Below are 144,179 nucleotides of genomic sequence, written 5' to 3' on the forward strand. Positions count from 1 at the left end.
AACCTGCAACCCTTTGTTATACCAAGTTTTTATTTCCTCCAGTTTGAAGCCCAGTCCTTCTGTGGCAAATAAACCCACACAGGGGAATAACTGTAAAGAGATACTATAGTTGGGAAATTCTACCTCAGGATCATGTTTTGTTGTATATCACTTCCTCCCTCTCTAGCACTGCTCTGGGTCTCCTAACAAATGCCCCTCTCCACTTGTTTATGGACTTTCATTCTATTTCAGAAACTTGGTAAATACAGAAGCCTTTAGACAGAAAATGTAGACTAAAAGCTGTTCTAACCCAATGTTTCTTGTCTCTTATTTGAAAGCCCAGTGCACATTAAATGAAACTTATATGCTTCTTGAAGCTGCCTGTGTTATTATTGGAACTGATGCACATTCACTCCAACCAATCTATTTTTGTTTGAACCACTTACTCTGTATGAAACCAAGCATAATAACTACAGTCAATATAGATATATTTGTTTTTATTTAAACTCCTAAGTGTGCTAAAAGCAAAAAATGCTTTTCTCCCTGAAAACCAATATATATGTATAATAGGCATAAAATGCATGTATCAGTCAGAGCAGGAGTGGTGGGTGGTGCAGGAGCTGCTCCTGACATCGCTGGGCTGGGCATGGGCAGTCACAGGAGGAGAAGGCACTGACCCCATTCCCCTGCACTGTTTTGTACTTGTGTAGTAATTATGTTGAGACAGACTGGACTGGCATCATCACCAGTCCTTTATTAACAGCTTTACATGCCTTGTTTCAGTGAACTCCTCATCGGGTGGGCAAGGCTGTGTCCACTTCTCAGTAATCAGTACAGCTGTAATTCATTGGGAAAGATTGCCTTCTGCAATTTCCCTACAAACCTATCTTCCCACATTCTTGCACTCAGGGGCAGTCAGAGGGGCATATAATGTGTGGGGAGGGGATTGGGGAGAAGAAGGTAGAGAAGAGAGTCTTGGCAGAGCAAAAACTTCTGTGTTTTACAGCTCTTCCTACAGCTCACAGATCATCACCTGTGTTTTCCTATCCTCACACCCATCTTTTCTATTAAAGAGGTCACCTCTTGTTGTGACAGCTTTAAGACAACTCTTCCACAAAGATTCAAAATCTTCAGTTTAGTTATTCTGTTCCCATGCTCCTGGGCAGTCAGTGCTCATTACCAGAACCTCATTAAACACACTGAGTTGTGAATGGCTTGTTTCCAATCACATGGAGTTATATCTAGCATGCCACTGGACCTGTTCTGAACTCCACAAAAGAAAGATCTCAGACCATTAGGGGAATGTAGACCATTATTTGGTATGCAGAGCTGATTGATCCAGGAGCATCGATTCAGGCAAGACCCCAGTACCTCCCAGTTAATCCATTTAGCACTGTGTTTGCATGTTTGCTGAGGCATTCAAAGGGGCCTTATGGAAAGAAGGATTTCTCTATAATGAATGGAAACAAACAAGATCAAAAGACAGAGATAAGCAAACAGACAGGATTTCAAACCTAACCTGTGTTTAAACTGAGTGGCTGTCAATATTAATAACATAAAAGCAGCAGTGAAGTGTGGCTGACACACACCAGGTAGAGAATGCTTAGAGACATCTGAAAATCCCATCAGAAATTGCAAAGGCAAATGTAATTAGCATGTCTGGAATTGTCTTAATTCATTGGGTTCATATTGTCTTAGAAGCTGGCAAGGATCCTCTGCACATAGCTTGTGCAGGCAGGACTTTGTCCTTTTCCAGTCCTTTTACCCCTTTTTGGCAGTCGATGAATGGAGTTAGGGGGTGATGCTAACACAGGATGTTCCTGCCTGTGGCATAAGGCACTTTCTCAATCTATTCAGGATTCAAGACTTATTGAAACTGCAGACCCTACTTGTCAGTTCTGCATGCTGGAAGAATTCAATTCTGCTCTGACTAAAGATGGAGGTCAGAGGACAGAGGCATTATCTGAATGATGTGGAGACCTCTAGCTGGGCTTGCTGATGCTGATGTAGGCTGGGAGAGCAAAGTTGTGTGAGGGAAAGAGCAGAGAGGCCAGTGTGAGATACTGAAAAGGGTAATGGCTCAAACATTTTTAAAATCAGTGAAGCCCACCCCCCCCAAATATGCCTACTGATGGGAATTTGGACCATGAGTTAAGCCACCTGATGGGACAAATAAGCAAGGATAGGGAGGAGAATATGTCCACAAGGAAAGCCAAACTCAGCAGCTGTGCTGAAAATGAGCTCTGGCTAGATTTGGCAGTGGGAGGCCATAGCCCACCAATGTATTTCCTGAGGTTGGGTTTGGATACTCTTCCTTCAGCTGAGGAAGGAGAGTTGTTGGGTGTGTGATGGTGTAACTTCTGGTCGGGATAAGACAGAGGGGCTGAGCACACACTACCAGAGGCAACAAGCCAGATAAGGAGACCTGTGGAGAATCCTCCCTCGCACAAATGGGCTCATTTTAAAACTGTCTGTCCTGCCCCTGGAAAGGTCACATTCACACGGGGATTCATGTGAGAGGCAGCTGTCATGCTTTAAAAGGTGTCATAAACCATCAAAGATCCCCAAAGTGCCCCCAGACTCGTTTCTGAGGCATTTCTCCAGAAGACTGTACATGATCCAAAGTGTTGCAACAGATCCAGAGTTGCTTGCAAAAGACAATATGTGGTATACATATACATAGGTATATGTGGAAATGCCTCAGCACTTACCCTGCAGGCACATATACCTGAACTACAATAATCCATGGAACTCTGTGTTTTGTGAAACTCCCACCACTGAGAAGACTGGACAAGAGGACCAGTGGGATGCCACTGGGTCCACAGAGTCGTGGTATCTTTTACTTAATCTCTCTCATTCTCTTTCTCCCCTTTCACCCCTTTTCTGTTTCTTTCCATCTGTCTTTCTACCCCACATTTATTGTTAAATAAAATCCTTACTATTGCTTTCAGCATGTGGTCTTGTTTGCTCTTTAATTTGGGCAGAGGCATCTCTCTAATAATTTCAAAAATTGGATCTTAACAGCAAGTTGCAAGATGCCTTCATCAAAACCAAGGGATGATTGAATTGACTGTGGATGTGCACTGCCTTTGTAGGACCAGACCCAAATGCAGATACAGTACAATGAGGAATACAAAACCAACAGGTAGAGGGACAGATTGGAGAAATCAGGTATGAAGGCAATGGAGGAGCTGAAACTGCAGTTTAATGTATGTACAAGTGCACATTTAGCAGGCAGTGGCTGATGACAACATAGGGATTTGGGAGCTCCACAGTAAATTTCCAAAGCCATTTGCTCAGCATATTAGTGTATAACCCAGGAAATCAATAGCCAAAAAGTGTGGTTTATGTTGAAGCTGGCAGAGAGGTACAAAATCACAGTAAATAAATGCAGAATGACTACACTCTCATGTCTGGCGGAACTGTGGAAGGGCTACAGTGCACTCAGCTACATTTTTTTGATGTGACATTGGCAATGGAAGGAGAGCCTCTGGTGGAATATTTGGCAGGATTTGAAGCAGTGGTGGTGGGAGTACCTTGTGGACTCAGGGTGCAGAGCAGGCTGCTTTTAGTGTCAATCAGGGCACTAGCCCTATACAAGGTGGGTCAGCTCCACAAGTGTCAGCTGTAAAGAGACATGATTTGATTTAATGAACTCATCCAGGCAACCAAAGGGCTAATATGATTCCTAAAATACAAACACTACAGGGAAATCCATTAACTGTGACTGAAATAAAAGCCTAGCTGGAAATGAATCACAGACCCCGCTGTCACAGAGCAGTGGTTCCTGGCTGCTAAGTCATCAGCACAGTACCCAGAACACAAGTGAACAGGCATTGCTAACCCCAAGACTCCTGACTAGTTCTGAAGAATATCAGCTATTTCTAGTTGGGTTTATGTGTCAGTGCTGACACCATTTCTTTCCACAGCTGGTAAAGAAAAGGTGTGACAGCAATGCAACAACAAGCCAGGTGGAGAGCAAGGTGAGTGAATAGCACAGTTTGGAGGAGATGGGAGAAGAAAGCTGAAGTTGATTAGGGGCTGAGGAGGTCATACAAGCAGATACAGAGCATTGCTTGATTTCTAAATGAATCCCAGCTGTAGAAATGCTATTCTTGAGCCAACAGGTTGCTGCTGGAGCTTGGATCCCCGGTCAAGGAGGTCTGGTGAGAGCAGTGGGCAAAACTAGATTTTCTGTCAAATACCTGTCTGGAGGTCACCACAAACTCTGGGTGAGTAAGGCTGGACAGAATGACACTGGAATCAAAAAAAGGAAATGGGATGAGAGCAAGAGACTACAGAGCATCTTTCCAGGTGATGTCTTGGTTTGAGTTGTCTATGATCAAATGGGTATATCAAGTGAAATGTCAAAGTGAACTGCTGCTCTTGCTTCCCTGGGGAGTGGTCAGAGCTGAAATAACTCAGCAGCCCTGGGCTGGTGGATTTGTTTTTATTTCAAAACATAATGATATTATTTCTCTCCTCCTACTGCCCTTTTTTTCCCAAGTGTTTAGAATTGGTATTTGTGCTATAACTAGGTCAGGGAACCTAAGTAGGTCAGGGTGACTCTCTAAATGTGGCAGATCTAGAAGTAAAGCTGGAGAGGGAAGACCTGACTGTGTGTATAAACAAAAGGTGGCAAGCTGAGCCTAGTGGGAGGGATGATCCTTCAGGAAAGTGGTGAGAGCTGAGAAATACCTGTATGGGAACTGAGAGAGTGAGGTGTGGGGCAGGGAACAGGGTCTGAGAGAGCAACAGGTTTGGGCATGGAGGACAAGCTGATGGAAGAGTAGGGAAGAGAATGGGCTTATAGCTGTAGATGTAAGGAGAGCAGGGAAAGGGTGAAAGGGTTAGAGAGGGTCTAAGGCTGAGGAGGGAAAGAGCAAGAGATGTATAGGTGGGAGCAGCTTAGAAGGACTGGGCATGGAGTTGCATGGAGGACAGAAGGTGGCAAAACAGAGTGTATCTGGGAGGGAAAGAGTGTGAAGGGCACAACAGGGATGATGTTTTTAACTAGAGAGTGGAAAATGAGAGATCAGGGACAGAAGAATGTGGTATTCATGTTGTGTGAAGCCGCCAATCTCAGCAAAGGTGTGGTGAAGCTGCCATTGTATCCTTTCCCTCCCCTCTGGAAAGGGTCAGCATGCTAAAGGCAAAATTACAGAAGAGAAGGGACCTGTGAGTGTGCTTGTGCTTCTCAATTGCACCTCATTTTGCAGGGCATTGCTGACTTTGATGTCAAAGCTCTGACTCCCATCCAAGGCTTGGTGTTCTTCCGCTGGAGTCATCAAAATTTGCTCCCCTCAAAAGCAAAGATGATGAAGTTGCAGCAATGGGAAGAGACATTTTTACATCAAAGACAGAACCCCCCAGGGTTTGAAAGTTAATCATTTTTATGTGTCTAATTTTGTGTCTTAGTCACCTAATTCCTTGCGTGTTTGAGGTTGCCAGGTTGAAAATGATGGAACCCCTCAAACTATTGTTCCATGAAACTGTGGAGACTTCATTTCCCCATCTCCTTCTTTTATCACATTACCAAAACTGTGCCTCCATGCAGGCTGTGTCTGCTGTGGGAGGGCATTCTGGGTCTGCTTCACACACTTGGGAATACTTCTTTCTGAACTGAGTAGGAGACACTGCATTGCACAGTACCTTGTGGTCTCTTGGGCAGCTTGTGTCTGTGTTCAGCCCAGCTCCCACAGCTCCTCTCCTCATAATGGTCTTGCTGCCCCATTACAGTGTGTGTAGTGCTGCTCAGAGGACAGAGTGGCAGCCTGCAGGGGGAATGGTCCTGTTTTATTGTCATTGTCAGCCCTGGCTGTAAGATCCACTGGGTAGTGTTGGCAGTGGGGCAACCAGAGCTGTCATCTGAGGCTTGTGTACAGAGACCTGCTGTACCTGAGCCTTTGTCAATGGTCCTTACTCCTGCAGTTGCCCTATTAATACTGGAAGTAATTTTAGTTTTATTCTTCCATGGAGGTTATTAGTCCTGATCTAGCTGCTGTTCAAGTTTTATGGGGTTTAGCTTTTTCTCTTTGTTTTGGATAGTTATTACATGGCACCTTACTGAAATTTACCTCTTAGGGGTAAGGGCGGTGAATTTGCAAGAGAAAGAAGGACAAAAAAGGACATATTTGTTAAGGAGGAGGTGAGTCTCCTAGTGATACCAGCCTGGTGAGCATTCTCTTTTTGATTAGCAGAGATGTTGGCAGTAAAGGGGGTGTGCAGCTTTGGTTCTAGCAGCCAAATCCACTGATTAGCTTTGGGCCACTGGCAGTTCTGGGACTATTAGATCTTTAAAGTTATCTCTGCATAGGCACTGCAAACAGATGTAATCAGTTGGAATCAGTGGGCAGTGGTTAGATAGACCTGATAGGGATACAGTGTTATATTGCTGGGATATTAATAAGAAATGTTCAAGATAATTGTTATGTACTAGCACATAGATCCTCCAAGTACAGGGCAAGAAAGGCTTTAGGATATTGACTTTAAGTTTTTTTTGTTGACTGTTTTTTTTTTTAAACCAAAATAGCTATATGAATGCAAGAGCTGACAGGGCAGCAGCATTTACTCTTCACTGGCTGTAGAGCAGATGTGCCTATGGACACTGCAATAATCCCCTAAGAGGAGAGGGTAAATTTGGGTTCTTATACAGAACAGTTGGAGCCTCATCTGGAGATGTTCTTTAGGGTGAATTAAGCCTTAGGATAATCCTAATTTGTTGTAATTCCAAAGGTGTGATTTCATAACACTATAGTAGTCAGCTAAAGAGTATTAAGCAAAAACTTTAAAAAAGTTGAGAAACATAAAAACATGTTTGGTTGTTTTTTCCCCCAGTTATTTCAGAGTTTTTCTTCATGGTGAAATTTTTCCTCAGTACTTCAATTTACTAGAAAAAAATGGAGTACAGTTATTAATTCCCTTTGGGCTATAATTTATAGCCATTTGATCTTTTTCTTTACTCCAAATACTACTTCTGACCATGAACACTTATATTACTTTTAAAAAATGCAAAACAAATATGAACTTATTTTGATGGCGAAATGTGCCTTGAAAGAAAATATTATAGTTAGAATATTTCCAAATATTTTATTTGATGAAACACCACGGAATTATGTGGAAATTAGACTGCAATATGAAAAGCTGAGCTGTCCAAGTGAAGCAGGGAATTAATGTCACAAGTTTGTAATTGAGTTTTTTGAATACAAAAACAAATTTTGCAAAATCACTAGCAACTTTTCAGAGCTGTGATGACAGCACCTGATTTGTTATTATTACTCCAATTATTATTATTATTATTGTCACAATTAAGCTTTATCCATCTGCTTTCTTCTGTGAGCACATTAAGAACAAAGACCACTCTGGGACTTCACAGAGAGCTCAGACAACACCAAAGCAGTGTAGCAATGTGCATTAGGAGGGGGAATCACCACAGAGATAAGGCAAACACTTGGGATTAGTGGTCAGCAGAGTCACTGGAATCCACTGTGGTACTGATACCTCTTGAAAAGGAGCCCCAAGAGTTGAAGAATTACAGAATACTGTTATGCCTTGCCTGGCTGTTATGAAATCATAGCTGGGGCTGGTATCCAGCTGGTTCAGGTCTCCACTTGAATGAGTTTCTTCCTCTCTGTCTCCACTGTTTTTTTTTTGTTTTTTTTTATGTGCTCCTCTCTTAGTACCTTCAAAAGCACCTCCCTGCCCTGCCTCCCAGTGTCACTTTCATAACAGCTCAGCTCTGTGCTGCTTCCCAGGCATCTTCCTCATACCTCGCTGGTATGAGGAATGCCTCCTTTCTTACAGAGGCACTGTGGTTCACAGGACCCCTACATTTCCCCTGCTTCAAAATGCAGCAAATGGAGGACCTACATACTGGTTAAGATCATAAAATGGTTTGGATCAGAAGGGACCTCAAAGATCATTGCATTCCAACCCCCTGCCATGGGCAGAGGTGCCTTCCAATAAATCAGGTTGTTCAAATTTCTGTCCCACCTTGCCTTGAACACTTCCAATCATGGGGCATCCACAACTTCTCTGGGCAACCTGCCCCAGTGCCTCATTTCCTTTTGAAAGCCTGAGAGTTAAAAGCTTTTTAGGGAGAGATACGAAGGAAATCTGTTACACACATGAGGAGAAATCTGATCATATATATCTGCTGGAAGCATCTGCAAATTAAAGAAGGAAGGTTAAGAGTGTGTTTAGCAGAAGTTTGCATAGCAAGTAAGATGTGAAGGTGCAGATAAACAGTTATTAAACTATTGACACTACCTGTAGCACTGCTAAAATCTTTAATCTGTTAATGTGTCTTATATTAAATTACAAAGATAACTCCATGGTTGCATTTTATGATTTCTAGACATTAAATATGGTGTTGATGTCAGCTTTTGCCCTGGACTAGTAGTATGACCAAGAGAAGGCTATAGAGGAATATTTGCCTTATACAAGATGTTGAAAAGGCCTTTCATAACTTTTCAGGTAGATTCTGTGTTGCTTTCCTCTTTGCTTAGTGTTTGACACTGGATTCTTTGAAATGTATCCAATTCTTCCTACAGATAAACTCCATGCAAGATGTGTCAGTAGCACTGGCGCACACATTCCTACAGAGGGTCTTATGGTATTCTGGGAACCTGGTCTTCACTGTGCCACTAGGGCAGAAAGATCCTGTGTTCTGGGCCTTGACCTGCAGCTCTGGAGATCTGCATTTAATTTTCAGTTCTGCCACATACTTCCCAAGTGACCTTGTGCGAGTCATTTATTCTCTCAGCATTTAATTATCACCCTTTTGCAGATGAGAAGTTGACACTTCTCTGCCTTCCAGAGAGTAATGTGAGGATAAATTCATCAACCTTCATGTTCTGCTGTGAACAATGGGAGTTCACTGAGGCAAAGCAAAGTCCAATGAGGAGATGAGGCAGCATAGGGAACCAAAGCAAGGATGAAGCCCATTTTAGCTAGCTGGAGAGCTGTCCTATATGATGTCTTGCAGGGATTTACATCAATCCTCTTGAGTGTGCAGTGGTATGACCTCAGCATCCTAGCTTTCATTACAGTGACAAAGTGGAGGGTGGGGGAACACGAGGTTCCTGGGAATCCTTTAGTAAGCAGTCATCAGATGGCTCATTCACTTATGTCACTTTTTTGTGATGCTCCTGCCTTTTCATTTCTGTAGCAAGTCTGAGTCAAGCATGGAAAACGGTCATTTACTGAGATTACAGAATGTGGGTAGTATCACAAATAGGAGGAAAAGGTGCAAAGCATAAAAATGCTCTCTGAGAGAAAATGTTCCATGCCAGTCTGTGTTGTCATTGTGATTTGTTGTTCTAGAACAGTTGAACATTTCTATTCTCACTGCAAAAAGACTTCAACTGTATGGAACATATCCAGTGTTCCCTAAGGAGATGGCTTTCATTTTTACAGGTGACAGCTGTGGGTCTGGATCACATGAACATATATCTTGACCTTGAAGTTATTAAAAAATAGGCACAATTCAGAGGAGTAGAATTGCTTCTGAGGTGTTGGAGTCAGCAGCCTGTTTATCTCTTGACTGTGGTTAGTCACTGAGTACATACCATAGACACTTAACAGTCCAAACAGTGCCTCCCTTGTCTGGTTTTTGTTGGAAACTTCCAAGCAGAGGACTAGCTGCCCCTTCCTTTGTAGCTGTTCCTGCAAGTAATTCAAACTTGTTAACTGGTGTTTTGCAGCTGTTGCTCTACCAGTGTTCTGAAGGGTGGATTTCAAGTGCCTTTCTCATCTTGCTCCTTCAAGAGCAGGTGAGCATTGAGCATCCTTCTGTGTAGCCAGAGCATGAACTCAACCTAGAAGTCATTTGGTTTGCCAAGTTACATATGGCATTTGGCCTCTTCATGTATGGATGAAGGCAATTGCTTGCCGCCAGTATAGAAAAATACTTTCACGTAGTTCTGGTCTAATTTTTTGTTTATTCTCCACAGCTTTTCTTAAAGCTAAATGGAGCTTCAGATTTTTAGCACTTTGGATTGTCATGTTACAAGACAGACCCCTTCTCTGTTAATGGAAGTTACTGACTGTGTAGATGGAAAACATTTATAAAAACTAGACTTCATTATACTTTTCAGGTACTGAAAATCTACTTTTTCCACTTGCTGCTTGATATTAGATTAAAAAAAAAAACAACAAAAAACAACTAAACAACACGCATTGGTAATTGATTGAATTTCACAATGAAGTTCTCTTGTTTTGGAGCTTCCAGGAAATATAGATAGTCTGTTTGGATATGAACATTTTGGGATCTTTTGGAAGCCTTCTGCCTGTGAATCTCTCAGTTTTTTATAAGATGATACTGTATCTTGGCTAGCAGGCTCCAAGATGCCAAGTAAAAAAGAGAATAGAGACTTGGGGGACCAGATTTGTGAATATTCAAATGGCTAATGGTAATCTCTTTCAGTTTGAATAAGGTACTTGTATATCTTTAGGATGTAAGATCTAACTGGGGAGGCAAGTTCATGAGGGTGGGGTTTGTTTTTTGTTTGTTTGGGTTTTTTCTTATTTGGTTTTTGTTTGGGTTTTGTTTGGTTTTGCTTTGTTTGTTTGTTTGTTTGGGGTTTTGGAGGGGGGTTGTGGGGGTGGGTTGGTTTCCTTTCTGTCCCAATGGCATTTTAAAAATCTTTTTCCCAACATTTCCAATGTTAGGAAGAATTCCAGGAAAATCAAGCAGCCTGTGAGAAGTAGATGCTGCCTCTGCTGCATCTTCATCCTGGCTTCTCTGGAGTAATATTGTAGTGCATAAAACATGTTCCCTGTTAGGAAAAAATGTGCTGTAAAGAAGGAAGTCTAAGTAAATATACAATAAAGAGATGTATAAAAGTGTCTTCAAGAGAGAATTCATGGCTCTGTTAGTATCACAAGGAGATTTTTGTGGTGGTTTTTAAAGGCCTTTGCTGTAGTACAGGGAATGACTCTAATGCCAAACTTTAAACCCCATGCTGAAAACAAACAGCCAGCATGTTCTCAGCCTTTTCAGCATCTGTTAAATAAGGCAGTATAAAGAGCTGTGCTATGGATATTAGAGGCTTGGCACAATCCTAGTCTAGCTGTCACTGGAAGAGGTATTTCTAAAATGTGCTAGGGAGCAAATATGGTATTGCAGCTAATAGTAAAGCAGCCCTAGCAAAATGCCTTTGGAACTCACATGAGGTATGATAATACAACAAGATCTTTCATCAAAAAATTGTAGGGTGGGGAATGAACAAAACCTTCCTCTTCCTGCAGTGTGTCAGGTCATATGGGTGGGTACAGCTGATACTTAGGCACACGTAAAAGAACTTGGCAACAGGAAGTGAAGGGAAGTCACATGCTTAGCAGAAACTTCAAGGGCACGCTCAGGAGACAGAATGTAATTACTCAGTTTGGATTTTGGCCATGACAGTGAGTTAACTCTCAGAGCAAGTATGGTTTTATTTATCTCTCTTCCCCATCCTGAGAGTTCCAAAGATTAGAGGGAGGCATTTAGGACCCTTTATTAATTTTTTGATAAGGTTTTCTTATTGCTTGCATTCTTATAATATCTGAGCCTTAAAAACATGAATTAATTTGGTCTAATATATATCTGTGACTCTGAGAAGTATTTTCCCAGCTGTCTTTTCACACCTAGAAATGGTCCCTGAGAGAAGTATGAGATTGGGGCAATTTGGTTTGTTCCTTGCATTGGGGATTACAGTTTTTGTTGCTATCCTTTTTCACAAGGGAAGGGCATAAATATCCAGGTTAGAAAACAATGGGTAATTTAATGAGCCCTAAAAGACCTAGTGAAAAACAGGGCATTTCCCCTCACTGCTGCCCTTACTCATGATGAGCACAGAGCAAGGGGCCAATCACTGTATATTTCATGAACAAAATATCAAGTTTGTTCCTGTACAGTGTATTGTACGTTAGGCAGCTGGTCTGTCTCCTCTTCCTTCTGGCTGACAGTAGGATTCTCTGATCAGGTAAGGTTTCCTGTTATGTGAGCCCTACCAGTGGAATGCACATGGAGTGTGTGCATCCTTTCATTAAAATGTTGCTTTTGATGAAAGAGATGAGATACTGTGCTGGTTTGGGTTGGAGTAAATTTTCTTTATAGTGGCTGGTATGGGGCTTGTTTTGGATTTGTGCTGTATACAGGGTTGATAATGGAGAGATGGTTTTGATAATAGATGTTTTTGTTGTTGGTGGGCAGGGCTTACACAGAGCCAAGGCCTTTTCTGCTTTCTGCACTGCCAAGCTGGTGAGGAAGTTGGGGGGGCAGGGGATATTGGGAGAGACACAGCCAGGACAGATGATCCAAACTGACCAAAGGGATATCCCAGACCATGTGATATCATGCTCAGTATAGAAAGTGGGGAGAAGCAGGAGGAGAGGGATGTTTGGGGTGGTTTGTTTCCGTTGTCTTGGTGACTTCCCAAGTCACCATCATGTGTCATGGGGCCCTGCTCTCCTGGAGATGGCAGGAAGGTTCAGCCATGGGAAGCAGTGAACTTTTTCCTTGTTTTGCTTTGTTTATGTGTGTGGCTCTTGTTTTATCTACATATACTGTCTTTATCTCAACACGTGGGTTTTCCAGCTTTTACCATTCTGATTCTCTGCCTGATCTTGCTGGTTTGGGGAGTAATGGGCTGTGTGATGCCTGGCTACTGGCTGGGGTTAAACCATGAGAGATATGATTCTCTCCACTTTTTTTTACTATTTCCTGCAGAACAGCTGCAGAGTGTTCTGAGGCTTGCTGTTGTTTAAGGCCCCTATCAGCATAGGAATAACTAGATAGTTTTGGTGATTCAAAATAAAAAGATAAAGGCATGTAAGCTGCAGAGAGATTACCATCCAAGTAATATTTAAGTTATTTGTTTTGTAATCCATAGTCTATAGCAATTCCTCTTGCCATAGGAATAGATGAGCTATGGACTGCTTTAAGTCAGGTCATGCTTCAGGGTGCAGAAATCTGAGTTCAGAGTGCTCCACAGAAGACTTTTGTACACAGAAAGGTTTACATCCATTGCACACAGACATCTCTGTGACTTCAGTATAAGGAAAGATGCTCATACTGTGAAGTCTGGTGAGATCACAGATCAGTTGTGACCTGAGCTGCCTGTCATCAGGAAGCCATCAGGACAGTAAGCAAGGGCAGGAATGTAGACTAGAAGCTCAGGTTTGTGTGTTGAAAGAGTCCAAGGACACGCTGCAATGATGGGCAGTGCAGCACAGCTCGCGTCGAGCAAGTCCCGTTTGCGGGCGGGGCGCAGGTAAGAGCCTGCACGGGCAGGTGTGGCCGAGGGCGGGGTGCAGGTGAGAGCTCGGCCGGGCAGTGCAGCAGCGGAGGGGCTGAGGCGGGGCAGCGGCCGCGGGTTTCAGCACCCTGGAGAGCGGCAGCGGCCGCGGGTTTCAGCACCCTGGAGAGCGGCAGCGGCCGCGGGTTTCAGCACCCTGGAGAGCGGCAGCGGCCGCGGGTTTCGCGGCGCGATCGCCCTGACGCCGCCGCGGGATAACGAGCGGGTTATTTCAAGCTACTTGCTGCTTTTATAAAATCTTTGTATGCCAAGCACTTCCCAAACACTCACTTTTCTAAATAGAGTTGTGAAAAGCCCCCAACAACAACAAAAAAACAAAACGAAGTTTTTTCACATGAGCACTCAGCAAAATGGCAGGTTTAACAGTCAGTACTTGCGCAGCACTTTTCATGCAAGGGTTTCTACGCACTTTGTGAATATTAATGAAGTCAACTGTAAAATCAATCATCCCTTTATAACGTAGTAGGCTTCATTATCCTTGTCTAGTTGAGGAAACTGAGGCAGGCAAGGAAAATGTGGTTTGTCTCAGCCAATACTGAACCCGAGAAACAAAAATTACGGTCTTTATGCTCCCACTAACATAAAACCATACACAGCTTCTATAGCCCTTCCTGTTATGGTTTTAAGAGATGTATTTCCTTCTCCAAACTACAGTTCTTCACTTAACTGATCTAGATTGCCAAGCTCATTGCAGATGATTTTCCAGCTAGCCTAATTATAGCAATTCTCACCTACTGCCCTTCTGTTTTTTAAGGATTGCTGCTGTTTTCAAACAGAAAGAGAGTCACTAAACTTATTTGAAATGCACACTGGTACATGTGTGATGCTGGGTTTGCTATTCCTGAAAATGTTATTTTGAAGCAAAATCTTGCCCCTTTGATGCTTAGAAATAGATAGATATGTGTGCTATTTCGCACTCAATTGTCAGGCATGTACCATGGTGTTTTGTTTCCCTGGACAGGTGGAGACAGAGCAGTTAGGCACTGACGGCTTCTGTCTGCTAAGCTGGCTCTTGATTGACTGATTAGCTTCTTTGTATGGCAGGCACTTCTCTCAGCTCTGTCATTAAAGATGCATCATAACCCCTTGCAAGAGCCTTTTTTTTTTTTTCTTTCTTTTTTTTTCCCTGACACAGAGAGAGAAGGAAAGAGTAATTCTGAATGTTTTACAGTAGGGAAACTTTTGTTAATATGGAAGGCCTTTAAAGATGGGATTTATCCAGATTGTCCTCAAAAATTAAAAAAAAAGCCCTCCAAACCTAAAAATATTGCTGTCAGGGCAGTTATTCATCTATCTCCTCAAGATTTTTCATGTATAGCCTTTGATTAGTTTTGTTTCTAGTAGGTAGTGTTAAAGAGTTTACCTTTGTAAAAGATATGGGAGGTGGTTGGAGAGGGGCTTTTCATTTTAAAATTGGATGAGGTGTGGAGAGGTAGACTGGCTTATAGACATGGCTGCAGGTGTCTGGACTGTCAACTTCCATCTCTCATTTCAGCTTGACACCAAACTGTGGTTCCTTCCAGAGGTAGGAGACAAGACCCAGAAGATGACCCCAATTCTCTGTCAGTGCTAGTATCTGATGTAGCTTCTTTCCTTTTTGCTGTTGATAATGCTATCATAATAATGCTTGATAATCAAAGTCCCTTATCTAATATGTTTTCTGCCTGGAGAAGTGATACTGCTATATGTAAGTGTGAACTTCAATTGATATGATGGTATAAATTCATTGTTTCTTTATAAGATAACTTTTCACAAGTCAGCTTGCATCACTTTGGAGGGAGCTTAAACCAAGGAGAACAGGAAAAGGCACCTCCTATTCTGCAGCAAGCATTTACACAGGGGATTGTAGCACTTCCTTTTAAACAAGATTTCTGAAGTTACAGATACACCCCCAGTAAAACTCTATCTTGAACAAAACATAGAATTAATTTACTTCTGATGCAGCAGCACTTTTTGCATGATTCTTGCAGATATTGTGATGAGCTCAGAGACGACATGACCCTTTCTGCAGTGACATAAACAGGTTGAGCTGTAGTTCTCAGACTGTGCCTTGCACAAAGGGACAAGATAATCAATGTCCTCTGTCTGCAGGCCAGTATCTCAACAGTCAGCTGTGGTTTGTAGTTGCATGGGGTAGGATGGAGTAATCTGTTATGAATTTGCCTTGCATGGGGTGATCATAAGCATGCTGCATATGAGCCCTGTGACTCCTTGCATCTAGTGGAGCACAGTATTCTCCAGACACTGCAGCTCATGTGTGACTGACACTTGCCTGAGTCTGGGTTATGACAGTTCCATTGACTTAACCCCTGGAGCCTCTTGCTGAGGCATCATTGGGCAAAGCAAATCTTTGTTAATTAGAGCCTTTTGGAAACCTTGTTTATTATGATGGTAATATGAAATGTAGCAACTGCAGATCTGGTGGGTCTTGTGACTATTTCTTCCTTCAGCTGAAGGATTAGTTCCTATAGGAGGATTCTGTGTTCTGTGTACTCAAGGCCAATGCTGAGAGGCACTGCCTCATGATTTAACCAGGTATGCAAATTATTTTATTGCAATTCAAATCCTGATCCTAGATCTGATGGGCAGAAAGCTTCAGTGCCTCCAGCTCAGAGTATAGGTATCCAAATAACATTTTGCCTAGCAGGAATCTGCTTGTTAGAGAAATGGTCATTTCATAAGAAGCCTGCATAAAGATTAATGTATCTTTCTGTGTGATGTGGATCAGGTCTATGAAGGCATTGGCACAACAATTTTTGTTGGCTTCTAGACATGGTCTAAATCTAAATTCTTAGGTCATTGAAGTTGTGTTTTAAGATCACAGAAGAAGTTCTACCCCTTTAGAGGTCTACAGAGTTCTGCACTGAGAGCTAGACATAGCGTAGGTCCATTCTGGGGTGTAGTGTTATGTCTGGTTTAGTAGGAATGTGGAGAATTGAGTAAAACAATAATTCACTGGAGCTTAACAATGATTCCCTTTAAACTGTAAGTCTTGTTGATGGGCTTCTAAGAATGTTTTATTAAGTCATCTTCAGTCAGGAGAATAGTGATGACAATGGAATGTTATCAAGCTGTATTTGTGGTGGTGTGAGAGGTACACTGTGGGAGGGCTGTGAAGGCCACTCTATTTTTGGGATGTAAAATTGCAGTGCAAGGAGGAATGGATGGCACCTTGCTGTGAAATGATATAATTCAAGCCTGTTGCTTTACAGTACTGCCCTTTGAATGGGCAGTGACATGGCAGCCTTGTCTAAAGGCAGCTGCCCAACCTTTCCTTGTCCATGTTCAATGCACAGTTTTATCTCTGTTAGGAATTGTTTGCATGCAGCAGATCTCATTCTCTTCAGTTGCATTGGTGCTGTGCCTGTCAACTTGGGAAGGAAAGACAAATTTGTTAACAGGAGCTTTTGCTTGTTTACTATGTACTTACATATCCCCTTCAGTCTTTCTTTTTCCCCTAAAATTTAAATATTTGATATCAGTTCATTTTTTAATGATGATTTTTTTTCATTCCAGATACAGAAAACAATGTAGATGCCAGAATCATGAGGGCATCTGTTCTCTTTGAGTGCTTTCCCCCACACTCCCAGCCCATATACAGAGCATGCATGACTCTTTTTTGTTTGTTTTCTTTACTTTTTTTTTTCAACTACCTGTGTCATCCATTATAATGTGCCTATCTGGGTGTTATGCTAAAGACAGATCATCTATGAGGTCTTAAACACTGTTAAATGATGAATAATGGCCTTTGCATGCAGTTGATCCCCAAGGGTCAAAGCCACTGTTCCGTGAGGTGTGCCCTCTGAGAAGATTGTTTCTTTTTCCTAAAAGTACAAAATACCATCATGCAGATTAATCATGAATCTGCTACTTTGGAGGTGTAATATAGCCACTAATGCTTTGTTTTCTCTTGTGAAATGCCATCTGCCCCTCCCCATGTGGGTTTTTTCCCCCTGTAGTAAGAAGATGAAGTTGTGCTGCCTTTCAATGCCTTCCTATCAGGTCATGTCTCAGAGACTTCAAAAGGATCTTGGAGTACTCATTTCCAGAACTGATTAAGTAATTTCTTCTGGGTGTCATGGATTGTGCCTATTTTAGATCCTTTTATACTCACCACTACAAGTTCAGGTCTAATTTGGTTGCCATGAATGAAGGAATAAATCCACTGAGACCTGTTGTCAGTAGTCATAGCTAGTTTTGCTAGGAGCCTTACAATGATTTCAAGGAAAGGAGGAAGAAAAACCTACATCAGAAAAAGGAAGCATAAAAGTTGGGCCATTAACATATAATAGACTATCTTGAGTTTAATTTGAGCAGGAAATGTATAGATATAATAGCCCACTGTTTATGTCAGTGGTGGAATTCATGAGGCTCTCAAAGGGCATCAGAAGTGGGAGGTAGTGAGTGTTGTATGGCATAGGTGAGTTTAAGTGAGGTGACAATGGCACCAACAAATAGATCATGGGGAATAATCTTCTTCTGATTGTGAGTGGAATGGAAGAATTATCACCTAGCTGATCTTTCTCTCCTCTAAGTCTCATGTGGGTACAACACTTTGAAGTGCTGAGAACATCCATCAATATCCATTGAAGTCCGTGATAACCAAAGGCACGGATCATTCTGCAGTGAATGGTATTTCTTCTCTAGGTTTGATACATCCCTTTCTGTTTTCTGCTTCAAACACAGCTCACTTTTCTGCATGTTTCAGCACTCTACATATTTTGCTTGCCTCACTCTCTGCTTCACAGCTGCTGCATTAAATCCATCCGTGGACACTTAAAAGATGCTATGGAAATGTATTGCTTGCCTTCAGCAATAGCAGTGGTTGGCCAGCACATTGCTCCTCTAGCCCATCAGCCCCAGCACTGTGGTGCTTGTGTTTGCTGGACTGTTCCTTCTGAGTGTACGGAGGTGAACACATGTTCAGTATTAATCTTCATTTCAATGAAGTTGTTTTAGTTCATGCTTTATTGCAGCGCTTTGTATAATGCATCTGTAATGGCAGCCCTTGGGGCAGCAGTCGCATGTGGCAGGCTGAGTGCCTGAACTGCTCCTGAGAATGACTCCAATCATACAGAATGAGGCACTCCCTGGTGCACCATCTGAATTTATAATACCAATTTATATAGTGCCCTAAAGCAAGGTTTGTATTTGCTCTGGGACACAGGGGCCAGGCTATAGAAGGGGAACTGCTCTCTATTTTTTTTGCTGTCCTGTTTTTTGAATATATGCATTTGTCTAGCTTTTTGCCTGTCTTAAAGCCTAGACTGAGCCCAGGAAATGCAAGAATATGCCTTAATACAAAGTGATGGGTGCAGAACCTGTAACTGGGCAACAGGCCTGCTGCCAGCCTCACAGCATTGGTTAAACCTTCCACCAGATGTGGAGGGGAGACATGCAGGAGGGCACAGCCCTGTAAGAAATGTAGGGCAGAGTCCAGCTCGTTATGGACCTCCTTGTGTGCCTGGGAGTCAGTGTTGGCTTAACCTCCTTTGAGAAAAGATATGAGACCCAAGGTGTGAGGGTTGGATTTTCCTAGATAGGTACTCAGTAGGATTTTCAGAAAGTGCTTAAGTAGCATGGATACCTAATGCCTATTAATTTTCAAAGAGAGGCATATAGTGCTTAAAGGTCAAAAGCAATGCTTTAGGCTTGCCCTGGAGATATGCCATGCCTATCACCAAATAGGAACTAAAAGGCTTTTGTCAAAAATAGTGTTTGCTAAGTGAGAAGAAGGTATGCTTGGCTCTTTTGGGCTCCTTAAAGGATTTTGTTGAAGCTATACAATTCCCAATCCCCACTGTTTTATAGCAGCAGGAAGAGAATTTCCCCCTCTTGCTCTGTTTTATTGGAGTCCTATTTGAGGTGTCTCATCTCACCTTAAATCTTCACATTATAGATTCATGCCAAAAAAAGACATTTATTGTCATCTGATTGTGAATGAGAAGCACTTCCCTCTATGGAGAGAACAATATTTGAAGGCATTGTGTTTGTCTGGCATGTGAGCAGAGAAAATAACACTTGTTCCATTTTCATCATGTTCATCCAAAATAATGCATAAGGTTTGAAAATGAGATAACTGAACCATTAGAAAGGCAGTAGTTGCAGCAGTGGTTCCTTACCTTGTGAGCTTCCCAACTGATCAGTTACTTATAATACGAGGTCTGCAAATACCTTTATGGAGCTCATGGGATAAAAGAAATTCTGTGGGGGGCTCTACACTTAACTCAGACATAAGATGGGTGCTGCAGTCAGTCTGAGGGATCTGCTTTTTGAGAGAAAGAGGGGACACTCTGTCTTGTCATGCCTCAATGCTGTTATTCTGCACTGATGTCTTTATTCCACCTGCTTCTCTTGGCTGGGAAGGGTTTCTGTCTTGTGTGGATAAGTGGCCAGCTACAGGTAAGTGTTTGACATGAGACCACTAGGGATTGATTCTAAAGACTGAATGCAGTACCAGATACCAATTCCCAAACTGTCTGTGTTGCCATCGTTGTTTGGAGTGTTAACTAGTGGATACAGCAGGAATTGTCCCTATCTAGTACCAATGATCCTGAGCAATCAAGGTGTCTGTATTTCAGGGTCACTGAAAGGGTCAAAGGCAAAAAAGGAAATAATATTCAATCTTCCTTGAGGAGCTGCTGAAGTTCTTTGAGGAGTAGGATGCATTAGATTAGCATTTTATTAAAGACAGATTTATCTTTCACTCATATTAAATCCAGCTTTTCTGATTGCACATCTCTCTAGCTCTTCCTCTTTTAGTACTCATCAATTCCTATTCTGACCCAACCCTACGATGGACAAGCAGGTATGACATGATATTTGTTGCCAGGGAAGCACACTGTGATGTCATTGGTTAATTTTCATGGCTCTATCTGAGGATTCAGAAATGAAGAGAGGAGGCAGACTTCAAGTGGAAGAGACAGTAAGCAATAAAGATCTACTAAGTCTTACTGCAGGTGAGGGGCTGAACAACATCATGGAAACTGGAGTGATCCCATGGAGTTATAAGATACAAGAAGAAAGGATGAGATTCAAAACTGGTGGAAATACTTGTTGGAAGGTTGTGCTTTAACTCTGAACTGTGGCTTTGGTTTTGGCCATTTCACTGGGTGTTACCTGCTTCCCCTAAGAAGTGGTTCTCTTCCTTTTGGCCTCCACTGAGTCAGGGTCACAGTGGGCTTGTTGACAATGGGAGATGGCAATGGATGTTGTTCTGTCTTAGAATGAGATGTAGATATATGTTTAATATCTGGTAGTGGAGGTCACAAAGCCAATGAGATAACCATTACATTTTGTATTGCTGATTTATTTTCCTTGCAGAACTGAATTTGCATCTACATCTCTCTCATCTGTTGTTGTTGTTAATGCTTATGTGTAAATACACACATCCAATGCATCCTCTTACAATGATGCTCTTAAAAATGGTGGAAAACAGTGTATGAAACTTGAAGAAAGGCTTGCATAATTTCTTTCCCCAAATCAGTTAATACAATGAACTGTACTTTTTTTTCCTACGTGATTCGCCTTCAATTTGCTCTTGCAGCATTTGCACACACGCACCACTTATTTAATCTCTCTAGGCACTCTTCCCACAAGGAATCCTTTCACCTGAATGGGTTAGCTCTTACATTCTTAGCTATACACATCAAGGTTTTTTGTTCATTCATAAACTTCCACACACTCCAAGTTGTGTCTGTATAGTTTCTGTCCCCTGGACACTCAAACAAAATGGTGCTCAGAAAATGACTTCCTGCATACAGTTTCTATTAAATAAATGCAACAGAACATGCTTGGAGAAGGAAAAAGCCTGTGAATCAAGAAAAAATGGCAGTGTCCTGCAAGTGATCTGAATAACTTTGGAGGTTGAACCTCCACCTGGACTTAAAAAAGGTGTTTGCAGAAGAGCTTAGAACTAATCCTCTGAAATGATGGTAAAGGGAGTTCTGACCAAGCACTGTCATGATTACTTTCCCCCATCTCTGTTATTTCTTATTATTGTAATGAGTTTTGCTCTCTCAAGTAGAATAAGGTCACCAGTGAGATAAGATCAGCTCCGTTTGGCACAACCAAGAAGATCTGATCGCAGTTTGGACTGCAGCTTGTAAATTCACCTTGGATATTAACTTCTGGGCAAAAAGATACTGAAAATGCTAACATGGCCAAAAGGAGAGGGGAAAAAAAAGCCAGAGATTGCATAATTGCATTCTTGCCATGTTGCACAGATTTTCCTGCCACTGTTTCAATAGCAAATTCCCCTGGTGCCTCATTTCCATTAAACTGTCCCATACAAATGCTTAATTTTCAGGATTTGGTGAATGCCATTTAGAGAATCGAAGGAGAAATACCAAGAGATTATACTGTACAGATCCATATTGTAGTGCAGCCACTTTTCCTATCTGCTGCTGTCATACTCAGAGCATTAGTTTAGAATGAATCTTCTAGATCTTGTGGTGCAGCATTTGGACATCGTGGCCTGATGGATGATGTCTTTAACTTCTGTCTTTTCTAGGCTCTGATCCCTCTCTCTCACCTCCTCTGCTCAACAGGAAAGGGGAGAAATCAGGAGCTGGTGATAACACCACGTGCATTTTCTACTGCAACAGGGAGATGGGGCAGCTCCTGTGAGCCAGCTCGCTCCTCTAGCAAGACCAAAGCAAAAGCTGTGTGTGGTGTCTACTACAGCTGCTGCCCTGAATTAGCAAGCCCAGATCTCAGAGCAGAGTAAGTACCTTGAAGATGAGCAGTCCCACGTAGCAATTTATTGAAATTGCACTGACTGAATTACCCCAGTTTATGACAGCATTTTGCTTTTAGTTATAAAAAGCCCATTGGCTTGGTAAAAAGTTTTAGAAATTTATTCTAAAGGGAACAAGCAAAAGCAGATGAATGGCATTTCTATGAATGTGTATTCTTGCCTTTGCCTCTTCTCTCTGGTGGTGTTGGGAGGGAATTGTCAGGTGTCTAGGTCTATAAATCTATGTCATTGCTAATTTTTAAGGCCCTTTGGAAAGGAAACTGGCTATTTTCTTAATGAAGACACTAAAAAAGTCTGATGTATCTAATTACCTTCTAGATGGGGGACAAAATACTTTATCTAGAGCATGTCATATGTTCTGAAAAGTCTCATAACAATGCCGTGATATCTACTGGGGAGACAAGTAGTATTAGAGGGTTCTAGTACAAACCTCACCGTAGGAATAATGTTGGGTTTGTTTTTTTTTTTAATCTCCATGCAACTTACTTGCAAACTGCAGGGCTAGAGTGAGAGATGAGAAAGAAAGAATTAGAGGAATTAATCAAAAAAGTCTACTCTTCTGCTTAGCAATTACAGCATTACTTGCTGGACAAAGAACTTTTTGTATTGCACTGCTTTCCTCATCTCTGTTTTGTTCCACACCCCAGCAAAGATGTACCTTGCAACCTTAAGAAACTTTCCTGCTCTTCTAATATTTTCTCACTATTCTGTGACTATTTATAAAATGATGTCTGCTATTTTGGTGCCTAACTGTAACAATTTTTCAGAACTAGAGGTCCACGTGTCCAAGTTAGGCACAGCAAGATTTTTTTAAAAGTAATTGTTATCTTCCTTGGTTCTGTGTTGCACTCTGCCCCAAATATTTTTTGGCTCACTTTACTCTTGGTGATTAAGCTGGTTAAAAGTTGCTAGTTTGTTTTTTCTCACAAAGGACATGTTGTTTTGTCTGCTAAGCCAAAGAGGTTAAATTTGGAACTGGAAGTGGAGACCATGCTGTTGTCATTGATTTGACATAGAAAACTCTCTGTAATAGGCAGCCAGACCAAAATATGAGGCATGTGTGTGCATGGTGTTAAGAAGACCTTGGACAGGGAAGACGTAGAAGTGGCGCAGTTTCAGAAGACTATCTCAACAAATCATTACTTTGATAAACTGCAAAATGCTAGATTGCCAGAACTGCCAGCAAGTGAAGAAATGTACTAGAAATGGATTTTATTGCTAGATGAACTTTTAAAACCTGGGGTTAACTACTGAAGTAGTTAGTACTGAAGTAAATGAAGTAATACCTGATTTTCTTCATAGTAATTGAGACCAGGATCTAATCCCACACCCTGAGGAGGTATTGATAATTTTTACTGCTGTTATGCTGTCCATATCAAACAGGTTAAAAACAATCAACATAAACCTGCATTTACACAGACGTATAAAGGGATAAAATCTTGCTCTTGGGATGCTGATTTTGGCTTAAGAAGATGCCTCTTTGCTGGACCATTGTCACCTTGTTGTAATAGCTATCATCTTCTCTGTTCATGTACACGAATTTGTTAGGGTGTGTGAAGGACTGTGTTTTCCAGAGAAACTTCCCAAGGGGCTCCTAATATTACTTGTAACTATAATTTAGAGTTTCAGTGTGGCTATTATCCACCTCAGACACAGCTGCATTTCAATAGTAGGAAGGTGATCAATACATACTGTATAAAATAATAATTATTTATTATTTATTGAGTACTGCGGGTAGGCTGCCTGCTATGCAAAATGTAGAAAAAGATAAAAACCTTTGGATACATGGTCAGAGGGGAAAGACAAATAGCTTTGCAGTCTGTCCCTAAGGCAAATGCATTTCTAAGTGTCTGGTGTTGCAGTATGAACATCATACTCAAATTTTACAAGACCATAGAATCTGGAGAGATGGGCCAGAAAGTTTGATTCCTCACTTTTGGATTTGTGTGCATCTCATGTGTAAAATGTTCCTGTCTGTTAGTCTTGAGGTGGACTTTCGGCATGATAAGATATTAAAAAACTTTACATGTATGTTCCCCACATTTACCGTGCTAAGTACTAATGGTGATAAAATCATAAATAACGATATCTAGGATATACACCTAAATTATTGAAATACTGACCGCAACGCAGTCAATGGTGTCATTTGCTGTTGTCTCCACTTTTAGAAGTGAGGAAATGAATGGGTAAAAAAAGTTTGAGATATTTGTACAAGGAAACTTAGTGGCTGTTTTAAATGAAATGGACAGTGTATAAATTGACTTGAAATAGGCAGTAGGTTTTCAAATTCTGAGCTACGAGGGAAAATTCTTTGTGAACTTTCAGGCTGTTGGAGTACTGATGAAAGTGATTGTCTGAGGAAGACTCTTCTCCTGCTCTGACGGCTGGTGCCTGCTGGCAAACGAAAGGAAAAAAATAAGCCGCATCTGCCCGGCTTCGCCTTGCTGGGACCGGAGGGGCAGGAATCCCCCCTTGCCGTGCCGGCCCGTGCAGGAGCGCTCGAGGAACGAGACGCGGCGGGGCCGAAGGCACCGAAAAGCCGCGACCCTCTTTGCGGGGAGGAGGCGGCGGGAGCGTGGGCGGCGGAGCCCGGGGAGCGCTGCCGCCCGTGCCCGGGCCGTGCCCGCTGCCGGGACCGTGCCGGGGCCGGGGCGCGGACCCGCGGTCTCTTTAAAAGCCGGGGCCGGTGGGGCGGGCGCGGCGGCAGCAGGGGGCGGCGGCGGCGGCGTGCGCGGGGCTCGGGCTGCTCCGGCACCGCGGCGCTCAGCCCTGCGCAGCTCCGCCCGCGGCTCTCCCGGCTCGGCTCGGCTCGGCCAGCCCAGCCCAGCTTCCCCGGGACCCCCGCAGCCTCCGCGGCTGGGGCCACGCTGGAGCGCCCTGCCCCGCGGCGCAGGCGAGCCGCGAGTTGGCGCGGCCGGCGCCCGCCCGGCTGCGGAGGTGAGCGGGGCGCGGGCGGGGGGCGGCTCGGCTCGGCTCGGCTCGCAGCGCGGGGAGCTGCCCGCCCGGCGAGCGCTGGGCGCCGCCGCTCCGCAGCTCCGCGGGCGGGTTCCTCCTCGCCCTTCTCACGACAACTATTTCGGATCGTTTTATCCCTCGCCCCGCTGGTTCCCCGCTGCCCCGGCGGCGCTGGGCGCTGCCCGCCCGGGCGGAGTGGGCGCGCACCGACCCTCGGGACGCTCCGGCTCCTTTGGTCGGACTTTTTGGGAGATCGCAGCTCCCGCGGCGGGGCATTTTGCAATGGAAAATTGGTGGGGGGGGGGGGGGGCTTTCGGAAAAGAAGACACTATGCTGAGTTACAGCAGGGAAGCCCTTAGAGTGAGCCTGCTGTTTGACTAAAGCTTAAGGATTTCTTTTTGAAAAATAAATACTAACGAGAAAAGAAGAGAGGCTGAAGATGAAAGTTTTTTTCTTTAATATTTTTTGCCTCTTCCAAGTCTTCGGATCTATTACGGTAGCGCCTTTCTTCCCCGCCTTCCATTTGTTTGTATTAATGATTTAGTAGCCGTCTTGCCTGAAAACTTCCACCGTGAGTGACTGCTGTGGGTTTTCAGGCAGTCAGTGACCTTAAAGGTTGGTTCAGTGCTTTTTTCGTGCGAAATCTATGTGAAATAACCGCTGCATTGTTTTTTTCCTTATCTTTTTCTTTCTGTAAGAAGAAAAATACACCTGCTTTATAATTTAAAAGAAAACACCGTTGAGTCAGGGAGTGATGTAATTCTCCTACCTAAGGGCACCGACTCTGGTGCTTTGCAGGTGACTTGTCTTTTGCTTACTCTTAAATTTATTTTAATGGTAATCTTATGTGGCTAGGAAATAACATATTTAACAGTGCTGTTTTAAGAATCTATTTTGTTAAAATTAAACACTCTCTATTTCAAAAATTTTTTTTTTCTTCCTGATTTTTGCCCCTCCTCCCTCAAAAGAAAACAATAAAGAAGATTAGGCATGAGATCAGCGGCAAAATAACCAAAGGATTGGGGAGGCAAAACCGGGGCTAAAAACACTGAATCGTTTATGAAAAGCACACTTTCAGCTTTTTGCTTTTCCAAGCTCTCTTTCCACCTTTTTGTGGTCAAACTGTTCAACACTTCGTTGCAAATAGTTTTAAGAAATTATTTGGGTTTTTTCTAAATATTATTTGTCCTTCCTGTATTTTTTACTACCCGTAATTGTTCTGAGATAAGCACACAACCCTCCTAAGAAGGGGAATGTTGAAATGACCGCTCATCTATACCTCCTTATTGCTTATTTTGAGGGGTTATTTTTTGAGGGGGTGAACTCTTAACTAGACTGGTAAAAAGTCTAAGAGATGTTGAGTAGGTGGGGGAAAATTTGATCACAAAAGGTTTTGTTTGCCGTGATCGTACAGTCGGTTATTAATTATAACGTTAACCAGAAAGGTGTTACGTCTGTCACCGGTTTCATTTAAAACGGTCATCAATGTTACGTTGAGCAAGTTTATATAAGGGTTAGTAGTATTTTGGGGGGAGGAGGTTGCAGAGATTATTGCTCGTGGGTTTGCGACTGAGCACGCTTTATCAGCTGAATGAACTGGATTATTGTATAGACATAATTTTCCATTTGTCTATCAGTTTCTTTCCAGTGTTCGGCACTTTCTTAAATGTTTATCTCTCACTAACAAAGTGTCTGATTTTTGGGAGTAGGGAGGTGTAGCTGGGGACGCTGGAAGTTTGGGGATAATGTGAGCAACAGGACTGTATTTATTTATTTAAAAAAAAGCCCACCCCAAAGTTAGGAGGTGAGGATTCTCTTTCTGGAGCATTCGGGCACCTTCTGGTGGGGTATGTGTCTAGGCTTTTAATTATTTATTTCACTTTTGTCCTTTCAAAAATGAAGTAGAGCGAAACCAAAATGAAACAAAGTAAAATTAGAGTAAGCGTTGACAAATAAATAAATAAAGCTGGGGAAGGTCTGGAAGCCCAGTACTTGATTTCATCAACCTGGTGGCGATGGCTTCTCGATAGAAGCGATATCTGCCGATATCACCCCTGTTCATGGCTGTAGCCTGGCCTCATTTTACGCTGCGTTTCCACTGAACATGTTGACGTGCTGCTGCTTATATAAGGGGAAGAACAAATTCAAGCAGATTAGTGCTTGGGATTTTGAGATCGGCTACCCAGATCGCGTTGTGGGTTTTTTCCTTTCCTTGGGGGAGCTGATGGGGAAAGGCTGGAGAATGACGGGAGGGGATGAAATCAGAATGTGTGGTTGGGAGAAGATGGGGGTGATGCGGGGAGCAGCTTATTCGCATAATGTCTGCGCTGCGTCCCTTTTTCTTTTCTTTTTATAAAACCCATTATCTCTAAAAACACATTATTCTTCAGCCGGGTCTAAAAAAAAAAAAAATAGTGGGAGGGGTTATCATAGTGAGGGGGTTTGGTATGGGAGTCATTAGACCCACTGCTGCAAAACCAAGATACAGAAATCCATCTGCACCAACATTTCGGAGGGAGGGAGGGCGTAGAGAGGGGGGAAGGGATGGATTGTCTATCTTGGATTAGCGAAGTGGAGCTTTGTATTCTTCATTTTCCTCCCCATTTTCTGCCATTTTCCCCCATCCCCCCCTTCCCCCCCATCCGCACACCCGCTTTCCTCCTCCCAGCCCCCACTCCCCCGAAGGTTTCTCATCCCTTGACGAGAAAATTCTGTGTTACATCCTGATGGCTCTGCGGCTTTTTTTTAGTGCATCACAACAGTGGCACGATGACCTTTACTTCATGCCACACAGATTTGGGTTCCCGGTAGGACTGTGGCCGCAGCTTGGGCACGCTCGCACGCCCATAGTCACGTACCTTGGATAGTCGGCGATTTAATTCCGATTTTTGCGTGTGCATCTTTGTGTGCCTGTGTGGTTGGTAAACACTGGCACAGGGTGAGGAACGCAGCAATTGCCAAAGGCACGTCCATCCATTTCGCCAGCCCTTCTTGCCGTTCTCTTTTCCTGGACATTGTGTCACACATCATGAGATTTTGTGCTGGGGAGGGGTGTGCCCTCTGTGGATGGCAGGGGCCTGGGGGTTGGAGGGAGTGTTTGTGTACTGGGGAGGGAGAAATTGTGTGGGGGGGAATGGACCTGACGATGCTAATAACATTATTTTGGTCAAATGAACGTCTGGTGATAATGATGCAGTGTAACCATCCGTGAAATACATGCTTGCGACACACTGGAATAAAGGTTACTCCAGGGAGCTCAGTCAGAGCCAGGCATGCTCGGGGGAGTGAGCTGTCCCCTTGATAGGGGAAACAAAAATTCATAAGCATCCCAGGTCCCCTCCCTTTCCAATTCCTCCTTGCATGTCCGAGCTGGAGGGCATTGCGATCGAGAGAGGGGGTGGGCTGCATTGGAGCCAGGGGAAAACAAAGCATTCCCGCCTCATCCTCCCATGCCATCCTCTCTTGCCCTCTCTGAGCTTATCCGTACTGTTGATCCAGACGATACAGGAATATCGCCATTTCCATGCAGTCCCTGCTGGAGCTGGAGGGTGGTGAATTGAGAGGCGGAGAAAAGCTCCTTGTGTGTCTGTGGTAGGATGTGCAGGACAGCCATGGCTTTTCAGGTCTGAGTGGAGCAGGGAAAACTGGGGTGGGGAGGCAAAGGGAGGTAAGAGTCTCTCCCTCCATCCATTGTTCCCTTCCTTCGTTCTCCCAGCTAGAACACAGTGTGTTCTAGCTCAGTGGATGGCTGTGGTGGCTGGCATGCGGGGATGAGGGAGCTGAGACAGCGAAAGGGAAGCTTTTCCTGCATTTCAGGATGTTCAGGACTCTCTCCAGGGCTCACACCTTTTCAGCACCCTCCTTTTCTGGTTGTGAAGGGCTTCTGTCTTTGGTCATGGGCTGCTCACACCCAGGCTGAGGGGTGCTGTGGTAGGAAGGTGCTCCTGTGGTTGTCAGCTGCTACTTCTCATTTCCTCTGTGTGGCTGTGCCTGCTCTAAGGTCTCCATGTTTCTGGATCTTTCCACTTAAAGAAACAATAGCAAAAGTTGAATAAATAGAGCTTTTCCAGAGCTACTGGTGTTCGCCTTCTGCTTTTCTCCTTTCTCTGACCTTGAGGTGCAGTGGCAAACTACAGCCAGGAGAATGGGGCAGGGGTGTGTCCAGTGCCCCACATGGTTGCTCTAGGCTTTGTCTGGAGTGATTCCTCTGCTCTGCTGGTTTTTGCTCACCAGAGCCGATCTTGCTTCAGCTGCCCAGCTTCACCATTACTCTTTAATTTCTCTCTGCTGTCCCTCTTACCTCAGTTACTTACGAAGTGGTCATTGTGCTGCAGCTTCTGTGCTTGTAGAAATCTTGCCATCGTACACTATCTTCAGCTAGAAGTCTAGCTTCTGGCCCTGCACAAGATGTGCCAAGACTCAGACCATGTTCCTGAGAGTGTTGTCCAGATGCTTCTTGAACTGTCAGGTTTGATGCTGTGACCACTTTCCTGGGGAGCCTGTTCCAGTGCCCAACCAAGCTCTGTGTGAAGAACCATTTCCTGATACTCAACCTAAACTTCCCCTGACTCTGCTTCAGGCTATTTCCTCAGGTCCTGTCACTGGTCACTAGAGAGGAGAGATCAGTGCCTGCCCCTCCACTTCCCCTTGTGAGGAAGCTGTAGACTCTGATGTGGTATTCCCTGTCTCCTGCAGACTGAGCTGTCCAAGTGACCTCAGCTATTTCTCATAAGACTTGTCCTCTGTGCTCTGCACCATCTTTATAGCCCTCCTTTGAATGCTCTGTCACACCTTTTTAACCTCCTTATATTGGGCTCTTGTATGGCTTCTCTGTATGATAATGTAGTGCCATCTGAGCAAAGGCAGAATGTATTGCAGGGCCTGTGTGCCTGCTCCTGTCCTCTAGGGATTGCCTCCCTGGTATCTCTCTGATGCCCTGAAAGGCAAAGGTGGGCCCAAGGTTTTATGGTTCCTCCTTTTCCCCAGTGATTCAAGTACTAGTTTGTTCTTGTGACATGGTTAGCTTGCTTTTATGAATTATTTGTTAGCAGGAAAAGTTGGAAAAAGCATTATTGTAGGTACATTTTAGTGATGGCAATGTGAGTTTTGTAGCTCACCCTGACTGTCCTGCTTTGCCCTTCCTTGAGCTTTCACACCAAGGAAGAAGAACACTGACATAGTGCTGGAATTTACCCCTGGCCCTGGCTGATTTGCATCCTTGAAGTGAGAGGAGAAATCAGTTCTTGCAAAGCATTCAGAGAGGGAGGGGTAGTGCCAGGGGTAATTTGTGGTAGCAGTGATGGTGGATTTTAAGATTTAAATCTCTGCAAAAAGGAAATAAATACGCCTCCTCTGTCCCTTTGTTCCCTTTCTAAGCAAGTTGCCAAGGTAGAGGCAACTCTTTTTTTTGGTGTTAGGATTGGATTTAAACTCTGAACCTGGAGGACACCTTCAGACTGTTCAGGATGGTTGGGCTCCTGTCTGGGTTATTCCTGGGAAGCTGGAGTTTAGTTCCCTTTTTCTTGTATCAGCACTGGTATTTTTTTGGTGCTGAACTTCTTTCCCTGCAGCCTCCTCCAGGGTTCTTTAGAGCATTTTTATTGAGAAGCAGAATGTGTTTTACCCCCCGATCTGTTTTCCTTTTATTCTTTGCTCTGGGCATGTGCAGGTGGATGTCAGGGTACTGAGTTGTGGTAGACTGTATAAATGATAAGAACGCAGTGATCTGTCCAAGAACAAACTGAAGGAGTCAGAAGCTTTATGATGACCAAAGCCAGAATAAGAGATGACTTCTGATGATGATGCAGGAGACATAGTGTTTAATTTAAAAACAAAATGCATCCAGGTTTATCTGCCCCTGCCCCCCACCAGCATGAAGACAAGACAGGTTTTATTTCTGGGCAATTGCCTAAGCAGCTAGAGCCAGAAATTACGCAAATTTTGGTTAAGCTTTGGAAATTTTTATCAGCTCTGATCTCTCCCTCATCCCCCTCTTCTAGGTAAAAGCTGTCTGTCAGTATAGCAGAGCTGTTTTTTAATTAATAGAGTAAGTAGTGAGGAAGATACTTTTAATTTTGGAAACTAAGATACAAGAGGGATTGGTAACTTCTTGAAACCAGTACGCTACATAATCTTGGTTCAGGTTTTTGGTTTTTCTTTTTTTTCTGTTTCTCCTCACTTGGGCATTGACAGTGGCAATTCAAAGTACTCTGAGAATCAGAAGTGGTGTTTTGACTTCTCACTGCCATCCAAACAGCCAGACCAAGACATGTTTGTACATGTTTTGTAGAAATGTGGCATGGGAGAAATTTGTTCTGCCTTTCTCATTGTGTGCAATGGATGGCACTTTTAGTGCTCAGTTTATACACTTTTAAACACTTTTAAAAATTCTTTCCTTTTTTTTTTTTTTTTTAAATTTTTTTTTTTTTTTTTTTTTTTTTTTTTTTTTTAATGGACAAACCATGATTTATGGTTGGGCTAGCCTGAGTATGGTTTTACTAAAGTCTAGTAAGGACAAAAAGTGATGTTTCTGTGTGATGTTCTTGAAAAGTTGAGAAATAAGACTCCTACTGGAAATACACCAGTGGTGTTGGAAGAGCCTGTGTTCTTCCTTAAAGGAAGATGGGAAGACAATTTCTTTTGTTACCATTCACAGAAAACAGTGCTGTTTTAGCACTGTGGACAGCTCCTGTGAGCTGTACACCACACAGCCAGCTTGGCAAAGGGCTCTGTCTGGGCTGTAGCCTTCAGCCTCTTTAGACTCCAGGCTGCATGGGGAAATCACTGTGTGGCTTTTCAGGGGGTGGTGGAGGTTTGCTTACAGCTGTCAGAAGTTCAGCTCTGTCTGAAATATGGCCCCTTGCTACAGGGTGAGTTAACCCTTCATCTGCTTTGCTTCCCCTTGTCTCAGAGCTTTCCTGTTTCTCTGACCTGGGGTGGTGGAAAGGGTATCTGTCAGGGATTTTGGGGCTGTCACTGTATCTGTTGTCCCTCAGTGGTGTGCTGAGCTCCTGTCCTTTCCAAATTCCTCTGCCCTTGATGGTGAGGGATGGCTTATTCCAAACACAATCTGCTTGTGTCATTCCTAGTCCTGCCACTTGTCATCCATCACATCGTGGGAACTAATTAACACTAGTAGCTTTGGATGCTGGGAATGACAGTGCTGGGATGGTAGACTCTTTCAAAGATCCTGATGCCTCTGTTCATAACTAAGGCAGCTCAGCCCAGGAGTCCACTGCTGTCCTTTGCAGCTGCACCAGCCCTGTAGTGTGGGTGCCTGTGTGTGCAGCAAGGAGGGCTCTCAGCCCTAGACCTGCCTTATAATGCCCTTGACAGTGCTGCAGCATCCCCTGCATCCAAGTGCCTCCCAGCAGTCGGATGAGAGCCAAGGAATGGGACAGAATAATAATTGATGAGGATAGGGGGAGGTATGATGTGAACTTTTGGAAGCTGCTGGTAGCATGTCCCTGCCTTTGGGTGCAGTGTGGTTCCAGGATATGCTTGTGGGTTTGACCCTCTGAGAATCCCCTGCTCATGGCACAGCACACTGTCCTGTTTCTGCTGGATGTGTGGATGGGGTGGTCATCAGGGGAACCAGGATGCTGCTCCTGTGGGGATGGCAGGATTAAAGATGAGCCTCAGTCATATTGGGAGGCTACACAGAGAGCACTTGCTCCCCTTCTCCCTCTGCTTTGTCTTTTTGGCTGTTGTGGACCACTTTTAAGAAAGGAAAGAGTCCTGTGGGGACAGAAAGAAAGGTAACTAAGCAAGAGGATGACGTTTGCTGGAAACTGAAGGAGGCTGAGGAGAGGAATAACTTTCCACTGGGGTAATTGTCTAATGAGACTGGCTGCAGAGCAGGGTAGTGCTGGCTTTGTTTCAGTCTGCTCTTGCATCCCATTTTTTTCCAATAATGTGTTAATTAAACATTGATTTCAGGGGGAAAAGGAATCTGCTTGAACTGCAGAAACTAAATGGAGTGTGGAGGAATGGGATCTGGTGAGGGATGTGTGAAAGGACCTTCTGTTTTGTCTTCATGACTAGTCACAGAGGGAAGCAAAGCAAGGGCTGTAGAAAAATCTGCTCACCTTAAGCTCGGAGTCCTTCACTCCTCTTAAGTGTGAATCTTCTTCCTTCTGTAACTGCACAGTTTTCAACTGATGTGAGTTAAGGAATTACCAGGTAGACATCAGTATTTCTTACAAAATACTTCATTTTTATTAAAAAGCAAAATGGAAGAGAGAGTCTTTTCAAGGTGTTTGAGAGGCTTTCTGTCCAGTTTGATATTCTAATTTTCTACTCTTAGAGTTGCTGTTGTGCATATGAGTGAATCAAGTTGTGGTGCAAGTTAAGGCATCAGTTGTAATGCTCTTGTTACTTGCAAATACCTAACTGACCTTAATTTAGTACATGTGGTTATCAGTCCCTGAACACACATACAAGGTCGTGATGTGCACTTTTTGATACTTTCTCTTCTGGTCCTTGGAGCATTGGAAGGTGAGACAAGATTATGATATTTCTTTCCTTTGCTTGGTTGAACTCTCTTGTGTTCATTAGACTGGAAGAGCCAATGGATGTGCTGCCCTCTTTTTGTGCTCCCAGGTGTTAGTTAGGATGCATAGAGAAGATCAGAGTCCTTGCTTAAGTCTGAGATCTTATCTGGAATAAACTTCTCTGCTGATGTGAGCAATATATTCATAACAGTATTAAACAGTTTGATTTGAGTTTTTTTGACCACTGTGCTTTCTGTCTTCACTAGTTCTTGGAAGTAATGCAAAGGAGAGAATAACCTGGCTGACCTTTCTGAGCATTGCATAAGTCTGAATTAAAATAATCTCACAAAAATCTCAATCAGCTCATGCAGTAAGTGAAATAGCAACATTGTCCTGAGAAGGAACCCATCCTAGCTGTTAAATTCCTTTCTGCACCATCTGCAGTGTCAGTCTGCAGAAGGATCTGCTACAGCATCAGTACACATTTGAAAAAGAACAGATCAAGCCACAGAGCAACTATTTTCTAGGTAGATTTTTGACATCCTAATGGTTTGTGAAATCCACAAAAATCACAGAATGGTTAAATTTTGGATCTTTTCAAGGTCATCTGATCCAACCCCTTGCTCAGCCACAGCCACCCAGAAATAATGGCTGTGTCCAGATGGCTGAGTGTCTTCAAGGAGGGAGACTCTACAACTTCCTGGGCAACCTGTGCCAGGGCTCAGTTGCTCTCCCAGTAAAAAAGGTTTCCTGATGTTGAGGCAGGATCTTCTGTGTTTCACTTTCTGCTCGTTGCCTCTGTCCTGTCACTGGGCAGCACTGAAGAGAGCCTGGCTCTGTTACCTTTACACCCTGCCTTCAGGTAATTATGTACATTGATCAGACACTGCCCACCCCAGACACCCTTTAGAGTATTTTCTCCTCCAGACTAAACAGTCTTAGCTTTCCCAGCCTTCCTAGTATGAGAGACACTCATACTCTTCCTCATGGCCCTTTGTTGGATTCCCCCCATTATGTCTGTCTCTCTTGTACTGGCGAGTCCAGAACTGCACACAGTACTCCGTGTTTGGCCTCACCAGTGCTGAGTAGAGGGAAGGATCCCCTCCTCTACCTGCTGACAACATTTCTAGTGCAGCCCAGGATACCATTAGCTTCCTTTTGTGCAAGGGATGGCTGATATTCAGTGTGGTGGCTACCAGGAACTCAGGTCCTTTTCTGTAAAGTGACTTTTCTGTAAAGTGAGCTGTTCCTCAGCATGTACTGATCCATGACCCATGAACCTCATTGCAGTGGTACTGAGTACCAGCAGAGCAGGCAGGATGGTCCTTAAGTATTAACTTAAGAAGCAGAAGTCTGGAGTTCTTTCCCAGAGTGTCTTTCAGTTTTTCATAACAGTATCTCTTTTGCCATTCACTGAAAATTCAAAATTATAATTTGTAAAATATTCAGTCCCTTGAAAGGACAGCTTCTAATATCTGATAATACAGAATAGTTCCAGTTGGAAGTGACCTAGAAGGATCAACTAGTCCAACTGCCTGACCACTTCAGGGCACACCAAACATTAAGGGATATTACTAAGGGCATTGTGCATTGGGAGTCATAGAGCATTGACCACCCCTTTGGGAAGCCTGGTCCAGTGTTTGGTCACCCTCTCTGTAGAGAAGTGTTGCCTAGTATTTGGTCTGAAGTCACCTGCTGCATCTTTGAATCATTCCTGCATGTCCTGTCACAGAGTATCATGGAAAAGAGCTCAGTGCCTCCCTCCAGTTCCCCTCCTCAGGAAGCTGGAGGTAGCAGTGGGCTTGCCTCTCAGTCCTGTTAAACCCAGAGTGCTCAGCCACTCGTCAGAGGACATGTGTCCTGGCATTTCAGCAGCTCTGTTATCCTCCTCTGGACACACTCAGGTAACACCCTGTTTAATTTTGGAGTGAGAGAAGTTCTGGTAATTTATTGTTCTCTTATGATGGCTGGTTACACACTGCAATTTTTTGTAGATCACTAAGAATATAAATTTTAAATTGCTGATTACTTTGACTTTTTGAGGGGGACAAAGAGAGTGCAGAGGTCCTGTGGGGAGACTAAGGCCAACTTTCTCAAGGAACTCTGAATGCCTCTTAGTGCATTGACATCCTGGTATTAAAATCTATTAGTTTGTCTGGTCAGCTCAAGCAGCATTTTCAAAGAGGGTGTGATACAATATAATTTCAGGTATATGCATTAAAAATACCTGCTGCATATCTGGGAATCAATTGCAAAGTACTTTATGGAGAAAATACAGAGAAACATTGATCTTTGATGTAATTTCATATAGGCCATTAATCAAATATATATTAAGGGTGTATCTAATACCAGTGGACCAAAAGGCATACTTTTGTTGAGTCAGGTCTTAAGGATTTAGTTCAATATAATTAGTTTTTTAAACTTCCCTTCTCTCCCTTGTTGGTTGATATGAACTAATGAGTTGCTAGCAGCTCTGTTTGGTACTAGCTTGTTTCATAGAGTGATGTGGTGCCTAGGATGTTGCTGTACTTTTTTGGCAGCAGATTGTGATTTCATTGAGTAAATGTATTTTATGAGGCTAGAGGGAGCTACTGTTAATTGGTGAAGACCACCATGTATCAGTGCATTGTGTTTGTGTGGCCAGATTTTGGTAGCTGGGAGGCTACAGAGTGGCTTCTATGAGAAGCTGCCAGAAACTTCCCCATTTCCAGCAGGAGCAGTGCCAGCTGGCTCCCAGATGGATGTGCTGCTGGCTAAGGCCAAACCAGTCAGGAGTGGCACTAACACCTCTGTGATAATGTACTTGAGAAGCAAAGTTTTGCACAGAAGCTGCTGTGGCCAAAAAAGAAAGGAAGGGGAATATGTGACAGTGGCAACTTTTCAGAGACCAAGGTCAGCAGAGAAGGCAGGGCAGGAGGGGCTCTGGGTGCCAGAGCTGGGATCCCCCTGCAGCCCAGGGTGAAGACCATGGTGAGGAAGGATGTGCTCCTGCAGCCATGGAAATCCCTTGGGATGCAGAGATCCACCTGCAGCCCCTGGAGGGAGCTCACACTGGAGCAGGAGGATGCCTGGGAAAGCCTACACTGGAACAGGCTCCTGGGAGGATCCATGGGGAGAGGAGCCCACTCTGGAGCAGGTTTGCTGACAGGACTGGTGATCCCATGGGAGCCCACACTGGAGCAGCCTGTTCCTGAAGGACTGAACCCCACGGAGAGGGGTCTGTTTTAGAGCAGTTTGTGAAGAACTGTAACCCATGAGAAGAATTCATGCTGGAGGAGTTCATGGAGGACTGTCTCCTATGGAAAGGATCCCACACTAGAGCAAGGAAAGGACCCCTCTCCTTGAGGAGGGACTAGCAGCAGAAACCACATGGGATGAACTGCTCATAATCTCCATTTCCCTGCACTGCTGGTGAGGAGAGGGTAAGGAATTGGGAATCAAGTTAAGCCCAGGAAAGAGGGAGGGGTGTGGGGAAAGTGTTTTTAGGTTTTACTTCTCATTATCCTGATTTGATTTTGATTGGTAATAAATTCAGTTAATTTCCCCAAGTTGAAGCTGTTTTGCCTGTGACAGTAATTAATGAGTGATCTCTTATCTTAACTCATGAGCTTTTCTTTATATTTTCTCTCCCTGTCCAGTTGCAGAGGGGAGTGGTAGAACGGCTTTGGTGAGTACCTGTCATCCAGCCAGGGTCAAGCTGCCAGAATCAGGTGGAATGCAGAGTGAAAAGGGAGTAGTGAATTGATAGGCTTTTGGTGAGACAGTAACTCTTTTTAAGAAGTTTGAACACAGCAGTTCTTCCTTTCATGCTCTCTTTGTTGCCAGTGTGTAACATTAGGTTGGAAGTTGATCTGTTTTCTTGGCAGAGCATTCATATAATTTACCAATTAAACTAGAAAATTGTCTAAATTTGATAGGAAGCTATTTATTAAAGACAAATGAAAAGTATTGTACTTGGAAAGATCTACTCAAATGCCTGTATGTAAAATGGGGGATAACAAGCCAGGCAACAGAACTGCAGAAAAGGATCTGGGAGTCACTACTGTGAGTCAGAGACTGAATATGAGTCAACAGTGTGGTGATGTTGCAAAAAAGCAAATCCCATTTTAGGGTATTTTTAACAGGAGTCACGTGTAGCACACAGGCAGTAGTTTTTCTACGCTAGCAGCCCCTGCTGAAGCCATAGCAGAGCCTTGCATCCAATGAGAGCAGGAAAACCAGAAACACTGGAAGGAGATGAGGAGGGAGCAGCCAGAGGGGCAAACACTGCCTGCAAGGAGAGGATTGGTTGGGTTGGTTTAGGCTGGAGAGAAGATTGACGAGGGAAAAGCCGTCCAATATTTAAAAGCTTGTTTTAAGAAGACAGTGATTAATTGTTCTCTTTGTCCACTGGGGATAGGACAAGAAGTAATCAGCTTAATTTGTAGCAAGGAAGATGTGGAGGTAAGTGCTTTATGAGTATTTGGAAAGTTAAGCAGGAAAACAGTGTCCTGAGGAAGGCTATAGTGCCCTCATCGGAGGAAGTTTTAAGAACAGATGAGACAGAAAACATGAAATTTTATCTAGGTTGTTTTATTATAGTTTTGACAGGTTCAGAAGGGAATGGGCTGCCTGAACTCCTGATGTCTGGTCCCAAGCACTCTTGCAGTGCCTGTCAGGCAGGTTTGTCCCCTCACTGGCAGTTGTGGTGGGAGCACAGGGAAGCAGAGCCAGGGTGAATCACTCCCTCTGCAAATTGCCCTGCAGCACCTTCCATGCCTCTGGCAAAATCCACTTTTACAGTGCACATCACAAAAAGACCCGGGGGAGCTTGTGTGTTCAGCAGTGTTACATTAGCATCCAGCACTGTAAGCCTTTCTGTTTCTGCAGATGAACAAGCAGAGGGCTGGCCCAACTTCCTGCATCTTCATAACTAGGAATTGGAAGTTACTGGAGACTTTTGTCCTGGTTACTGATTAATTTACACTGGGAAAATTTGGTGAAATTATTTGGAGATGGAAAGAAAGGATTACACTTCTGTTTTCACCTATTAAAAACCACCACAGATTTGTATGGTTAAAGTGTTAAAGTTACAAGGTAATTTTTCTGTTCTCGTCCCTTGAAAGAAGTAGACAAAGGCAAAGAATTTTCCTCACTGCAATATCTTTCTTCCAGTGTCCTCAAGCAGAGTAGTGTGGATGAGGTATTGCAGGAGGTGCCTTGGCACCCAGTGGATTTGAGAAGAGAGAGCCTAATGCTTGATTCAGTAGACATCCACTTCAGTACTCATGAGAAGGGCTCATGGCACTTAGGAGAGGAGGATTCTTGGTGAATGGGGCTTTTCTTCCCTGAGAGTTCAGCAGAACCTTTCAGCTACTACCAAGCAATCCAAGACACACTATGCAGCATGTTACTGCTCTCTTTTCCTGAGCCTTAGATTTCTACTGACAGCCTGTCTGGATCCAGTTGGGCCTGGGAGTGAATTTCTGAGTGTCTCCAGTTCAGAGAGCCAGTTTCCCTAATGAACCTAAAGGAAGGAAGATTTTTCCTTTTAGTTTAAAAGAACGTCTGGGAATGTGTGCTTGTTGAAGTCGTGCAGTGTTGTGCTTGGCTGCATCTGTGTGCACAGTTTGTAATGTAACTCTTTCCCACCATCTTACATAAACTTGTAACTGCAGGCTTTTGCCATTCTTCAGAGGGAGCAGAGGATGAAGATGCTATACTCTTCTTCTTGGCACTAGAAATGAGTCAGGGTTGACACACAAAAGTAGGAGGCAACAGTTTGTGTGTAGGAAGCTTGTTCTGTCCAAAGAAAATCTCTGGGTTATATGCAGGGTGTTAGTCCTGCTACACTGCAAGGCTGGTATCTTGTGCTGAAACTGAGTTCACACACACTCACCATTTGGAGCATATGGAGAGCTCAGCAGAGCCAGCCCTCGAGGGATGAGTGGTGAAATGGTCAAAGGTAGGTTGGGATGTAATTATTTGTTTATGAGGCCCCATATTGGACCAAGTTATAATTGTTTATGAACACTGCTGTGAAGTCAGGAGGGAAACGTTCCAACCCAAGGAGATACTAAGATATAACCTAATTATTGTTGTTATTTTTATTCCTATGTATTGTGGTAACACCTACACAATACTTGTTCAAACAGGGCAAAAAATGTTCCCTGTCCTAAAGAGCTAGCAAGCTCAGGATGAGACAGGAGACAACAGATGGACACAGATAACTGAGGGAGTACAGAAAGCCCAAAGATTGGTCAGCAGGATTGGTGGTATGATAGCATGTTGACAGCTTAGCTGTTGTCAAGCTTTCTGTAGGCATGTGGCAAAGAATTATAACAATAATTCAAACTGCATCCTTTGCTTTGGTGGTGTGGTGTGTGCATATTCCATCTGTTTAAATAAAACAACTTAATTCTCACTTAATGAGGCTTTTTCTGCCCCCAAACTTCCCGTCATTTATCTGGTATAGATAGGGAGACACACTGGTCCAACAATGAAGTGTCCTCACAGTGACATCAGCCACCATTGATGCCCCATGTGCTCTTGGGGCATCTTATCACAGGGACTTGAGCATGCCCAGTTTGTTTAAATGGTTCTTAACTCTGTCTTCCTCCACTGTGGGTAGTGTTTCAGTCCCCTGGATTCTTTCACTGGGCACATGGAACAGGAAGGCTGAGAACAGTCCTTGCCAGTAATGGCTAAAAAGGCATCGAGGACCTAAATGTTTTCTTTTTACCATTGCTTTCTTGTTCCATTCAGCTTTGGGCCCACAGATTCCTTAGTCATGCTTTTGCTAGCAAGGTGCATTAAGAAGCCCTTTTTGATGCCTTTCACATTTTATGAATTTTCATGCAATTTCAAGCTTTTCTAATTCTCATCCTGACATGCTGAGGCAGGGTTTCAGTATTCTTCCCGAGAAGCACACCCCCACTTTCACCTTTCATTCGCATCCTTTTGTGTTTGAGTGCTGTCAGGAGTTTCCCATTCAGTTGCCTGCTTCCTTCCACACCCACTTGGCTTCCCACAAATTGAATTGAACTGTTCTTGTGCTTTGAGGAGTTTGTTCTTTAAGATCTTGAAGGTCTCCTGGGTCCTTTTCTAGATTATCCCATGTAAGTGCTCAGTGAATGATTTCTTAAAGCTCTCCAGTGATTATTCTGTCACTGTAATTGTGCTGGAAAAAGGATTCTGTTTGTAAACTGATTTGTATGTCATTTCAGACTTGGTTGTTCCTCGCTGTAATTTTTTGTTTCTCTTTATGTTAAACACATTATACTTCTTCTCTCTATTTCCACTTAAGTCTTTTCTGTCTTGCTTCAGGTGGTTTGTCCCTGGCTGGATGTCAGGTATCCACCAAAGCTGCTCTGCCACTCCCCTCCTCAGCTGGACAGGGAGAGAAAATATAACAAATGGTCCATGAGTTAAGGGCAGGGAGAGATCACTCATCAAATACTGTCATGAGCACGAGACTTGACTTGGGGAAAGCAGATGAATTTATTACCAACCAAAATCAGAGCAGGATAATGAGAAGTAAAAAAAATCCTAAAAGCACCTCCCCACAGCCCTCCTTCCTTTACAGTCAGCTTTATTCCTGATTCTCTACCTCCTTCTGCTTTCAGCAGTGCAGGAAGATGTGGAATGGGGGTTACAGTCAGTTCATCCCATGTTATTTCTATTGCTGCTCTGTCCTCAAGGAGAGGAATCCTTCCCTTGTTCTAGTGTGGGCTCCCTTCCACAGGAGACAGTTCTTCAGAAACTCCAACACAGATCCCTTTCCACAGGATATGGCCCTTCAGGAGCAGACTGCCTCAGTGTGGGTCTCCCACAAGGTCACAAGTCATGCCTTGTGAACAGAAGCCTGTTCCAGAACAGGTTTCCCAAGGGGTCACAGCCTTCTTTGGGTATTCACCTGCTCTAGTGTGGCTCCCTTCCATAGGCTGCAGGTGGATCTCTGCATCCCCACAGATTTCCAGAGACTGCAGAGACAAATCCTGCCTCGCCATGGTCTTCACCACAGGCTGCAGGGGGATCTCAACTCTCATGCTTGAGCACCTCCAGCCCCTCCTTCTCCACTGACCTTGGTGTTCTGCAGAGTTCTTCCTGTCATATATTCTCACTCCTCTCTTTCTGACCACAATCTGTACAAAACCACTTTTTTTATGTTGCTACAATCACTTACAGGTCAGCCTTGGCCAGCAGCAGGTCTGTCTTAGAGCTGACTGGCATTGGCTCTATTGAACATGGGAGAAGCTTCTGGAAGTTCTCAGAGAATCCACCCCTGCAGCCCCCTAGTTACCAGAACCTTGCCATGCAAACACAGCCTTATAGCCTATTTTTGCTGGACTCTGTCTAGATATTTTCATGTATTTTATTTTATGGTGAAGGTTGTTGTTCTGTGATTTTCTTTTTTCCCCCTGACACCTCCCTTCTTTATACTGTCAGAGGTAAATAATCAAATGGAAAGGGCAGGAGGCACAAACTTTCTCTTTCATCATGCCATTGAGTTATTTCATGACAAAAGCAAATTGTTATCTCTATTTCTTATCTCTGAGAAAGGTCTCAAATTCAATAGATGGAGTTTAAATTCTTTTTGTTGAAGATCATAGACAACAGGTCAATTTATTTAATCACATTTGGTGCACTCTTCATCTTAGGATTGGTTTGAGATAGTATCCCAGGCTGTTTTCTCAGTTAATGGCTGTCAGACGTATCAGCAGATGCTGCCAACCCTTAAAGTTCCGTGTTGTGTACCATGTATGTGCCTTTGTTCTCTGACTTTTAACAGCATTGCAGTTAAAAACCCACCAGAAATGATACTGTGAACTAACAGCAGATTATTGCCAAGACCCTAATGATCACACGCCTAGCAATAGAATTAATCAAGATGCATATTCCATGTTAGAGTGTTGCCATCTCTTTATGGAGATTCTTTGCCACTGCTCAAAAGTATACATAGATTCCTTGTTTCAGTTTCTTCCTGCTCAACCATCTCATGATAAAAGAATGGGAATCCATCAGTACTCCAGTCCTCCAGATTCTATGGAGAAAAATACACCCTAATATTCTAATTGTCCAGAGAGGAGTCTAGCTGTAGTGACAATTACTCTATTGAATTATATTACTGTATTTCCCAGTCTTAAACAAGAATTTGTTGTGTGATGCTGTCTAAATGTAGAACAAAAGGTTTCTATCCTAAGTGATTTGTGTCTCTAAAGCATGCCCCTCTGTGTCCTCTAATAGAGATAACTTTCTGTAATTGATTGAGCCTCAAGTACTGCACCCAGACAGAATGTCCCTGAAGGCTCACCTGCAGGGATGAGTGAGTCAGATGAGTATTTGTTAGTACACTTTGCAGCACAGTGTATTATACCAAATTCCTGTGAGCCTTCCCAGTTTGGTGTAGGTGCTGCAAGGGCCAAAGAGCTTCATTTAGAAAAGGTTCTAGAACAGAAAATTACTTGCATCTCCAAACAACTCTCTTTTGGAATGACTAGGGTTGGAGAGGATTTTGCTGAGTGCTGTGGAAGCTATGACAAGGAGTTGAAATGTGTTATCTGGGCACACATACAATACTAAAATACTGGTTAAATCCCTTAGTTCATCTTGTCTGTTTACTGTGCTTTCTCTTGTACTCTGTTTCCAGCACTAGATGGTAACAGTGAATAGTGGCAGTACATGCTGTGCACCTGCATATCTGTTTGTAAGATCTGGTTTTAGAGTAGCCTTGTAGAGAGAGGAGTGAAGATGGGTGAGCCAGCCTTTGCTTTACATCTCTGCTGAAGTCAAACTACACAGTACTTATTCTAATGCCATTGCTGTTGTGTCTAATCTGAAACGTGAGCAGACATAAGGCTTAGTAAATTGATGACCTCACTGTCTTGCCATCTCTGGATAACTAGATGTCTAAGAGGCTCAGGCAGTGATAAAGCTGGAAAACTCAAGCTCACCCAAATAAAGCTTGCCTTTTGGATGGCTTAGTGTGCTTAATTTCTTCCCTCAAGTCCTGGCTTCAAATCCTGGTGAAACCATAAGTGAAAAAGGCATGTGAAAGTCTTCAGTTATTCTCTGCTTGGTGCATATCTCTGTGACAGAAGTAGCCCAGGAAATCTGGTGTATGGCAAGCATAGAAGAATGAAGAAGATTGTGAGGAAATGTGGTAGAAGATGGGATGGGTTGCAGGCTCTTTGGTACACAGCCTTCCTCTGCTTTCCCAAGAGTCAAGCAGGCATGTGCTCAACTCATGCAAAGTTTGCATGTGTGCTCTGATTGTACACCCTCCCTGTACTCTCCCTGGGCCAAGATAGCACTTGATGGCTCCTACTTGGATAATACCTGCTGACTTCTGCCTGTGCCCAGTACAGCTGAAGCCCTTTGTGGCACTGATGCTCATGATGGCTGTGATGGTGTTTTCCTAAGGCTCAAACTTTTATCCTTCACCTCGTTCCTTTGAACTCTGCCCACCACTCTGTGAATGCTAACACCAGCCTATAAATTATCCAGCAGAGCTCTGGCACTTTAGCAGTCTGTGTTTTCAGTGGCATGCATGCATAATCGATCTGGGAGACTGCCTCTGCTTTTACTCGGGCATTTGCAGAGACCTTAGACTTTCAGAGTTTTCAATCACTGCTGCCTGTTATGTTTGTTCACTTCTCTGACTGCCTTTTCCTCTGCCACCTGCGCACATACCCTGCTGCATCTGCCTGGTTTGTTATAACACAGTGTAACCTGCCATAAGTTTGGGGGTGATGTTATAGCAACTTTTCTATGAGGTGTGGAAGCAACAGGTCACTGCAGACAACTTTCATGTAGAGTACTGTGCATCAGAATTTGAAAGACTGTCCTGACTTAATTGGGGGTTGCGTGTGTGTGCTTTGGTTCCATGATGTTTTATGGAGCAGCCTAGTGAGCACATGCTGCTCTCTATTTTTTTTCTCTCATGTTTCCAGGTGAAACTCTTACCATCATAGATGCTGACCCTGTGAGTCATTGCTCTTAGCTACTTTAAGTAGCTGGAGAGTTGCCTTTTTTTCAACCAGTTGCCTTCTGACTGTCTGTAGAGCTTGAACTCTTTAGAGTTAAATGGTTGCTCTAGTAGTATTTGGCTGATGGGGCTGACTTCTATTGCTTTGGAGCTTCTCTGTGTCTTTGCTTAGCTCTGTCCACAACCAAAATACCTCAGTTGAATCTTATTTTCTCTTAATGTTTCTTTTTTCTCTTAGGATAAGTTGCCCAGCATGGGCCCAAACCAAACCTTCATCTAAACTATCCTTGATTATCAAGGTCTCGCTGAGCTCTTCTAATCAGTTCATAGTAAACCACCTTCTTAACACTTAAACATCATCATGTGCCCCTGTTAAAAGGTTTGGCTATTGCATCCTGTATAACCAGCCAGTTCCCAGTAAAAGCTTGTGCCATTTGAAAGAAGGATATAGGTTTGATGTCTGTGTGATTGGGAACTGACAGTGCTAGGACTCCAAAGAACAAATGAGGAAAATAAGTAAAAAAAGGTATCTCATAAATTATTTTACTATGCTGTAGATGTGGTTGGCACTAATAGCATAGATGACAGCCTAATAGCAAAAGAATCCAAAGGAATTAGCTGGAGAACAGGTACGAAGAAGGAAACTTTAAAAGCAAGAAATAAAAACATGAAAAAAAATACAAAGTTTTGGTGACACAAAAGCCACCAATATAGGGAAGTAGAAGAGGCTGAGAAGGAGAAGGACTAGAGAAAAAGTTTTTGAATGAAGAGTGTGAATAAAGAGAACATAAGGCAGGTTACTTATTTATGAATCTAACAGAGCTTCATGTGTGTGCTGACCCTGTTGACATCTGCAGAAAAACCTGACTACACAGACAGGAAGAGGGGAGAGCCAGGAGACAGCACTGGAAAGGAAGGAGCAAGGTTGAAAAGGAGACAATCTCTGGGGAGGGAAAGAATATTAGGCAGTGGGTTGGACGTAGGGGAAGTGTGAGGAAATGCAGGAAGAAAGAATTAAGTGATGAGACTCCTTTTGAGGAGGAACAAAATCCCAAAAGAAATGCAATGCTTTTAATATTTTTACTCTTTAATGTGAAAACAACCCCCAAAACATTCAACATGCCTTCCTCCTAGGTGTGTGATTGGAGAGGTGGGTTGGAGAATGAATCATAGATGTCTCATCCTTCTAGGGTAGAGTGTGTGAAAAAGACTGTAACCAGTATTGACACTGTCTGTTGAACACGGAATATGTTTTTGTGCCTGATGGGAAATGTGTGTTTATTTGAGGCAGAGGATTTTCAGTGTGTGTGTGTTGTTTAAGGACTGTGCAGCAGCTTCATTTTACTTAGTTGAAAAGAAAAAAAAGTATTCTCTTTGGGTTCACTTGCTAATATTTGAGTTTCTGCAGTTACATTTCCACATGCATTTTTCCTTCCCTGTTTCTACAGATCTAATCCAAGGGGGATCTGACTGCTTACAAGAGAAACAGTCAAACTGGCTTGACACAAAGTGCCATCACAGGCATGGTGTAAGCACTTGGATGAAAGGCATTTTATTTTCCCTTCTAATCCTTCAGTTGTATTAATCTTAGGTGATGCTTGCAACAATAGCAAATAAAAAAGTACTCAAATAGAATAATGATTTCTTTTAATTGGTAGTATCCTTTAATGGAATAGAATTTGCCAATGCCAGTTTATTTTTGGATCCAAGACAAATAGCAAGAAAGCTTTGTAATTTTTGGTTAATTTTAAGTGTGCCTAAAATCACTGTAAGATCTGTTAAAAAACAAGTGCAAGATTCTGAATTTTAAAGCCTTCTAGAAAAGAAGATGCCAGTCTTTAACTGCCTTGATTTCCACTTACTTTAAAAAATAATTATATATATAAATATATTTATGTATATATATACGCGTATGCATATATCTGTGTTTGTGGTGATAAGGTTTGAAGAATTGTATCATTTTGGACCATTTAAATTATTGAGCAGGTTAATAATTCATATTGATAATGAGAAGAAACACATGGCTCAGTTATATAGAACATTGCAGGAAATTAAAAACATGGGAAAAGCATTGAGAAGAAATTGGGAGTGTGCAGGTTTGTACAGGATAAGGGAATAATGTTCCCTCCATCTTTTCTTCAGATCCTACAGTCTGACTGAGTTCCTAGGGAGGAGTCAATCTGCACCTTATGAGTGGAAGGACAAAGCATGAATAGATGGTTTGGGAAGAGATGATGCTGTGGGGACAGGAGGGCTGCATGTGCTCCTGGTTCATTTCCTTCTCCTGGGGAAACAGGGTACTCATGCTGAGTTATTGGTTCACACATCAAGCTCGTGGCTTAAAGAATTAACAACTGATCACCCCAGAAGACAAGGAACAGGGCATGTCTTTTTGCCATCAGTGCAGCTGCTTTTGCTTTGATAATGGTTATGTGAGGGTAGACTTCAGCTGAGCATGTCTCCTGTTTCTTTGAGATAGATGGGAGACACTTCAAATTTGTGTGAGCTCTCATTGGGTGTCAACTGTTGAAATATATGGTGGTGAATTATATACATGCAAGATGTATGAAGTGAACTAGATACCTCTTGTATTGTTCTCTGGATTCCACGTTTCTCTCTTTAGCCAAATGCTTCCTTTTGCTGGGGGCTGTGCTGCCTGTTGCATGTTCTCCTCATCTGAGGCTCAAATGACACTTGGTTTCTTGGCACTGCACCAAGACAAAGACATACTGCTTTACTGGGGACTGTGGTACAACACTTAGACTGTGTCAGAGGAGAATATATGATCCTTCCTCCAGTTCCTGTGAGATACATCATCTCAAGAAGTATATGGAGAAACCAGCAGTTCCTTCACAGTAAAAGCCACACTAGAGCAAACCCCTGTCAAAGCAGAAACTGTGGTTTTTCATGTCCCTATGTCATGCTTTCAGTCCTTCATGTCTTCAAGGTTTGAAAAACATTTCCACCTGTTCTTTCTGCCGTGGTCACAGTGCCAAAGGGCACACCTGATTAGTGTACAGGGTCATCCCAGGAGACATGCATTAAGACTGAACCCAAACCCAAGGCATAGTACATTTGATGAACTGTGCTTTTCCCTAAGGGTCTTTTTTCCCCATATAACAAAATAGCTTTCACAGATTGGTGTGACTGATGATCTCCACTCAGGAAGAGCAAATGCTATGAAGACAAACAGTTTGGCATGGATAGGTGTTTTGGTATGAAGCCAAACAGTGAAATAGAAATGCTTCAGGTTGTGTCTGCCATCAGTTAAGGTCCTGGGAGCTGTGGGTCAGCACAGCTTCCTTTTGTAGTCCTTGATTTTCATTATGATGTTGTAGCTGATTTATGTATTTTGTTGTGACCATTATGTGTGCCACCTTGCCCCATCTGCCTTCACTGGGTATCCTTAATTTCTCAGCTTTTACAATTGAATTGAGCACTGCCTTCTTTCTCACACTGACCTGGCAGTGCTTGTGTACCATGAGTAGAGATGGGTGGAGTTGTGATGGGGAAACTGGGCAGCATGACCCAGCCCTGGGTAGAGGGGAAGAGTGTGTTTCCTTGGGCTAAGCTTTTGTTTTGCCTTTTTCCTTACGGCTCACTACAATCTCAACAGTTCTCTATGGTGTCATCTCCTTTAATCCTTGTGCAGCAAAGGTTAATGTTAATGCTGTGTAGGAGGGAAGTAGTCCCTGCTGGTACAGGAAAAGAATTATTTAATAAAAAAGCAATCATTGATCAGTGGCTCCAATCAGTCAAAGGTCACTTATTGATCCTCCTCTCACTGTGAGTCAGGCCCTCTGTTTTAATGACCTAATTCCCAGGTAAGTCTCTCTTATTTGGCAGAAGTGGTGCTAGGAAACCCTGCTTACAGAAATGTCACTTTTGGCATGTCATGTCAGGGGGGAGGAGAAGACTTGAAGTTATCTCAGCTGTCCATGTTTTAACATACTCCTAGTCCTGTTTGTTTCATACCTTTACTATCTCAAGGAAACCAAAAGCTGCAAGGATCATGGAGGTTAGATGTTTTTTTTGCGGCTGGGGAAATCTCTTGAGGCCAGAACTGAAGTACAGTAATGGCCAATGCAAAGGCAGCTGTAATTGTGAAGGTGTCATTATTTCTTTTGCCCGAGTTTAGTTTGGAAGAAGTAAGGGCAAGTATAAGAGAAGGCTCCAAATACCAAATTCTGTTAAAATTTTCTGGCAGGCATTTCTCTTCCTTCTGGCTCTCTAATATGAGCAGTAGGAGGGCACAGAATGGTTTATAAGGATTTCTGAATGGTTACAGAGAAACTGAAGAGCAGGCTATCATCCACTCACTGTGAAGGATAGCATTCACCAGCATTTCTAGTGTGACATCCCAGTAAGAAACCTTGAGATGTAAAAATCCTATGGGCTCAACTAGCTCTGATGCTTGTAGGAAGGTAAGTTTTACATAATTCTCTGCAAATCCCATGCAGATGCAGGTTGCCAAAGGCTGCTGCACCTGGATGGGAGCATTCCTGCTTGCCATGTCTCTCACTTGGTACCCTATTCCCATACAGCACAGAAATACACAATCCAGTTTTTTTGCATAGAGTCTTTTTATAGGCATACTAAAAGTGGCATTAAAAATATAGGACTTAATATATCCTTTGCTGCAAAGGCTGCTACATGTAGTATTAATATTCATATTGTTCTAGAGTGCAGGTGAGCTGGGTAGCTCAGAAAGGCTGCTGCCTGCTGTGCATGTCTGACTGGGAAGAGCAAGAGTAACCCAGGCCAGAAGGGCTGTGGCATAAACTGACAGCCTTGGAAACTGAGATGACATTTCATGACATGATGTTGTAAAGTTAATAGAGTTAACTAGGTTTTATGTCTTTATCTACAATCTCAGATTCTGAAAGAGGATGCAGAGGCTTGATCTGAACCAGAACAGGAGCATGCTGGACTGGAGAAGGAGAGTGTGAGTTTCTATGGCAGTTTGCATCTGCAGTGGTGTAGACATCACTGAGGCTTTGTCCTGTGCTCCAGTCTCAACAAAACACAGAGGAAGTCTGTGTGTCTCAGAAATGCCCAGGTTAAACTTCAGGAAAATAGAGCAGCTCAAAATCTTATATACTTGTTGGTGGACTTGTTGGTGTCTTTGTTTACAAAATAGCTCATCTTAAGTATCAAATAAAAGACCTGGGATAAAAAGTTCTTTCCACCCTTACTGAAGCCATTAAAAATTGCTTCTGCCTTCACTAGTGCTGAATATTGCACTACTGAATTATTTCCCCTAATTCTTTGTATAATATTAGTCACCATCTTCTCCCAACAAAAAGTAGGCTCTCTTCACTAGAACTGTGTGCATCTGAGAACAACAGAGGTTCCATCTTTGGCTGCAACTGTGACTTTTGGCCTTTCCTGCAGTCTTGATGAAGCAATGAACATTCTTCTCTGTTTCTCTGCACCATCTTGGCTGTTTTGCTCTCAGAGGCTGATATTTAGCTCCCAAAGCATTTCTTCTTGAATGTCATCATGTGTTGTGTATTGATACCCTCTGCAATCACAGGCAAGGCCAGGTTGTGCAGTAAGATTCACATGTGCTGGAAATGGAGGTCACTGATTTTCTGCTTCTTTTCTCTTGTAGGAGCAGATATGTTTGGCACTTCTCTGATATTCCACAAGAACCAAGTTCTCAAAGATTTGGTGGTGTGTGTGTCTGTCTGGAGTGTCTTCAAACAGATGTGTAGAGTTAAAGAAAGGCTATAAAATTTCCCTGTGGATTTCATTGCAAGCTGCTGGAGCGATTAATGAATAGCAGCAGGGTGCTATGTGGGTGTTTGCTCCAAGGCTCTCTCTGATTACACAGGACAAGGACTTGCACTTTTTCACACAGAAAAAAACTGAAACAGTAGTATTTTTCTTAGGGAATTTTTTTTCCCTTATAGAATGAACATGCTGACTTATGGAAGAGGAGTGCTGTTCCTCACTGGTGCGTGGGTATCAGATGAAGCCTGTACTACTGAACTACTCACTGCTGTGGTTCACTGCAGACTACATGGGTAAAGAAAGATTTTGGAGAAGGAGGTTCTGCTCTGGCCTCTCTCAGGGTGCATTATTTTCTATGGTTATTGATAGTCTTGCTACTGTCAAGTGACAGTGCAGAGTGGAGTCCTTAAGTGAGTTACAAAAGGCTATCAATAACTTGGAAATAGCATACCAAAAGCTGGTCCCTCTTAAACCCAGTTAAAAGCAAACCCTGGTTTTAGTCTTTCTGTTGATAAGAGTTTGTGGTTTGGTTAGGTTTTCACTTAAGGTCCTGGCATGACCAGAGTGACTGTCTATGCTGTGGAAAACAACTGCTTTGAAGAGAGCAGAGGGCAGGCCTGGGAATGGAAAAGGAACTTGAATCTTTTTATTATGAGAGTTGAGGGGAAGAGGAAGGAGGAAATTAGTTCCAAGGCCTGCAGCACAGAGAGCACAGAAATAAGGACATGAAGTAGTTTGTGGGGCATGTGACGATGAGAGAACATTTAGTCTGCTGCATTTTTGCTGCTGGTACCCAGCTCTGGGATGTCCTTCAGTGGTGGAGGACAGTGTTTACCTCATAGCATCTGATTCAGACCAAGAGGTAATTCCTGTGCAGATGCCTTAGCAGTGCCATCAGCTATCAGCACAGTAGAAGATAGTGCTTCAATGATAGCTAGGCAGGCCTGGGAAAGAGGAAACAACTGCAACCTTTTTTTTTTTTTTTTTTTTTTTTAATTGAGAGAAGTTGTAGATAGTGTGTAGCTATATAATATAACCATTGGCAAAGCAGGTGAATCATAGGAGTCACTGTTTTATCTTTGGAGAGGTTTTGATCATGGAATCACTCTGTTACCTCTAGAGAACTTAATGACACACAGTTCAGCATGGCCATACTGGATAGAGTTAAGTTGTGGCACCATGCACTATGTCCAGTTTATTTTGAAAGATAATTGTTGCCATTAAATTAAGTAGAATAACCCATCAATTACATACGTTTTTAAATTTCGTGTTTTATTTTTAAAACTTTGTATATGCATTAAAAAAAAAAAAATATCTCTCAAACTAATCACATCTTTAAAAAATGTCCTGGCCTGTATCATGACCCTTGATCATGGAAGTGTCAACCTTAATAGCTTTATCCATCTGTTAAATAGTTGTGTTGGTTTAGGTTCTTTCCTGAGGAGTTAAATTTCGCAACACACAGTCAATTGCTTTAGATTAACACATAGGGAATCAGTTGGTAGACAGTCACCATCCTTGTAGACACCATTAGCTTATGATGAATATAAAGTAACCTCACTTGGCTTAAGACTTTTTGTTATGAGATGACTTCAGTTGCACTGTTTTCTATTGACCAAGGGCTTAGACCCACGAGCTCCTCAGCTGATGGGTGCTGCCTCCATACACCACAGAGCCTAAACAGTGTCCATGCCCCTGATATGTTACCCACACCTCAGAGTCCTCCATCCACCTCTCCCTTCTCCAGTATTTTTCCTAGCTTATACAGAGAGATTTTTGCATCAGAGACTTAGTACAAACAGACTGTGATTGACCTTTTAAACCAAACAAGCTTGCATGTTTCCAATATGAAGAGACAGCAGACAAGCCTCTGGCTTGAGGCATAAGATGGAGAAGAAAGGGAGGGATAAATATCAGGGGAGTAGGAATAAAGAACATAGCCTTGCTATGTGGAGCAGAGAAAAAAGCCACAATTTCTACTTGTTTTGTCAGTATGTCTGACATGTTGCAAGACACTTTGTAGTGGGAGTTTCTGCTCTGTGGAGGAAGGAGAAGGAATGTGCCTATGTATACTTATAGACCATAAATATTTGTTTTGTGCAGGTGTTAAATATTCTCATGTGAAGATCGTCAGAGTTCTCTTTACCCTGACTTGGCATCTGTTCAACCACACAGAGGACTTGTGTGCATGTAAATTCTGCTGTAAGAGTCAGCACTCTCTTATGCTCTCTTTGGTTACCTTTAGGCAAGAAAGATTTGAATTTCGTCTGAGAGGTCAAAAAGGAAGAAGCACTGAATTAATATCACATATGTGTTCTGGCCATTGCCCATCTTGATTATTTTGCTCACTTTGCCCACATTAGAGACTGCACTTCTCTGCACTTCTCTGCAGGCATTTTCTACAGGAAGCTCAACTACCTTTTTTTTTTTTTTTTTTTTTTTTTTTAAGGGTTTCAATGTATTTTGTCCCTGGAGTGGGTGGGGCTGACTCATTGAAGAGAATTCTAGGCAGAGCACTCACTTATCAACAACTCTTATCAGCGTGCAGAGGGCAGTTGGTAGGGTGGACCATAATTGCAGGAGGTGAAATGTGGGTGATTAATGCAGGGATTGTGCCTTGCCTGTACCTATGAAGGGCTTTTAAAAGTCATAGCTATGATTATGCATGGTTATTTTTTGAAAGTTGTCCATAAGACTGCAAACACAGTCTGTTAATGCTTTCTTAAGATAAGTGTTTTTTTCCCCCTCAATACTAATGTTAAACTGTGTTTACTGTATTTATTTTGCACTTTTGACCTGTAGTTTTGTATTCTTTATCTAAGGACCAGCATTTCTCCAGATCATGTTAAATGATGACAAATGCAAAAAACAGTGCTGTGTAGGTGTCTCTGGGCTCTTACTAATACAGATCAGATGTATTGGAGTTTACCACTGCATGAGCCCTAGGTCAGGACTGTGTTTCTTGGTGTCTTTGTTTCCACTGACACAGTGCTGTGTTTTTAATTTAGGATGAGAATGCTGTTGATAAACACACTGATGTTTAGTTGATGCTGAGCAGTGCTCACACTAGGTCAGGAACTTTGCAGATGTGTTATACTGCCCCACTAGTGAGTACACAAGATCTGTGAGGGGAAGCAGCCAGGACAGCTTACCCAAACTGGTCAAAGTGATACTCTATACCAGCTGGTGTCATGCTGGACAATAAAACTGTGGAGTTGGCTGGCAGGGTGTTGGTCTGCTGCCTGGGGACTGTTTGGGCATCAGCCAGTGGGTGATGAACAATGCATATGCATCACTTGTTTTGTATATTCTTTTGTTGTCATTATTATTTTTTCCTTCCTTCCTATTCTGTCCTATAAAACTGTTTTTATCTCAAGGTAGGAGTGTAATATTTTTTGTGATTCTCTCCCCCATCCCACTGTGGGGTGAGCAAAAGGCTGTGTGGTATTTAGCTGCCTGCTGTTTTAAACCACAGCAGTCCTTTTTGGTGTCCCATGTGAAACAAAGAGCTGACCAGAGCATGTTAAAACAAAGTCATTATAAGCATTCGTTATATTATTTAGTAGTCTCTGATTCATGGATACCGTGGGGTGGTATCAGCTACGGCAATGAAAGCAGAGCAGCTGACAGGGCAGAGCAAACCCCTTTGGGTCACTGGGTTGTGGCAGGATGTTGTTGCCTGGGGAGAGAACCTAGTTGTGAAAGTACATCACATAGATGCTCAAGATCCAAGAATTGGACCAGTGAAGGATATCAGAACAACAGGCATAGGGATCAGCCTGCTAAGACTGAAGTAGCTCAGATAGATCTGGACTTCCAACACAAGGGTGAATTATTTCCAGCTTGGTGGGTCCATGACACCCCAGACCACTGAGGAAGAGATGCAGCATATGGGAGGGCTTGGGATTGAAGGGTGGGCTTGACCCTGGACACAATAGCACAGGCTATTCATGAAGGTGAAATGTGTGCTGTGGTGTGGTTAATTATGGTCAAAATATAAATATGGGGAGGTCTGGCAGACCAGTTATATCACACTCACAAACCCATCAAGGCAAGCACTATGTCCTTACAGTTGTGCAAACAGCCACCAGTTGGCTTGAAACACATCCTGTGCCATATGCCACCACCCAAAACAGTTTTGTGCCTTGAAAAGCAAGTCTTATAGTGACATGACATCTCAGAAAGAATTGAGTCAGACAGTGGGGCTCATTTTCAAAACACCTTCATGGAGACATGGGCCAAAGTGAATGCTATTGATTTCTTATCATGCAGCAGCCTCTGGGGAAATGAAATTATACAATGGACTGTTAAAGACTCCACTGGGAGTAAAGGGTGGTGAGACCTTCAAACACTGGAGTACACATTTAGCAAAAGCCATGTGGCTAGTTAACACTAGAGCATCCTCCCCTCCCATGGTGGAGGGCAGTGAGTGAACAGCTGTGGGGTGTTCAGCTGCCTGCTGGGTAAAACTGCAACTCCTGGCTGGGAAAATACTTGGGATCTGAATCCGCTGTCAGGTTCTAAGTGCTGAGTAAATGTGAGGTAGAATTTCAGGTCTTCTCTTGATGTTCTGGTTTTTTTCCTTGCCTTGTGATCCATGGATTTTGAGGCCAGAAGTGCCCATTATGGTGATCTACTCCAATTGCCTGTGTAATGGAAGCTGTATGAGCTACAGCATATGCTCATATGGTAAACTATTGTGGAGACTTGAAACATTTTTGGGAACAGTACACTGGGGACAGTTTCTCTCCCTCACCATTCTTCAGCCTTGTCTTAAATATTTTCTGATATTTATTGGCTCTTTGGAACTCAAACTGTGCTTTTTTGTGTTTTTTTTACAATATTTACCTTGATCAGGAGCACACACTGCAGAGGGCCTCCTGTGCCCAAGGCAGATGTGTATCTTCTACAGAAAATAATCCCCAGTATTTTTTTAATGTCTGCCAGTTTTCTGGCAATGGCCATTTCAGATCTTCATTCTGCTGATTGTTAGAAGTGCTATTTTAATTCCCAGTGTACTCGTACTTCTAGCCGGTTTGTGAACCTTTATTCTGGTGTCAGTATGGTTCTACAGATTAAACAAATCTCTCTTTTTTTCCTGTCTTTAAAGTATTTATAGTCAGTAGTCATTTCTCTTTGCCTTCATCTTGTTAGACTAAAAGTGACGTGTTGTCTCAGCCTTTTCTTGTGAAATAGACTCAAGGTTGCCTGGTTCATCCTCAGGGGTTTTCTCAAGACTTGATTTCCTCCTTCATGAGCAGAGGTGGTCAGAATAGTATGTGCAGTTTTAGAGCAGGTCTAACCAGTGTGATGTGTTAGGACCTTTGCTCTAAGACAGCTCATTGCCAGCTTTGTGTGCAGATCACCTGTTAGGACTTAGCACATTTTAAATGTCTGCACAAACTGTTAGCTCATGTGATGTTTGTAGGGAAGATCTCTCTTTTCGTGGCATGGATGTTGTGGCACCATGGACTTAACTTCTGCTCCCGAGGCATTGGTGGAATTTCCTCAACCCTGTAGCTGGTGATAAAGATGTGAACTGGCCAAGTCAGATTCAATTCAGAAGCCAGCATTCTGAATTTTATTCTGAAGCCAGCATACCTGCTGCTTCCCATTAGTGCATCTACATTAAGCCTCTACTTAATGTAATTGCATGGCCAGATTGATTTATGAGGTCAAATAACCAGATAGACAATACAAATAATGCAAAATAGGTCCTCCTTTAGTGTAGTTGAGGGTAATACTTTTCTTGATAGCATGTGGATCTGAACAGATCTTTCTGAGAATATGGTATAGTTATATGCAATACTTCACATATGAATCTAAACATGCCTTAAATAAGGATAGAAATTAAGTGGTTACATATAAATTCACTTGTAGGGTGAGATTACATATTTAAATATGTTGATGATTAAGAATGAATATTTTGAGAATTAATATTATGGAAATTCTCATAATCTAAGGGGAAAATTGGTGACCTGCTACACCACATACAAGTCTCTGAGGTTGGATTGATCTACCCAAGGGTACTGAAGGAGCTGGCTGAAGTGCTTATCAGACTGCTTTCCATCATTTATCAGCAGTCTTGGCTAACTGGGGAATTTCCAGTTGATTGGAGGTTGGCAAATATGATGTCACTTACAAGGACGGACCAAAGGAGGATCCAGGGAAATGATAGTCCTGTCAGCCTGACCTTGGTGCCAGGGAAGATTATGGATCATCTTAAATGTCATCATGTGGCACATGCAGGACAAGCAGAGAATCAGGCCCAGCCAGCAGGGATTTAGGAAAGGCAGAGTCCTGCTTTACCACCCTGATCTCCTTCTGTGACAAAGTGACCCACTTCATGGATAAGGTGAAGGCTGTGGATGTTGTCTGCCTGGACTTCAGTGGAGACTTTGGCAGTGTTTCCTAGAACAGTCTCCTGGAGAAGCTGACTGCTCATAGCTTGGGTGGGTATATCCTTCATTGAGTAAAAATTCTGGATGGCCAGGCTGTGGTGCTGGATCCAGCTTGTGGCCAGTCACTGGTGAGGTTCCCCAGGGCTCAGTGCTGGGCCCAGCTCTGTTTTGCCATCTTTACTGATGATCTGGGTGTGGGACCGAGTGCACCCTCAGTAAGTTTGCAGATGGCAACAAGTTGAGCAGGAATGTTCATTTCATGGAGGGCAGGGAGGGTCTGCAGTGGGATCTGGACAGGCTGGATTGATGGGCTGAGGCTGATGGCATGAGGTTCAACAGGGCCAAGTGCCACTTGGGTTCACAATAACCCCACACAGTGCTACAGGGAAGAGTGAGTGGAAAGCTGCTTGGCAGAAAAGGACCTGAGCCTGCTGGTAGAATGTGAGCCAGGGTGGCCAGGTGGCCAAGAAGGCAAATGTTATCCTGGCCTGTATCAGCAGCAATGTGGCCAGCAGGAGCAGGGCAATGATCATCCCCCTGTACTGGGCTCTGGTGAGGCCACCCCTCATGTGCTGTGTCAGTTTTGGGCACCTTGTGAGAGGAAGGACATTGAGGTACTGGAGCATGTCCAGAGAAGGGCAGCAGGGCTGGTGAGGGTCTGGAGCACAGGTTTGAGGAGGAGCAGCTGAGGGAGCTGGGGATGTTTATCCTGGAGAAGAAGAGGCTCAGAGGAGGCTCTGTCATTCTCTCCAGCTCCCTGGAAGGAGGCTTAGCAAGGTGGGGGCAGCCTCTCCTCTCCAGTAACAAGTGAGAGGATGAGAGGAAATGGCCTCAGGTTGCACCAGGGGAAGTTTAGATTGGATATTAGAAAGAAATTCTTTAGAGAAGGGGTTGTTAAGCATTGGAACAGGCTGTTCAGGGGAGTGGTTGAGTCACATCCCTGGAGGTATTTATAAGAGATGTAGATGTGGCACTTAGGGACATGGTTTAATGGTGGACTGAGCAGTGCTGAGTCAGTGCTTCAACGTGGTGATCTTGGAGATCTTCTCCAACCTAAATGATTCTGTGTTCTTTATTCTGTAGCCATGTTGTGTTTGCATGCCACCTTATAATGTGATAATGTAACAGTTTAAGTACCCAAAATTTGGAAATTGAGAATTTCTGTTTCCATAATGCTCATAAACTCACTTTTCCATGTTATGTATTCAAGCTACAATTAAGATAAAATCCACAGGAAAACAAAATCTTACATTTTTCTTGGGGCTACAGCAAGCATCAGATGTCCAGATGGGAACTGGATATTCATAATCTTTGAATTTTGCATTATTAAATACTCAGTAAATACATTTGTACACTATATGGCACAATTGTAAAAGAAAGAGTCTGCAAGCAAAAAAAAAAAAAAATCAATATTTATAGCATGCTCTGGTTGCATTTCTTGATATTGTGATGGTTTCCTTGTTTGAGTTTAAAACTTTGATGAATGAAGAGGTGCCAAGACACTATGATATGAGTCTCACCCTTCAGAAAATGTTGCATATTGTCTTTTATGCTAAGAAGGAGAGGGCCTTTTGCACTAGAGAGTTTTCCATTTGAGCAGATAAAGGTATATAACATGAACAAGTGGTTAGGAGCCAAAATAGATTAATTTGGACTAGAAATAACGTGTCCATTTTTAACAACTATGATAACTAGGCCCTGAGAAAATGTTCTAGGAGCTGTTGTGAACTCTCCATTAATAGAAACCTTTAGGACAGGAGGGGATTTTTTTTTTTCTGCCCTGCTTCAAACATAAATTAATTCAGAGAAATTCTCAAACTAGATGACCTCCAGGGATGGTCTTTGGCTTTGTAATTTGTAAATTCCCCTTAAGTCATATTCTAATTTTGTTCAAAAAAGGTGATCTTTGTGGTTGACAGACACAGGAAGGTGTTTCCTCCACAAGGTCCCTGTATGACACTGGACACAAAAATTGTCTGGAATTCTAGCAATAAAATAGATGTAGTATATTTTTCCTTATTGGGATCTATAGGGCTGTTTCCATCTGAGTCACATGGACTGTTTTTCCTTAAATATTTGCGAGTAAGATTTGGAGGCAGTGTTGAATAGAAATTATCATCTGCCAGAGGGTGGAGGTAAATTGTGCCACTGCATCTTTTACCTGTCTGCATTTCTGGCATGTGTGTGTAGCACAGTGAGAGCACGAACCTGGGTGACACTTCTCTTCACTCCTTCCTTTAGCTGCAAAAGCCTCTGTTCAGCAATGTTGGGCTGACTGCAAACAGAAATGCAAGGGGAAAAAAGAATCCCTCTCTTTCTGAGTGTATTTTTCTAGGTGATTCAAGGTCTTTAAATGCCACTTCTTCATCAGTCCATTGTTTCTGAGGGCATAATGGAAGCCAAAGATTGGAGTGGTGCTAATGCTGAAGATGAGAGAGCAGTAAATAGGCCTGAAAGCAATAGAAATTTTTTTTGACAAGTGCTTGAGATCTTTATCACCTCTTTCCTGTCTCTGGGAAGGTGGCACAGCCACTGAAAGTCACCATGGCCCCTTAAAATGTGTGCACATAGAATTTATGGTCACTGAGTCCTTTGACATGGGCACTGGAAAACTTACACCTGAACACGGTAGGGCAGGGCTAGTTTACATTTCTGTCCCATCCCAGCATTTGGTTCTCTCTCACTCCTTTTCATGCCTGCTGCAAGGATAAAGGAAGTCCTTAGTCCCCTCTGGCTCTGGAGTTGCCCTTCCAGCTGCACACTGCACAGCATGCTCAGCCTGCCACCGTGCACCACCAGCTTTTCAGGAGCTAATTGCATAAACTCTGCTCTAGAGCCCATTGAACTTGCCTGTAACAGTGTTTAATTAAAGTGCACAAAGTTTGAAGAGATAGCAAGTTAAGGCTTAATGCAATAACGAAATGGCTCTATTCCACCATCTGCCTCCTTCAAGACGTTAATTGCTTCCACATATTTGTTTGTTTTAATTAGGAAAGAACCTTGATTAAAATGGAATGAGAAGGGGTGAGAGTGGAAGGAGAGGAAGATGGGAGTGCAGGAGAGTGAGAAAGGAATGAAAGATGAAGATTTGACCATGCTGCTGAGTGCTGATCAGCAGCTGTGAAACAGCCACCTAGGAATTCAATATTTTGGCACTTTTGGACACAGATTGGACAAGCAACATGGTGTTGTGTCACTGAGACAATCAGTCATACAAGGTGAAAAGAATAAGTGAAAAAAGCAGAAGCATTTTCCATGGAGCAATCTGTGTTATAACTGCTTCTTACCCACTTCTGCAGAATCTTCCCTGATTGTTCACTGTGACTTGGTGGGTTTTTTTTTTCAGTCTTAAGTACTAACCCACATGGAAAGAAAGGTAAACAGACTTCTCCCATTTTTGCTTCTTTCCTATTCCTTGAAGTACCATCCACCTGCATTAAGCTCATCTTGTAAATTCTTCAGTTTCTTATGAGCAGTTCCAGATAAAAGCACTTTCTAATGATTGATAACCATGTTTGCTTGAAGATGTCAGGATTTTCTGAATAGATGACTGATAAAAGAAAGCTTAACAAATAATTTAAACACTCATTCCCCCATTCCTGAGTAGGGGCATTGTCTGAAATTTCAGAGATAGGGGGTTCGAAACTTTTAATTTGATTAATCTGACTCACCATTATCTATTCTTATTCTATTTCTTTCTCTCCATGTATGAGTTTTCTCCTTCCTTTTTCCCCTTTTTACTCTCTTGAGAGTGAAGTCTGATTTCCCAAGCAAGTATCAATGTAATTAAAGTCAAACACAGCCCTTAAAAAAAGGGAATCGACTAATTTATTTTCTGAGGCATTGGTATTTTGGCCAGATTTTGGTAATGGAAAAGCATGAACTCAGGAGCATGAAATGGGGATATTGTAGTCACTGAAATAATAAAATGTTTAATAGCATGATCAGTAAGAAATGATTGTTTTACAGAAGACTATAGGCCTTGTGTTATTTTATTCTTGACATTCCTTCCCCATCCTGCTCTCTGACAGAGGCTGCAGCTTTGACATAACCAAATCTACTGTCATTTTTTTATATCCCATTTTGGATTTTTTTCTAAAAATCTCTTTTTCTGGTGGAATGCTTTTGCAGGTTTAAGAAAGCTTGTGGTCAAAGAAAAATCTTTTATTCACTTAATCTCTTCCCCAAAAATAGAAAAAAAATCCTCAACCCCAAACCCTCACATGATTACCTTGAATAGGTTAGTGAATGTTTTGATAACTGTGGAAAATGTGTACTCAAACAGTTATTATCCAGTAAGTATGGGTAAATATTTTGTGGCTGGGAGATTTAGTACAAGAATGGGAGCATGGCTTTTCACCTGTGGATCTCTGGTCCAAAATCAAGTGCTTTAATTTTGTCCTTGCAATACAGTGTAATTGTTCCCTTGGGGCAGGGTAGGAGACTCACTGGATCAATTCTAATCACATTGCTTAGTGTTATGCGCTTGAACACCTCCAAGATGTAAGCTATAAAAGAACCATAGGAGAATCCAGGTTAGTAGGGACTTCAGAGTAAACTGAGTGGTGTGCTGGGGTACTTTGGTGGCTTTTTTTTTTTTTTTTTTTGGCGTCTACTATTTTTAAATTAATTTGCTTGCTTTTTGCATTATAAACCCCATCAATATCACAACTCAGTATGATACAGCTTTTTTCCTTCATGCAGTTCTGGTGATCCCACCTGGAAACATGGACAGCATTCACCAGACTCCACGTGGTGTCTGTGTGAAGAGACATGCAAGGTGAGGGCAGGAAGTGTGTAAAAGCTACAGTGGTCTGGAGGAGGGGGATGTGGCCTCCAGTTTGGGGTTAGAGCCAAGGCTGAAGTGGAGAGAAGATGGATGGCTTGGCTGAAAGTGTGTGAATGTGTCTTTAGGTGTTGAGAAGCAGGATGTTGAATGACTGAGCAGGAGGCAGACTTCCAGTCTGGCTGTGTGCAGTGGGAGATAGCACTGAAACAAGATTCTGGTGAGGAGGAAAGGAAGAAGCACACACTAGTACCTCATAATGCAAAGCTATTGCAATACAGACAGGCTGATTTCAATGTCCAGCATCTTGTGTTTTGATTGTGAAAGTACTGAATGAGGATTTGCAATGGATGGGGCAGCTAGACCAGTGTCTAGCTGGTCTTAGGAAAAAGACAGCTGTCTTCAACAGCAGAATTTTCTCAGCCTAGTGTTGCAAAGTCTGTTGGGGATGAGTGTCTAAAGAGGAAGATGTCCCTGTGGGATTCTTAGCTATTATGGGTGTGAAGATTAAGGGAAGTTTGTTCTTGAAATCTGTGAAACCAGTTGAATCGGTGGGGTGTCCTTTTATTTTTTTTTTCCAGCAGTGCTGTTTAAATAATTTTTTCTGACTTTATTGCCATTACTTACCTAAATAGCAAATATTCTACTGAACACTACCATTCCTCCTCTGCTCATACATTCCTGCCTCTATGGTATTGTTACCTCAGACTTTGTTTTTGTCATCATGAAACAGTTCTGTGTGTAGTGAATGGCAGGTATAGATGGTACAGTTGCAATCTTAATCTCTCCCAGTAGTCACAAAAAGCTATTGGGAATAGATATTTTAGGAGATATACTTTGAATGCCTCTAATTTTGTTGCCCTGGACCAGCAGTGTTTGCGGTAGTGAAACTGTAAAGGATTCTCTTGGGAGGCATCTGACAGGGAGCCAGGAGTGAGCTGTAGTCCAAGACAACAGACTGGTTTAATGCTGCAGGGTAACTGTACACCTTCATCAACATGTATTTTTTAACAGGTGACTACTTCTAGCCTGTATTTGTGAGGTAATCAGAAGACCCATGGGTGTTCCATATCCTCTTCCCTTTTCATTTAATTCTGTAGGAAATCCTACATTAGGGATTCTGTAAAAGCAGTTTACAGTGATATATGTCTTCCCTTTCCTGTAAACTGTGGAAACACTTTTACTTTTTGCTGTAGTGTACATTTCACATGTTTGAAAACCAGTTGCTTTGAAAGCAGCTTCTCGTTTTTTTAAATGATGTTAATAATTAAGTGAATCTAAAACCTCATATTTTTTCGTAACAGACTTTGTAGATTTCTCCCTTTATTTAGATCTTAATTAAATGCATAGAGGGACTTTCTTCTGCAAGATTAATGTCTTTTTAACTTGCTTAATTTTTGACTTTTGAAAGTCCCAGAAAAGTAGGGGAAGCAAGTTGAAATAGTTGTATTTTTGCACTGAGCAGTGCTGCATACAAGCAGCCTCCCTGGATTTATGTCTTTCTCTGAGCCTTTCAGATAGATTAGATGACCACTGGCCAAAAAATGGAGTTAAATGTACCCATTTTTTCCCCAGACTGCCTCTTTCTGGAGCCCCAGAGATGAGTTCTCCCTTAGGGAGTTTTTTTGGGGAAAAAAAGGGGTTGCAGCTCTCCTGACTAAGCAGCTCATACACTGTGTGCCATGATTCCCATTTAAAGCACAGAGAGCCATTGTACAGTCACTGGGACTGTGTTTGAATGGGGAGGGGGTGCCTGTTTGCTGTGCTGTGTCACAGGAGGGGCTGGGGTGGCAGCCCCAGGGAGGTGCAACCCGTGTCACTCTCTGTGGCTGAGCTGCTCTGTCTGCCAAACCTGTCTGCTGCAGGTGGTGAGGGCAGCTGCAGGCAGGGCAGGATTGAGGCTGATGAAGGCTTCCCCACTCCCCCACCATTCCCTTTTATCCCTGCCTGCTGAGTAAACCTGTGCCCCTTTGGGACTGAGACATCAGGAATGATGGAAGAAAATATGCTGTGTTTTATAGATACCTCTTCCCTTGCTTAATTTGAGAGCAGACTGTTAATGTCATAAAAAAAGATAGATGGCTCTTCTGTTAGCTTGCCTTTTGAGTGCTTTGAGCACTTCACAATGACTAATTAAACTTTACAATGTGGCTGCTGTAGTCCTAGCTGTATCCCCTGAAACAGCACACTGCTGAAGGCCAAACTGGTCACGAGCCTCCTTATTTTGACTCTTGCATGTTCTCTGACTGCTAGAACATGAAGTTCATTGCATGAATCTTACTCATGAACAGCAAAATATTGGCAGCCAGAAACTAGGTGCTATAGATAAAATGAATTAAATTAATGTGTGATGAAGTTGCATGGGAGAGAGGCTTGGCCTAGAATCTGGCAACTGGCAGGTTGCAGGAACCATCTGTTGCCTGTGGTATCAAGTAATCATTTTCATTAGTTACTTCTGAATCTCAGTTGCTCAAGATAATTTGGAAGCAGAAGAAGTTCTGCTGGGTTTTTACAAGCATTTCAGGTATCTTCCATATAAGTGTTGATTAGAAAAGCTTTTCCCCATTTCTCCCATACTTATTTTTGTACTCTTGGCGGGTGGGGTGAGAGACTGGAGTACTTAGTCTACCCAGGAATGAATGATCTCTCTAGTGAGTTTTTTTTCTACCCACATGTTTTAGCTACATCATAGGCAGAGTGTCTCCTTAGGTGTAGAGAGGAGTTGTACTGTTTTTTCTTTCCTTGCTTACCTTACCAGTGGACAGCAGAAAAATCATTGTGAGGGTTTGTGGTGTTTAATTTAAAAATTGGGGCAAATCCTGCAGAATTTCTCTCACTGGCTTCCAGTTTGCCACCAGCTGACCAAAGCTGGATGTGGAACAAGGAAGTGAAAATTTGGGCCGGAAAGGAGTGAGACCCATCACTGCCTCATCACTGATCTCTAGAGCTGTGCAGAAGTTCCCTGACATGCTGAGTGCAGGGCTTGGTATGAAAGGGAAAAAGTGGGTGCTGTTAGCAAGAACTGCTCATAATGTTTTTGTCAAAATAATGGCTTTTCAGACTGTGAAAACAATGTTAGCAGAAAGGATGCATTATTCAGAATGTTCAGGTTTTTTTGTTTTCTTCTTTTTTTTTTTTTTTTTTTTTTTTTTTTTTTTTTTTTGTTGAGAGGGAGGGTAATACATTTTAAATTGATTTGAAATGAAAAGTTATGCAGTTGCTAGGAATGGAGCTATTTATATAGCAGTCTCAGTTTTCCCACTTCTATACTCCTCTATTCTATACTTCTTTCCCAGAAGAAATAAAAATAAACTGCAAATAATGACTGGAAGTTACTACATCCAAAGCCAGGTAAATTAGAATGCTTCATTTTTAAATTAAAAATAGAAAATTCAATGAAAGCCCCTCAATATAATAAATATTACTTTCATTTTCACTAGTGGCTTTCATAACAAACAATCATTCTTTGTCAGCTGTATTGTTAACCATACAGAGATTCATATTTAGTATGGCAAAGCAGAAAATATGTCTCATGGAATACAGTATAGTGATGTTCCCAGAGCCACTGTTACATCTGTAACCTCAGAGATTCTGGCCTGGGCAGTTGCAGGAATTCAAGTATTTTCCTTGCACTTTTTTTTTTTTTTTTTTTTTTTTTTTTTTTGTTTTTTTTTGTTTTTTTTTGTTTTTTTTTTTTTTTTTCCCAAGTATGTGAGTTTGAATCCTGGCTTGAGCAGGTTGAGTTGGGATTTTGAATTCGCAGCCCAGTCACTCAGAATGTCAATTGTCTTCCAGGGCACTGCACTGTGAGTCCCAAGGCTGGAAGCACTTTAAAACACCATCTGACTTTTAAAGGAACATTTGCAGGAGAATATAAATATATATATATAGTCTTTCTAAATCTGCCAAGTGTGATTGATTTATCAATATGTAGCAACTAGTGATTAAACAAAGAGACATGTCTTCTCCAGTGGTGTTAAAATGCTCCATTAGAAAATTCCAACTAATTTCTAAAGGCATTAATTTCCATAGTGCTGCTAGTTAGCTTTTTCTTTCCCTGAGCTCACTTGAGGTATTAAGCTGGCTGACAGACTTTATTTCCTGGGTCTATGGCCCTGGCACACTCCTGCATTTGGGGCTTTAGTATAGAGAGAAACTAGGAGAGTGCTGTGCAGTGTCCAATCCGTTTCTCAGGTGTTGAAGGGTTATTCTCTGGTACACTATTTCCTAGTGTTTTTATCCAAGTTAATTTTAAAATAAAATACAGTTGTGCTCTCCCATCTTTCTGCAGTCATGCCCAAGTACTTTTGAAAGCCCAGGACTGTCCAGCCTCTGGAGTTCTTGTTTTAGCTGATGTCTGCCTCTCTGTTGCATTGTGTGTATGATGATTCCTCTTGTCTTTGCTGCATGCACACATTCCCTGCCTTTTTGGCATCTTGTCTGTTACTTACTCCAGGAAATGTAATTTCCTTGTCATTAGGTGGTTCCACTGAGATAGGCAGATGAATCCTTTATACTTGAATTCTGCAAAAACCCTTTTGCTTTGCACATCTTAATGTTTGGTTCTGCATTTCAGAGCAGGAAGTTTCTGAGGAAAAGACAGTTAAAGAGAAAACTTGTAAGACAAAACAGTGTGAAGCACAGAAATACAGTCCTGGAAGGTGTAAATGAATTAAAAACCAAAAATGAGACCCCTGTTCTGTGTGTAATTTGTCCCACTGTCTGGGCTCATAGCACTTTTAAACCTAGAAATACCTGTTCAACAGCCTTCCTTTCAAAACACATTGTGCCAAAAGCATTGTATTTCTGCTTTGAGGGTCCCTAGGGCTCTGGAGGCTGGGTAGGCTTTACAAGCTGTTTTAGTCCTTAGCTGTGAGGCCAGTGCTGTGGCAGAGTGACAGGTTTGTTATTGCAGCCTTGCCCGCAGGCAGTGTGGGTCAGGTGGGGATTGCTTGGTGCACTGGCAGATCACCGTGCAGTGCTGCAGGCACAGGCCAGCCTGCAATGACTCCTTGCAAGTGTTTAGAATATTTGTTACCTGTCCCATAATTGCTGGTCAGTTTAGAAACTGACCCCTATCATGCAAGTTACAAGTAATTTCCTTGATGATCTGGGATGTTTTCAACATCCTCAGCCATTTAAAGTGTTACCTCTTTCCAGGCAAGACAGTGACACTTAAAGATTTTTGCACCCAGTCTGTCTTGGCAAAGATTCCCACTTCCATTTCCCCAGCATGCTGGAACTGAGAAACCTATCTGTGCATAGCTTCTTATAATGTTCACCCAATTACCCTGAGGTAGTAGTGGGGAGAGGGATGGGGTGGAATGAATTTTGGCAGGAATTTGTGTATCAAAGGATGAAAACAACAGATAGCTGGAAGAATGCATTGGTTTCCCATGGCAGGGGATTCCCAGCCTGCTGTAGTGTACACACCCACGAAAAGCAACGTTTCTGGAGCTAGTGGTAAGAGAAGAGTGTGGTTCAGAAAGGGGACATCTAATCTCACAGTGACTGAGACTTCCAAAGTGCTTCCAGGGCGCCAGTGTGAGCTCCTTGTGTTGGTCAGAATCAGTCACTGTGAGAGCTGGGTGAAAACAGATCACCCACACTTCAATTCCAGGGTTTGACTGGGTTCCCTGAGAGGCATCTGGTTTGTAAATGGAACCTTGGCTGTTTACAGAGCTTAGGAGCTGAGAGCGTTGCCTGCACTCTGGGCAGCTTCTCACACCTGTTTGCTGTGTTAGGTGTTTGTGTGTGCTTTGAGGGAAGCTGAGTATAAATTTTTTTGCATGAGATTCTTAAGTTCAATAAAACTTCAGAGAACTGAGTTCACTGATAGAGAGTGCTAACATGTTACATAATGAGAAAATCCACTGTAGATTTCAAGATGTCCATGGGACCTTTATTTCCTTTTTAAATGGATGGCACTTACTTTCCCATAAGCCAGCAGACTTAGGGAATGATCTAAATTAATTACTGGCCATACTTTTAATGACAGAAATCTGGCCAGGAGCAGTGTCACCCTCTATACATACTGTGTTTTCAGTACAATAACAAATTTGATTGCTTCTGCCTGCTGTCTTTATAATATACTATCACAACATTGGAAAACATGCAGTCTGCTCTGACTTACTGGAAATAGGTCCAAGAGTATAAAATAGGTTAAAGAAAGTGTGAATTGACTATGATCTATAAGTGAAAGAAAAAGTGAGTTAATATTTTATTCTTATTATAGTTATTCTGATAGTCCTTTTAAGCTTTTCTTCTTCATTTATATATATATATATATATATATATATATATATATATATATATTAAAGACAGTGTTATGCATCAGCTGGAATATAAAGGCTATATTTTACTACTATCTCAAGTATATAAAATCACAATTATTAATGTGTACATGTGTAGTGCATTATAACTCTGCTCTTGACTATGTTGTGCTAGATTCTGTCAGACAGAAAAGAAAATGTTCTTGCTCCTGAAAAACTTAAAATGCATATGCAAAGAAGAGGCAGATGGGTAGACAGACAGCTAGGAAGAGCAAGGTGGTATTACTTAGTACTCTGGCCATTTGTTGTATTTTGGTGTTGATTTTGTGCTTTGTACCTTTTTCTAAAATTAAGGAACTAACAAAGCAATGCACCAGTGACTTTTTTCCTCTGACTTCAAAGTCAGGAGTCCCCCCCCAACACTTCAGTTGTCTTTCCCCTTTGAGGAGTATCTAATGCTAGCCTGTGTCTGTAATATCAAATACATTTTGGGGGAAAATTAAGCCCATTCTGCACTGTTAGTATAAGGAAAATTTTCTTGGAAGCAGCCTTATTTTCAGGCATTAATGATGTGCTCAAATTTTGGGTTTTGGTAACAATAAGCACATTTTCAAAAGACTTGATATTTATAAAAAGAAAATGGAAATACTATGTATGCATCTCTTAAAAGAAAATGGAAATACTCTATATTTATGGAAGAAGTATTGCCTTTATCAGTAATGCCAGCACTGTGATATCACCAAATTCCCCGCTAACATTCCCTGCTGAATGTGTGTAGCTACTGGCTGCGTTTGGTATTATTAGGATTTGGTAGAATAAAAAATCTGTCCAAGCTTTTTGATGGCAGAAAGGAGAAGATGCAGGGGATGGAGACAGCCCATCTACAGAAGGAGCAAAATACATGATAATGATTCAGAGCTCTTCAACTGTTGAGCTTCAAAGTCTTTAGAAAAGCAGGTATTCTTTGTTCTCTTTTAACGATGGTGGAATTGAGGCAAAGCCAGTGTTCCAGTGCAGCTGCCATGGGAATTACAATAAAGGCTGTGGAGTTGTGCAGAAATGGCTCTCCTGGTTAGTACCAGCTCAGGGATGGGGGAGTCTGGTTTCTCCTGCGTGGCAGTACAGAGCAATAACTGCTCAGCTGCTGCCAACGCTTCCTTTTAGCTACTCCTTGTTAGTGGAGAGTTTGTGGTAATGGGAGTAATTAACACACTGGGAGTCATTTCTGTGTCCTGGAAGGGAACAGAAAGCCATCAGAGCAGCCCCAGACATGATTGCTCTGCAGGGTTATTTTCTGTCTCTCTTTCTTTCTTTTCCATTGTGCTTGGGTTTTGATTTTTCTTCTTTGTGTTAAGAAAGCTGGAGAGCTGAAATGGTCTGTAAATTGCATTCATGCTGAGCCGGGGCTAGGTAGGCTAGTTAAAGGTCACTCTCATGGACTAGATGGCCTCCTCTGTGGGGTGGTGAGAGTGTTTAAGACGGGAGTCACGATGTCCCTTGTGGCTTTTTTAACCCTTCTTTTTCCAGGATAGATTTGTAGAGCTCTGGTTCTGAGTTGAGTTTGTTTAAATAGGCCCAGGATGTAAAAATGTGAAGGGTGGTTATGATGAAATGGTAACTCTTTCAGCAGTCAGATGACTTTCCAGCCTGACAAATTAGAAGTGAGGCTGTGCTGCCGTGGTCTCATGCTGTTCATTGAACTAAGCACTTTACTAGTTTGCTCCTATCCCTTCTGAGGCTGCTGGTGACATTTCAGCTGTGTGTCTTGCTAGTGCAGGTGAGTTCAGCTCTCCCATGCATGGGTGCCTAGTTTGGGTATTATGCAGTGTTTGCGGAGGTGAGCTCCAAGGTTAGCCATATCATAAGCAGTTATTCTTGCCTTCCCCAGGGAACAACTGGGAATGGGGAGAAGGGCAGTGGGTTTAAACTGACTGCAGATCACATGCCCAGCTACCAGGAAACCAACCAACCACCTGCCTGTAGGTTACAATTGATGGTGAACGCATGTGCATGTATGCTAACCCTCTACAAGGAAGCAAAGACAAACTAGTTTAGCTTTTTAATCTATTTTTTTCTTACTTTAAGGGGACATTCTTGAATTGTAGCCCCATACCCGGCTTTCTTGCCTTTTGCTTGATACAGTTTATTTGCAACTGTCTCCTAGGGAGCTCAATGCTGAATTCAGATAAGAAGTAAGTAACTGTGTATCAGTTTTCAAGAATGGAAAAGTTAAGCCTGCAAGATATATCAGTACATAGAAGTACATATCAGAACATAGAAGAATACATCTTCTGTTGGGCTTGGAGTGGGGCAAATGCATGAGTGGTTTCAGAGTGATGTGAAAGACTGGCATGAGTACTGTATCTCTGGAGACCATGCAGAAAAGGTCAACAGGTGCTCCATGTCACCCTCAGTCCCTAATTTTGATATGCTGATGTTCATATGCAGGTGTCTGTACATCCAAGATAAAGCCTGAAGTATCACTGCTTCTCTTCCTACAGCCAGCCAGTAATGTAATGCTGCATCCCATGAAGTTCTGCCAACTTCAGCAGAACCTAGGTGTGTTCAGCTCTTTGCAAAGCAAAGCCCCCATTTCTGACCTCACTTCCAGCCTCTTCACTAAGCAGAGCCCATCTTGCCTTTCCTGTGACCCCTCTGAGCTGTGTAGTGCCACTGAAATCTCCCTTGGTGAGAGAATGATAGAAGTGGATGAAGATGGAAGCTCTCCATCCTAGCTCTTTCAGCTCAGCTTCCCTGGCTCCACCCTAGAGTCCTCTCCATCCCAGCAAGGGTATGAGGCAGTGTCCAGATTTATTACTGAGATGCAAATGCTGCTAGAGGAATTAAAATCTAAATTAGCTCCTGCAGTTTTCTCTAGTCTCATGAATTTCAAACCCTCCATGTCCCCTCTCAGTTCTCTGTAAACATCCCTCCATGCATCCTTGCTGAGGATGTTGTGTGATGGGAGGATTTCTGTGTTCCTTTTTGTCTATAGTGACTTGTAGATAAAAAGGTCAGCTAGCAACTCACAGTTTTCACATCTGCTTTTTTATTAGAAGGATTTTTTTTTGTTGTTGTGCTATCACCCTTTTGTCTTTAGCCACAATTCAGCTGGGGATAGATCAGGCAGAAAGATTTTAAAGCATTAGCCAAAGGGAGCCCATTGTTCAAAAATGGATGAGTGAATAAATAGTATGAATTCCCCTTTTCTCCCTGCTAGCAAGCTTGACTTTTTATATCAATTATTGAGGATAATTTTTACTGTGTCATTTTGAGCAGCATATGTCATAGAACTGTAATGATTTGATTGCTGTGCTTTGCACCAATTGAGGGAAGACACGTGAAAGCAGAGCCAAATTAAGATCCTGTTTACTGCTTCCTAAAACTCTGCTGCTTCATTAATGCTTGAGGAATAAAGAAAACAATTGAATTCTGCTCGTTTTAGAGTGAAGGAAAGGACAAAAGAGAGTTCACATGGGGTGTTATATATACACGGATACTACATGACCAATGTGTATTTCTTCTTCTGCACAAACAGTGGGAAAGTGAATAGTTCTGGTTGTGGAAGAGGATGTCATACAGGGTGAACTGTAAACTTTTCCCATCAGTGTGTCAGTGGGATTTTGTCCAGCATCCTGAAGTGGAATAACAGGACTTACACAGGTTTGCACAGGACTGCTGAGGCAGGGGTTTGCAAGGGAAACCAGCCTGTCTTTGAATTCATCTCTGTTCTTCTTTCTGCTGAAAATTACACTTTCAAATACAAGTAAGTCCATCCCCAAGCGATTACCAGCCAGAGAGGGAGGTTGTGGAGGAGGGAGGACAGGGAGTGACAAACCCCATCTCCTGCAACCTTTCTGTGCAGTTGTGTAAAAAAGCTGCAGAGCAACAGCCTCTCACCCCCTTTCCTAAGCAGGTGTGTTTCAAGACGTTTGCAAAGATATTAACCCTGCATACAGAGTGTGCCAGTCAGTAATTATGGAAATTAGTTGGCAATTAGATAATGTCACTCAGTCTCCATATACAGCTGATAAGTGGTTGAGAGCCACTTCAAAGCAAGGGCTAGACCCCCTCCGTGGGCTGCTGAGCAGCTGGCTCTGACCTGGCATTAATGGACTGCTGTCAAGTTTGGGAAATGTGTGGTGGTTAGGCAGCACTTGCCTTTGGTTCTGTGGTGGGGCTGCCTCCCTTCCCTGGCTGGGGAGCTTGTGCAGCTCTGTCAGCCCTGTGAGTGGGACGTTTCAATAGTGCAAGTGGGTTTCCTACAGTGGGTTTGGTGTGTGTGAGATGTTGAGCTGTCTGCTCAGTGTGCAGGTTCCTCATTGTTGCAGATCTCAGGTAGGCCAGGGAGGTGGTACAAGCTGTTAGAAGTACAATGGAGATAATTTGCTTGTTGCTGTCCATCATGAAGTGTTTTTATGCAAGATGTTGTCATGCCATGACAATGAGAGTTCTCGGGGAGAAAATATGTAAGACAATACTCTGGGATTCTGTAGCTTTTGTCCCAAACTGTAATGTATTGCTATGGTAGCAATGTAGCTGTATGAGGCTGCTAGGGTAGTATTTATGCTAAAAATAAAATGGTAAGAGCAGAAAATTATTCATTTTCAGTGTGTCTTGGAGAATCGTTGTGAGAATGCGTGAGACACAGAATTGGTGTGTCAGGCTTCACTCTCTCAAGGTTGGGACTCAGATCCTGCCTCCTGCTGTAAGGGGCACTGGATCTTCTGAGCTCTTCTTGAGGGCTCTGCTGCTGTGGTAAGATTTTCTCTCACAGACTTAACAGTGTGAGACATGAAACTGGAGTAACGGGAAGCACCGTGAGTCAGGAGTGACGTGCGCTGGCAGAGCTCTGGGGGAGTCACAGATGGCCCTAGCCTGCTAGTGGCTGGGTGTGGGCAGCCTTCCCAAACCTGAGCTGTAGTGTCTAAAAGGCAATGAAGCACCCAGCAATGACACCCTGTATTTCATGGGTTTTGCATTGTCTTCCTGCTCTGTAGCAGAGCTGGCACTGTCTTTTTCAAAACAGCTAGAAAGGGATTACCTCGGCTTCTCTCAATCAAAACAGAAAGAAGAATTGCCTTGGCTTCCCTAGGTGAAGATTTCTATTCTTGTTTAACCATTCCTGTCTGGTTTCCCTTGTTGACTATGCCTTTTGCCCTGCCCTAATGAACTTGTGTCATTACAGAAATTTGCACCACAATGGTAGCCTACTCCCAATATTGAAATATCCCAAGGATTGAAGTGACCAATGGAGGCTGGGATTTGTCTGTGTAAAACTGGGTTCCAGCATCCTGAGACTGGGAGAGATTGATAGGCTTTTCAGACAGGAGTTAGAACTATGTATGGACATAGGCATCTCTTGTGTGGTTTTCTGTAACTTTCACTCCTGCTGCTGTGATTTACAGCATCTTTCATGGCATATCAAAGGGTTTGTCTTCTAAAACAGGGAGAGAAGAGTATAAGACTGAAGACTGCTTTTGATGCAGATAATGCAATTTTCCCTGTCCAGGAGAAGTGAAAGCTGGGGCAAGAGCCCTGCTGCAGTGGGGTTTCTGTGGATGGTTGCTGCCATGCTGGGCTTGTCGCCCTTCTCTGCTCAGGCTGAGCACAGAGCTGTCTGATGGAGTAGTGAATTTTGCCATGGTGGTAGTAAATGGTCCAGGAAGCTGTGAGCTGCTGGAAGCACATCACTGGTTAATTTACACACATTATGATGTTCCCATTTCCATCTCATCAGTAATTCCAGGCTTGGGTCATCACTTTCTCTCTCATCTCTCTTACCTTTCTCTCACTCCATTCTTCTCCATAAATCATGGGCTATTTTAGTGGATCCACTAGGGAGCAGAGGGAAGAAAGGTAAATGGACAAAAACAACATAATTTTTTTCCCCAATTAATTTTTCAGAGCCCCCCAAAACCCCTATGAACTTAAGACAGCATTGTGATTATTGGGAAGACAAATGAATTGAGGAATTGGATTCTGTTTAATTCATTGTTCATTTTACATCTCTTCTAACACCTCCTTTTCCACCTTCCATTTTCCTCAGCCAAGCTGTTAACAATTAAAAGGAATTATCTTCCCTCTGGTTTTGACTTGATTTTATTTGTGTTTATAGCAGTTTAGCTAACGGGCTTCACTCAGGCAGCTGCAGGGAATAGGCCTGGTTTCCACTCGGCACTGAAAACTCACATTTCTCTCCAACTTGCTGGACTTTTTTTTTGTTGTTGTTTGTTTGTTTTGTTTTTTTGGCTTTTTTTGGGGGGGTGTTTGGTTGTTTTTTTTTTTGGGGGGGGGGTTGTGTTTTGTGTTTTCTTTTTGATTGATCCCTTTTGTTTTCTAAGTGACATGTCTTTTGTGCTGGCTAAATTTGTCTGACTGACAGCCCTGGAGACTTGTGGCTTCTGCAGGTCCCTGGGGCAGGTGAGGATGTGACTGTGTGACCTCTCCCCTCCTTTCCTTAGGGATTCTTCTCCAGCTCAACCTCTGTTCCTGTCAAACAGAAACTTTCCAGCACTGCCCACTTCTGCAGTGTCTGTGTGCCTTCTCCTCCTGAGCAAGATGGGCAGTGGGACTGAAAGGCATCTGCTGTGAGCAACTCTCTGGGGCAAGGAGTGGAGCTAGTCAAAACATCAACCCATAACAGGTCCACAGCATAAAACACTTTTCCCAAGCAAATACTGCTTCACAATATTTGTGTTCCAGTTTGTGGAAGCTGTGTTCATGCTGACTTTTGTGAGGCTGAAGGCCTTGATTCTCATCACCTCCTTTCCTGCTTTATATCAATGCTAATGTTAGCCATTCCCAGAGCTGTTCTTGTGTCCAACTCATCTTTGTGAACAAACACCTGTATTAATAGAAAACTTACTTTTTTCTTGGGTAGAATTTCTAAAGAATGAGCCTAGCTTTGTGCTGCCTTTACTTGTCACTTAAAACATCCTCCTACACCAGGCATACAATCACCCACATGCAAGTATGCAGAAGTGAGTTAAATCCCAGAGTTAACAGATAAAACTCATTGCAGGCAGTTAGAATTCTTTGCTCTTAATTAGCAGTGAATTTGGCCTTTTTGCCAAAAGGCCACTAGACCAGGGTAAGTGGTTAAGTGCTTAGACAGTTCTTAGCATCTAAGCTACAAGTTTGCTATCATCTGAGCTGCAGATTGCCATATAAAATTTGCACAGCACATGTTTCCAGGTTGCAGAGGCCTGTGGTAGAGTCTCTGAAGTATGCAAGACAGGTAAAGTAAAAACAGCTATTGTGTGACAGCCTGACAGCAGGGTTAACTTCTCTAATGTTTCCTTGGTATGCTAGGAAGCATAATGTAAGCAATGGAATAGTAAGATTGGATAATGGTGTTTCTTGCCCTTACCAGCTTTTAAACTCATAATGGTTACTGGGAAAGCTCCAGCACCATTTCTCAGTAAAGTCAATGAGATCGCATTCATCAAAGGAGTTAAATAATTTGGTGTATTTTTACATTGCTAATCATTGTTATGTGTGCAGATGACTTGCTGAGTTCTCTATTTTGGCCCATTTTGAGGACATAGGTGTTCTTGTTGCTTTTGAGACCTGTACAGCCAGTTGCAAGCATGAAGAAGTATCCAAAGTATCAAGAAATGTAATTGAGTTAATTGGACAAGATGCTAATAAGTTTCATAGTAAAGATATGGTGAGTAGTAAGATTAACTTTTCCCTTTCTTTTTTTGTCTTGACCCCACAGGTCCTGCAAGCTCCGTGAGTGCCAAGAAGTGAATTATGGGCTGGGTATCCACCAGTGCATCATGAAGATTGACTTTGTTTTTGCCCTCTTGAAGTTCACGTGCTTTATGAATTCACTCTCTCCTCTATCTCACTGTCATCTCCGTGAATATTGTCATCATCTCTAGAAAACAAGAATTTTAAGCTTGGGCCCTGGCTCTCCCTTTCCTTCCTCCTGGAACACCAGTGTCACCTTTGTGTTCTACCAAAACAAATCACTGTAGGTTATTTTGCCCTTCAGAGAAGTACAGCATCTAGAGAAGTCATTTCATGTACCCTGTCCTGAGATAAAAGCCTCTGGTTCCTAAAGGATAATTGAGATCTTTCCTTGGGAGGAAACACTTCCTCTTGGTCTCGTGCACTTGCAATCTCACTTTCCACTTACTCTCCTGCTCTCTGTCACTCTCTCTGCTCTTGTTCTCTTCCTTTTGGATTTAATATTTGGTGTTGACTGCTGGGGTCTTCCTCCCAGTAGTGTGGCTTCTTTTGTTCTCCTAGGGAAGAGCAGATTCTCGAAACAATGGGCTTCACTCTGCATTCTATCTACTTCACCTGGAAGGTGAGTTTGCTGCTGGGCTCCTTGCTGGGTCTCTGTTTGGGTCTGGAGTTCCTGGGCATTCCCAATCAGTGGGCCCGCTACCTCCGCTGGGATGCCAGCACTCGGAGCGAACTCAGCTTCCAGTTCAAGACCAATGTCTCTGCTGGGCTGCTTCTCTATTTTGACGATGGCGGCGTGTGTGACTTCCTCTGCCTGTCCCTGGTTGATGGGCGCATCCAGCTGCGGTTCAGCGTGGACTGTGCGGAGACCACAGTCACCACGGACAAGCGGGTGAACGACAGCAGCTGGCACTTTGTGATGGTGAGCCGCAGCCAGCTGCGGACCGTGCTGGTGCTGGACGGCGAGGCCAAGCCGGGCGAGGTGCGCCCGCAGCGCCAGCACATGAACATCGTCAGCGACCTGTTCCTCGGCGGAGTCCCGCTGGACATCCGGCCCGCCGCCCTGACTCTCGATGGTGTTCTGAGCGAGCCTCCCTTCCAAGGGTTTATCCTGGATCTGAAATACGGCAACTCTGAGCCGCAGCTCCTGGGCAGTCAGGGCGTCCGACTGGAAATGGAAGGACTTTGCTCAGAAAACCCCTGTGAAAATGGTGGCACTTGCTTCCTTCTGGATGGTGAGCCGCACTGTGACTGCTCAGCCACTGGATATGTTGGCAAGCTGTGTTCTGAAGGTAAGAGAATACCTCCTTGCTTCTCACTGATCTTTGCACAATCCAAAGAGTTAATTTGTTGTTTAGCAGGGCTATGGCAGAGTTCTTATTCCTGCTGATGGTTGCCAGAGGAATTCAAGTTTCACCATTCGTTTTTCCAAATGGAAATAATGAAATGGGAGTAAACAGAGAGTGTGAGCAATTGCAACAAGTGTCTGCTGAAAGGATGCTGCACCTGTAGACAAGTGCAGATTTTCATCATCTTCATCGTCATTCATCATCTTCATCGTCATTTCATCAACAACTTACTAATAAGGGTAGGGAACATAAATTGGTAAATAAAACTAAGAAGTACCCTAGGTTATTGTTGGCAAAAGCAATGGCTGGCTTTTTTCAGTAGTCCATGAAAATGGAGTGAAGTGCCAGCAAAAAGGAGCCATATATAAACATATATATATATATACACATACATATATATATATATACATATACACATATATATGTATGTGTATATATATATATGTGTGTATATGTTGCTGACATATTGACAGGACACTGTATACTTACTTTATGTTAGCTGTTGCTAGCCTGTGGAAGTCCCATGCTTCCCTTCAATTGCTTGCATACTAATCACTGAATGGCACCTTAATTGTTTTAGCATCCTTGATTAAATTGCTTAAATTGCTTTTAAAATTGATCTTACTTAGTGTTGCAAAGGGAAGAGGGATTTGAATGTTTCTGCATTGTTTGGTACTCTCTTTTTGAATTTGAGTTCGAGAGTTTTAAGTCATGCAAACCACATGATGAAGTGTATTTCAGATTTTTCCCTTGGTCTTTAGCAATGTGATGCTAATTAACTCTGTATGTGCAGGAAACTTAAGTAAGTCAACTGAAAAATCCCTGTGTGAATTTGAGGATCTCATCTCAACGTTATTTATGGCATTTGGCATTAAACACCACAGTTTGAGCTTAAACCAAAGATGAAACCTAGACAAGAAATGTTCAATCTCAAGAAAAAAAAATACCCTACCTGAGATTTTGTCAAAATGGAAATATTTGCAGTAATATATTTTCACGACTATAATTTATTCACTTCTTTTGGCAATGAAACTAGATTAACTGGAGTTTAGTCTGTACAATGTGAGAAGTGGTGAAAATAGTCCTTATACTCTTGATATCTAAGTAAAAAGCCCTACAGCTCTACATTTACAGTCTGCATTTAGATGGAGAAGCAAAATGTTTTTATAGGAAGGGAAGGTTTGGAAAATAAATATAGCATCCATATGTGCATTTGTTTTATGGTGATTTTAATAATAACAGAAAATTTGGCTTTACATCCAAATAATACAGTAACAGTACATGAGCATTAGATGGGAGGTGTGAGCCTGTGAAATGTTGGACACCCAAATTCTTCCTGGCTATTTGTTCAGACCTGATCAGTCCAAACCATTAATGAGCCAGAACTATTTTCTGTGCTTGAGCCATGAGTTATGTGGGGCTGGACAGATTTCTGGGTGTGACCAGGCAGTTCAGGAGCTGGGTCACTAGCCTGATCCTCACACACTTAAGGAACAAACACACCTCAGGTCTAAGTGCCAGGTATGGTGATAGAAGATTGCAAGAGCCACACAGCCATGTGGACCCTGAAACATAAAGATGTAAGGGTCTGTCTACTGCTGGGCTAATGGATCCAGACTCCTTGGGCAGCTGCTCAAGACATCAACAGCATATGGTTTCCAGTGAACCTCTTGATAAAGTACTGTAAGTGAGCAGGAATTCATGTACCTGTGGGGCAATTGTGAGAGCTCTGAACAGGGCTCAGGGGGTGGACTTTCTGCATTTCCTGGGTGGGTGGAACAATCTGAAATACATCTTCTAATGAATCCAGGGATATTTTTGTTGTAGACACCATGGATAAAGCAGTGCTATTGTTACTGTTTGAAGCCTGAGTCACCATTGCTGTTTGTTTCCTATAGTGATTCATCAGTTTCCAGCCCAACCTGGTGTTAAGGGTGAACAAAGAAGTTCGTCACAATGTGCCCTCTTAAGCAAACACTTTTAACTCACTGTTAGCTGAGGTATTTTCACTCTCAGAGAAGATGCTGTGCAGAGAACTTCTCCAATGGATCACATGTAGAGATTTCCAGAGTCATTACCTTGTTTGGTTCTTCTTGTTTTCTCATATACTACTAAATGGTGTATATTTGATTTATGTTAGAATTTTATAATCAGCCTTGTTTTCTGCCTCCTTGATGCTGTAACAGCAGCGATTTCTGTGTGTTAAATGCTGTCATTGAAAAAACATTACAGTGGCTGTGCAGATGAATGGGAAAACCAAAAGAAAAGGCTGTTTAGTAAGTGGAAACAAGCAGACAAAGAAAAGTGGCAAGAAAAAAAACAGGGACCAAATTAAGTATAGCTACCTTTTTGTCTGACTTTGAAAAGCGTAAGATGTTGTCTTTCAATTCTGCAAGTGTGGGAGAACCTCCACTGATAAACAGTAGGATGTGGCAGGAATGGCAGAACTGGTTACAGGCTCCTCCTGCCTGTGGATTGATTGGCCATTAAACAACTTGTATTTTCTTTGTTTGCTTTTTCCCACCCCCCAAGATATTGAGATGTTTGTGTCAGAACTGTTCTCTTTTGTTTTGTATCTTTGTCATGCCTCTGGATATATGCACAAGTAACATGGTTATTTTATTCTCAGTCTCACTTTTGAAAAAGATTGATCTCTCGACTGGATATCAACAACTCCTGTTTTGGGAGGGGAACCTTCACTCCATTACAGTATTTACTAGTCTGTAGTCTCTGTGCATATTTTCATTTCATCACCAGAGTTGGCTCTTTTACTGGGAACTGATGGGATCCAATCAATAACAAGTTCTGTTTGAACAGCTAAATGTAATATATACCTTTTAAATAATGAGTTCTCTTGACAGTGTCCAGGCCATTACTTGCCTATTGACTGATACCTATGTCTGCAGATGGTAAAACCATAGCAAACTCATTTATTTTGTGGCCAGAGATAGGAGAAGTAAATAGAGAATGGAACCTGCTGATTCTATACTGTGATGGAATGAAGCTCCATTTACAGTATTATAGGCCACTGTAACTCCAAGTTATGATGAATGTCAACAGAAAACAACCATTCCATACTGAGATGAAACTGTGAATTCTGTCCGGGATGTGCCCCCAATGTGCACAGAGTTAGTAGGATTGTGTACATCATGTCAGTCATATGCCCAGATGGTAGCTGAGCAGGTACAGTTTCTGTGTTTGAGTTTATACAGTGGGAGTGAAAATCTGGAAAGTTTGGCCATTTTGAATAAAATGTGAGACTACTTTTATTGCAGTTGGACTAAACTGGTTCACTGAATCTGACAGCTCTGTAGGGTACAAACGATGGCTGATTTGAGTAGCTACAGTTTGTATGTTTCTGGGCAATGGTGGCATTAGACATGAAAGCTGAACTAAGAGACATCTTCCCCTCTAATAAACCTCATCAACCTCTGGAATCAGGCTGCTGCCAAGAGAATGAGGTTCCTGTAGAATTTGATCATCACAGATACATTCATTTCTGAGAAAAGAACCCAAGAAAACCTTCCACATGCAAATTTTGCAAGCTGAGCTGCTGTAGAGCCAGATGAGGTTGTTCATATCTGCTCATTCAGGACCATGCTGTCAGTCTGCAAGAAATTTTCTCTTTTGCTGACACTGCTGTGTAGAGAGTGAGCTCACAGATGTGGACAGCGTGATGCAACACTGTTTGTACAAGAGTATTTTGGCCTAAACCCTCACCCTTCTTCCAAGACTCCTTCTGGACTTTCTGAGGAAAGGTGAACAGAAGATGTGCTTAGAAGTGCATTAACTCTGCTTGTAGTTGCAGAACCAGGGCGTTGATCACCAACTTCACAAAGCACCATGCTGAAGCCTTTGTGATGCCTGCAGGGGCTGTTTCTAAACGAAGGCTGAATACGGGCTTGATTGCACCTCTTCCCTTGATTACAGAGCAAGATTTCCTGGGGATGCTGCCTGCTGAATGACAGAGGAGCCCACTGCTCTGTAATTATCACACTTCTAGCTGCATCGGGAGCAGATTGTTCTATAGCCCCTCAGATTGGTTTAAAGGGACAAGTTACTGGGGGATTTATCCTCTTTCTGTCCCTTGGGAGCAGCCCAGCCCTGGCTATATCTGAGGCACTGCCCAGCCTCACCTGCAGTCACTGCATCTCCCTGCCAGTCCCCCCAGTCTTCCTAACACTAAGGGATAGTCTGGCACTTTGCCATGAGCCTGATGCTTGCACTTAATTTGCATATACATTTACATACATTTTGTAATCAGAAACAAATGAACATGACCATAATATTTGCTTCTACTTGCATATTCCTTGATAGATGAATATAAATTGGTTGTTGAATTCACCAGCAATAAACAGTTGCAGACCCTCCATTTGGTCTTGTGCTCTGCTGTTCTAGAGGACAGCAGGCAGTTCTGGCACATGCCTTGGATGGGCCCAAATTTTCACTTACCAGTGCAAAACTGTAGAATTGATTGTTTCCAAGGACTATGGAATAAATATTGCATGGGGCAAATTGCTGTTTTATGTCACTTCTTCTGGCCATTGGGCAGAAAGCTGGTAAGAACTCTGCCCATGACTTCATTTTGCAGCAATTCAGTTTTCCCCATCTCTTTTGTTTGTTCATTCTTCCTGGTTTAAGTTCCTTTGGTTGTATTTAAAATTACAATCTTTTTTCTAGTTTGGTTGCAATTTTTTGATGCATTGCCAGATGAGCACCAGAGAAGGATGATGTGTTCACATATTAATGTTTATAAAGTGCTTTGAAACTTCAAAGTGGAGTTTAAGCACCATTTGTTATTCTTAATGATCTGAGCAGGATTTGAATTTAGAACCTACATACCCTTTCACAGAAGATGCCAAGGACCCCCATCACTAAGTGTGGACTAAGCAACTCCAGAGTTGTTTGGATTTGTTTTGTAGACTCCCCTGCTTTAAAAGCAGGGGAGCTGCAGGGATATTGCAAGACCTTGTAGGGTGAGTGCCATTGATTCAAGTAGTCTGGCTGTAATACATGCTGACAGCTATATTCTTGTAGTTTCCCTCTCTTATATTATAGATGACCATGGGGTTACAATCCTTTTCTGCTGGATTCCAGGTGAGCTACAGACCTTGGGCAAAAGAGATGTTAAACCCCTTGGTTAGGCAAAGTTTGGACATCTCCTCTGATAAAATGAAGCAGGTGGTGGTTGGGTACAGAGGAGATTGCTATTTGGTGTAAGGCGGAACAGGTGAAGAGTGACAATAATTTGTGGCCCAGGAGAAGATGGAGCTCGGGAAAAAAGCTTCTGGATGAAAATGTTCTTCTATAAAATGTTATAGAAGAGGAAACCACTGCTCACAGAGACTGTTTACAGTAGCTGCTCCATATTGCTTTTACCTGCTTGATAGAAAAAAAAGATTTCTTGGTTCTTGCAAAGAGAATGGGATGACCAAGCTTCTGGAGGACTAAATCTAGATGGAGTTTGGATTCCAGCATTCTCTATGAGCCCATAGACTGACCTGCTGGCTCCTGCTCTGTCCCAAAGTGTGCACAGCCTGGATCTAAACTGGAATATTTTGGAATTACTAAATAAAGATGAAAATTAAAGTAACTGACAATAATTATGTGAAAGAAAATGAAGTCAGACATTTCTCTTTCCAGCTTATGGATTTCCAACTTGATTTCTGACGAAGGGTTTATTTTCCTTTGGTTTTGCCATGAAAAAATAAAAGGGGTGGCATAAGAGTTGATTTATTACTGTACAGGCTTTTTGCTGAGCTAGGCAGCTTGTCATGGAGGTCAATCAGCAGTAAATATAGCCCCAAGCAAGACAGCACATGCTGTAGCTGTTGCTTTCATCCTTTTTCTGGTACGGAGGTGAGCAGGTAATTTTTGTTATGTTTTGGTGAAAAATGGAGGGCAATAATCCTCCCAGATACCTTGAGGATGCTGGAAATGGTGCCACAAAGCTCCAGGGAGAGAACCAGAGGAGGAGCACATCTGTCCAGTGAACTCTGTCACTACTCAAAGAAGATGAGTCTCTGCACGTCACCATCAGCACCGAGTGCTCCCTGGTGCAGGAGAAGGTGGTAATCCATGTGATGAAATGGTAGAATGGTCACCTGTCCTTGGCTAACTTCTAATTTCACTTTACCTCTCTGTTTCTTTGCTGACCAACTTGGAACTTGATGGGCAGAAAAGCTTTTTTCTCTCTCTACAGAAAGCAAGGCAACTGCCATGTTATTGCTGTCCACAGACAGCAATGTGACTTCTGGTGTATGTGTGTGTGTCTCCACAATCCTTCATTGCAGACAGGTTCACTGCCATTGTCAACCCACCCTGCAGAGCAAAGCAGGTGTCCTTCTTCTATCTGTAAACAAATCCAGGAGCTGCAACTGGGTGCAAAGCAGCCCAAGGGCTGAGAGAAGTAGATGTGGGGGGGTAGGAAGGACTGTGGATGTCACCCTCTATTTGAAGCAGAACTCATTTGTATTTGAATGTGTTTGCTCTGAAATTGGGCTGAGACCTGAGTGCATTGGATTCACATTCTGTGCTGCCTTTGCCAGTTATGCTGTGTCAGCTCTCCAGGCCCTGCTGCATGTACACTTGTTCAGCTCATTATTCTGAAAAGAGACCAAGGTAAAACGTATAAAGGAAGTGGAGCAGGGCAGCAGAACTTGAATGGCCAGGTCATAAGAGTGTTAGCACCTAAGAGGCTGATTTCCATTTCTGCCACAGTCATTCTCTGTCCCTGGAGTGATTTGCTGGCAGACTAAAGGACTCAAGACTGAATCAATTGACCTTTCTTTGCAGAGGATATGTACCTGGTCGCCCCCTGTGTCTCAGTTTCTATATCTGAAATATGTAGGCAGTGGGGCTTCCTGTACTCCAGGTATTAAGGATCCCATATGCTTCTGTATGACAGTGATAGAGACATATAAATATCTTAGCATGACAAGTAAATTATGATAATGCATGAACACCCAGTAGAATTACCTGGTTTGATTGTCAGTTTTTTAGCTAGGACATGCAGTTAGAAATTAAGGTATTTTTCCTTGTTAAATGGCCATCTTTGAGGAGTGCTCCTCATCTTTCTTTTCAACAGAAATCTCCCAGTTTCCTGCTGCTCTGTGCAATGTCACGCTATGAGTGTGCAGACCCTTCCCAGGCCAGGCTGCAGTTGTGATGGTAAAGACAGAGCCTGAGCAGCAGTGTAGCCTCTTCCCTGTTGGTGACATGGAGCAGATGCTGCACTGCAGGGTGCTGATACAAGCAATAGGAGAAAGAGAACTTTTGAGGGTTTTTGTTTTATTTGTTTTTTTTGGTTTTTTTTTTTTTTTTTTGGTATCTGACCCATGTGCTCCACTGACCTCCCCCAAATGTCCTCTGCTGTGAACCTCAGATGCTGATCAGATGCTTTTCTTTGTACAGTGGCCCACCTCTGCCAACCTGTCTGCACTGGTGCTCTCCCTGCTGTGGCTGCTGCTTTCAGCCTGCCCCTTTCACCCTCCACACTCCAGACTCACCTCGACCTTGTGCTGTCAGGGGAAGCAAAGAGAGCATGAAAGGCTACCCAAGCAGAATGGCATAGTTTGCACTTTCTCTATTCCTCTATGCATTAAAAGCAGCATAGCAAAGAAAGCCCATTGGATTGTTTCTGAATGTTTAATTAGCACAAAGCTGGCCAGTGTTTTGTGGCTCTAAGGCACTAAAAGGGTGCATAAAAATCTTGCCTTTCCTGTTATTCTCATCAAAGCTCTAACTGCTTATTAGATAAAGCATGTGTATTTGTCTCCAGTTTGCAATGTGGGGCAAGGAGGAAAGGTATACTTGACTCTCAGGAATTTGCTCTGAGGTGTGATGATCTTCCTCTTTCTCATGGAATTTGACCAGTTAACTAACTTGAGTGAATATAAGACTGGGTTTGGTTCTGAGTATTTGGCATGAGACCTTTATCAGACAAGAAAGAAGGAATTCCTTGGTAAATGTAGGAGTTTGAGCTGTAGGTTAAACCAGGCTCCATAGTTTGCTTGGCTGCTGCATTATTCAGAAGCCTTTCTCAGCCTCCTTAGTCTCTTGGGCAGATTTTCATTTCTTCAGGTTTGTTGCCTCAGTACTTGAGAAAAGTGACACTGTCTGAGTTTTCCAAACCTCTGGTGTGTCTTCACAGGCATGTGTTTGATTTTTCTGGTTATTCCTGCTGTGTCCATCTTGTGAGTCTGGCTTTCAGGCTTGGAGAGCCTCTCAGTACCTTTCTCCTCAAGGTAATATAGGAGAAATCCCTGGAACTAAAGAGATGTTTCTCCACTGAAGCTGGACAGGAACAAGAGTTGAGGAATGGCTCTAGCCACGAAGAGAGTGGCTAATGTTGTGATCTGCAAATTTCAGTTGTTTGCAGCTGAATTCCTTAAGCTTCTTTCTGTATGTGGTTGAAATTGCTTATGCATATATTCCCCAAAGACTTTTTTTAATGAGGAAGAAGTGTGTGGAATAATTTCTTAATAAATTGCTGATTAAAAGAATAAAGGAAAAAAGAAAAAAGGTGAAGTTTGTGAAGAGGAAATGAAATGAAATCTCTTGTCTCTGCCTACCTAAGAGACAAAGCTGCTAAAGTAACCAGAATTTCCATATTTTCACTTATATAATTTACTTTTTTTTCTGTGGCTTCTCTGAGACCTGCTCTGGGACTTGGTGTGGTAGGAGGCAGGGGGTTGTGCAAAGGAACTACCCTGCATGATGCCTGCCAGACCTCTGCTGTAATGGGAGATCTGTGTCATTCACATAGCTTTGACTTTAAGGAAGATAACAGGGGATCACTGAACATAAAAATTATAGATGGATATATTGTCATTGTGAAGCAGTAGCATTGCCAGATCCCTTAGGATAACCAGAGCTAGATGTAGGTTTATATTACTGTCAAAGATGGGGCAAAACTCATATAAACATATCTAGCTGAAAATTTGGCAGATTAGGTACTGGTAGCTGTGTGATCCCAGAGCTTGGAATGTGATGGTATTGCTATGACTATAAGTTTATTATTGTGTAGAGGACTTTTTCAGTAATCATTGGATGCTACAGAAAATGGCAAAATCCTCTTTCTTCAGAGTTCCTCTAGTGGGCACTGTGTTGTTGGAGATTTGACTTTTTTTTTCTTTCACTGAAAAAAAAAAAATAAAATAGGGCTCCAATGATCAATTTGTAATTTAGCATGCTGGCTGCCTCCTCCTAAATTTTCTTTTCCTTCATTACTTAAGCTGAAGTGCTCAGTTTTGTCTGAGCTGCAGCAATGAACACATCTACAGCAAATTCCAAAGCCTGCTGGTTTTGAACAGACATGAGGCATACCTACACAAATTATCTCTACTTTGCATCTGACACAGAAATGTATCTTTAAGGCTGTCTGGTGTTTGCCTGCCCTGTGCTGTGGCATATTTGAATGATAGACATGTGAAGTTACATTTTGACCAGCTAAGACATATCAGAATCAGACAAATTGGAAATGTTTTCCTTGTGAAAAATGGTGGTTTCATTCCCATCAAAATATTTAGGAAAAAACCCCCCAACTGATTTGGATGAAAATCTGCAGAAAAAAACAATGTAATTTGTAAAATTTCTGATTTTTAATAAAAATGTGTACTCTGTATCTATTACACATAACAATGTAGCTTATTTTGTAATTTACCTACATCATTAGCCCAAATATGGATCTACTACCGATGAACTGCAATATATCACAAAAATGTTGAAGTGTTCTAAGGAAGGGATATATGCACAGTGAGCAAATGGAACTAATGAAAACCCATGGATTCAACCCCACCATGGTCCTGTGGGAGCTGTTAGGTTCAGAAGAGCAGGCAAAAGGAGCCCTAAGCATAGGTTAAACTTAACCAGAGAGAAGAACAGATTTCCAGCTTGAAGACAGCAAGTGGAGCCTGGAGCACAAATGCAGCAATGACCAGATTGGTGCCCTTTGAAGCCTCCCAGGAGAGAAGAGTGATGTGAAGCACTGTTATCCTCTCAGTCCCTTGGAAGTGACAGCTCCATAGGTACTGCTGTCTGTCAACAGCTCCACTGAAGGAAAGGCTGGAGGAATAATTATGAGTGGATAGGACTCGAGTGGGCTCCTTCCCGTTTGACTTCTAATATGTATCAGTGAACACTGCAGCCTCTCAACAGTGACAGCAAAGGCAGCAAGGCTGAGCATATTAACAAAGAGCCACATCTGCTGAATTGACAGGCTGAGATTGTCAGCTGTTTGGTTTTTAGCTTTTTAGCATGTTGGATTGAACCTAAGTAGTTTGCAACGTAGCTGGACCTAAGGATTAGGCAGCAGGCATTCCAAAGAAGAGCAAAACAAATACCTCTCTGTGCAGGAAATGCTCTTTGAAATGCAGCCAGCCAAAGATGAAATTTGGGCTGGATAAGCAAGGCTCTGCCTATGAAAATCACTTGGGATCTGCAGCAGTGTGGCATGACAGTCATTCCTGAGCTCTGGGATGTTTTCCCTGTCATTGCTGCTGCCAGTGTGGTGACTCCCAGTTTGCCTGAGGCAAAAGATAGCTAAACCCAAGTACTAAGTAACAGATCCTCTATCCCGGGAGAACAATTGGCTGTGATTTCAGAACTCATTTGTCAGTTGTGTTTAATTATAGCCTTGCTACCACTTACAGTGGAGGTCACTGCTATATTGTAGGTCTATTTAGTGCTCCCTCTGGTCTTAAAAATCTATGAATCTATATCATGCTATTTTGGGGCATTTGTAACAGTCTCCACTAGTTTTCTTTCAGAGCTGAAATTGCTAAAGCTTCCTCCTAGTTAATTGACAAAATGTTGTTGGAAAGCTGACTAAAACAATTTAAGCCTCTTTTCAGGTCTGGGAATGAAACAAAATGTACGTTACATCTGGTTTAGTTTCTATCCTTACAGTTGCCCAGCTGTTTTCTCCTTGTGCACAGCTCTGCTGCAACATGGACACGTGAATTATTTTAACTTGCAGATACTGTGTCATCAGTGAACTGTTTTGTAGTAAAAATATCAAATGTGAGGATCATTTTATAAAATGTTTTCTTGTACATCTGGTCCCATAAATAGTACTCAAAATTAACTTCATACACCAAGTACTCTTTATTCAAGCAAAGTTTTCATTCATCTGATGAAAGACGTCCTTAACTAAGAACTTAACACGAATCTACTTAGATTTGTTGGTCTTGTCAGTTAAAAAAGTTACTTTTAAATCCCATTTGGAAAAGTGATTCAGGCAGCTTGAAGCCTTGTGACTGATCAGGAATTCAAAATAGTAGTTTTGATCATTTAACCTTCGTATTGTATTTATTTCTGTCCTCTTTCACCTCTAAAGATTTAGCCCAAAGAGCACATTCTTCTATGAGATTCTTTACTTGCCTCTGTTTGCCTTTAATAATCTTAATGATCTGATTGATGATCTGATACTGAACTGAAACCATGACCAATCAAATATTCTTCTTTTAAAACAGAGTGAAGAAGGAAAATTAATTGCAAAAATCCTGCTTAAATGTGATGTTGAAGTTGTGAATTTCAGAATTAAATGGTAGTACCTGCTACAATCAAAATGCCACATGGCATCCATTCAAATGTGCTTCAGGCATCCTGCACTTGAATTGTGTGCAAGGCAGGAAAATAAAAGAGCTAAAACGCTGTCAGGTTAATAATAAATTGTGCATACATGTGGCACATTTCATCAGAGTATTCCTAAGCATCTCACAACTACTGATAAATCAGTCAGCCTTCACATCACTCTACTGCTCTGTGGACTGCATGCTATCTCCATTTAACTGATGGCAAAACTGAGAGGCAAGCAGAATGAGAATTATTGAAGGGTATCAAGTCAGAAGCTGCCTGAGGTGAAATTGCTAAATCCTAAGTATTAGACAGTTTATCTAGTTTTATCCAAGTGTGCTAGAAAAGTCACAAAATACTCTGGTTTTTATGTTGAATGTGAAGCTAAAACCAGAGCATTGGATTTTAGGGATTCTTGTAAAATTTCAGTTGAAATTCAAAGAAATACCTCTTTTTATTATTTTTGGTCGGTTGGACTGTGTCTAACCAAGAAGTTCTGCTGTTGTCTCACAATTTTGTCTGCTGAAACCATCTTGAACCAGCTTGTTCTGTACCTTGTGTTAGTAGGCAGCACTGCTTGGACTATGCTTTATGGATTGCCCTGCTGAGTGTTTTTTTAGAGTAAGTAATGAGAAAAAAAAGAGTTGTAGCAATAAAAGTTTTAACTAATTTTGCCCATCTGTGGTTTTTGTGTGCTCCAATACAACTTTTTAAGACAGGATCCAGTTCCTCTAGATGTTTCCAGTAGAGAAAAGTTTATGATTTCACTTAAAATACCAAAAAGACAGATTAATTTCAAACACTTGAATACTTTACTGAACATACCCTTGGATGGAAGGCAATAGGAGACTGTGTATTGTGGTTTTATATTTCTCCTCCCTTGTGAATTTCTTAAAACCCACAAGGGTTAGGCTCTCTGGTAGTCTTCTGTTGCTGTCCAGCCTTCCTTGTTCATAGAAACAAGAAGCTTTACTGGAAACTTGGTTCCAGAGTGGCTCCCATGAACCATTGAAGGCAGGACTCTGTTGTGCTGCACATTTTTTTAAACACCTTCAAGTGGTGGTGACTCAACCACTTTGCTGGGCAGTCTCTTCCAGTGCTTGGCAGCCCTTTCTGTAAAAAAAATTTTCCTAATATCCAACCTGAACATCCTCTGGCACAGCTTGAGACTCTGTCCTCTCATCCTATCAATTGTTATTTGAGAGAAGAGGCCAGTCCTTCTCTAGGCCAAATCTACTTTGAGATAATAGTAGAGAGGGATAAGGTTTCACCTGAGCTTCCTCTTCTACAGGCTTTTTCTCTCCCCAGCTCCTTCAGCTGCTTCTCCTGAGACTGACTCTGCAGACCCTTCACCAGCTCTGCTCTCTGGACATGCTCCAGCACCTCCGTGGCTTTTCTTGTAGTGAGTGTCCCAGACCTGAGCACACCACCTGAGTTGTGGCCTCAGCAATGTTGAGTACAAGGGGACAATCCCTGCCCTGGCCCTGGTGGCCACACTGTTGCTGATACTGGCCAGGATGGTACTGGCCTTCTTGGCACCTGGGCACTGCTGGCTCATGTTCAGCTGCTGTTGATCAGCACACTCAGGTCCTTTTCCTCTGGGCTGATTTCCAATCACTCTTTCCCCAGCCTGCAGTGATGTATGGGGTTCTTGTGATCCAGATGCAGGACCTGACACTTGGCCTTGTTGAACCTTATACCATTCATTGGCCTCAGCCCATCAATCCACCCTGTCCAGATTCCCCTACAGATCCGTCCTGCCCTCCAGCAGATCAAACTCCCACTGAACTTGGTGTTTTCTGCAAAGTAAGGCTGTACTTGATCCCCCCATTCAGATCATTCATAAAGACACTTTAACAGACCTGGTCAAATACAGAGCTTGGTGAACCCCACTTGTGACTGGCCACCAGCTGGAAGTAACTATTCACCCCCACTCTTGGGGCTTGGCCATCCAGTTTTTTACCCAGCAAAGGGTACACCTTTCTGAGACATAAGCAGAGAGAAAATCCCATGGAAGAATGGATTGTGAAAAGACCTTTTTCTTATTAGCTTTACTTTCTTTGAGCAGCTTAAAAAAATTTTTTAAGAGTTCTTTCTTCTGTATTTGTTGCCCCAAAATCTCTTCTTTAGACACTAAAAATGGTTCCAGTATGCCCCAGTTCTAATGTTATCCTTGAAAACAAAGTTGCCTGCAAAGAACATTACCCAAGTGAGCAGCAAGTTCAGCATGGAATGAAGATGGTGGCAGATGGGGCATGATGACATTGTGCTTATGCTGGAAACAATAACATAATGAGGAAAAATTAGTAGATACTCTTTAGCCCAAAAGTGCTCTCTTATTTTCTATGTAGTTGTGATAAATTACTGTACAGCAGATACTCTTTTTTACTGCATAGCATACAGGAGTATGAGTCGACTTTTCTGCTTGGGGTAACTAACAGTTTTGACTGGTATTTATTATGGAAGATGTTTAAATTAAATTATTTGAGCTGTAAGCACCATGTATGAATTATTTTAGTGCAGTGCACAACAATTTAATTGTTCGTGCTGTGAAGAACCACATCAGTGGAATTCCTTTATGTCTGTAATAAAACTCATCATCAGAACTAGGCCAGAAGGAAACAGATCTAAACTAACAGGCAATCCCAAGATCAGGAGTGACATTTGTTGGTAGAGCTGTCAAACTGGATCCCAGGATACTCACACAAAAGCCAGCGGCCAGTCCAGACTCAGATGTATTTGTAGGGCTATTATCTCCATGATGGATGCTTGGAGAGTGATGTGGAGACCTGTGACTATGTGGATCTTTTCCTTAAGTCCTTCTGGCAGTCATTTCTAAGCCAAATCACACCTAAACATCAACACTCCAGCTGTTCCTTTCTCAGAGCAGAAGTAGGAGCTGATTTTTGTATGAGCAGCTTATGGTTCTGCTGCTTTTCACAGCTTTTCCTTCAGCCCAGTTGTCCCATCCATGCTTGTCCCTGGCTCTGTTTGCCTTATCACTGTAGTGGGAGAAGGAAGGAAGGAGTAAGTGCTCTTTCTTTGGCATTGATCATTGTTCTTCTTGCCCCCAACCCTAAAGTGGGAGGTGGAGGAGGCTGATTTCAGGGAGGGGAGGTGCAGTGAGAGAGATGACAGCTGATGTGAGGAGAAAGCAGAACTGTCAAGATGATCATGGCTAGCAGCAGAAGAGCCTCCTGGTTGTGACTGGCCAGGCTGGCTTTTGCATACTGGCACTGGGAGGCAAAGCTGTCCTAGGCAGAGCTACGGGAGGCTGGGGGCTGGGCTCTGCAACTGGAGAGAAGGAAAGCGAGTCAGCAAGGGAAAACCCAGCCCTGCTGTGTGGTTGTAGCAGGAAAGCTGTCCCAGCATGGAAAACTGATCAGCTTTCAAGACACTCACTTGGAAGGGAAAGCTGTACTTCCGTGGTTGCATTCTAGTATTTGTCGTCAGCTAGGTGAAATGTTCATGTCTTTGAGGATCTGTTCTATGAACATAATTTACATCTCCTTCCTTTTGATATCTGATTCCCTTGCTGGAATTTGCCACCTTATACTAGAGACACACTCTTCACACCTTCCTAGGCCTTGTTAAATGTGTTCCAAGTACCTTGCCACGTAAAAGAAAAATGCAGTGATGCATGAATCTTCTTTTTCCTACAGCAGTCTTTTTTTTTCCCACTCATTCCTCTGCTCTTGGCTTTGAGGTTTGAAGTCTTCTAGGTCTTCAGATGTCAGTATGGATTCTATTTGGCCTACACATTCCTCATAAATGAAATTAGAAGAGATGTAGGAACATTGTCTCCCTTTCCTTCAATGGGATAATGTAAAGGTGGTGTGACTTTCTTTCATTTCCTTCCAGGCCTTAGGACAGAGAACTAGATAATGGAACATTGCTAATGCACTCAAACTAAACTAATTTCTGAGAAAATACTCATCTCTCTTATCTCCTAGACCATCTGTCTGAACTGACTCCTGCTGACCCCTCTGGATTCAAAGCCCTGCCAGTTTTAAGAGTTGTGTGTTTTCCAGGGTTAATCTTTATAGGGTATGAACACAACAGGTTTGTCTTCTGTATATGGGAGTTTCAGAAAAGAGCAGATGCCTGACATGTCATTCTCCACAAAACTGTGTAAATTGCAAGCTATGAGGTAAAAGCTCCATCTGCTGGAGCAGTTTTTGAAGGTCCTGTTGGAGACAAGCTCTGTCCTCCTGCTCCTAAATGAGGTGGCTTCATTCAGAGCCTACTGTAGCAGACAGGAAAGCAAAGACTGATGTGGAAACTATAGCAGGCAGAAAACAGGCAGGGTTGGTGTCACTCATGGGCTGACACAGCAGCACCAAGGCTGTCCTGATCATCACTGGTAGTGGAGCCAAGTTCTGTATTTTCTGAGATGATTGCAAAGGTCCTGCCTCAGACCTTGACAGAAATGGCCTGAAGTTGGCAGTATCCATCAAACCAATGGTACTCTATATGCCATGAGACCATGCACTGCTGGGTGATCTGGAGTCAGTGAGAAGGTGGTGTTCATTACGTTTGAGACAATGGAAAATGTCTTTCCCTACCGGTATGGAGAAAGCCTATGAGGAGTAAAATCTAGTGAGAAAGCAGTATTAATGCTCACTTGAGACTTTGGAGCTGTAATTCAGAACAGGGCTGAAATATCAGAAGGCCCAACTTGTCCTTTCTAAAGTTTTGCATTTGATCATTGAATTGCAGTGAGTGCAGTTCTCAGGTCAATAGATTTTTCTTTCTTCCCAACCTGAAGTTCAGTGAGATATTGGAGGATAAGAGTTGTCTTCTTCCCTGATAATACAGCCCACACACACTATTCACCTGCAAATTTGCAGTGGTGATTAGGAGCACTTCCAGAGATTAGTGAATAAATTTTTGGAAACAGACTCATCCTCTTTTGTAAATTCAATATGGCTGTAGCTACTTGACCAGTTTAATCTTTTTATATCTTTTTCCCTATTCTTTTTCAGAGTGTCACTCCTAAGAAAGCTTGCCCCAGTAGAAGTGGGTGTTGCTTTCTTTGTGAGTCATTCAAGAGACTACATAGGATTGAAGAAGTGGCTTTTGCTCTTGCTTATGCCAAATAATGAGGGAGGTTGTTTTCCTCTTCTGGGTTTAAATGAACCCAGCAGATGCATATGTACTGTCTTCTTTCTGAAGTACAGACTAGTAAAGTGGGTCTTTATTCTCTGACCTCACCAAGCCTTTTTACCTTACTCTTCATGTTATTGTAAAGGGTTCATTGGAGTAGAAGAGTGTTCCACTTCCCTGGTAGATAGAAGCCACAACAGTTTATCTTTCACTCATAACAACCAATTAAGTTCACGGACACTGTGTCTCACAGGCAGTATCCTCCTCCTGGATAGCTTCTTTTTCTGTAGGGTTTAAGTTGCATCATGTGGGTGAGAAAAAATTGCTGTTTCTCAAATGATGGTGTGCAGAACTGATGCTATTTGTTAGAGTTCACCTCTGGCCTTCTAGAACATGACCAAGGTCAATATATTCTGTCTACGCACCATATAGCAAGGGGATCACATGTTTTTAACTCAAAGTCTTATGGCTAATCCTGGAGAAAAAGAATATTTGTCCTCAGTGCAGTGATAATGGTCATGACTATCCCAGGGCAATACTAGGCACAGATAGCCTGAGCTATCTGCAGAGGTGAGTGGTGTGCTCTAGGAACGAGGTGAAGCTACAGTAACATCCTGGATTAGATAGTAGTCAGGGCTGGTCTACACAGTGTTTCTGCTACTCTTGTAGGGCTCTGTTGAGACATGGCTGATAAGCAAGATGTCCATAAACTGCTGCTTGATATAAACAGCCAGGAAGATGCACTCAGTTGTTACTGGGAAATCATCAGGACCTGGATCAAATATTAATCCTGTTGCTCTGTACCTCCAAACTGGCAATCTTCCTCACCACACTTTTGGTGATGGCTGCTGAAAAAAGTCCTTATAAATCTTCTTCTGTACATTTTGGTAATACAAATATTCCATGGCCGACTTGTTACAAGGGAAGATACCGAGTGCTTCATCTCCTTCTCTATGCACTGCCAGTGCTAGGTTTCTATTGGGTGCCCTAATTTTGCAACTGTGTAGTTTTCTATTACTTCCTAATGTGTGCTGCCTAATATCCAGGGTTAGGTGGTAAAAGGCAATGATTTATCTGATCATCTTTTACCAAATGATGGTGTTCGGATTGTAATACTAATCTAGATGTCTAAATACCCCCTCCACTTCTCCTTCCTTCTTCCATTTTATATGAATGTATGTCCTGTTTTGCATATCCAGGCTCACTTCACCAGCTGTTGGAACATCTTCCATGTTTGAATACAGCAAAAACCTGACTAGTTAAAGTTCTGAGCAATTTGGTCTACTTTGACCTTGGGGAGTTGGGCAGTCAGAATAGATGGTCATGAGTGTCCCTTCAAACTTCAACTAATTTTTAAATTTTGTGAACTCAAAAGCTCATGTTAGTACCTGTTTCTGCATGATGTTGTGAGGTGACAATACAGAATAATCAGATTCTTTAATCTTGTTAAACATTATTTCTTTGAAAACCCAGCTAGATCAGATGCCATTTCAGGAATATTGTCCTCCAATCATTCCTTTATGTAGCTAAAGTACTTTCTTCTACCATCCTGGAAGGCTACTGCTTTTCAGCAATTTCTAGTGGGATTCATACTGACATATTCCTGAAGAAGAGAGAAGAGATATTACCCTTTTAGTAATTAGAAGGCATTGAAAAGAAGGTACCATCCCTCTTCCAAATCCCTCAGCAACAGTGCTTATGACTACCACTGAAATCCAAAGATGAATTGTATCTCTGTTCCCTAATTGCTATTGTTTTATTTCAGGGCAATATCTTCCTAGTGAAGGAAGTTTTTATTAGCTCTTTAAGTGTGGGACTGATTACTCACCTGGCAGTGAATGAGGCTCTGTAAGATGTAATCAGAGTAAGCTGAATGGCTTTCCTTGGCTCATGCTGCAGTTAGTAATCCTGAACTGATCAGGGAATAAAAAGGGGCTGTGGTTCTCTTTGACCTCATCAGACATGGAGGTACAAAGACTCAGGAACAGCCTGATGTATGCTGCAGATTCTAGCACTTTCTTTTGCCATGCTTTTAGTGCATGAACACTAAATGGAGCTGGATCCTGGCTGGTGAGTAATAACAGTTCCTGGATGAGAGGTACTGGCTTTTACTCATGTAACAAGCATCTGGTGGAAATTTTCTGCAAAGGGATGGCATTTAGAAAAGGAGACTAAATTGCATTCTTTCTGTGCTTGAGACTCAGATGAGGTATCAGTGCTAGTGTTTGACACTGTGTTTGGCAGTCTTCTTGCTGGGAAGGGGGTTGTGATCTCACAGTTTATACAGTGCTCAACACATTTTTTGTACTGTTGGAAGCCAGTTATTGATGGTGGATTTTCTGGATTCAGAAATCAGCCAAGAGTAGAATTGAGGAGTCTATTCATCTGCTTCCACTTAGGTTATGGAAAGACTGCTAGCTGGGAATAACTTTGAATCTTTATTGACTTTCAGTGGGTTTGAACTGGTGGCTTGGAGGCTTCATATTGTTCAGAAATGTCTGAGATAATGAGTATGGAAGCTATTTATTGCATGCACTCTTTTTCACAGATTTAAAAAGAGCAGAGATTTTAAAACATTTTTTTTTCAGTACCAAAAAGATGTACGGTTTTTCCTACACCCTCTCTGTCTTCTGTTTCTCTAGATATGAGCTTATGTGTATTATGTTAACACATTAATTGAAAGAAAAAAACAAACCAATTTTTTCCCTGTGCTTGAATACTGTTAATTTTAGGGGCCTGAGCCTAGTCCATTCAATGAAGAGAGACATCTGCTGAATTCAGTGGATATGAGGTCCTGTGATTATGCACTTGGGCCTGCATCTGCATAGATTCTGCTGCAGGTCTACATTTAGACAATCACACAAGAAAATTTAGCATTTTGAAAGATGGAGAATGCAGCTGTTTCCTGTCATTATGTTTCACATTTACTGAAGTCAGCAGTTACTCTTTTCCAAGCAGTGCCTTTCAACAATAAACAAGGCAAATGCTTCCAATAGAACCTCCTGCTGACTTCTGTTTAATTTAAATATATATATTGCAGCAGCAAATGCAGCAATAACATGGAATATAAAACCCATTAACGCATACTCTAAAAATTATATGTAAGTGTAGAAAGAAGAGGAAAAGAAGATGCATTTCTGCTGATTACTCATTGCTGTATTTAGGATGATTTTTGTATGTCGGAGGAGCATGCAGTGTATATTTTTATGTGTAATAAATGGAGTTCTCACTTTTCAGGCACACTGGAACTCCATTCTAATTGGAATTGGAGTGAGTGAATCAATAATTGATGCTTACACCAAATCCAGAGGCATGCTTAGAGCATTATAGATAGCAAGTAAATTTCAAGACAATGGTCTTTATTTTCAGATCAGTAGGCAATTCAGGGAGATGAGTGTTTAAAACAGGAGACTGTGAGTGATTCCTTGGTGAAGAGATCTACTGAAGTACAAATCTTAGCACCAGGTAGCTAACAAGAACTTTGCCAGTCTTTTTTGAGGAGTCTCTCCCTTAGTGCTGGGGACCAGCTCTGCGAGAGAGAGACAGTGTGCAGGGATTTTTCTGGATCTAAATAAGAAGCTCAAAAACAAATGGTGTAATAAAATAGAAACTGTAATAAGGTGTAATACAAAGAAGAATATAGATAGTGGGTAAATTTTTTGTCACTTCACAGTCTTGGAGTCCTGCTTTTATGCTCCATCAAATGGACCTTGGCTAATCATCTATCTTGAATGGATTTTCCTCATCCTTCCCCTGCTGTAGCACCTTTTATTTGGCGTAGCAAATGGAATCACCTACCTTTTTCTGATGGGTTAGGGTCTTATTTGTGTTTTAACATCCCATAGCACAGGTTGGCACAGGGTATTCCAGCAGGCTCTTGCAGTGACTGCTGTTGTTGTATGGGCTTCTGAAGCCTCAAGTACAAGGATCCACATAACAGACATGGTCTACTCAAGTTCACCAACTCCTTGAATATGCAAGGCTTTTCTGTAAGGCTGCCAATACAGAACTGAGTTCCAAATTAATGCTATCTAAATCCTGTAATAAACTTAGATTTTATTCTGTATTAGCTATAATCAGTATTGAGAAAGAAAGTAGGCGTTTTATCCCTCTGCCTCGCTCTGTTTCTCAAGAACAGATGAATATTCTCAGGAATGCTGGTGAAGTGTGTAACATTGCATAATCTGGATTCAGTGGTGAAATGCTAGTAATTCTAATTAGGCCTTCCAACAAAGAGGTACCATGATAATGACAATACAATAACTGGGCTACTGGGTGAAGCCTGCTAGAGGTCCCTTTTAATGCAGAAAATGACACCTCTTGATTTTTCTGGGAAATCGTGCAGAGGGATGTAATACGGCATTTGGGATGCTGTGATGTAGCAAAAAGAGTGTTGGCATAAGGCACTAGTAAGTGCCAGGTGTAACCAGGTAAATGAGTATTCCTTGCCCTCCAAGCCTGCATGAGTTGCTTCTTCAGAGCTCAGGGGTTTTCCTCTGAGGCCAATGATGCAGGATGTCCTTGCTCCCTTGTATGACCTGACACCCCAGCCTGCTGTGAGCAGGGAAGGCTCAGGCATCACAGGGCTCAACCAGTGGCACAGTATCTCTCTTCCTGTCTCATGTAAGACTGAGAAGTGGGGATGGGAAGTTTTCCTCTCTGTAGCTTTGCCTGTTTGCTCTGTAGCAATGCTGACAGTGAGAGTCAGATGGGTTTGAAGAAGGCTTCCTCTTCTTTCTCCACCCTTGTATGACTAGGCTAGTTACATCATTCTGTGGCTCCAACCTTTTTAGATTGCTCTGAGAATAATATTAACATCCTCTAATAACTCTGTCAGACATATCAAGGGATTTGTTTTATTAATTCCAAGACTGGGTACAGCAAATAGATTATAACTTGGGCCATTTCATAAGCTTAACAAACCTTTCTCTGTTTACTTATCATTTCTCCCCCAACCCAAATCTCCTTGGGCTAACTCCTTTTTCTGTTCTTTGTGTTACTTTTTATTGAATATTCTCATTGATGTATATGTCATAGGAAATATGCCCAAAGTTCATTTCCATCTGTCATTCTTTAGATGATAAGAAAGGAATAGAGGCAGCACAATTTACAATGGATTTGGCAGTAGTAAATGCCTTTTGTAGCTGTCATGGTGATGTCCTGAGAACAGGACAAAGATGAAAATCCTTAGCATGTGTGCAGGTTCTTCCTCAACTGAACAGGAGGAGAGGTACTCTCCTTCTATGGCACATGGTGGGTAATACCTGGGTTTCCAGCCTCTGTATCAGCCTTGCTGGGGATGTGAACAAGGGTGAAACACCATGGGCCTGGTTTCAATGCTTTGAGCAGATTGCAGGCTGCCACCAATGGCACTAGTTTTTGCTTCTTAGCTCATCTGGCTAGTTCACTTTTTAGTTTTAAGTTTGCAAGACTGCTCAAAAATAGATTAATTTTCATGGTAGTCATCTTAGCAAAGTCCACTGTTGTGCATTGGCATCATCAAGCTCTTGGTTGTCTTTATGTGCTGCTGACCTTCTAGCAGTATTGCCTTTGCTGGATCCAAGAGGTCAGAGAAGAAGTAGCTATGTAGGTCTCCAGGAATCCAGGGACGGCATTCCTGACAGGGAGGGTATTTCATTTAGGGACACTCATCCAATTTCCATCCTTTCCTGATGCCTGAATCAATTAAAACAAGAAGAGCATTGGAGAGAAACTGACTCCTGTATCCCTAAGATCTCCTGTGTGTCACCTCCAGCTTACAAGAATAAGTCTTGCTATGACATGATGCAGCCACTGAAATGTCACATTAATTGATTTAGTTCTTGTTAAAGTCAAGAGAAAATTTGGCTTGTAATGGGAAGATAGTTTCAATTGTAATTAAAACATGAGGAAGCAACTGCCCATGGGAATGTTGCAAAGAGTTTTTGAAATGCTTTTTGAAGTGTGTGAGACTTTTCTGAATGAGGATAGGAGTTACTAGCTGTAAGTGTGTGCATGGAAGCAGATACAGAGATGCCTAGGTAATGATCTAGAGGTGGGATGTAAAAGTATGCCTGTATGCTTTTAGAAGGCCATAGGTTCTTGTTTCATCCAAGCTGGGAAGTAAAGAGAAATCATCTTCCTCTCTTTACCTAAGAAAATTGAAAAACAAATTTCTATGTGACCATGGCAATATTCCTAATAGACGAATGCCTTACAATTTGTGGTCCCAAATATTGTGGCTAAAGACTGGAAAGTAATTTAGTTCCCCCTCCCCCCCTTTTTTTTTTTCCCTTTTTGAGTGGCCACTTAGGTGGAAAATCACTGTGATTTCCCACATGTAATACAATGAACCATATGGTGACTTTTGCTGTTTGCATGGAATGTTGCATGACAAATGGTAATGCTTGTGGAGGAGACAGTGTACTGTGTGTGCCTGACTTGGGCACATGCCATCAAGAATGTCCAGTTATTCTGTAACATACTTTGTTCTCTGGACACAGGGGCTATAAGTTGTTCTTGACCCAAGCATTTCAAGTGAATTCTAAGGCAGATAATTGCTCTTTATAGGACTGCAGGCATGATACTTCTAATCTGAAAGGGAAGAAGGGGCCTGGATCTGCACCAGACTCTGGTGAGGTACAAGGACTTCCAGAGCAGTAGGGTCATCTTAGTCTGATTTATTCAAACACAGTCTGCATTTCTTACTAATAAACTTGTCAGTCTTGTGTTTCTGATGAGAATAATGGCTTTGCTCTCATGGGAGTTTTGGTCAGATTGGTACTTAAGCAAGGAAAGGACTTTTGATGGATTTAGATGTGTGCTAAAATATGCTAGTTATACAAATGGCCTGGCCCAACTTACTCCAGGATAAACTTCAAAACTGGTCTTGATGTAGGATAACTTTGGTGCCTTTTTCACTGTAGGTGAAAAACACAGCTGCCATCTGCAGAGGGTGTTGATGGACCAGCACTCTTCAGTTTAGAAAAGAAGTGGCTAAAGGAGGAGATGAACTAGATATTTATAATCAGGAATGCTGTGGTGATGCTGAACAAAGAATGCTTATTCATGTATTTTATAAAGCAACAGTTTGGGGATGCTCAGTTGCAGGTTTTAAATGAACAAAGAAAACCAGTTTCAGGCCACATCAGTTTCTCTTCTGGTTCCAGAAGAGACCTGACAAATTCAAGGAGGGAGGAGTCCATCAAGGAGTGAGATCAACATTTTGATTGTGATGCAGCCTCCACCAGTCTCATTGCTGGAAGTTGTTGACAATGGTACTGTGATTTTTCTTAGTTCCTTTGACTTTTCCCTGAGTACCTGTGCCTGCTGTCAGAGCCTTGACTTTAGTGTCTGCCCTGCTCCATACTGAAGCTGCTGGCTTATGAGGGCAGATGCTACTCATGGGATTGTCTGGGTAGAGTGTGTTTTGAATTAGAATAATAAAATCATAGAAAATGGGATTGAAAAAGGTCACAAGGGCCAACTAGTCTTTCCAAGACAAGATCAGGTGAATCTGAAAAATTAATGAGATATACTTGTGTAGTCTTTTCTTTATAGTCTTTAATGCCTTTGGCAAGCTCTCAGTGGGCCAAAGTAGTCCAGAGCCCCACTATCCTGTTCCTACCAAATTTTTCTGACATTAAGCCAAAACTTCTTTCATCATAAGTTTCTTCTCATTCTATCTGTGGTGAATACAAGGGACATTTGTTTTCTTTTGCTTGCCTCTTCCCTTCGGAAGTTATACAGTTAAGAATCTTTGTGTTCCCCACAAAACTGGGAACATAGCTGGCTGAATGAAGATGAGTGAGGGTGTTGTGTAAAATAGCAGGGAGCAAATCCTCTGTTTTGTCCAGCACCCAGACACCTAGGATGAAACATAAAGAAGTTTCCTACTGGAGTGCTCAGGCACTGTATCTAGGCAGCTTAAGTAAAGATCAACAGATTGTTTGGAGGGCACAGAGTAATTAAATTCCAGTTGGATTTTTGCTAGTAGTGGGCTACAGAACTATTGACTTTTACCCCAGCAATGTAGCCCAAGGCCTGAGGAATGTACATGAGCACATTTGTTAGGATGTGTGGGAGATGATGGTACTTTCACTGAAAGCTGTGAAATCAGCAAAGCAACTTTATCTAAGAATAGTAATGAATCAGAGTTAATTAGAGGGATTATTAGGAATTAGTTTCTCTAAGATTTTTTTTTTTTTTTCTTACTGGAGCTAAATAACTCTGTGCATTGGTTTCTGAAAGCAGCAAGCATACTTAATCAACCCATACCATGTTGATATGAAAGCCCTTTTCTATATGGCCACACCACAGTAGCAAAACCCCACAGTGTTTTGTAAACCACTATGTACTTGCTCTGCCTGAGTATCTTGGTTGCCTGACAGGACAAATCTTGGCCCCTTAAGGTAAAGGGTCAATTTTCCTTAGCAGAAAAAGGATCCACTCAAATTTCCTGTGCTTTAGAAGGTGACCTACATGGGCATAGGTTGGTTGACCTCACATTTGACCCTAAGGAGAGGGTAGGCTGCCCACAGAATTAATGTGCACAGTACAGAGAAAAGGATGGGCAGTCTCAAATCACTGTAATTCAAATACAATTTGAAACCAGATAAGTTTTGAAATCAAATCCCTTCACCTCATTTAAATCATGAGTGCTTTAAAGCCACACAACACTTTTAGTAGAATCAGCGAAGTTTCATTCTGCCTCTTTAAGTAATTCTTGTTGTTCTAACTCTGACATGCTAAACTGCTGTATAGCTTCCTATAAGCTGTTAAACATCTGTCTCTTTCACTTCAGAGCTGGCTGCTTTTCAGTACTGGATGAATGAGTCCTATATTCACAGCTAATAAGTGCTTTGGGATCCCAAGTATTAGCTGTGCAAAGGCACAGTACCACAAATGTATGCAATTCTATGCAATGTATCAAGTGAATACTATTCCCAAGAGGCTGGCAGCCTAAGAGATCCCACAGGACAAAGAACACGGAGAAATGTAATTGATTGTAATGAACTTGTTTGTGTATGTGTCACCACTTATCTCTACTGAATAAAATCAGAAGTGTTCAACACTCCATTAACACAAATTATAGGGTCCTATTCTTCTGGAGTGAGACAATAAGGCCTACACCTGCTAGTACTGTGAAGTTCTTCATGATTCCAGTGTGTTGCTCAGTGACAGACATTACAGGCTGGAGTAGTCTTGGATTTGTTTCAGTATCCTAAACATTTAGTAAATTAAGTATTTAGCGAATTAATCCCACTGGAATCATTGGTAGGACACCAGGGATGCATCCTACTACCACTGTAAAACAAAAGATGTGAAATAAATATGAAGGATTAAAATCATGACACTCTTAAAATAATTTTCAAGTCTTCTATGGATTCAATGGAGCCAAGATTTTAACTTAGTTTACCATAAATACAGAGATCCTCAAAGTGTCTGTGTCCAGTGTGAGCACTGTATCCAGGGATGTGATCTCATTACTGAGCCCATCTTTACCCAAGCAAATTGTTGTTGTAAGGTGTTTATACAATGGAAATGCTGCTTATTTTTGAGTTGCTGTAACCTTCCCTGATGGTTTTCAACTGCTGTGTACTGAAGAGAAAGAAGAGTCTGTAGGAGGTGAAGTAGGACCTTGTGTTAGTCTGTGCCTTTTCAGGCCAGATCAGGATAGAATGAAACCACTTGCCAAACCAGCATTGGAAATTAACACTGTTTGATGAAGTATCAAATTGGCGAAGAATTTGCTTTTGCAGTTTGAGGTGTTTCCAGCTGAATCAAAATGCAGCTCTCTATATTGTTAAAATGTTCCATCAGAGCTCAGTTAAGAGGAACTGGTGACCCAGTTCTGAGTCACCAACATCTCTTACTACCACACTTCAGGAATTCAGGCTGGCTCATCATGTATCTTTTGAATCATTTCATTGACTGCCATAAATTCATCAATCTGTGGTTGGAACAGTTTATATATACACACACATGTGCACATATATATAAAAAATACATCCAGTTAAGTGCCTGAGTTCCCAACCAGTCATGCTTTTATCACTGGAATTCTATCCATATCCATTTTCTGTATGTGCAGAATGATGAAAGCCAAATCTACTTTAGAAAAGCTTTTTTTAGGAGTCAATATCTGAGTGATCCTCAGAATATGGTAATTTTTGTGTCTAAAAGCTGGATTTCCACCCATTTGGGTGTGGGTCTCCTATGACAAAAAAAGCCTGTACGTTTTATGGCTTCTGCACTTTTCCCCTCTCCAGTTTCTGCCTGCTCCCCAGTCCTGTCTGTACACTGCTGTTCAGAGTGAGAGTAACAAGAGAATGCTGGAGGGTGATGCTGGAGAGCTTTAGTGCTGTTCACTTCTAGGTGCTTATTTCCACTTAGCCTAGGATGCTTCTGCCTGCCAGCTTGTTTGTGACTTGTGAATTCAGTCAGTAGCCCACAGTTTAGCTGGCAGAAGACAGGTATCCACAGCACATCAAAGTGGGGTACAAGACTGAATGGATTGCAGAGATGGAAATGAAAGTAGGTCTCTCCAAGTCAGGGTGATGAGTACTGGTAGGGCTTATGCCTTCAGAAAATTAGTATTGTTCTTGTCTTCCAGCTAAGTTGGTATTGTTCTTGTCTTCCAGCTGGAGAGAGAAGTGTGCTGTCATGATACCTTCCCTCTTTTGCTAGCTTTGTGTTAAAAAATGTTAGAGTGAAAACTACCTCAGATGTTTCCTGTAAAGGCATGGAAATGTTCTGAGCTATAATATCATTTGCTTTGTTCCTCCTGCTCTCCTTCATCCTCCTCCTCTTCCACCCCACCCAGATAGATGGCTGGGGCCGCACCAGACAAAGGCAGCAGCCCTGCTGATCCCTCTTTCAACACAGCTATTATCATCAAAGAACAAAAGCAAACACTGCTGGCTTGCAGCTCAGCCCTTTACAAAGGAGCAATAAATGGACTCTTGTGTACAGGATAAAGCCAGCTCTGCCTTGTCTTACGTTAAGAGCCGACCTTTCTGTGTTTGAACTGCTCTGAGCTGAAGGGAGTGGAGAAACCTCCATCTACGTGGCAGCAGGTCCCATGGCCACTGAAGGTTTTGTTCTCCATGTTCCCTCTTTAATTGGAACGCTCTGCCTCCTCAATCCCTGTGGCAGGGAGGCCTGTGTAAGTGGAGGAAGGCAGTGCTAATGTAAGAGAGTGGGGACATGATTTAAACAGTCCTATTGTAAACAAACCAGAAAACCAAAGAGAATTTGAAAGAACATCTCAGATGACAGGGTCTGATGTGTCATCTCAGGTCCCCCAGTCTGGTCTCACTCGGCATATACCATCTCTGTGATTTACCTTTCTTGAGGCATTAGGTGTCTCATTGTGGAGGCACCAGCCATAATGTGAGGTGGGTCCCTTTTGTCAATATATGCAACCACAGTTTTAATTATGAACCAAAGTGGAGTAACATTCCACACTGCAGAAGTGTGATGGTGTTTCCCTTAGGGACTTATATTTGATATTAGGAAATGTTTTTTTCACTATGGTATTTGGGCACTGGAACAGGCTCTCCAGGGAAGTGCTCACAACACCAACCTGACAGACCTCAAGGAATGTTTGGATAAAACTCTCAGGCACATGGTGTGGTTCTTGGGGATGGTGCTATGCAGGGCCAAGAGTTGGACTCGATGATCCCTGTGGGTCCTTTCTAACCCAGAATATTTTGTGCTTTGTGATTCTGTGACTTGCATGGCAGTTTCACTTGTATGCCACAGTGGTATTTATTGTAGGGTATTTGTGAGGACTGACTGGTTATATGTAATTTTTTTTGTCTTTGCAAAGAAGGCATTGCTTTCTTTTGTTGTTTTAAACTAAAAAAAACAAGTAGTTTCACCATTTGGAAATCAGCATTTGCCAGCAGATACCACATGGGGGGGTGTCTGCAATACAAGAAACTCCTTCTGCATTTAGTATGGGAAGTAAAACTAAGGACCTGGGCTGCCATGTATGTAAGTACTGTGAAAGTGTCACACAGATGCAAACAGTGACTTTAGTGGTGCAACTAGTGTATACAGAAATCCTGTTGGGTAGAAACTCTGCAAAAAGATGCAGGAAAAAAAGCTAAGAGTTAAATCAGTCAGATACCTGTTCTTCGGGACATTGGCACAAAAAAAAAAGGTAAAAAGAAATCCCTTTGCTGTTACTTGCCATTGAGAAACTAAATTTTAGAGATGCTTATGTTAGCTCTTAGCACTTCATTTCCCTTTTTAACAGCTTCATGACCTGTTTAATTCTTGCACAGTTAAATAAGTATTATTTCAAGCAGTGTATCAGTTCCAGCCCACTGCCTCTTCTCTTACTTGCTTAATGTGTTTATCCCTTGCTAAGCCTTGGCTAGCTCTTTGCTTTGCCCTTCCTATCTGCTGGTAGTTTTTATTTCCCACCCATCTCACGGATTTCCTGCTGGAGCAGACACACCCTGGAGAGGCTGCCTGCTGTTCCAGGCTCCCTTGGTAGCCTGCACTGCAGCAGTGCCTGCTCCACTGTCAGGTGTGTAGAGAGGCTGAGAGGACAGCATGGGTCGAGAACTTTTTACCTGCTTAGAATAGAATTTCAAGCAGATGCTGGACTATCAGAAACATTTGCAGTACTTTATGGTAGTCTCTTCTACCTCTTCTGAGATATGTGATCATCTCTAACTGCCACTGATTTTTCCCAACCAGCACATCAACACCAGACTGCTCCTTGCAGTGGACTTGTAAATTCTTTTTCATGATGTTCGCATTCTGGAGTGATATTTAAGGCTCTGCTCCTTCCTTCTGCCCCTGATATCACCTTATTTGCTTTCCATCCTCAGTGCATGCATTGCCACCTGACTCTTGTTTTCTCTGCCTACTTAACAGTAATTACTTTCAGGTAAACTTTCAGTGCTTGGTGTTGTTCTAGGCCTGCAAACCAAGACACTGGTTCTTACATGCAATTATGGCTAAAAGAGGAAAGGCAGAAAATAATCCACATCAGATCTGCCATGTATGTTTAGTAAAAACTATGGAATTTACATTAATTGATGTAACAGTCCCTCCCCTCTTTGTACATTGTTTTATTTGGGTTGTTACCTCCTTAGGAAAGGACAGCTGGATATATGTATGATGTTCCACAGAGACTTTTCCTCTAATGGTTTTGGAGCCATTACAAAGTGATAAGCAAAAAGCAGCATGCACAGGACTCTCCACTGTATGGTGTCTCAGGAGAACAAATGGCACCAGTTTCACAGGAACACAGTGGGTTTGGACAGGAAGGTGGAATACTGATGGAAATTGGAGGGCACTCTGGAGAAGGAGACTATAGCCTTAGACCTCAATGTGAAGCCAATACACTCAGTATGTCATGCTCCTAGATTTGTGGCAGAAGTAGTCTGGGATCTGTAGTCTAAATCATTAAAGCATTTCTTTGAAGCCTTACTGGAGAGGTGGTAACTCCACTAGCCCAACTCCTGGACAAGGGTACAAGCTTCTAGGGAGGAATGCTGTCTATGGACAGCTATGGACCTGGCCTCCCTGTCTCCCTGTTCCTCAAGCAAGTTTTTTTTTTATTTTTTTTTTTAATTTTTTGTTTGTTTGTTTTTGGTTTTGGGTTTTTTTTTTTTTTTTGTTGTTTGTTTTTTTTTTTTGTTTCCTGAGGGCTGCCTTGTAAGGAAAGTGTTGATCTAATCCTATGAGATTTCAGGGGATTCTCCCTCTTGGTATTATGATAAATTTAGCTATTCAGAGCAAGACTAAACTTGGGATGCTAAAAAAGTTATGAGAAGCATTTTTTGAAAGTACTTTCTTTGGGATTGGTGGGCTCTCCCCAAAACAGACACTACATTGAAATATAGGTCTTCTCTCTTATCAATACTATGAATTGCATAGTCTTACTCCTCCCTTTTTAAAGGACTTATTTATTTTGAGATTTATGTGATTGATTCTGAAAAGTGGTCTTATGCCACATAGAGAAAAAGTACCAAATGTAATTTTTTTTTGGAATTTAGCATATTGTGAAAGACAATATGTGGGATGTGCAGAGTTCTGGCACAATCCTTCCCCACCTCTATTACTGTCTGCAATGAAGGATATTTTTTGGGAAATAATGGGCTGAAAGAATGAAAAGGAATGGGTTCTCTTCTGGACTTTGGGACTGTGTTGTATGTCTTATACCATAAATTCACATGGCCCTTATAAAAGGGGAGCAGGTTCTTTTCTATTTTTCTGGAAACTTGCTTGAATTTATGTGCTATAGAAGCCTTCTGCAGGCAGGTTGGTTTTTTTTTCTCTCTTTTGCATTTGTGTGTGTGAAAAACAGAGAATATTTTAACTAATATTCTTGCAGGAGCTGACGTGGCTTGGTTCTATCTGATTCCAGGAACTCTCTCCGGACAGATATGATGGTGGATTCACTTTTACATGCACAGTGGAGAGGGAGCCAGTGCCTCCTCCCTTGCATGGCAGCGTGCTTGGATGCAGATGGGTGGCCTTCAAACAAACCTAATTACTTCTGGTTTTGCATGAAATTGATTTCCATGCAAGGATGCTGCATTGCTGTGTGCATCTCTAATGGCTTTTTTTTCTCTTCTCTTTCTTTCTCTTTCTTTTCTCCCTTCTGCTTGCCATGAACACACCTCGACAGATGTCAATCATATTCCAGGTAAGTGTTACTTTTGCTGAGCTGGAAGGCTGTTCTTCAAGGAGTGGTGGTAAGTTACCAAGGCAGGTCTCATCTTGCTTCCTACTGGGCATCACAAGGTCTGGATTGCACAGTCTCGGCTGAAAGGAGGGCTTCATAGTAGCAAAGGTCACAAACTTCCCTCTTCAGAGACTACATTGTATTGGTCAGTTAAAGGGAGGTTTTCTGAAAGAAAGTTACATTAAAAATGGTTGTTAATTATTGTTAGTTGAACCTGGCATCAAAAACTGCAGTATATACAATTTATTTCTGATACATCTGTGTGTAGTCTGGCATAAAAATCTAGTTTAGTCATTTTTTTATCCTACTACAGTCTACTCCATTTGCTACTCCCACTGACAACATGTTGAATTTCAGTTCTAATAACAAAGTGGGGGTTTTTTTGTTGTCGTTGTTTTCTTTTACATTTTTATGAACCAGTGAGTATCTTTCTGGCTGAATCTGAATGTGTGATCTTACTTAGATATTAAAATTTTATTCCCACCAGGGCACAAATGATTAATTTAAAAGGAAAAATGAATCTTTGTTTCATGTGCTTGCTTATACGTGGAGCTCTTCCACAACAGTGTATGTTACCACAGAGAACTCCAAACCTTCCTCCTCAAATTCCTGTCTCATTGTTGACAGGATCAGGGTCCCCCAACTTCAGCAACAAGTTTTAGATGCAGTAGGCCACTTTACTCTAGTCCACATTCTGTTGCCAATGCAACTTTAGAAATTAATTTTTTACTTCACACTTGGGCAGTTCCACCTGCTTTATCATTATATGAAATGGGAGCCCAAGAAAGCACCCTACATTGCCCTGGCTAGAATGGGATAATGGACAAGTCAAAGCTCTTTTCCTTCTCAGCTTTCTGCATATCTTTTGCTAAGCCTAACCTGGAGTGAGTTATCTGAATCTGGAATGTGTTCTCTGTTCAATTTGCTTCTTCAAAGAGTTGCAGGGAGGGTCCATCCCTTGGGTATTTCCTAGGACCCCTCACTTGGATATTTTCCTGGCATATTTAGTATTTTAGCTTCTCTCATCAGCCACATTTTTGTTCTGCTGAGAACTTTTGCATTCTGTGTGCATCTCAATCACCAGCAGTGAGAGTGGAAGTGGCCGAAAAGCAAATGTCACCTGGCACACTTTGTTAACTTTGACATAGAATCTTTTCAGGTATCTACAAGGCCAAAATGTACCATCTCTGCCCCAGCCTGAGGTGTCCAGGAACTCTTGTTTCCTCTAGTCTTGGCAAGATCTGACAGGACATGTGCCAAAGGCTTTGAGTCACAAGACTCTCCACAATATCCTGAAGATGTTGGTGTGTGTGGCAGAGGAAGATGAGTGAATTGGGAAATCATGGCCTTGCTGTGCTCTGCCAGTAGGACACATGGCATTATGCCAGTAATGAGCAATGCTTCAAGTAACATCAGGGACATCTCCCAGTGTGCAGGAGCTGATGGCATTGCTGGTAGGAGCCCAAGCAGAGGTGGCACATCCAGTGCAGGACTCCACTGCTGTTAATGTGGGCACCATGGAGTGGTCCATCCTTCTACTCTCTGACTATGCTTTTCTGCCCTACTGCCCTGTTGTTCTTATGATTTGTATACTTGGATGTGCATTTTTATTCTCCCCATTGCTCATACACGTGTTCTTGTTTTTAGGACTGCTATGTGCTTTCTTGCATGGATTTTTAGTCACTTGTGGATTTCTGGTGACAAGTAAATGCTTTTCCATGTGTTCTCTCAATAGTTCATGTTTTCAGTCTGACCACCCACACCTTGCTACAAGGCATTGTCACTTGTTTGCTCCTAGACAGTCTCATCCCTCTGTTCATCTCCCCCTTGGGGTGCACTGGCACTGCTGTGGGATTGGGCAGTGGCATGGACCTCCAGGGGGTTTGGTTCTACACTTCCCTGCCAAGCTGTGCAGACACTTTATACCTATTTGGCCATCCAGCTATCTGTATTGCAAGGACAGAGCCTCAGGCTCCTATCAAAATGGTTACTTTAACCATCTACTGTTTGAAAGACAAATTAGGGATTTTATGTGCTCATGGTAACTACCCACAGGCAGCAGAAGGGCTGTAAAGAGCCCATTGATTAAATAAGTATTCATTATTGTTGAATAGACTGGTTCAAACTAATTCCCCACTAAGAGGAAGTAGCTGTGAATAGGCTGGGGCTGGCAGCAGTGGGCACCACAGGGTTCTGCTGGGTGCAGTTACTCCAAGGTACAAAGAGGTTGTTTATTAAAGTAAACAGAAATGTGTAGCATAAGCCTTTCCTGGCTGTGAGGTCTTTGCTTGTGAAGAAGGGCACTCCAGCAACAGGGGTTCAATGCTATACTCCTTTCAAGAGCCAGCTTGATCCCATCTGGCTTATTTCCCATATCAAAGAAGTTTGTCAGATTTTAACCCACCTTTCCTGCAAATGTAATGCCTCAGTTAAAAAATAACAATGCCCCATTTTGAACAGTGCCCTGGAGTTGGGATTGCTGCTGTCTCCACTTGGCTGCTTCACTGACTCACTGTGCCATGTAGAGGAGAAATGGATTCTTTCAATACTTCATTTTTCCCTTTGGGACTTGAGCTACAGCCTCACCTCACCTTCACAACCTGGTTTGAGTGCTGGGGCTGAACACTATAGAGTTTAAGAGCCTTGGTACAGAGGTTAAGCGCCTGGCTGGGAAGTGGCATGTAGCACAGAGTAGAATGGATACCTCTGTCACTTCTGCATATTATCTGCTTCTTTCTTTGCATCTTCTTTTCCTTACCAGTTGTATAGATTCTGAAAGATAAATAGTTGGAAAAAGACCAATAGATCAAAGAGAAAGTTATATGCTCCTGTCTCATTTTTTTTTCTAAGTGGAAGAATATATGCAGGAGAAATAACTAAATATGCTTCCTTGATATTATGGAGGCTGTTACTGATACCTGGGGAGGAGTATGTTAAATAGTGCTTTTCCTATTCATCCCATACTTATTCCATGGGAGAGATTTTTAAATGTTTATGGGGAGGAGACTGAGAGATTAAGTTCTAGGCATTTGGCTGTCATCATTTTACTGCTGACTACTGTTTGCAAGTAACTGAATGGGCAAAACCCAATAAACTTTGCCTAGGTAGTTCCCAAAGGAAAGATTAGTCCTTGTTTACCTGAAAAAACAGGTTATCCTTCACAAAGACGCAGAGTTCGTTGAAGGCATAAGCATATTAGCACATTTTTGATCCAGGTCTTTAATTTTTCAAATGCCATCTTTAAATGCTTCTTTCTCTTCTTTATCTCAGTTACAGTCTGTCTCTCTGACTCTATGTCATAGGGTCTTTTATGCAGCACTTGTATGCTGACTTCTGCTTCCTTAATGAAAAACTGTTTTTGGGCCATGAAAATGATGGGTTTCAACCCATCTAAAGTCTCCTGTTTGCAAAAGGTACAAAGTCAGAGTAGCAATCCATCTATGTCATATTGTCAGTGCCCCTCATTAGGAGTTTTAAGCCAGTATGTGTGGGATTAAATTCTTCATAAGTGCCACCATTGTTTTGATTCTTGCATGCCCTTTGCACAGATACTGTTCTCTAAAGCAATTTTCTTACACTGGAATATGAATGTTTTTTAGTTGCATGCAAACCTATTTGTAACAATATGGCAGTAGTAATCATTAGGGTGAGAGCAAGAATTCCTCTATCCCAGAGTGTCTTTTTATGAAAGTATATGCTTTGGAGGAAGTTTAAGGAACCATGATAGCATAGCTCTTGTCCCAATACCTTGATGGTTTCTGGTAAAACTGTTTTAAGGACTGTCTGACCTGATGTTGCATCCTGATTTTGTTCTAAAGCCACTGATAATTGTATTTTTTCTGGATATATCCAGTCGTTGTTTTTCTATATCCACTTGTATTTTTTAACTCCACTGTACCTTGTGATAACAAGTCCCATTATTTAATGACTGAAATGTGGGAAGTACTTTATTTCAGTTGTTTCTTGAGAATTTCATTCAGTTACCTGTTACTTGAGAATTTCATTCAGTGACTCCTATTTTTTGTGTTTCCCACAGATAAAGAAAAAGATACTTCCTGTTCCCCTATTCCATCTCAACTGGAGTTTTATCTCAATCATGTATATTTGTCAGAGATATCTTTTCTAAGTTGAAGGATTGTATTCCATGTCTAACAGTTCTTTTCCCAACTTTTGCATCTACTTGATATGGTTTGCAGTGATACACATTTACTGTCGGGTCTTGCACATGCTCTCTCACATTCTCTTGAGCATGTGGCCATCTTTGTGAACACTTGCATGTTTGTTTTCAAACACCACCATGTTTGTAGCCCTAGGAGCATGCCACATGGAAGGTCAGAACACTGTTGGAGTGAAAGGAGATAGTATGTTTTTTTTTTTACTATTGCTTCCACCGACGTTGGGGTAAACGATTTTCTCTTTGGTTTATCTCTCATGTTCTTATTCCTTTGATCACTCAGAGTAGAAGCCATTCACCCTGACTCTCTGGCCCCGATAATGACAAAACCTATCGTGGAATTACATAGCAGAGGAAGGAAAGGGGATGGGAAAGAGGAGCTAGCACAGCTGTTGTGTGTAATTGGATTGGAAGTGGGCCTGCGGCTACAATAACCCAACTGCACTCCCGGCTGGGCTCACTGCTGGGGCCTGAGAGCAGCCCCTGGGCTGTCGTGCATGTCATGGTTGAGTCAAACACAACTGACCTCCCCAGCCTGTGACACTGCTTTGCTGGGTTAGAAGGAGAAGGCCCCATGGACACCAGCAACCAAGAAATCAGGTTACCCTCTTGGCAAAGCTGACCTGGTAGCAGATAAAAGGTCGGAACTAGGCTGCAGAATGATTTTGCTTCTATATCTGTTCTTCACCTCTCTCAAGACAAGGGTTTTGCTGCCTCTTCTGAGTCCCTTCATTTGGCCCTGCTGGAATGTCTTCTTTTTTGGTACCTGGGGATTCTTAGGGAATTTTCCTTGGGCTTTTGGTTTTAGAGAGCCTCGAGATACCTATTTTATGAGGACCACATGGAAGACGAAGAGCCTGTGAACTCTCTCCCTAATAGAAAAGGGAGCTGCCAATAGAGCTGGGGTATGAGGCTCAGAGTAGAAAAAAGTCTATTTCTTAAGGAACTACTGGTTTTAGGATATTCAGAAAGGAGGTGAAAACAACAGACTCCAGTAGTCATCTGAGGCGCTCTTCTCTATAGTGGATATAATTTGATTTCTGGAAGACTCCCTGGTTTGCATTATTTATTTATTCATCTTTGCCATGAAGTATTTTGTGCATATCCTGCACTAGAGGGTCTGATGTCCTAACTCAGCCTTACATTGCAGCTGGCCCTGTCTGAATGGGTCATGCAGCCTTATACCCTGAGAAAAGATCCTCTCTGGGCAAACTTGCCCCAGGGGAGATCTGGGTTGCTGCTGCTGCCTGGCAGTCTCTTTTCCCACTCATTAAGAGCTTTTGGGCTAATAATTTGGTAGCATCGTTGAAAGGGAAGTGCTGAGGCTGCCTGCCTTAGCAGAGCAATTCAGCAGTGCATGCACACCCACGCACACGTGCACACCCCCAGATCATGGGCCCAGTAGCACAGGAGAAGCTATAATTAACTAGATGAACGAGTCCATCTTCCTTTGTTGCTGCAATCACTTGTCACTCTCAGCTGTGTTTTGTCCTATCCCCACTTTCTTATGTTCTGTGGCTTTATTTTCCATTTTAAGTGCTAAGTGTGGGAGGGAGTAGGATTCAAACTGTTTCCAAGGTTTCCCATGTTTTCTCCTCCACGCTGAAAATTGCCCCCAGCAAACCCTTAAAGATGAGGACTGCTGGTTAACTATGTTGCTCTTTCATATCATTGTACTCTGAAACTACTTTTAAAAATGTCCTTCTGGCATCATAAGAATCCAGTTTTAGTCCTTGATACTTTGTACAATTAGAGCCACTTAATTTTACTGTTTTGATATAGAAAGCAGATGGCTTACAAATTTTTTTTAAAAAGTAGTTTGAAATGTTTTTTTGAGATCAAGGGAGTTTTGTTTTAAACTTTAAGAAAATAATACTGATTGGGTAGTAGGTTAAAGTATCATTTAAAAAAACCTCCCAGACCTAAATAGGAAAAGTCAGTTGTGGCAGGCATAAATCATGGCCAGAGAGCAGACTTTGGGTCTGTCTGCCCTCAGCAATGGACATATTATTTAATAACAAACTGATGTTCTGAAGAAACAGGCTGCTTTCTCTTCACATTACTGCTGAGTGTTCAAAGAAGCTGGGTCTCCAGAGGCTGAGTACAAGCAGATGTTTATCTAAAAAACCTGTTGAGAGTTTTCTTCTGAAGCCTTACTGTCACTCACATTTGAAGTTCAGGAATAGAAATTCACCAAATTCTTCACTTTGACATAAAATTTCTTAACAGGCAGATAAGCCATTTATTCTGAGGTTTTTCTTAACCTTTTCCAGACCACTTACTACACACTATTTTTGTTGGGCCAGTTCTGTCCAGCCAGTAAATTATTACAAGTATGACTAGATTGGTTTAGAAAAAACACAAAACCCCTTGGCTACAAGAGCTCATGCAGATTTTTTTCAACCTTTTCCAAGTTCTACACTGGCTGGGTTTCCTTATAACTGAGGCTATAATCAAAGTTTCCTGTTGAAAAAAATCCAGGAAAACATGTTTTGCCTGGATTTAGGTGGAAAACCATATTTTTGATAGGATTCTTCTAAAATGGGATTGCTACTGGCACATACAATGGTAGAATATGTGAATAATGTGCTCTGGGGCCTAATGAGTTTCATTTGTATCCTGAGCCTGCTAAAAAATTTGCTTGTCTTTATGACTGCTGCCCAAATAGCATGGTGATAGGTGTCCCCATAGACCTGGAAGCATCTGGTCTAGTTTGCAGGTCTGAACAATTCATATAGCTCTTGCATTGGTGTGTTGGATGCCATATTGGTTTCTTACAGTCCAATAGCAAGTGTTACCCCATTCCATCTTGAGGTGGCTTTGACTTTTATGATTTGAAAATTCTTTTAGTATCTTGTCACGTCTTGAAGCTGATGTAAAGGTAAGACAACTATGTCAGCTCACATATTCCATGTTGAGTTTACTCTGACTGAGGCCTTTGTTACACATGTTGCAAATGTCACAGATTTTATCAATGGTTGAAGGTTTTGGTTGTTAATGACATTTTCTTGGAGATAAATACACTCATTTTCACTCCTAATTTAAATTGCAAGGCAAAAATGTTTTCAGGTGAGAAAATCTGATATTTTATTTCATTATTTATATTATTATTTTATCTACTGATGAATATGGAATTCTGTTGGTACTCTCCTTGTTAAAATAAGGATCTCTGTTGATGTACAGCTTATGATACAATACTGGCTTTTTGTTCTATCTTTAGGTCCACTCTCCTTTTTCTTCCTATTTTAAAAAAAGGAACAAGTAGCATTGAGGGGGAGGGCATTATTTTTCATTAATCTCCTTGCTTTCATTTTCAAGTTAGGACTAGAAGTTGAAGTGCTGCATGCAATACCAGTGCCATGGCTGCTGTGGTATTTCAAATCTCTGAAGAAGTAGAAAGTGCCAGAATAATTCCTGACCTTTTGAGATTTTTAAAGCTCCTCTGTGGCTGGTGGAGAGAAAATGGATCATCTTATAGTGTGATTTAGGGTGTTGTTCTTGCTTTGAACCTTCTTTGGAGTTTCTTCTTTGTTTATGTCCAAGTGGACACAACTCCTGCCATCCCCAGTAGCTGCACCTGTTGATGCTGAGCCTCTTAGCTATGACTTTCCTGTCCCACAGTGTACAAGGCATCTGGATCCCCATTTCCACTTTGAATCTCCCTGTTCAGGCATGTCTTACTGACACCTTTCTAGCATTTTTACTTTTTTTGACATTGGTACAGGGATTCTGTGCATTGTAGATCCTAACAATTATACTTTTGTCTTTCTGCCTTTTACATTGACCTTCAAGTGTCCATTTGATCAGACCTAAGATTTGCCTGTCAAGAATGATGGGGTCAGTGAACGTAAATAGAGACAAACATTCAACCCACTCTCCTAGCAGAGCAAATGATTCACTGAATTATAATTTAAACCAGAAGTGTCCTACAGTATCAAATCTGCTAGGTTTATTTATAGCTAAAAGACCTAAAAGAATCTAAACCTATGTTATGTTTCTGATTATTTTTCTAAATCCACAATAATCTTCAAGAACATTAAGGTATTTGCATTCCTTAGACTGTACAATTATTAATCCCCTTATCTGGCTTGAAGTTCTCTGTGGGTGAACATATTCTTCGGATGATCTGGATTTTAGATTTCTTCAGCCAACGCAAAGGAAAACTATAAAAGAGAAAGGAATAAACAAATTCAAACTCAGTGTGCTGCTTGTTGAAAATTCTTATTCTAATACATTCATTTGACCTCTCAGCCTCTGTGAAATTAAAAAGTCACAGCCCTGTTTGATTAAAAAATTGACTTAAAATATCGGGTGTGTGGTGTGTATCTGAATGTATTGAAGCCCCTGCCATATTAAGTGGTAGGAGATGTGAAAGGGAATCCAGCTAAGGAAGTTGGTCAGGGAACCAAGTATGAAAGGGGTCCCTCATGGCTTGAGTGTATAGGATTTGATTTTTGTTACATTAATTCTGTAATGTCTTGTGTCACAAAATTGATTAATGGGTTACTTCATGTTTAATGGCTTGTGCATGGATATATATATATACAGACATATCTAAGCAATATTTGTATAAATGCAGTATGGTAAACCTATTTGAAAATTTGGCATAGACGTAGAATAATTTGATTGAAACAAAGAAGGTTTGTGCCAGAAAGAATTATCAGAGAGTAGAGCAGCTCTAGTAAACACTACAACCTCATCTGCAGAGCTGACAGTGACTATCTCTGCTGAGGGGAACTGTGCTGCTCTCTGGCCTTACCTTCAATTCTGAAACTGAAGATTAGCTTTAGCTATAGAGCCATAAAGTAACACAATGTCCTAGGAAACTGAATCTGCAGTTCTTTCCAGAAATGGTGTGGAGGTATACTTAAATAGGTGACAGGTAATTTTTTTAGTCCTTGCTATGTCTGGTGTACTGGTGTCTAATTAGCAAGTGAGAGCAGTGTTGATAGACTCCTAAAAATACACAATGAAGCCACATGTTCAATAACGATAGCTTTGCGTGTGTGTACGCATTTAGATCACAGGATTCATCTGAAGCAGGTGTGGTGTGCTCATGGCCTCCCTTTTACTGACCACTGCAATCTTGAATTTAAAGTCTTTAGCTGAGGAGAAGTTATTTCTGTATCTGCAGAGGAGCAACAGCTCACTGCAGACTGTCATTGCAGACCTTGCCTTTCACAGCCCCTTAGCTACAGTGGTGTGCGGTGCCTCTGGAGTTGCCTCCAGCTCAGGGCGTGTGCTGAACCTCAGACACAGTTCTGCAATGAGCAGCAGGTTTTTTCTACCAGTGACAGGTACTTTCCTGCTCAGTGTGGAAAGCAGCACCTGCAAATGTTTTTGCTCTGTGTGTACAACCATACTTGGTCTAGTTCAAGTATGTGAGCTCCAATCCTGATGGGTATTGGACTGTGACTAGTGTGCTTGGATATTGCTGCTTCTTTCAGTTTTGTTCTTTTTCTCTTACTTCCTCTCTCTCTCTCTCTATCTCTCAGGCCTCTCACACCTGATGATGGGTGAACAAGGTAAGTCCTTCTACTTTTTCTTTGTTTCTGTCACTGATCATGAAAGAGCTTTTGCATTATAAAAGCAACTAAGCAACAGAGTACCAGTCAAGCCATTTGCATTTTTGCCTCTGTGTCTCATGAGCCAAGGCTTCTTGTCAACCTAGGACTCAGGTGGCCAGGAGGGAGCATGAAATGATTCCATGATAATGGTAATCATGCAAAAGGTATGCATCCCTCTTCCATGCAGCCCACCAACTACTTTATCTTGCCATTTCTTTCTTTTTGTGCCAGCTGTAATGACTCCCACTTCTGCCTACTAAATGTAGACCTCAATGTTGGTCTTTATTTTAAGACTACAATTATTACAAAAAGTATGTTAATAGCCCTTGTAGTTTGATCATAACTCATTATGAATCCTGAGAAAATTTGCATATAATGGCCTGTAAGTCCTGTGTCTGCAATTTAAAGTAATCAAATACATAGAGAACAAAATGGTTGAGAAGAACAATAGGGCTAACCCCATACTGGGCTACAAATGGGATCTAGGCCCAGATCATGGATCATATTTTAATGTTTCAGCCTGCACTGAGTTACAGATCTATTGGCTGTGACAGAATGGGATAATTAGTCCTATTTTACTCCACTGTGAGGGCGTGGACTAAGAAGCTGGTGAGAACAGGTAGAGCAAGGAGAATTGTGGTTGTTTTCCTCTGACAGTGCCAGTGTCTTACTGACATGGGTGCACAGGAGTTAGCAGCACTCCTGATGCCTTCTAGTGTTTTGAATGCCAGAGTGAAATGACTTAAGACTTAATGAAAGGTATGTACAAGTGGTACCCTAAGAAGAACAAACCAAGTGTTTGGCCTATGGGGAGAAAGTGAAAGTTTTGACTCAAAAGTTTTTTTGGCATTAAGTAAGTCTGTATCTGAGGACAGGCTGCCCAAGGAGTTAGTAAGATAGTACACAATGCCTCTGAAGGTTAAAGATTAATTAGGTACTTGAGTAAAGCTGACATAATTTCTATGTACCTCAGTGAAATGTAGAAAGACTTAAGACATAATCAGTTTTTATTCTATTTTTCAAGACAGATGCTTGCTCTGAGGTCATGAAAGGTTAGGTAACAATGAGAAGTGAAGTAGGGGCTTACTTATCAGTTTCTATACTGCTTAACATCCCTGTGTGGTAGGAAAGGTAGGAAAATTGGGTTCTTCATAGGTGTGTGTCAAGACCATGGTGTCTGGCATGTGGAGCATCTGACTAAACTCTGTTTTAGAAAGTGTTTAGAAAGTGTTGAGCCCCTTCTCTGTCCCCACTTACTGTGAACTGGGCTCATGGCTTAGAGGTTGTGCTGATTGAAGGACAGGTCCCTTCAGCAGGTCCTAGTTGCTCAGGGTGCAGCTGAGTGTGGCAAGCTGTTTTGACAGAAGAAGGCATATTGGAAGTGATCACAACAGTTGATGGCCAATTACATTCTCAATAACACTGAACATTTATTTGTAGTAGTCTGTGATTTAGCACTGGATTATGTAAGCAGTTGCACTTGGACATTTAAATTACAAGTTGCAACCCAGCTGGCTCATGAAGACTTGCATGACCTACTCAGGCCAGTCATCAGCACTTTCTATACTCCCTCATCTGGCAAAAAATGTAAAAACTATTGGCTTCTGGCAACTTTAGCCACCCTTGTTTATCTACAGCACATCAGGGAACAGTGGCTTCACCTTTCTTGCCAAAAAACTCACAGATAGCACCTTTTTGATAAATATTTACTCTCTATAAAAATACGATGGATATAAAATATGTAAATGTCTATATGTGAGCAAATATGCAATGTCAACATTATATATAAATACATTAGCTCTGGTAGGTGAGATGTGTTTAGCAAATATATTACCATGAGATTTATTTTTTTCCTGTCCTATTCTGTTGTTTCCCTTGCTGTTTTGAATTTGACGTGGATTGAGGCATATCACTGGCGTGGTATTGCATGAGCAGTTTGCATTTCTCAGTAGAAAATCAAATTAAAGCTTAACCAGGCAGCTTCTGATTGTACTGTCAGTGGTTTAAGCTTTGCTTTGTGCTTCATTTGTGGTGTGTCTCTCGTTTTCCCCTTGACATTGTGTTTTGTTGGGTTTGGCTGCTAGATAAATATGCTAATTTCCTTGTTTTTCTAAGTATGGCTAGTGACATATTTTTTTCTGCTTTTTTATGCTTCCTCCTTCTTTTCTCTTTTACCTCCTCCGTGGTGGACACCTCTCTTGTTCCTCTTCTTAACTGGACACACATCTTCCTGTCTGTAGGTAGAAGTAAAGGTAGAGATCATATTCTTTCTAAGACTTCATTGCTTGTAAAATGTTTGTTGATGGGCAAAGTGTATTTTTATGAATGTGTTTCATATTGGAACTTAATGCTTTTAGTTTTAAAGGTCTCAATATTTGTACTGAATTATGGAGGAAATATTTACTAAGATTAATGCTTTGAGGCCTTTCTAAGTGATGTTATTTTCTCCCTATTCACACTAAATATGGGCTGTGCAGTGTCAGGCCACCTGTAGTTGGTGGTGCTGGGGTGCAAAGGGATCATCAGTTCAGTCAAAGATAGTCATAGGCAGTGAGCTCATCCTGCTGACACTTGTACTAGAGTGATGCCACTGCTGGTAATTTTGCTAATTTGGGTGTTGGTGGCAGCAGAACCTGGGGTTGTCCAGTACCCTTCAAAATTGAGGGGTTTTGAGCTATTGTTTCTTCCCCTGGCTCTGCTTCCCATCATTTCTGGTACTGCTAAGGTGTTTTGCAAAGAGAAATTGAGTTGCAAAAAAGCTGCAGAGGAAGCAGAGGTAATCAGCACTGCTAAACAGAGAGATCCATTTCCTTTGCAGCCCAGTACAGCTCAGAGCATGCTGGACTGCTCTGGGGCTCCAGCTTGCTCTTCAGCAGCTCACACCTATCTTAGGCATGCTGAGGGCAGTAATCCATCCATTATCAAAACTGCCAAAAAGGCAAAATGCTGCAAACCTGCTATGGGTCTCCAGTTGGACTGGAAGGAAAAGTGGAGATTGATTGATAAATTATAAACATGGCTTGAGAAAAATCTTTTTTTTTAATCATAGTTTTCAATCGGAAAGATTAAAGAGTTTTGTTATGCTGAGGCTTACTCTGTTCCAATGCATACACTGCTGAAAGATCTGATCTATTTATTATCATGATTTGAACATGTTGAAGGATGCTGCTTGTGTCCATGCTGGTAAGACACTGGGGAATGAAATGACTAGTTGTGCAGCTATGGATTTGGGAGGCATATGAGCTCAGAGGATTTGTTCATAATAACTTTCCTTTGAGGCACAAGCCATCTCTGCTCAATAATTACTACTCCTGTAATATCTGAATTCTGGGGAGCACAATGGCATATTAAGCACCTTAATTTGTATGATTCATTTTTCTGATGTCCAGCTTTCTTCTAACAATTTGGTATTGTTGAATTCTCTGTGATGGAATACATTATGTAATCAATATTATTTGTTCTATTTTGAGGTTGGAAAAATATTCCAATAATTAATTTCATAGTTTTTTCTATTCACTCTAAACTTGGGCGATGGAGGGTAATACCTAACCTGTACTCAGAGATATCTTCTCAGCAAGAGGTGAACATCAGAATATAATAATCACATATGTACACTGTTAAAAATATGAGAACCTGAAGCTCTAAGCAGGCCATATAAAATGTTACTGTGCATCAACACAGCTGCCAATAATTCAGTTATCTGACATATGGCTTAGTGTGGTTTAAGGATTGGTGTAGATCAGGGCAAGTCTTGCGTGATGTTAGTTCATGTTCTTTTCTTGGGTGGCATTTATGCTTCAGGGCAGCCTGTGTAGGACTAAGCTGAAAGTCTTCTCCAAGGCAAATCTCCTAATGGAGCTGGTAGGCATGAGGATTATAACATAGTCCACAATAAATTCATATGTACTAAAGTTTAGTTTAGTGTGTCACTGAGTGAAAATATCATTTCAATTCCCAGCTCTGTGTAGTTTTTATCTCTAGTTATAGCAAGTGATTTTGTCAGAGAGCCATCAGTCTGTGTAAAAAATGGCATTGCTTTCAGAGGGCTCAAACTGTAATTTTTGAACCCACACATGGCCTTCAGCTCACAGAGAAAATGGTACCAGATGCCTTTAGTACTTGTATGGAGGGTTCATATTTTTTGGCATTCTTGTAGCTTTAAGTAAAAACTGGCAACAACTGTCTCATGTCATGTATATAACCAAAGGATATGATGCATTTGATTTCATTTTGGATGTGATGTATTTGATTTCATAAAACTTTTTCACAGCATATAGTGATCTGTGACCTTGCATTCATAATTTAAAGCAAATGTTTGATTAATTGCTTCCACTGCAGTAAATAGGCTTTCTCTGCATCTATAATTTGTAAAATGTTCAGGAGATTTTAATTTTTTAAAAAAATAGGTTCCTGGAATGTTGAAGTGTAGGTATGCTGGGGTAATGGCTGGTGTAGTTGAGATACAAATACCTGGATATCATTTGCATTTTAATCTGAACTGTAGTTTCAGGTTAAACGCATTGAGTTCTTATTTGAGGTATGGAACCTTGTCATGGAGGTGAGGTAACTATGTGATGACCAAGGAGTTTTGTTTAGTTTGGCAAGAATTGCAGAATATGACCTCTACTGGAGATACTGGCAATTAAGGAACAATTATAATAAGTTTCCCTCCCTAATGCTTCCCCACAAGTAAATGATATCAAAGTAAATTATAAATATCCCATTTTAATTTGCTATTGGAGTTAATGTGTTATCACCTTCTTCCACATTATTTGTTCTCTTGAAAGCCTTTATTAAGGAAATGATTATTTGCCATTTTGTTACCTTCCATGATGTGGGTTTTGGTTTAGCATCGCTCTTGGTTTGGATCTGACGTCTGCTGATGCTCATGTCCCCTTTGAAAATTATCTGTATTCCTGGTGGGAATCTGCTGGGTTTGGTGAATCAAGTCCTTTGCCTTCTTGAAGGCAATAGCAAAATTCCCATTGAATCCAGTGGGCCAAGAACCCAAAGAGCTGCAGATGGTCTCTCTGACACAGAGGATGACCAGTGAGGCTGTTTCTGGGTGTGCACAGGACACCCTGGAGCACCCAGGCAGTCTGCTGGTTCTTCTCCAAGGCATGTGGCTTCTTCCTGCCATCAGTAGTTGCGCTCAGTGTGAACTACACAGCTGCCCACTCATTTTCAGTATGAAGTAGGTTTTTTCCTTAAAAAAGAAAAAGAGAGAAGAAAAAGAGTGGGATTTTTTAAAATGCATGTTGTGTGGACCGAAGGCCAATTTCACTGTTTAATAATCCACATTGCAAAATCAGATTATCTGCTTTGGTCCTACCTGCTCTTAACTGAAGTACTTCTTGTAAGTCTTGGAAGGTTTAGCATTGCTCTCTGAGCTGTTCAATAATATTGACCTGAAGGTAATGGCACAGGAAAAATGAAATAGCATTTGTGGGCTTGAATAGAAGGAAATAACTGGAACTTACTGATCAGGAAAATATTTTCAAGTTATTTTTCACCAGCAATACCATTAGGATTTGTATTTGCTTGCTTCAGAAATAGCGTAGCCAGCAGGACCGGGGCAGTGGTCATCCCTTGTACTTGCTGAGGCTGCACCTTGAGTGCTGTGTCCAGTTCTGGGCTCCTCATTACAAGAAAGACATGGAGGTGCTGAAGTGAGTCCAGAGTAGGGCAAGGTGAAGGCTTTGGAACACAAGTCTGGGAGCAGCTGAAGGAGCTGGGGTTGTTTAACCTGGAGAAAGAGGCTCAGGAGAGACCTCATTGCTCCCTACAACTACCTGAAAGGAGGGTGTAGCAACGTTGTAGGGTGTTGCCTCTTCATCCCAGTAACAAGAGATAGAATGAAAGGAAATGGCCTCAGGTTGCACCAGGGATGGATTTTGATTGGATATTAGTAAAAATTTCTTTATGGAAAGAGTTGTCAAACATGGGAACAGGATGCCCAGGGCAGGGCTGACTCGCCAGTCCTGGAGATGTTTAAAAGATGCGCAGATGGAGTGCTCATGGACACAGTTTAGTGATGGGCTTGGCAGTGCTGGAGGTTGGACTTAATGACCTTAAATGTCTTTTCCAGACTAAATGGTTCTATAGTTGTATGTGAGTAAGTCCGGCTGAATGGCCAAGAGTTTAAGCAAATGTTGAAGTGAAACATCACTAACAGATTAAATTGTCTATGCTCTCTAAAAGTCTAATTATACAAGGGGAAAAACAACACTACATTTGTCTTGCTAGCCTTGGCCGTGTTTTTTAAGCTCTGCTTTGCCCTGCAAGGTGTCTTAGTATTTGGGTTTTGAATGGGAATACTGTATTTTTTTAGTTTCTACAATTCAAAGTATTAAGGGACTCTAAAATATGTGTGGTAATGGGTTTGTTTTCCTTTGGTGAGAAAAAAATCCTATATAGGATTATAAGGATGGTTACTTTCAGTTTTAACTTTACTCTTAATGACTATTTTTTAAAAAATCAAGCAGTTTATTTTATGATTAGCTGGCATAATTTTTTCTGCTAAGTGAATTTTTGCTGCTGGTTTCATAATTTATTTAGGGAAAAAAAGGAATATTTTAAGATAATTTATTGAAGTCTAATTAGAAGTGATTGATAGTTGATAAATTTCAAATGTAAAATATTTGGTGGCATTTCTGCAAGGCATTCATGCTATTTCTTTATATTTCAGTGGTGATGGCATTTTCTAAATTTTGGGGAATGAAGTCACTTAAGTGTTCAGTATCAGCTAATGCAAAGGAATAGATGTCTTATTCTCCTTTTTATGCCTTTTGTAATACATTTATGAACAAAAACATAATAGGACAGTTCTGTTGAATTATTTTTCTTTGTGTTTATGAGCATGTGTGTTTACAAATATTGTGTATGCATAAGATATTTAATAATGTGTTAAGCATTTTGTAGTTTATAGGTAATTAATTTTTTCTTGCATGTTTTCTTTCTGCCTTGTTTTAAAACTGTCTTTCTGATATGTGAATAAGCAGCTGATTCTCTGTGGCTTTCATTTTTATTAAGAAGAATGATTCCTGTGAGAGTTAAAGGTATTGTGGTTGTGTTGTGTATAAACGGGAGCTAAAATATTGTGATCTTAGTCTCTATTGTAGTCTCCTGTTTTCAGTGAAGCTCAGGTTTCTCTCTGCCCAGAGAGAGTATTTAATTGATAACATTGAAAGGTTTTTTCCCCCCCGCCTTTCCTCTTTTTTCTTCATTTGAGGCATTCAGTGGTGTGTAGAGATGCAGAGGTAGCAAAACAGGCCACGTGCTTTGTAAAAGGCAGGCTAATAGCACTTTTGATGGATGTCTGATTTTTAAAGTGCTGTGTGTTTCATTAAAATTTACATGTAAAGTAAGGGCAAGCGCAGTGACATGAAAGCTAATGCAAGTTGCACATCTTGACATAATAACAATCACAAGAAACTGGAGATCCCAGATGGCAGCTTGGCCTTTGCCATCCATTTAATAAGCTACTAACTGCTAATTATTGCACTGTTATGGGCAAGTTAATTTACTGTTGACTCTTAAAGAGACATTGTGCATTTTCCTGACATTTAGGTTTTTCAGTTTAGATTTGAAAGTGTTTTTTCTCTGCAGATTGAAGCCCTTCCAGTGGATGGTAACAAAGAGACAAAGAAACAGAGAGGGAAATGGAACATAATAATCTGTGGGGTTTTTTGATAATAGCAGAATATAGGGTTGTAGGGGTTTAGACCTTTCTAGGGCATTGGGTTTTAGCTGAAAAGAACACCAGCATGTATATTAAATCTAGGATTTAAGTTTTGCATTTAACAGCAAATGCAGAGTTAGTATTGTCGTTAAAAATAAATAGAACATCTTTCCCTTAAATAACTGAAGCTTGAGATTCTGAAAATAAGAGAAACTAGAAATAGAAAATCAAAATTACATGTTCATTTCTTTCAACAGAGATGATTTGAAGGCAAAATTTCAACTCGCAAATCTGAAAGCTAAAACGTCCACTGTACTTTTTGAAAAATTCTTAATTTTAATATTGCTTACCTGGTTGTTGTATTACAGGGAACAAATGTTATCTGTAAAACACAAAATTTTTTGAAGTCATCTTTTTCTTCTTCAAGTTGAAATGGACATTCAGTTATGAGACCAGTCAGGGAGAAGTTTTGATCTAAGAACCTATTTAGGAATGAAGGAACAGCTGCAGTTTAAATGGACTCTAATTCTCACAGTTAATGCCGTTTTGTGAGTGCATGATTGTCTGTGATAACGTTTGGGAGGAGTATGGTAGGTAATAGCTTATTTCCTGGGCTTTATGGTAATGCAGCAAAGTGATGATAATGCCATCAGGAACTGAAATAGACCCTGTCACACACATCAGGCAGTCTTGCAAAAATAGGAAACCCTGTGAAAGAGGGGAATTTCCTGTTTTAAGGCTCTTGTGGCCTTCTGTGGACTAGAGAGATAACATGATGGTATTGAAGAGTTTAGAAAATATGCGCTGTGTAAGCTGGATCTTGTACATTAAAAATAAGAGCTTACAAAATGCAGCCTTATTTACTGTGCTTTACCAGCTGGTAAATATTTTGATAGAGATCAGGGAATAACACGCCATGCAAATGATTGTAAAACTATTAGTGTGAAGAAGGTCATGTGTGTCAGTTACTAATTCATGTCTAATGGTGCGTGATTTTCCCCTCCATCAGTGTTGTGGGTTTTGATTCTGATTTTGGCAAAGCACATCGTCCTGTGACATCCAGAACTCTTCATTTGTTTGGCTGTATTCACCCTTTCATGGAGTTAGAGCTCCTTCTCATGCTGGTTTTCATTTCCTCATTTGTTTCAAGGGCCTTGATAGTTTTGAGTGCATGTATGGAAATCGGTACTGATAGACTATGAAATAAGGGAACATAATAGAAAATACCACTGCAGAAAGCAAGGAATCAGGTGTGAACACAGCTCTCACTGGTTGTGGCATATTCATTTGTTTTAAAAGCCTTTTTGTTTTGAAATTTTGGTTCCTGATAACCTACCCTGCTAGCTGCTGTGCTGAGTCTACTGCATTCCCTAAGCAGCTGGAGAAGCCTATAGAAATTAATGGTGTTTTGCACTTGGGAATGTGTTGTGTAGCTGCAGGGATAAAGTCCCCAAATTCTGTTATAGTAGGATTTTCCATGAGATAATTGGTCTTATACTAGATGTGATTTTTATACTGAGAGTTTTGATGCAATGATATTAAAAGCCATGTTCTTTACTGCTCTGAAAGTATTTTATTGAGGTTTACCTGATACAGAAGCAGAGGAAATGCATTGATGTAAAAGAAATAGTGCAGGGAGGAATCTGACTCTAAAACAGTTCCAACACTAACCTGAGGGATTCTGGATCATTCCCACTAAATTATGGCCTTAGTTCTCTTGTAAAACACTGCAAAGCATTTAATAGAAATGGTTCTTTACCAGCATTGCTTTGTGAGGAAAAGCTTTAAACAGAACTGGTACTTTTAGGATTTGTGTACACAGTTGTCACCATTAAAAAGTCAGTAGCATTTGCCAAGCAGTACCACACAGTGGTGCCTGAGAAATCACCTCCTCTCCTACAGTAGAGCAGGAAGATGGTATGTAATATTTGTAGGTAAGTGTTTATGATTTGATTCTGTCAATTGCATGTATTTTAATTGAACTTTTCTCTCAAATGACAGTTTGTTTGGGGAACTGCTTATGGGTCAGATTATTTCTAAAGCAAAACACGATTCCTTTTAATTGACCAAATCCTTTTTATTCAAGACTTTAAAAAAAATCAGTTTTCTCTAAAATACTGTATCTTTGTGATTTTTCATTGGTAGCAGTAGTAACAAAAATGTATAAAATGTTAAAATAATTGTATTTTAAAGAGAGCTGGGGTTTTATTAGGTATAGTGAATTGTATTAAGCCAGCATTATGAAGCATATACCTTTATTCCCCTAATTGCTGGTATATTAATAATGACCAGGTTGATGATGAATGTTCTGATCACCAGCTGGGATCAGATAATTACATTTGATTATGTAAAGAGTTAGTTGCCGTAAGCCTTGAAATATTAAAACTTGGCTAGAATAAATATCACTGAAGAACCTTTGTCTTTTTCATGTGTATTCAGCTGCCTGTTCTCTGAGCGTTCCTTGGTTCACTCGATAATGTTGGGAATCAAACTGTGAACAGTTATTTTCCAACCCTGTGCATGTTGATAAAAGGATCTTGCATAGCTGTTGGCTTGTCCTGTGAGGGGAAAGCACGTTGCTGCATCGCAGCACAGGGATTACAGGCTCTCCTTTAGCTTTGCATTAAAGATGCTGCAAGCTTTTGTAAAAGCCAGGGCAGCCCCAGCACTGCTGTGCATTTGCATTTCCCAGCTCTGACGAAGGGCACGCGTGTTTCAGGCAGCAGTGCCTGCAGAACTGGCCAACTCTGTCATCCAAATAATACATTTATCTGGCCACTTTCCTATTTGCTTTGGATACTCTTACTCTGCAGTCTCAGAGAAATCTGTAGGCATGTATGCAAGCTGCGTTCTGCATGTGTTTTTTTCTTTTTCAGTTTACCAAATTATTTTTTCCCCAGAATTTTTTCACTTCCTAAATATTCATTGATTTGTCTTTCCCCTGTTGTGAAACTGCTGAAAAGAAACACAACTTTTGTAACTTGTCTCATGAAACAGTGTTATAAAAAACACTTTATGGCATTGATCATTGGCAGTTTGAACAGAATATAATTTTTGATACAATATGACAGACCATTTATGTCAGATTGTGGAAAAAAATCTTTGCCTAAAGTTGGAAAAATCAGAATTTTCAGATTGTAAGGCTCTCTTTAGAAATTACTTGCTATACTTCGAAGTACTCAATTCCAGGCTCAGCATTTCAATTTATCAGTCCATTTTATATTAAGATATGATACTGGAGACACACATTAGTAATTTTTCTTTGCTACATTCTTGTACTTTATTTGTTCTCTCTATTGACTACATCTTTATAAGGGATGTGTTTTAAAGAGAAATCTGTGGACACTTCATTTCCTGCTATGCTGCAGGAAATGTACTGGACATTATGGACTGTATATCCATGATGGAATGAAAGTATTATGTGGTGGATGCACTTACTGTATTATCAGGCAGAAGTATGAAAATTCCCTTTGATTTCCCAAGTGCTGATTTTTTTTTTTTTTTTTTTTTTTTTTTTTTTTTTTTTTGGTGTCAGGGAAGAGAAGAATCTTTTATTTTCTTTCTTTTTGCCCTCTAAGGCACTTTTATTTAAACCAGAGCAGTTTTCTTACTAATTTTCTCCTTCAGGTGTTTGCTATCAATCTGCTGGGTTAAACTTTGTGCTATTCCATAAGGCAAGTTTGGTAAATGTTGATCAGTGCATGAAATCAGTTCTTAAATGGTTGCAAAATTGCCTTCCTTCAGACTGTTTTGATCACAAGGGCTTTCAAGTGTCAAAGTCATTTGGAGAACTAGATAGATAAAATGCATGAGCACTAAGCTTTTTCCAGGATAGAATAAATAAATGTATTTTCTACTGTGTGCTCTGCTTTTGATAGTGATTTGTTAAAAGGGGAAAAAAAAGAAAGGCAATGATATTAAATATTTACAAGAGTGATTTAGTTGTGTAATCTTGTGCTATGCATCCCTGTTTAATAGTGAAATCAGCTACTGCTGAAGTAAATGCCATTAAACTGGTAGTGCTGTGAAGGTCACTGCCCATACAATGTCAAAGCAATTTACAGAGAATAATGATTTTTGTCAGCTTTCCAACGTACCAATGTCCCTCCTTTTTGTCTTCCAAAAATAACTGAAAATAAATTTATTTCAGAAATCATTTTGTCTTTGACTCTTCTCCCTTCTGACTGATTTTGGAGATTGAAACCTCTTTACAAGTTTTCATATTGATAAGCTCTATGGATAAACACTGATTCCCTTCTTTCTGGCCTTGAGCTTGTTACAGCTCTATTTGCTGGGATTTCCAGTTGTCCATTTCTCAGCAGTTCATTTTAAAAGATACTGAATTATGACCTCCATTCTTATGAGTGATTGCTTTTCTTCCCTTTTATAGCCATATCTATCTGTGAATCTCATGAAAAAAATCTCTTTTTTCTGTGCACTGATTTTTTTCTCATCAGCAAAGCACATGTAGCATGTTGACAACTCACCAACCTCCTGAACTGGTGTCTTATAAATACTTGGAGTACATTCCTGCACAGCATCATGCTTAGGGAAGAGGCCTCAGAAGTGAGAGGTGTGTTCTTGGCTCTGCAGTGACTTTCCCTGTGAGTTGTTGGGGCCTTTGTGCCTCTGCAGCAATGGTCTGGGGACCAAAGCTCTTCCCCACTGCACAAGGAGCTGCTGCATTGACACTGAGAGCATGTCCTGAAAACAATACACAGCGAGTACAAAGCATTATCATTCAGCTTCACATCCGTCCAGCAACAAGGTTAATTATTTGTTTTCCTTGTTTTACAGTTGAATGAGCAGAAGCATAGAGAGATGGAGAGAGCTGGAGGAGAACAGGCAATAAATGCCAGAGTTCTCTTGTCCATTCCTGTTTCTCTAAGCACCAGTGCAATCTGTTTTATAAACCACTAGATAACTTGCCTCCTTTACCAAGGACTCTCCCAATTAGATTCCACTTGCCAAAGCAATACTCTAAAAAGATTAAAACTGTATTTATCTATTGATAAACATGTACATGACCACAGAAATAGCAATCATATTTTGCGAAGGGAAATGACACATATTCTCTGTAAAAAAAAAAAAAAAAAAATTCTACAGAAGGGAATAAGTTATCAGTGCAAAGGTGCCCTAAGTGTGCTGTGTAAGGATGTTGTTGGTGAAGTACATATGAGCACACAAATTCAATGTGGGTTTCTTTTTGAAGGCATGAAATTTTAGGGCAAATGGAAAATAACTAAGGTGTTTAAATAGTTAATGGACTGGAAATGTTTTTTTCAGTAAAGAGGAAGTGCAGCAGGAGTGGAAAGAGGGAAGGGAAGCAGAAGGAAGAGTAGTAGAAACATACATAGTCTTATCTGGGAGGGGAGTGTCCTAGCTAAAGTGGTGGAAGAGGAATCTGTTGTGAACACTGGTTTTCTGGACAGAGTAAAATGGGAATATATCCCTACAGACTTCTTGTTGAGGGTTAGGCAACTAGGCATTACTGTTGATAGCTTATTTTAGTATTTGATTTTGTGATGTCTCACTCCACAGTGCAGTAAGAGAAGACTAAAGCCTTTATTTACTGATATAGCTTTTCATGGCCTTCTCCTCCAGGCCCATTAGCAGACCTTTCATCTGTTGTGAAAGAGGCTAGTCCAGCAGGGTGTCTGCAATTGATATGTGTGTGCATGATTAAATCAGGCCTTGTGATTTCCTTTAGACTGTTTTATCTGGTTCTTTGTCTCTTTTTATGCAAGTCTATGATTAGCATTGAGTTCTTCCCAGAATGCTGGCAATTATCTCACAGGTGAAAGGATTAAGAAAGAGCAGTGGGAATTACACTGGGATTAAATAAGACTGCCTTTGGAGTATGTTTGTGGATGTGGTTTCTATTTTTTTTCTCTAAGCAAAGAGAAAGAAGCCAGCTCAGCCTTCAAGTCTCTCTAGGGAAGAAAGTAATACCTTTGAATATGGAAAAGTATCATCTCAGCTTGGGAAGAGGTCATGCTGAGAAAGGAAGGGTAGTGTTAAGGCACAAGATCTACAGTCTTCAGTGTAGTTCTTGGTTGCTCTGATTTTGCTTCAGGCTGTTCTGATTGCCCACCGTGAACCTCAGCTTGTCCATGTGTGAAATGGAAGTGGTGATAAGTTTCTTGTCTTATGTTGCATGAAATGAAATTAATTACTCTGTAAGTGTACTTGGTTTTTGGGTAGTAAGTACAAAAGAAAAGTATAGAATATTTTTATGCCCCACATTATGGTCACAAATTATTTCAGATATTTTGGGTTATTTCTGTCTCTCTATTATTCTCCCTCTGTCTAAATGGGCAGATAAAATGCTGGTAGAAAAGAGGGGCCCAGCCCTCTCTTGGGATGAAAAGAGAAACTGCCCCATGGGATTGGCATACTTGGACTCTGTAGGGGCAACACAGTTTGCAAGGCTGGGTCGTGCTGTATCTGCAAACTGGCCTGGAGACTGGCTTGTGCTTCTACAGGCCTGGTGGAAGTCACCCCTGATGGGAGCCTGGCCTTTGGGCAGCAGCCCTAGGCAAAGAGGTGAGTTCATCTTTAGCTCTGTTATTCAAATCATCTTACTCTGGCACTGCATGTGTTTACAGTGCAGCACTGCCTGAAGATTCTGAGAGAAATTGTGCTGTGGTGTTGAGAAAGAAAATAGTGCTAGAAAACAGGAGATCTTCAACCAGATCAGGTTGCTCAGAGCCTCATTCAACCTGACCTTGAATGTTTCCAGGGGTGGAGCATATGCCACATTTCTGGGCAACCTGTTCCAGTGTTTCATCACCCTCATTGTGAAAAATTTATTCTTTATATCTGAACTATATTTACCCACCTTTAATTTAAAACTATTACTCCCTGTCCTGTCAATACAGGCTCTATTAAATTGTCTGTCCCCGAGACTAATTAGTTTCAGCTTGTACTATTCAAAGGAACATACTTTCCAGGAAAGAAAGGAAAAATGTTCTCTTTCCAACAGGAAGTATGTTCTCTATTTCTATACAGGATAGTTGAAGCCAAAGACAGGCCAGTTAATATTGGTGGTGCTGCCTTCCCACCTGGCTGCTCTGTCTTACCTCTGAACCTGTTGTTTGCTGTCCTCTGCAGTTTCCAGCTTTTGGAAGTCACTGCTGGCTGCTCCTCAAGCAGCAGCCATGACTGATGGACACCTAACATGTTTCATCTTAGTGTGAGATCTTCTGCAGAGAAGTGACCCAGGCAAAGACCATTTTGTCCTACCTTTGCTACTGCTCCCACTTTGTGTTTTACCACTCTGTGTGCTGCTCCCATTCACTCAAATCTTTCAACTCTGTTCTTAGGGACCACAGTCAGAACAGTGGCTATGACTATGTTACATGTACCAAGAAAGAGCCAGTGGCTTTTGTGGTAAGGATCAGACATATCCTAACTTTACACATGTTATTCTGCTTCTGAGTTGGAGCAGTTCTGTGCTTCTGTCAGTTGAGGGTCAGGCAGCAGTGAGATGGAGTGTAAGTGGAAATGGGGAGATGGTGCCCTGTCAAGTCCACACGAAGAATTTGGGTGAAGTTATTGCACTGGCATTGGTGCATGCCTTTTTGAGAGCTCCAGTATTTTTTTTGTTAACCCTTCATACAATTAATTTAATACTCTTTCTCTCTTATAATGCATTTGCTGCCTTTGATTGGAGGGAGTGTCTTTGGCTCATGGAAACAGGGACTGTGAGTTCCCAAGCCTTGACCATGTAAAATATGAATTTTCAGAAGTTATAAATAAAAGTTTTCCATGATAATTCCAGTATTCTCATTCAGTAGTTCCATAATGATGACTGCCTAAGCCTCTGTTCTCTTTCTATCTAGTGATCTTTATTTCTCTTGTATATTTTATTCTGATTTTATTCTTAGTGTGTCAGTTTGCTTTACCTTGTTTTTATTGATGGATAGCTATGATTAAAAAATCTATTTTTTCCAAGTGTATTTTCATGAGAATAACTGTCTGTATCTTTCCATCTATGCCAAACACATTTTAAAGTGTCCCATTATATTACTCTGCCTGTGTGACTAAATTTGGAGCTGTAGAACAGCCATTGCTGTCCCACAGCTCTACCACTCAAACCCCAATTCTGCCTTACTTTGACTTGCCATGCAGTGCTGGGTCCCTCTGGTGCCCTGGTCTAGGGCACTGATGCCATCCCACTGCTCAGACTCACCATTAGGTTAGTGCACATCACTCTGGACTTCAGCAAGTTATGGGACAGCAGAGCTAGAAACAAAATACACTGGGTAGAGCTGTGAACAGGAGGTACAGTGTAGTCACTCAGAGCACTTTGTATTTTCCATTTAACAGAAGACAGTGAAGGACAGAGGCTACCTGATTTTCCACAGAGATAGGGTGAACCCCTAAGGCTGGAAACAGAGCCCAGAGACTCAGATTTGTGTTGGCACAGAGCTACTGAGCTGAGCAAGCTTTCAGCTGAACAAACTAGGTACAGCAAGTCACATCAAAGCCCCATTTAGAAGCTGGCCTAAGCAATTATATTATTCTTAGGCAATGTAGAATTTGCTTCTGTTGCATTTTCCTAGTCTTTCACAGGCATATAATATTAATTTAAAATTCCCTATGCATTTGAGACACTGGCTTGCCAGGAAATGGGATATTAAATTCATTGTACATAGAGATTTCACTTGGTTAAGAGAGTGCTTTGAAATAAGGAAGGAAACAGTGAAACAAGAAGATTGATTTATGAGTCTCTTATTACAAGATTATCTGTCTTTTTATTGAGCTGCATATTTATTCCAAGCCAGTCTCTAGTTACAGGCCAGTGATTGCCTAGGTTCAGGTGTTTACTTGGTGATGGCTGGGATGCCACATAAACATCTGTAAACAGAGACAGTTATTCAATCCACTCCTAGAGAGGTTTGACTGTAGATCCCATTTTCCCAGGGTGTGATGTCCAAGCCAAAGCAGGCAAGAGGCTGTTCTGCTGTCCAGCAGAGCTCTCTGCTGGTGCCACTGCTGGAAATGGTTGGAAATGTTCATATGGATTTTCAGTGGGATCTGGGGTAGTTGGCCCCTTGGGGATGGGGTAGGGAGTGTCAGAGCCTCTAATCCATCCTAGTACCTCTTGCTGTCACGTGCTGGCATGGTGATCTGCTTAGAGTAGGAAAGCAAAAATTCCTCTTGTTTTATCACAAGGCATTGGGGATTCATATTTCCCCTGTCCAAACTCTTTCCCTGTCACCTTTCAGGCATTACTTCAAAGAAAAAGATTTAAGTACACTTTTCCTAGTATGATTTCTAGTATGTGAGATCCTGAAGTGCATGAGATACCTTTGTGCTGTATAAGGTGATAATGAAATACATAAAAATTAGCCAAACCCACAGACAGTGGGATCATCACTCTTTTGATCTGTTAGGCTGTTAAACATTTCTGGATTTTTTTAAAAGCTGTGGTACATTGTGTCTATGCCTTAACTGTATTACAATAGCACAATGATCATAATATAGCCTCTAGTTGTTGTCTGCTCATGTTTCTTCTGGTTCTTTATATTACACTCTTAGGAGAATCGAAAGCTATGGCAGCTTTTCAACAGTTAGATTATGTGCATGGCTTAATTTGAGTCCTTCCCCAAACAATTCCCTGAATTAACTTTTAAACTGTTTCTTGAAGGCATTATCAGTGTTTAATAAAATAATGGAAGCAATATTAAAAATAATGACTTTGTAGCTATAAAGAGTAACAGAACCATGAGCAATTATCAGTGGCATTTAATAAACAAAATTCATAGAGGACATTTGATTACTTTTGGACTCAGTTACAAAATTAGTGGATGAAAAGAAGAGAGTGATTGTTTAGACTCCAATGTGTTATTTGACAAAATGCCCTCCTTTAAAAAAACCCACAATTAAAATTTGGCTTTAAACATGAGTTTTCTAAAATAAATTAGTAATTCAAAATGCAACAGCATTTTTATGAACTGAGAAAGCTAGACAAATTGCAAGTTACTGTCATTTCTGTTTAGTGCTTTTTTTAGTGATTACAAAAAGGGGAAGAAATGACATATTAATGAAATGTGTAGTTTTGAGTAGAATGGAAAGAATTTCAATTATTAGTGTAGATTTTAAAGAGCATAAATATTGTGTAAGTGCCATGATTATCCTTCATAAAGCAGTAGGTGGATAATTCATCTGTAGAGAGACCTGATAAGCTGCACCTAAACTAAACTTCTGAGGACCTTCTGAGGAGATATGCCAAGCAATTTGTAAGTATTTTGAAAGGTCTTGATGGTTAATATTATGCATGACTTGATTAAGAGGAAACAGACAAGGGCCTTGGATGTATGCTGGGTCTTCATGCTAAGAAAGTTGCAAGATGTGAAAGCTATCTGGTCAAAGGTGTTCTAGGTCCAGCAGCAAGAGAGAACATCTTAACCATGAGCACTATAGGAACAGCTTATAGAGTATTTTAGCAAGTGGAAAGATGTAAGCCACTGATTTTTGACAATTTTATTGAAGGTAAACCATTCAGGAGAGCCAGTCTTTCTCTTCCACACCTAGTGAACATGAGATAGCAACTGAGAGGAGGATAACTGAATTTTTCTTCCTTCTCCAAAGCTCGGATGTATTACAATATAGATACATAGATTTCCTTCATTTTCCCGTGATTCTTCATCTACTCCATGTTGCAATCCTCTGTGTGTTGCTCTAGGTGACATCTGTATCTCTGAGGGAGCAATAAGCTGTTGTTCTATCAGCTAGCAATTAAAATATAGTCCACCAAATGCAAACAAAATGCTTTCATAAAGGACACTGGATGGTTTGTCATAACTACATTAGTGCTAATGCACTGCCAGGTCTCTTTTTTCTGTGTGTTAATTTTGTTCTTCAGTCTCTCCATCTCTTCTTGCTTAATTACCCTCCCCAGACTAGAGACTGCTGTTGCCTTTTGGCTTCATTACCAGCTTTCATTTTCATTAAGAACTTTGTGCTAATGGACTGTTATAAAACAGAGTCATCACTGGCAGGTGTTGCCAAACAACTCTCAGCATGATGGCATTCCTGTGCAGTGGAGCAAAGAGTCTGGACATTGGATTCATGGACCATCCAAGGGCTTGCAATGGCAGGCGAAGAGAGTTAAGTTTGGTGGAACAGTTCAAAGAAGCCCACAAATATTTGCAATGCTAAAAAAGGAAATATGATGAAAAAAGAGCATTATGAGTAGTGACCTTGTTCTGAGACCACTAAAAGTTTTCCAGCATCTCTTCAGGTTGCAAATATCAAAGAATTGCTTTCCAAAGAGCTCTCTTGTAGTCAGAAAAAAACAATCCTTATACTCTTCCAGTTCAGAAAAGAATGAATATCTGGAAACCACCTCACTGACTAAGTGAAATCATATATCAAAATAAACTTGGTGGCTCATGTCATCCAGCATTAGTAGTGGGAATGCATATTTCTGTTGTTGTGATACTGGTCATAGCTGCCTTTGTGTACCCTCTGACTTGTTCTGTGGTTGTTACCAATATTCATTAGGAAAAAGCAAGGACTTCCTGTATTGTCCTTCAAGAAGCTGATTGTTCCAATCAAATAACCACAGACATGTCCCAGAACTACTGTCAGATTTTGTCTCCTAAGAGGGGAAATAAGAGTGATTTAGCACTGAGGAGCTGTAATAAAGAATCATAATTCTGTGTTGTCTGTTAAGTTCTGCTATTGTTTCCAGAAGACCATAAAAGCTGCCTAGGTATGTACTGAAGCAAGTACTGAGCAAGGGGATATGATGGGTCCACTTGCAAATAAGCAAATAGTATGTATTGCATATTCTTTCCTGGCCACTTTTGGATTTGATTATGCTTCCCGTTTGTCCTTTTCATTCTTACCAAATGCAAGCTTCATATCAGCTAAGTGACCTATGTGTGCTTAATCACAGAGTGACAGCATGGTATCACTTGCCTAGAAAAGTGATTTTCTTCTATAAATTCTTTTTTGTCCATTCTCAAAGCACTGCTCCTCTGCAATAAGGTATTTTTTGCAGATGGACCCATCTCACAGAGTAGTCAAAGAACTCTTGATCTGACTAGCTGCAGGATATGCATTTTGGCTGAGTGTAAGAAGGTGTGCTTTGCTCTATTTCTTGACCTTTTGGCAGTTTTTGGGCCACTTCTGATAAAGAATGGTTTCTCACAGGCTATTGCAGCTAGTCTGCAGCTGTTCCTAGAAGAGAGTAGTGACCATAGTGACATGCAATGCACAGCCAAATGCAGTTGCTCTTCCTTAAACAGAATTTGTATGGCAGATAGAATTTTTCTTACTGTTTACAATACCACTGTCTCCTTAAAATCATTCTCTCCTTCACCGGATGAGCTCACAGAATACTTTTTAGACCAAAGAATAATGTGTTCACTGCAGGACCTGGATCACATGGATGAGGAAGACTTTCTGGGGTGTGCAGGGGGCTCAAAGACAATAGTTTTAGTAGAGATGGGTTTTGCAGCACAATGTGGCCATGGAAATGTATTGCAGGAGTAACCAAAGAACCAGATCTTAGACACTCTGGAAGGATAGACCTTTTTCTCAGGGATGCTGCTAGGACTGTGCAAGAATGAAACTGTATGTTGAAAGTGTGAGGGAGGAGGGAGAAAAGGCCACCAGCAAGGCAGGTAACTTTAAAGTTTTTTTCCCCTTCGTCTGTCCTATGTCCTTGACTTTCATATGGCCCATCCTAAAAATATATTTGGTTTAATTTTGAGTATAAAGTATTTGTGGTCCTTCATCCACCTGTACAAGCATGGACTGATCTACCGATCTACCTTTAAGCTGTGATCACATCAGGATCCCATAACAACTTCAAGGAAACTTTTGTAGTGACTACAGAGTGTGCATGGTGGCACTCAAGCACCATTGCTGCAGGTGAAAATATTTGACTTCAGGCTCTGCTGGTTTTGTATGACTCTTTGGCTCTTTACAGCACTGAATAATGCCAGAAACTTTCTGGACACTCAAGCTCCCCTGTGGAGGTGCAACTACTGGACTTCCCTTTGGCTTTTAATTCTGTCTGAGACAGAGTTCATTAGTAATAATAAAACAAGACATCATTATTGCTGTGTTGTAATTTTCTAGGCATATGGGGTTGCAGCTGAGGTCTCATTTTGCATCTTTTATATGAGCAAATCTCATAGGAAATTTCAGTGTTTCAGAGTAAGGGTAAATTGCTCCTGGTTTGAAAGGATAATGTAAATAGGTATAAATCTCTCTCTCCTTTCCTCTGGTAATTCTGTCTAGGTTACACTGTAGAGCTTTTCCAGTACATACTTAACTGTGACCTTGTGTTTCTTCTGTGTCTTTTCTTGTACTTACATAGATGTTGTGTATGTCTGGAGGATTCCACTTGCAAGTGATCAAAGTTAAACCTGTGCAGAAACCGGAGCTCAAATCGCTTCAAAGTGGATTAGGCTAAATAAGGAGAATACATCACTGGAGAATAATCTTATAGTGAATAGCAGGCAGTTTGGGGCAGAACATAAGTTGTTGTAACCTGGTAAGACACGAGGAAAGGTGCTAAAGAGCATTCCAATGGTGAATGTAATTTATTAATACTGTTGCATTTATGTTCTGTCCCTTTTTCCATTTTTTTTCCTTCTGTCAGGCTCTGTAGTGGTAGGAAGAATTTTGTGCTAGGAAGTTTCTCATTACAGATAGGTCTGTTCTCCTGATTCTGGCTCTTCTATTATGCTTCTGTTGGAGCAGTAGAAAAGTGAGAAGCTGGTACTCCTTACTCTCCCAATGGCACTTCCAATCTGTGAGTCACATTTCTTTATCAGTATTGGCTGTGTTCCCACAATTACTGTGTGGGCTAGGGAATGATTAGTGTCTTGTCTTACAAGGGGAAGAGGAGGAAGAGGGTCCCGTAGGGAATTAGTAGTAGAGGAGGGTACACATTTGAGATATTCTTGACTATTTTTGGGCATTAATACCATACATAGTCTAAACATGGAATTTAAATATTCATCAAGAATGGGGTAGAGTTTTGTCTGATAAATTTTAAAAAGCCTATGGTAGGCAGAGCCATTATCTTCCTCCAGAAGGTGATTTACTTGTTATTGCTGAGCTGTGACTCAGGCCTTTCCTTCTGAAGGGATAAATCATTCCTCACAGAGTAAATGTCACACAGAGATGTATCAGTGACTCCAGAAAAAGTTGCCCTTTAACAGCTTCCTGGTAACATTTCCCTTGCAGCGCTTGGGTAAATGCAATGACAAAATAAAGGGAGCATCTTTCCCCTTCTTCTGCCCCTTTTCATCACAGTTTGTCAGTCCCACCTCAGGGCTGTTGCATCTTAAAGGGAATGACTCAGACCACTGGAAGAGCAGATAATGCCAAGCCAAAAGGAGACTGGGCACATATAAATCTCAGGTCTTGGGACAGGAGCCAACTGGGACCTTGCTGTGTAATCAGAGAGGCCACACTCTGTGGTAGGGTACATCAAGACAGCTGTCTTGGAGTTCAGAGCACTAAGGCTAATCAATATCAAAGAAGAATCTTGATAAATGAATGATGTAAGAAGCAGGAAGTTCAGGGAAGGTTGGAAGGTCAGAAGGTGGAGGGCCACAAGTACTCATGAACCTTTTATTTAGGTTTATTTGCTTGTGAGCCAATAGAGAAATAATCTCTTTAAAAAAGAGATTATTTATTATTAAAAGAGGTGTGGACAGCAGGTCAAGGGAGGTAATTCTTTCCCTCTGCTCAGCTCTGAGACCCAATCTGGAGAACTGTATCTAGCTCTGGGGTCCCCAGCACAGAAAGAACATGAACCTGTTGAAGTGAGTCCAGAGAGGCCACTGAGATGTTTAGAGGGATGAAGCATCTTTCCTATGAACAAAGTCTGAGAGAATTGGGATGGTTGAGCATGGAGAGAAGAAGGCTTTGGGATGACCTAATTGCAGCTTTCTAATACCTGAAGGGAGCCAAAAAGAAAGATGGAGAGAGACTTTTTACAAAGGGCATGTAGTGATAGGACAAGGGAGAATGGTTTCAAACTGAGAGTAGGTTTAGATGAGATATTAGGGAAAAATTCTTTACTATGAGAGTGGTGAGGCAGTGGAACAATGGTTGCCCAGAGGAATGGTGGGTACCCCATTCCTAGAAATGTTCAGTGTCAGCTTAGATGGGTTTGAGAGCAACTTGGTCTAGTGAAAGGTGTCCCTGTCCATGACAGGGGGGTTGAACTAAATGAATATAGTTACCTTAGCTGGCAATGACTGATTACTCTTTTCTTCTGACAGCAAAATTAGTGGTGAGTTTCAGTCCTCCTGTGAATAGGAAGGGATAGGTGGTCTCATTAGAGTTCTTTGCCTCCTTCCCTGTGGTTATTTCCAAGAGGCTCAGGCACTGCATGGCTGACCATTTCTCCTTAATTTCTTTAGATCTTCAAGAAAGCAAGTGTATGAGTAATAAATACAGGCAAGTTCCAGCTTGAGGATGCCACCTCAGTTCTTTTGTCTGAAATCTGCAAAAATAAGCAACTAAGGGCTTATATTAAAAATTAGCATCTGTGAGTTGTGCAGATATGTGGACATATGTGCAAATATGGTGACACACATTGCTGCAGAACTCCTGAGTTCATCTGTACAGGCATCTTGATTTATCTTTCAAGGAGCAGACCAAAACTGGATCACATGAAGCTTTACAGTAATGTAAGTAAGTTAAGGCCAAATATGATGGGGCATATTAATATGCTTAAAGAGATCGATCATGAGTGGGATTTTGCAGGGAAGGAGAAAGGAGAATTCAGAGCTGTGAGAAAATGCTGCTGAGTTAGTTCAAAGAAAAGACTTTCTTGATTTACTGATAGGAGGAACAAGGCTTCCCATGAGTGTGAGTACTGCCACACAACTATTGAGATAATAAAAGTGTTGTAATAGAATTAAAAGTAGTCATATGAATATATTGTCTGACTGTACTTCAGTTTCTAAAAACTGAAAAAAAATTCTAATTGTAATATTAAGCACCTTTCATAACAACAAATGGAGGGTACAGCCAGAATGCTGCAGGCATAGCAGCAGGAACAATAACTTGGATCCAGAGATGTTTTAAAATGAAGCATGCCCCAAAGTACCCTGTGTAAGCACTGCAGAACTAACCCTACAAGAAATGAAAGAATGAACCTTGACACTGTCCTTAGAAAATATTCTCTCCTTGGATCTAAATGGTGTTTTCTAGTTTTGTGCAGGTCTAGTGATTTTGGCTGGGTAACTTCTAGAATTGGGTATTACACCCTGTATTTTCAGAATTTCTCAAAGTTTTGATACTGGGGACTCGTAGAGGTCAGTGAAAGAGGACAGTGAACAATTTTTCTCAGGAATCTTGAATAATAGCCCTTTAAGGTCATGTTATTGCTGCAGTAAATTCCCAAGGTTCAAAATTTCTCTCACCTTTAAAATGCTTTATGATGTCCCAGCTGAATTAGGGAGGCCTGTATCTTTCTGTTTCCTCTAATGGGATAGCTTAGGTCTTCCTTTTCTTCTCTTTTTCCAGAGCTGGAACTACTGGCATAAGAGCATTTCCCTGATCAGCAACAGGGATTGGAACAGCCTTAAGTGTTTAAATTTCCTATTTCCTTGTTCTTCAGTATTTTATTGCTCAAAACTTTATAGAAGTGGTGTGAAAGAGAGGACAGAAAGTTTTGTTGCATTCATAAAATGTTAGACACAGTCTCCTCTTCTTGCTCTCATTGGTAAGAATCTAGGAAAAAGCAGAACCATTTAATAAATAAGCTAGAGCCTAAACTTGGTTTGTAAAGAGAAATGTGAATCAGGAGTTAAGGATCTGTGAAAGCACCTCATCCATTTCCCTGCTGGTGCTTTGTATGGCATAAAGTTAAAATAGCAGTGTCCTTATGATACATTTTCTGCTGGTGTATGCACCATGAGGAAAAAAAATGCTTCTGTGTGTGTGCATATGCATGGGCAGCCGGCTCATTTGTTCCATAGGTATTCATTGGAGATTGCTGTCATTGTTCTACATTTTATTAGCTTTTGCCAAGTACTTCCACTTTTCCTAAGGACAGCAGGGTTTATGGCAGCAATATTTCTCACATTGTCAGAGATAAAATATCAGGCTAATCACAGACTCTCTGGTAATGTAAGTTGCAAAGGAGAAGCAGTCTTGTTTTGAAGATGTCCTGCTTGGGAGTGTTAAGTCTCGTCTTGGATAAGCAGCCTGGAGAATTTCTACACTTCATGATCTCTAGGAAGGTAAATAATTTGTCTTAAATGATGGGGGCAGAGAGGGGAAAGATCTAGTTTCAGTTACCATTTTCCTTCCTAAACAGTATCTCAGACTCTCTCAAATTTAGGGTTTCATCTTAAGACAAGCTAAGCACCCTGAACTCCACTGGTGGCAGAAAGAGTTTGAGGTGTTTGGTCTCCTATTGAATGAAACCCCTGCAAACAAATGCTTTCCAAACAGACTTTTTCTTATGGAGGGGGAGGTAGGGAAAGGAAACAAGGACAAAACTGTTCTCTCTAGTCCACTTCCTTTCCCTTCTTGTTATTTCTATTCTTTTTCCCTCAAGATTAATAACATCTCCTCCCTTTGGAGCATGTTCTCCCAAAGGGAAGTGAAGAAGGTAAAGGGATGGTAATATATTTGTTTTTCTGGGAGAAAAGACATTGATTCTACCCTAAAGTTAGGCATACCCCCAGTGTTAGAGCTAGGCTGCTGGACAATATTTCTTTGGAGGAATAGAGGCCTAGGTTCATTTCTGCTAGGAGACCTGAGTGTCACATCTAACTCTGTCTCAGTTATTCAAAGGAATTACAGCTTCATTATTCTAAAGATTTGCCCAGGATAACATATAAATACACAGCATACAGTGTCTAGCATGTGGTTTGTACGTATGCATATTCTGGGACACTTGGAAAAGCTGTTGCCAGTCCTACTGCTGTTAGGATGAAATTAGTCTAGAATGTGAAATTGATATTCCAGGAAAAACTGGGCCTGAACAAACAAAAAATAATGGGTAGACTATTTTTTGGCAGCATAAAAGTATTTGCAAGCTGATGGGCTGATCACCTTCATTTAGAAGCAATGTCGAGTTTGAGAGGGAGAAGAGGGGCAAATCCATTGCAGAAGGCAGTCTGAAGAGCAGTCTGCCTCATTTTGGCAGGAGCACAGACTCTGGGTTTTTAGAACATTAAAACAATGATGAAATTAGGTCACAGATTGTACAAATTCAGCCCTGATCAGCTTCCCCACTTCTAGTAACAATTAAATGCTTATCTCTTCCTTTCACATACATTAAATTAATCAGCCATGAGCTAAAAGTAATACAATGCTTTGGCTTAGACCCACCACATTTTCCTTGTAGCTTAGACCTCTGCTGGCTCAGTACATGTGCAGAACACTGAGAATATCTGCAGCAAAAGCCAATATAGTGTTTCTGAACCAATGTAATACTATAGTACTCAATCAAACCATTTCAGTGAGAGGTCACTAGAGGAGGGGGGATGTTTTGGTATAATATTCAGCTAGGGAAATGATAATGATGTGTGTTTCAGCAGCACTTATGTATTAAGCCTGGTACTATCCATCTGCTCAGTAGGAGACAATCCTTGAGCTAAAAAAACTGTAAACCCACAGAGCAAGTAGGCGTTAGAGGAGGAGAAAGACAGATCATTAAGAGATACAGAAAAAGAAGGTGCTTTTCTGTC

General features: G+C 41.6%; 1 protein-coding gene across 1 annotated transcript; it reads left to right on the forward strand.

Annotated features, from left to right (window-relative positions):
* Positions 1 to 4,166: 4,166 nt before the first annotated feature.
* On the forward strand, positions 4,167 to 79,967 carry LOC306803918 (neurexin-3-like). Its single transcript, XM_079309904.1, has 3 exons — positions 4,167 to 4,293; positions 75,370 to 76,636; positions 78,592 to 79,967. Exons 2-3 carry the CDS (start codon positions 75,928 to 75,930, stop codon positions 78,675 to 78,677), a joined length of 795 nt encoding a protein of 264 aa, XP_079166030.1. The 5' UTR covers positions 4,167 to 4,293; positions 75,370 to 75,927; the 3' UTR covers positions 78,678 to 79,967.
* Positions 79,968 to 144,179: the final 64,212 nt, after the last annotated feature.

This window comes from Erithacus rubecula (genome assembly GCF_903797595.1).
Source record: "Erithacus rubecula genome assembly, chromosome: 6".
NCBI classification, from domain to species: Eukaryota; Metazoa; Chordata; class Aves; order Passeriformes; family Muscicapidae; genus Erithacus; species Erithacus rubecula.

Excerpts from the sequence above, each read along its gene's own strand:
- LOC306803918 (XM_079309904.1), top strand. The coding sequence starts at position 75,928 with ATGGGCTTCACTCTGCATTCTATCTACTTCACCTGGAAGGTGAGTTTG. Across the intron at positions 76,637-78,591 it reads TGGCAAGCTGTGTTCTGAAG|TGATTCATCAGTTTCCAGCC; the intron begins GTAAGAGAATAC and ends TGTTTCCTATAG.